This window comes from Emydura macquarii, unplaced genomic scaffold (assembly GCF_026122565.2).
Source record: "Emydura macquarii macquarii isolate MOO-44397 ecotype Brisbane River unplaced genomic scaffold, CSIRO-AGI_Emac_v2 contig_1027, whole genome shotgun sequence".
NCBI classification, from domain to species: domain Eukaryota; kingdom Metazoa; phylum Chordata; order Testudines; family Chelidae; genus Emydura; species Emydura macquarii.
Genome location: NW_027131164.1, coordinates 12,239,106 through 12,383,284, shown reverse-complemented (window position 1 = coordinate 12,383,284; position 144,179 = coordinate 12,239,106). Strand labels below are relative to the sequence as shown.

The window sequence follows — 144,179 nt, the reverse complement described above, 5'->3', positions numbered from 1 at the left end:
TTTGGGCATTGCAGTCATGGAAAGGAAACCAACTGATATGATCCAGGAAGCAATAATCCTGCAATTTTAATTTAGCATCCATTCCACATCAGAGTATCACAAGACCAATATAGTGACATCCTATTAAAGTACTTGTACAAAACCTAGAAAAGTCCCTGCCACCTCAATCCAACAAAAATGCTATCAGCCCCACCATTAAACTTTCCTCAGTTTTTGTGAAGAGAAGTATCAAATTGCTAATAAAGGAATTACCATGCAAGGAACATAATGTTAGTTCGGGTTGACCATACTAATTCTCTGAGCATGTCCAATGGGATTGAGATTTTTTCAAAAGCCTGAGCAGCCTCAGAGAGCTGAATGCTTAGGCTGTTAATAAAAGTGGAGGATCTCTCTCTCCCGACAAACTCCTGTATTCCACAGAAAATTAGTATCGGTTTAAACAAAGGTTTAAAATTTTCTTCATCACCACAGGGGCTGTATAAAAAGTACCTAAAGTAACAATAATGATTTACCTCCATGTGGTAGACCCAGCAGTGCTGCAAGTATATGGTGATTTAACATGTGAAGCAGGAAAAGATAGAAAATTTGGCATACATTATGAATATCATTGGCCTGAACTAATTCCCATTGTAAAATTAATGGGAAGACTTGGAAAGTCAAAAGTTTCCTTTACAGAAGTTAACTATTGGCCATAAATTGAGCAAAATTGCTAATACAGACAATATTATTATTAGTGTAGCACAGTGGTTCTCAAACTGGGGATCACGAGTACATGCACAAAACAGAAAGCAATTGCTATAAAATATATCATTCGAATCAAGCGTTTTAGAAAATTACACACACCTTTCCGTCGCAAAGTAGTATATTTACTTCAAAAAGCACTGTAAATGTATAATGCAGCAATCATTGTTCCTAAACAAAATATGTTAGTATTATCAACACTTTAAGGAAAGTGGTCTCTGGGGATTGTGGGATCGTGCGTGCAGGTTTGTCATCTTGAATCTAAAAAGGTGGGACTGAGACAACATTAGGTGGCTTGATTGTTCAGAAGCTGAAGAACTGCATTAAACTGCAAACCAATCAATCAGGACACTGATATTGGCAAAAATAGTTAATTTATAATTTAACAGTCAGACATGGAGGCAGGGGCGGCACTAGAGGGGGGCTTGCAAGGGCAATTGTCATCCCAAAATTTGCCTTAGCCACCCCTCCCAGTGGAAAGGTCAAATGTTACCCAGAAGTAAAGATGGCATGGTATGGCATTGCCACCCTTACTTCTGCAGTTCTGCGCTGTTGCTGGAGGTGGCGCTGTCTTCAGAGCTGGGTGCCCAGGCAGCCGCCACCGCTCTCCAGCCGCCCAGCTCTGAAAGCAGCAGCAGTGCAGAAGTAAGGGTGGCAATGGAGTGCTAAGTCTGCTGTGAAAAGTGATATTGACAAAGTTCCTTAGCACCTCCCTCCCGTATTAAATAGTAACTATTTAAAAAAATAACTCTTCTGCCTATAACAGTAATTCGATAAAAATGTGTTTTAGTTTTAATTTAAAAGGGGGGTGACAAAAGGTAAATTCATTTTCAACCATAGGGTTATAAATACAGCATTTAAAATAGGGTTAAACATAAAAGATGTATTTTTAATTTATAAAGGGGGGCCCCACTCAGAGGCTTGCTGTGTGAAAGGGGTCACCAATACAAACCGTTTGAGCACCACTGATGTAGTACCTAAGAGCCCCAGTCATGGACCAGGACTCTGTGGATGTGGTTACCTAGGGAGGTGGTGGAATCTCCATCTTTTTTAAGCTGCGGCTTGACAAAACCCTCGCTGAGATTATTTAGCTGAGGTTAGTCCTGCTCTGAGCAGAGGTTGGACTAGATGACCTCCTGAGGTCCCTTCCAACTCTATGATTCTATGACCCCGTTGTCCTAAGCACTGTAAAAACACAGAACAAAAAGACAGTCTCTGGCCCAAAGAGCTTACACCCAAGTAAACAACAGAATGAATGCAATAATTCAACATCTGTTTGATAGGCCACATCTGGGAAGTGATATTGCCTGGCTTTGGAAAGACAGACAAAAATGGGCTTTTGAACAGTTAAAAATACCGATCAAACCACCAGTTATAAAATACTCTGATTTAATGGTAAATTGGCCATTTGCATTGTCATTAGATGTTCTTTTCAAAGGACTGAGTGGATGACTAATGTAGAAAGAGCAGCCAGTTGCATTCACATTGAGTTCCCCAGACAAAAAAAAGAAAGAAAAACTACACTCTGGAGAGGAGCTGCTGGCAATTGTGTTTCACTGTCTTAAATTCCACCAAATAATGAACAGCACAGAAAAGATATATGTAGAGACTGTGCAAAAACAATTAGAAAGTGTGTTTAAAATGTTGGCTCCAGTTCTGGACTGTGGCTAAGCTCAGCTCTGTGCAGCCCATGAGGGAGGGAGTAAGAGTCAGTGTCTATCATCTTGGAACATCCCTAATTCTGGAGGTCAACTGAGACTGGAACAGTTCCTGGCATAATCTAGAGCATGATTGTAGCAAGGCGCTGTGGCCTTCCTCGGAGCCTGGGCCCGAGGAAGGGTCGCTCTGCCCCCACTGGACAGAACCAGGCCCTCCAGGCCCAGCCACCTGGAAGCAGAGGGGTGGAGCCAGGCCCAGGGCTGGCAGTATAAAAAACAGGCCCAGCAGCTCAGTTGGGGGAAGGCTGCCATAGGAGGCAGATGTGTGCAGCCTAGACCTGATCCAGGCCCCACGGCTGTTTGGCAGAGATGCCCCACCGACCGGAGTATCCAACCCTGGCCGGACCTGCCAGGCTCGAGTGACTGGAGGGGACTACCTGATCCTGTTGACTGGGTAGGGCCGCCGGACCCTGTTGAGGGGGAAGGACCGCTGGACCCTCGTAGCTGGGAAAAGTTACTCCCGCCCGCTGGATGGGAAGTCCCCTGAGGCCGGCCTGACCTGGAGGAGCTGCCTGGCGTGGAGGACCCACTGGCGTGGATTGGCCCTAGCAGACTGGAGGAATCCCTGGGCCCCTGCGACCTGGAGGAGCTACCACTCGCCGACGACCCCCAGGTGTTCCGGACCTGTTGCCAGGTCATGGTGAGGGACTCGCTGGATGCCTGCTCACCCCCTTCCCCAGTGACTCGCAGGGAAATACGTGGGCACAGGTATCGGGGGACCAGGGGGAGGAAGTGGCCCAGGGACAGCCATAGACAGTGGCTGAGGCAGGGGCAAGAACCCCTTCGGCATGTTGCAGTGGGAGCCCCACCGACTCGGTGGCAAACACCTTTGCCACTGCTAGGGCCCTGGGCTGGGACGCAGTAGAGATGGGTGGGCCTGCCTCCCCCTCCCCCCTTCCCTAGCCATCCAGGCGAACGTGCGCTTCCTTACTGCTACCGACAGCGGAGCCACTGCTTGCTGGCCCGCCCTGCCTAAGCGCCGGGGCCATAGACTGCTAAACAGCCCTCCTGTGGGAAGGCTGGGGCTATAGACTCCTAAACCAGCTTCTAATTCCCCTCAGTAGAGGCGCTGTGGCCTTCCTCGGAGCATGGGACCGAGGAAGGGTCACGACACCCCAGCCGGACCGTGCCAACTGCTTCTATAATGATCTAATTTTATGCCACCTGCATCAGCTCCATCAGCCCATCATATAGTGCAATGTGCTTGGACCATGTCTCCTCCCTCCACTGAACTGCCTCCCGCATCCTTCTACATCAGGACCAAGAGAGGGACCAGCCTAGGGCCTTCTGCAAGTTCCTATGTCACTGGGGAAGAGAATCCCCCTTACACAATCTGAAATTAACAGTTTTATATGGATGGCCTAAAGAAGGAGCCGAGTTAGATCCCACGCTGGCCATCCAAGGAAGAAATTTACCAATGTTTTGCTGAAAGGAGAAAGGCTGGCGATACCTTCAGGACTTCACTGCAATCAAACGGCAGGGTCTGAGTTACAGCTCAAGGCTAGGAATAGCTTTCCCTCCGGTTTTTCCAGTAGAAGAGATCCTGCAGCCTCCCGAACTGCTTCAGGGTGGTGGGGCAACGGAACTGTGGTGGGTAGGTACTTTCAAATGGGAAAAAGGGAAAGCAAACACTGATTGCAGATTTATACTTCAGTTGACTGCTGTGGTAATCGGTGTGTTGGTCACCGATGTTTTACTACAACTGCAATGTTATTTATATTGGGGAAAACAGTTCAAGTGTGATTTTACTCTGAAAAGTGACTCTCTAAATTGGGATTATAGGGCTTGTTGTTTAGTCTTTCAGTGACTCCAGATCAGATGAGCCCAGTTTGCAAAACTTATATAGGTTTTTCCTACATTTGTCCTACTCCAGCTGAGATCTGAGCTGGGTTCTTTTTCTTATACTCATCACTATTTCTGTAGATCATGACACCTGTGCAGCTCCAATATTTTGCACAGGGAAAACTGATTGAAATTTAGTAAACAATTCTTTTGATGATGCACAGAAGGATTTGAATCTAACTCTTTCTTAGCTCACAGCTGATTGTCCAGGGCTCATGTTAGTGAAAAACATCATTATATTTAATCATTTTGAATATATATATATATAGTCGTTAGCAGACAGGACTCTGAACATACACAGGGCTCTGATGAATAAGAAGTTGCCATTTTCACAGGCACACTAGTGTCACATTTTAAGCAAACTACATTACTTTAGGAAAATTGTCTTTAGATTAAGATGTGCCTTTTTCTATAGGATTCGCTAGTTTATTTATGTTTTATTGTAGGAGGTGAGGGGCTGAGAGAGACAGAGAGAGAGATGATTCCAAATTTGGAGTACGGAAATCTGAGTTTGGAAACTGAAAACTTGTAACTAGGCAAATATTTTCTCCATAAAGTGTTCCCAGATACATCGTTATGATTTTGCTGAAGTTCTTCTGATTTATCCCATTATTGTCTAATGACGTAATCACTATTCAAAGTGATTATATCAGTTCTTTTAAAAAACACCCATCCTTTTATTTTTAGCAACTGACCTGTGCTGAACCAGGCTGCTTCTGTCATATTATACATTATCGTCACCATTACAGGCTCCTGCAGGATTGCATGGCTAAGCAGCATTTTGAAAGAAATGCTGCAGTGTGACAAAAAATAACCAGGGGCTGGCACTAGTCACTGATGGCATGAGCTGAACTAGCTCTGGCCTGGCTTTAGCATTGTTACCATAAAAGAAGAGAAGCTAAGCCACTGAGAATATTCTGGCATTAATTCCTGGCAACCCACAGTGTCCTTATATACCATTGCATGTATTTTCTTTTTTCTCTCTCTCTGCATAGTCAGCTCCAATAGCTGAGATCACATCATGTCTTAGAGTGAGAAACTAGATCCCCTAATGTTACTGTTTCTTCAAACTCCATTTAAATCAATCAGGAATTAGGCCCTTTGTCTTTTCGCAGGTTTAGGGAAATATATGTGCCTGAAATATTTTCCATGGGGTAATCAACATTCAATCAGTACATACAAGTGTTTGTGAACCTTGGGTTCAAATTATCCATGAGGTGAGGAGCACTGATAGCTTCATAAGCAATGTGAACATTTCAATTAATTTGTGAAATTTTACACACACAGAAAATTAGTGACACCAGTCAGATACAAAAGTTGGTGACTTTCAAAAAAACCCTCACCTTACAAACAAACAATAATTGTATTTTGTTTTAGGTGTAAGAAAAAAATAAGTGGTGTGAGTGTGAGAGAGAGACATACAGAGATATTGAAACTGACCCTGAAAGATGCCAAATACCACTTTTGATATACTAACCATGCCTATTCCACACTATCAATTAGAGTTGCAGATATTCAGCACCACACACAAGGACCTCAGCATCTGATAGGATTAGGGCCATTGAGGATAGGATTATCTGTACAAGAGGTAAAGCAAAGTAACAGTTTCTGTTCAGAGCTGAGGGAGAGCTTTGGTCAAACTGTCAGTGACATGTACTAGCCTCTTTTTCCTTTTACATTGCAGTTTTTACATTGCAAAATGAGGAACAGAAGCAGAAGGACAATACCATCACAATGTAAGCAGCACAGAAGACTCCGCGGCTGAAAATTAAAGGACAACGTGTGTGATTTTGAAATGGACTGTACCATCTCTGTAAGCAGAGTGTAAGAGGATAAATCACTAATTCAAAAGCCTAAGAAACAAACCTAATCCCTAATCATCTTGATGTACTGCACGTTGACAGCTGTGATCAACGTCTGTGTCGATGTGAGAAAACATCACTGACAGCAACGATTTCTCAGATTGGACCATGTCACTCCAGAGACCTGAGTCTAAGCATCCAGCTTTCTGACAAAATGTATCCCCATAATCTAGGATGACATTAGTGCGCATGGTAGTGAAGAGCATTACAGCACTAGATACAGCCAGTTATAGTGCAAGCAGATGCAATGAAAATGTCTCCATGCAGCTTAGCCAATGCACTGTGCACATTAGCCAATGTGTGTGTACCCAAGGTCCTCATATGACCCCAATTGCTGTAGTATCTGAGCACCCCATCATCTTTAATGTATTTATCCTCATAACCCCTGTGAGGTAGGGAAATGCTATTATCCCCATTTTATAGATGGGGAACAGAGGTACAGAGAGGCCAAGGGTCACATTTTCAAAGCTATTTAGGAGTCTAAAGATGCAGATAGGCACTTTTGAAAAATTCACTAGGTGTCCAAGGATATGTCTACACTACAGCTGGGAGATGTGATCCCAACACGGGTAGACAGACTTGTTCTAGCTTCACTCAAGCTAGAGTGCTAAAAATAGCAGTGTGGATGTTGCAGCACAGGTGATGGCTCGGACTAGACATCTGAGCTCAGACCCAGGGGATCAGGTGGACTTGGATAGCCAGCCAGAGCCACTACCAGTATCATAATGTGCACTCTGCTATTTTTAGCATGCCCAGCTTGAGCGAAGCCAGTGCAAGTCTGTCTACCTACATCACCCAGCTGCAGTGTACACCTACCCTAAGTGCTTGACTGGAGGTCTATACCCATATCTGAGTGCCTAAATACCTTTGGAAGTCTGGCCCAAAATCACTTGCCCAAAGTCATACAGGAAACCTGTGCAGGCAGAGCAGGGACTTGAATCCAGATCTCCTTAGGCCTACATTAGTGCCCTAGTCACTGGAGCATCCTTCCTCTCTCAGGCTGCCTTCTAAGGTGCTGTCTATAAGAGAAAAGTTCCACCAGTTTAACTAAATGGATTTTTAAAATTGGTAAATTACCAACTGGAGTTAAACGAGTATATTCCCCTGTGTTAGGGGCGCTGACAGGTTCAGTGAGATCAATTTAAAATCCATTTGAATAAACTGCTGCAATTTTCCCCCTGCAGACAAGACATTCAAGTGTCTCTTGCTGTTATTATTCCAGGCCTAGGCCTTGTATCAGCCAAGACTGCTAATCATGCCAAGCTCTGAAGACATGTTTTGATGTAAACAGGCTTCCTAGTGGCTAAAAGAAGATCAATCAATGAATTAATTTTCACTTGTGGTTCAAACAGGACTTCAACTCAAATATCCTGAAATGATTAAAAGTTTCTCCCTTCTAGGGCCAGGCTCGCTGACCAGGGATGGAATGGGGGAGGAGGGGGTGGCAAAAGAGACATTTGCCCAGGGATCCAGTGATTTTAAGGGGTCTCGGCAATTTTAAAAGAGGCCTGGGGCACGGGCAGTGGGTGAAGCTTCCCCTTGGGGAGGTTAGCTCCCCATCCTGCCTTTTCTGCCCATGGCCCCCATCCACAGTCCACCCTTGTTCCACCCCACACCTCACTCACCACTGCATCCATCCCCACCAGCCCACCTCCCCACTGGGGCCCCTTCTTCTCTTACACACCCTCCTTTCCCTGCTTGGCCTCCCCGCAACCATGTCACCCTCCCCCCGCACCACTACTCATCGTTTGCATCACTCCTTTCCTCCACTGCTTGCCCCCATGCCACTGCTTGCTGCATCCCTCCTCCCTCCCTCCCCGCTCAGCCCCTCCAGCTGTTGCTCGCCGCCTGGGGGAAAGGGGAGTGTGGAAGAGACGAGGGGGATCAAGTGATGGCAGGGGGGACACTTGGCGGGGCTGCGGACAGAACTGTTCTGCTCTGGGGCCTGGAATTCCTGTCGACGGGCCTGTCACGGGCCATGATTCATGCAAAACAGACTTGACGTACAAAGTATACTAGCTAACTTGTCTCCTTCCCCAATTCTATCGCTCTTCCCCTTTTACTAATTTTTGTTGTTGTTGCAGCACTGCTCAATATAGCAGCCAGCCCCACGGAGACTCTCCTTTCCTCAGGCAGTGGGATGCGACATAGGTTTGCCATGCTGGGTCAGACCAACGATCCATCCATTTCAGTATCTTGTCTCTGACAGTGTCCAATGCCCGATGTTCCAGGGAAAGGTTACAAACTCTCTTTCCAAGTAAAAGAAGTAGATGCTGCTGCTGCTGCAGTACCTGCTCCTTATTCCCTTCTTACAGAGGAAATTTTTGGGAGCTTCTGTCATGATGAGTAGACCCCTTATTACGCAAATAGCCCCACTGGAATTCATGGACTAAGGTACTACTCAACATGAACAAGGGAGGCAGAATCAGGAGGACTTTCCCTCTTTGGCCCATTCTAAATTGCTCCCCTTTGCTCTCTTATCACCATCCTCCTCTCCCACTGCCTCCCATCCTCTTCACAGCACCATGTTCTCTCTCACTAACACAAAGATGCATGTTTTGAGCATGTGAGAAAAGAACAGAAGAAGAAAAAGGGGGATTGGTGAATGTGCTCCACAGCTGGGCTGGCTGGCAAACACGAATTCCAGTGCATGAAAAATGTCAAGGTTTCCATAGTTGCTTTTGTTCCACATTGGAATGAAAACTAGGCCTTTGGAAATGTTTTGTGAGAAAGAGAGTGTGTTGTCCCAGAATAACCAATACCCAAGTGGTCAGGGAATTCACCTGGATGTGGGACATCTGCAAATAAGGCAGAGCAAGGACTTGAACCTGGATTTTCCACAGCCCTGAGGAGTGTGCTGAACACTGAGCTATTGGCTATTCCGGGGTGAAACAGTCTAGCTGCCTCTCTCTTCCCCCAAAATCCTGGGCCCAAGAAATCTGACCAGAAAAAAAAGGATCAAAACCACACATTTCTGCAAAAAGTTTGTTTCCATGAAAAAATGTTTTATCAAAAAATCCACGACCAGCTCTACTCCAGAATCCTCTGAATAGCAGAGTTCTCACAGGGAGGTGCAAACCCTCTTGCTGGTCCCTCTTGCCTGAAGATGAATGACTGTGATGGTGCCAAGATCCTGCTAGTTGTGACACCATAGGTAACACCTTTGGCAACATCACAATCTGATCTCTCACTGGTGAGAATTGGGAGTCATTCCAAACCAAAGTCAATGAAGTTACACGCATGTACGTTAGATCAAAATCTGGCCCAGTGGGAGGTGGGGCATTGTGTTTGCACAACAACAACATGGTCCTACTTCATGGGCTCTATGGTAATACTAATCAACCAATCAATTAAAAAAACACACAAACCTGAGACCAACCTACACCTAAAAGCAGTCTCAGTCTTTCCCAGGCCATTTGCATTCCCTTGCAAAGTCTCCTTATTATGAGTGCCAATAAGGGTGTGGGTTAGTTTCTTATTGAGACACAACAAAGCATAATGTTACCTCTGATTCCTGACCTGCACAGGATTTCAGGTTCTTCTTATGAAGAGACACAATTCTGCAAGGTTCTGAGTGCACCCACCTCATTGAGCTAGATTCTGATATGATGGACACGTATGTAACTTCACTCACTTCAGTTCGGAATTACTCCTGATTGACACCAGTGTGGGATTAGAATTGGGTTTACTGACTTTAAGGGGAGTAGAAGGCACTTGGCACCAACCAGAATGCACTTAACACCATGCCAGATTGAGCCCCAAGTGCTGTTTACATGCAACAAAACTTCTGAAACTGCCCTGAAATGAATTGTTTGCATTTGGTTGGAACATAATATATACTTTGCCAATTTTTTGCTCTCTCTCCCTCTGTATCAACTTCCTCATACTGCTCCACTGACAGCCAATTATTTCAGCTATCCTTTAAGAAAACAGGACTTGTTCTATACTCAGGTAAATTTACTTGTGTGCTTAACAAACGATGCGACAGGAAAGCGCCAGAAGGGATATTCCAGTGAAGCACATCTGCAGGATGTGCAAATCAGGATAGAACCAAGGTATTTGGCAACCCTGTAGGAAATGATGATAGTGATTTTTTTTTTATCTCATGCAATTTACCCGTTCAACGTGGACACTGTTTCCTATTTCAAGACATTTCCACACTGCACATCTCCAGGGAATGTAAACACATGTCAGGATTTAGTTACAGCTCATTAAAGCAAGACACCATAAACAAGGGCTTTCTAACACACCACAGCTAGTTTCAGCTAACTGGGAATGGGATTGACCATCCCTGCACATAATATGGTGCACATGCTAGAAACGCAGCCCATTAAAGATAAAGTGTAGGAATCCAGTGATCTCAGCCACGTACTGAATTTGATCTGTATCAAAAGAACGGAGAGTAATAAAGATTTGTGTATTTAGTTGCTAATTGCCTAACCTATCACAGGGGCATGCACAAAGGGGGGCAAGCAGGGGCACAGGTCCCCCAATAATCAGTGGGGGTACAGAGCTCCTCCAACCCTTGAAGTTGCAGCAGGGAAAGCGAGCTGCTCTGGCCCATGGGGCCATGATGGGAGAGTGAACTGCTCTGGCCCTGGGGCCATGGTGGGGGCACAGAACGTGACCCTCCAAAAGCCGTCAAGTTTTTATTCCTGTGCATGCCCCCATGTCATATAAATAGAGAGTAAGGCTTGAAAAACCCTCTTGAAACTTTTGGAGGGGCAAGCAGGAGGCCCAGGTGGTGCCTTCCTGTTCCTAACAGTATCCAAGTGCATTTGCATTGATGGTTTAAGGAACACTTGTGATGCAGTTCCCATATGCAACAGCAGGCAGCGCTCCTCGGGCCTAAGGCGTTCCTTCCCCCCTGCCATTCACATGACTGGTTCAGTGGATCTCTGTGGAGCAGAGAGGTATCGTGGAGGACTGGGAGCTGACGGCACAGTTGAGACCTCAAAGACACAGTACCATTTCAAATAGTAGTATGTTAATACGCACTAGGGAACTTTTGCTGCACACCACCAATGTCCGCCAGACAGTTAGTGCACGACACACACTGGTGCACACTAGGATTTACACCCCAGCTAGCATGCACTAACTCACCATGTAAACAAGCTCTCAGATGGTCTCAAAATTCGGCTGCATTATTACTTAGATTTCGTGTAGAGAAGGAATGAGGTCACACCATAGAAGACAGATCTGAAATCCTCAGTTTTCCCTCATCTTAACTTCAGATAATGCTAATAATGGCTTGCCAGATTCTGCTTTTGTGTTTGATAAAAAACTAAGGAATAAATGAAAGAGCAAGATACAGACAAAGCAGCTCAGTTTTGGCCAATGCTACCTGTTATAAATGGTTGTGCTCTTTTTGAAACTCTGGTTGTAAATAATAGCTGAAGTTAACAAACAGAGGAGACAGGCTTCAGATACAAATCCCTGTGGGCTTCCATTAATTACAAACCCAAGAATAAAACATTGTGAACAGTTGTGATAAATAAAAGCAGCAGGAAACAACAGATTTTGCTGACCCACAACTGGTTCATTGGGATAGGCACTATCTATGCAGCAGCAGTGATCGGATGTCAGATTGGTTTAGTAACGGTCATGAAAATGGATGTTAAGTGCCTCATTAATGTGTATTGTGTGATTCATAATCTCAATCTATGTGTCCTTAAGAAGCATTTGATTTTTAGGTGAAACTGACAAATTTCCTCAATGTTTTTCAGATTGTATCACTATTTGGATGGCTAGGGAAATGGAACGAAGTCTTGCCACTGTGAAAGCACAAAATTCATCCCAAAGTTTATCACATGTGTGATGGAGGAAGGTGGATGGAATGGAAGGGTTGTGCAGCACTCCTAGAAAAGATTAAGGCCAACATTTTCAAGAGTGACTCATCATATTATGAGCCTCAACTTTTAGGTCTCCAACTTGAGATGCCTTAAAGGAACCTGCTTTTCAGAAAGGGCTGAAAACCCACCTGATGAAAGTCAGGCCCCTTTAAAATATTCAAAGTCGAGCACCCAATGAGTCACTTTTGAAAATCTTGGCCAAATCTATTCCAGGCAAAGGTAATGAAGATATGTCACTGCAGGAAAACGAAGGACTGCAGGTTTCTGGTAACTTCTTTCTACATGTATGCCAGATTTTTAAGCAATTAAGTTATTTCAGAGGCACGATCTACTACTGTGTCAGGTTCAAATACTGTATGAGTGAATAAGTACGGCCCATATCTTCTAAAGGAAGCTACAGGGACAACTGAAGACACGCACAAAGCCAGAGTAAGATGCTAAGCAGAAGTCACTACTATTTCCCAAACACGTGGGCAGGCCACAGAGTTGCAATACAGTCCTTCCACAGCAGCTGCTACAGCCGCCATCTGTAGACTAGAATACCAGCGAACAAGTTTTTATTGCTAAAAGGTGATGTCCCAAGTGTTTGCTCTGTCCTGGACACACTTTCATGGGCAACTGGCAAAGGATTAGAATAATTTAGGAACCAAAAAATTCAGTTATTAGGATCCAACTTCTCTACCTTCTGATTCTAATGATGACATTGGGCAGTACTTAATTAAAGAGGGGTGCATATATAAAGTTGGAAGTCAACACTTCAGGTTGGGTGACCTTTTGGAAAGGGCACTTTCTAACTCAAAATGTCAAGTGCTCGGCAGAATGCTGTCAAGAATAGCTATTTCGCTGACATCTAGTACTTTATGTGAGAGGGGATTCAATCAAAAATAAACTTTCGGCATCATTGGAGACAGGAGCATAAATGAATTGATAATGATACCAATGAATAGGTCATCTATCGAGGATTCTGATCCAGATAGAGCCACTGACTGATGGAATTTTGATAGGAAAAGCCTTTCATTATAATGAGCGCCTGAAATTCACATGCTGCGCACCCGGAAGCATAACCTCTTCACTACTCCTGAACAACATGTTCCAAACCCAAACACAAAGTTGTGATACTTGTCAGAGGTGATGTGTATTCAAAAGTACAAAACTACTTGTAAGAGGACACTGTCAACTTAAATGTCACATTTCTGTCTGACAATGTACTTATTATTACAAAGCAACCTCTAAATTTACTACAATAGCAATTGGAGAAAATACGTATGTGTTTACATTGCGCATTTGACAGCACTTTGTGTAGGGTCATTTTCACTGATTTGGTTGATGGTACATGCTTTTGCCAATGTGAAGGGAAAGTGTTTACCCAAGACAATGGCAGCAGGGTACAAACTGAAAGTGAACTGGCAATAGGCAGAAGACAGGGAAAGATGGGCATGAGCATGGTTGGTAGCATGGCTCATTCAAACAGAAACAGGGCAACAAAAGAACATAAGGACGTAAGAAAGGCCATTCTGGGTCAGACCAATGGTCCATCTAGCCCAGTGCCCTGTCTTCTGACAATGGCCAATGCAAGGTGCTTCACAGGGAATGAACAGAACAGGCAATCATCGAGTTATGCATCGCCTGTCATTCACTCTCAGTTTCAGGCAAACAGAAGCTTGGGACATTGAGAGCATAGGGTTGCATCCCTGACCATCGTGGCTAATAGCCATTGATGAACCTATCCTCCAGGAACTTATCTAGTTCTTTTTTGAACCCTGTTATAGTTTTGGCATTCACAACCTCCCCTAGCAATGATTTCCACAGGTTGACTGTGTGTCGTGTGAAGAAGTACTTCCTTTTCTTTGTTTTAAACCTGCTGCTTATTAATTTCATTGGGTGACCCCTGGTTCTTGTGTTATGTGAAGGAGTACATAACACTTCCTTATTTACTTTCTCCACACCAGCCAAGATTTCATAGACCTCTATTATATCCCCCTTAGTCATCTCTTTTCCAAACTGAACAGTCCGTCTTTTTAATCTCTCCTCATACAGAAGCTGTTCCATCCCCCCAATCATTTTTGTTGTCCTTCTCTGTACCTTTTCCAATTCCAATATATCAATTTTGAGATGCAGCAATCATGTAGTATCAAGGTGTGGTCTACCATGGATGTATATAGAGGCATTATGATATTTTCTGTCTTATTATCTATCCCTTTCCTAAAAGTTCCTAACATTCTGTTAGCTTTTTTGACTGCCCTTAATTTTTAAGAGGACCCGTTATTTAAAGGGTGGCTATTAGAAAATGAAATTTTTAAAGATTGTCAGTTAAAATCAGCGTGACATTGTCCCTTTCAAAGTTTCTCTTCTTTTTGCTCTTTCACTGTTTTGTTTGTAACAGAATTCTTGTCCATAATGTAGTTTATTCCATTCTTAATCTAAATCACATGCCATAAGAGCCAGATTTTCAGAAGTATTTAGGCAGCTAAGGATGCTGATAGGTGCCTAATGGGATTTTCAAAAGTGCCTAAGTGAGTTAGGTGCCTCACCTGTTCAGGGATTTTTTTAGTAAATCTACTAGGTGTGTATCTGCATTTTTAGTAACTTTGAAAATCTGGCCCTATGTAAATTGAAATAGTATGGGATTGATACAGGAATTGCTTGGTGAAATTCTGTGGCCTGTGTTAGACAGCAGGTCAGATTAGATCATAATGGTCCCTTCTGGCCCTAAAATCTATAAAAAGATAATGTCTAACTGTCAACGAGAATGTTTTGGTCCTTTAAAATGCAGAAGCGGTGACTTTGGGGGTGCATGGCTTTGAACTGGGGAGATATCAAACTTTTCCTCCCACTCTCATTGGGGGATTTAGTCCTCAGGGTAGTAAGGATTTGAAAAATGTTTCAAGCCTGAAAAACACCAAAAGGGTATCAGTAAATACACCCCATTGACTGCAGCAGAAGAGAGACATAGTACTGCCAACACCATGTATTCAAAATTATCAGTTCGGCTCTGGAAACCATGAGACTGGCTGAAAAACCATGAGATTTCAAAAAAATAAAGGGGGGGGATTCTTTTTATGTGCCTCCTGGTCTTTCAGCCCTAAGGGTTCACTTCTACAAGATCTTCACAGCAACTGTGAAGGGTAGAAGCTGACTTGTTAAAAATGAAGGCTGAGATTGTCACGTAATCCTATGAATGGGGCTTTAGAACATCTCAGGATATTTCGTGGGTTTTTTTTAACACTGCAAATGACCCAGTCATATAGACCATCACTTGCTGGGCTTAACAAGTCCACCTTTCTAGCTAGTTACTGTTTTAATTACTTACAGGGCCCCCGTTACTGAGCACTTCACAATCTTTTAATTAACTTATCCTCACAATACATGAGTTAGGACAGTATACTCCCCATTTTACAGATGAGAGACTAAGGCACAGAGAGGGTAAGTGACTTGGCCCCAGGTCACAAAGGAAAGGCTGTAATAGAGCAGAGGCTTAACTCAGGTTTCCCAAGTGCTAAGTTAGTGGCCTAACCACTCAACTATCCTTTCTCTCTTGCTGGCCAGTTCTTTTCCACTTTCAAACCATGGGAGGAAACAAACCAGCCAAAACTACTCAGGATGCTAGACCAGTGCCTAACACACTAATATGTGAGTTAATGGGAAGAACAAATAAAAACTGACAAAAAGCTAGACTGCTACAGATCCCCGCACAGAACTGTCTCACTAGCACAGTGCTTCTCAACCTTTTTTTTTTACGCAAGGACCCCTACATTTAAATAGACACAGCTGCAGTCCCCAAACCCCCCCCCCCTCATTATTTTGTTGCTCATAATTTGTGTCTTTCACGTTGGTTTAATATTTATCACAACTATTGCTGTACAGAAATCATTATTTGAACAGATCAATAAAAAATACAGCAAATTAAAATATTGACAGCTTACCTGATACTAATGCGATCCTTGGGTTTGTTTGCAGCACAAGCTTGTCTAGGTGAGGAGTAATTTCAGTTAGGCAAGCGGAAGGTCATTTTCAACATTCATTCATCAATGGAGTTTGTTTTTAATGCTGGTGAGGGCTGAGAATCCATTTTCACAAAAGTAAGTGGTAGCAAACGGAAGGATTGTCAGCGCGTCATTAGCCAGTTTGGAAAATTCACCAGACATGTGCAACCAGTTCCATCTGGTATCTTTCTCATGACGAGGTCCTTACTGTGAAGTATGCAATGCATTACTTTTGCAAATGGTGCAACATCTGTAACTCTTTTTCCCAACCCCATATGCCTCTCCATTACTGCATCAGCACTGTCACAACACTGCCCCCAGGCAAAGTTGTTGCTCATCATGAAATTATCCATACACTTAAAAATTTCATCTCGTGTCATTTTTGTTGGTAGTGATCTACAAAACAGTCACATCACAGATATATCGCATATAAACCAACAGCTGAACCTCACCTGACACATGCAAAGATTCATCCAGGTATAAGCTGTATTTCCCGTTGCTTGAATCCTGTGCAACAACTGGTCTTTCACGTCAGCTGCAACATCTGTAATTTTCCTCTTAATGGTGGTGTTTGATGCTGGTACTGTGACACTGAGCCAGGAAGGGTTAAATCATTAACAGGCTGAATAACCCAAACCCAACCTTTGAAGACATTTGGAAGAAAATACAAATAGTAATTAGGGCCATTCCTTGTTAATAGCTACTAAGCCGTATCGCATAGGCTAGAGATTTGAAATGTAAACTTATATTGTTGGGTCTCTGACCCTGTTTACATATATCTTGATAGATAAACTGCTTTTCCTGTCTGTCACTATACTCTGTAAATTTGGAAATCAAAAGAAGATATTAACATTCAGATGGAATTTGAATAGAATAATGTTATTGTTTTTATGTCTTCTTAAATTGTATAGTAGGCTACCTTTGAATGGGTAATTACCGAATGCTAATCAAAGCAGCTAATTACAGTTACTTCAAAGCTACAAGTAATTACCTATTTGTCCAAGAAATGCCTGCTGTGATGTCTGGTGTCAAGTGGCTATCATAGCCTATTAGAGGACCATAAATAAAGCTCTGGGCCTGATCCTGTTTATGTTAGGCCTGCTTAAGACTTGATAAGGAAGGTTTGAATTGTAAGGCTAAGATCTTCAGCTCCAGCTGAATCGCCCTGCTAATTCTCACGGCAGAATTGAAACACTCTACATATGGATTGTCTATTGGATTATACCCTATAAAACTAATCCTGAAAGAACTTTTGCAATTCAGTGTACCATCTCTACTAAGAAACTGACCTCTGGACTTCCATTCTGTATGTATAAATCTTTTAACCGTTACTCTCTTTCGCTCTTTTATTTAATATAAATATTAGTTTAGTTAATAAGAATTGGCAGAATGTGTGTATTTGGGTAAGATCTGAAATATTAATTGAGCTGGTGTGTAATGTGGGAAAAAATCCCCATCATATTTGACTTCGCTGTCTGCGTGGAAGCCAGAGGGCTGGATGGTTTTAAGGAAACTGCATTTTTGGCTTCTGAATAACCAGTAAGGTAATTAGAAGCAGTTTGTTGTGGGCTTGGTAAATCTCATTTTTAGAAATACCACCAGACTGGGAATTGCCTGTCCCATTCTTTGCAGTTTTGCCCTAATTAAACTGTCTCAGCCGAACTCCCATAGAGGCCAATGTCAGAGGCACATTCTTCAATTTATTAGCAGCTTTGTCCCCTAACATTTCATGGCACGTACAATTGCAGCTAGCATCACTAAAGTTTCAGCAGTTGTATGTGGCTTTCTGTTTTTAGCAATTCTAATTACAACCTTTTAGGGGGCTTGGTCATTAGCAGTTTTCTTCTCATGCTGAATTACAAAGTCCACATCAAACTGATGTCTAACACAATGGGGTAAACCAGATAGGTGACTGGCGCATGATAAATACATTTTTAAGAAAATACAGAACCTCAGTTTTTACTTCAGTAATTTAAACAGACTTGTATTCCTGTGCATTGTTCTCAAACACATTGTTGTCTTCACACACTGAAAGTGTTTTCAATGATACATTACACCGTTGCTGGGGGATATATGGACAGTGCCAAGTTGCTATCAACTTGGAATCTGTGCGATGCCATCACGTTATACTAGATTGTTCAAGAACAGACACCAATGACAAAATGGACACAGGTACAGTATAAACTGATGGACGCTTTCACCAGCCTGGAAAAAGTCAGCACCACACGGGAGTCCATTTCACACCCTTGCTTCAGGGCTTTTTTCGTTACTCACAACCACAAACTAATGAGTAATGCAAAACCAAAGCCATTCCCGACCAACACAGGATGCAGCCCTCAGGTTTCCTCTTGCCCCCCTCAATCCCCTCTACTGGGACCTCCTTCCCTTAAATCCCCTGCTGAGTCATGTGGCAAGCAAGTAGCTTGTTGTGTATTTTGTGTCTTGCCTAACCTAGGTTGCCATAGCAACAGATCTTAGCTTGTTGCCATAGCAATAGAGTTAGACTATTAGGGGATAGCTCAGCCAGTGCTGGCTGGTTTTAGTGTTAGTTCAATAAAGACGCTCCCTGTGTTGCATCTCTCTGTGATCCTGTGCTGATTTCTCTCTCTTAATACAAGCAATTAAAAGGAATTCAGCATAACATAGCCCTTAATCCTTTCCTTGCTGTTTTATCTTGACACAAAGAGGTGTATTGTTTCCAGTCGAAATGTGATTTTCAGATCAGTGGTGTCCCTGTAAAGAAGGATTTGTTCTGGTGGTTCCCAGAATGTCATCAGAACCCAGAGAGAACTAGCCTCATTCATGATTTCCTCGCACTGTATTTGATAACTCTGAAGTACAGCATAGAGGCAAGGCATTTTTCTCAACCCTGTTCCCGAACTTCCTTTTGCCCCACAGAGAAAACTCTGGAGGTTACTTTTTTTTTTTTTTTTAAAAAGTCAGTTGCTTTTGGCCAACAATGAACATGGCTTTGTGGATGACCACATTACCATGCGAGCTGGCAGAGAGACACAAAGCAATCAAAAGCTTAGCAATGAAAAAGTGTTAAACAGCAGAAGGGAAATGGACTGATTTTAAGGCCTCTAAACAGTCCTGTCATGGTGGTTTTATTTGAAGGCCATTTACCGAAAATGAGCATTTTCCTCTCTAATTTGCACTCCCTTGCAGGAGGATTGTCATCGCCTGGCTGCAAGTTGCTCTGTTTTCCTGAGTGATGTGGCAGAGCTTGTTTGGCCTGGTTACATCATTCACAATGTTGAGGTCAGTTGCCAGCCATAACAAAGGTGGAAATTAGAAGCCACAAGCTTGCCGATAAAATACAAGCTCCTTGTGGCTGGAGACAGAAATGCTATGGATTTCCTTCCTCAGCCCCTGCAAGCTACCTCCACAGCTCAAAAGGCACTCAGCAGAAGATTAACTGGCTGGTATGGGAAAAAATCTTCTACAGGACCTAAAATAATGAGTCATCATTGCGAGGTAATCAGAAAGTTCTGGTTCCCAACAGAGGTGCCAGTAACTTGCAGTGTTTGTTTAATATTCTAGCAAAGGGTCTGAGCCAAAACCCAACTGAAGTCAGAGGGAATCTTTCTATTGGGCTTTGGATCAGGCCCAAAAATAGCAATAGGACTTATCTGTACAGTGCAGCAATGAACATTATGGGGAACTAGAAATCAGGACTCCTAGATTCTATTCCCAGCTCTGCCATTGAATCTCTGTGACCATGAGCAGAACACACTTGGATCCAAATCTCCAGAAATGGCCTCTAATTTTGCATCGCCAACCTGGGATGCCGAGCTTCTGATTTTCAAAGGTGCTGAGTACCCACAGCTACTACTGACTTCACATAGAGTTGTGGGTGCTCAGACCTTTCAGGAAACCAAGACAACTCAAGTTGGGCACCCAAAATCAGAAACCATTTTTGCAGTGGTGGAGCCAGGTTTTGAACCAGGCAGTGGTGGGTGGGAGAGCAAGCTTGCCCTGCACTCACCCAGCAGTGGTGGCTCCTGTCCCCGCAGGGCTGGGTCCAATTCCCCACTGCAGGCACTGCAACCTGGTGCACAGGGTCACAGCACCAATCAAATTTGGCCTGGCTGCCTCTCCAGCACAGTGGAAAGATGGGTGGACTAAATTTCAGTGAATTGTGTTGCGACATGGCACAGAAGGTCACAGCACCACATGGCCCCATACACCATGTTGCAATGCCTAGAGCACGGAGCCAAAAGCCCAGCCCTGTGGGACAGGAGTCGCTGCTGATGGGTGAGCAAGGAGCGGGCTCACTTTCCAGCCCTGTGTGAAAATTTGTGTTGTACACATCCTTTTGTCAATAGCATAACGTGCTTGAAAAGGCACCACATGTACACCTGAAGTATGCCCGGGGTGGGAGGGGGAGTTGCACTCCCCACTGCCCATTAGCCTTACCACTGCATTTTTGAAAAGTTGGACCGAAGTGTCTAAAGTTGGGCAGCCAAAAATGGAAGAACTTGAAATGAGGCGACTTTTGAGAAGGTGCGTGTTAGCGTCTCTGTGCCTCTCTATAATTGCAGAAAATTGGGGTAGTGGCAATTAACACTTCATGTTTGTACCTGTCTTGATTTCCAGGGCTAAGCAATGCTTCAGGGCTTTACATAAAAAGTGAGGGTCTTTTTTCAAACTAACGTGCCCACTGAGAAAAACTAGTCAAGTGAAGTTTATCCAGGCAGTGCTTTTTAATGCTCTGCTATTTTCTAGGCTTCTAATCTATTGATGGCAGCTATGTAACAGTTTTTAAACTAAATAATAATTAAGGATAAGATTTTCAAAAGCACCTATGGGATTTGGGAGCACAAGTGTCCTACTGAGTTTCCCAGGTTGGAGATCCAAAATTGGAGGCTGTTTCTGGAGACTTGGACCTAAATGCTCTGCTCAAGATCACAGAGGTTCAATGGCAGAGCTGGGAATAGAACCCAGGAGTCCTGACTTCTAGTCCCCTGCTCTAAGAGCTTGTCTACACAATGTGGCAATGCGCTCTAAGGGGCTGTGATTTCCAAAGCCAAATAAAGTGTTGTGCACTAATTGGTCCATGTAGAGTAGATCCTACTGGTGTGCACTAGAAGTTCCCTAATTTGCTTTAAGATAGTGCTGTTTGAAACAGTACCACCTTAAAGTATGTGAGGGAACTTCTAGTGTACACCCACAGAGAGTACACAGCCCAACACATTTAGTGCATTTTAGAAATCATACCCCATGGTGTGCATTGCTGCAATGTGTACGTAAGTCCTATGGTTCTCTTTGGGCCTGGAAAGATTTCCCCTGACTTCAGTGGGGTTTGGATCAGAACCTTTGCTAGAATATTGAACAAACACTGAAAGTTACTGGCACCTCTGTCTAGAACCAGCACTTTCTTAAAAAAACAAACACTAAAATTATATCACACTTGCATCTTTTGGTTTAACTAAACCCCTTTCGCATTTTCCTATTTTTTCCATGGGAAAAAATCAGTCTTAACAATAAAACTAACCTGCCTCACGGGGGTGCTGTATAAGAGCTCTTCATATGCCCTCTACAAGAAGTTTTAAAGTTCAGTTTTATCCAGATAACGACAATGGAAAAAACCAACATTTGTGCTGATTCTGTTTCAGTGGCACCGAGAGACCAGTTGTACCAGCAATTTACAAACACAGAAGTAGCTATGCAGGAACCAGAATTTCTGTCTTATGGAGAATTTCACATTCCCAAAAGATAACTGTGTTCTGAATTGGAATAAAAAATAAGAAATTCAGATTTTTGAAAAATGGAACTATGTAAAAGGTCAAGCAGCCGGCTAGCTGCCTCCCCAACTTCCTAGCCTACTTGCTGGGGAGCCCAAGGAGCTGGGGAACCCACCTGCCAGACAACCAGTCCAGGGAATTGGGGAGCACACCAGGCAGACTTCCAAAGAGTCAGGGAAACAGGCATCTGCTGCTTGGTTTCCACTGAAAAGTTTGACAGCATCAACACATTCTCATAGAATGTTTCAATTCCATCAGATCAGCATTTTCTGAAGTAAACCTGTTCAGTTGGAACATTTTTTGATCAGCTCTACAGCTAACACAAACAGTCCCTGTCCCAGAGAGTTTACAATCTAGGATACGCCTTTGCTAACTGTAATATTTTGGGGCTATATAACATTCCTGAAGACCATGCACTATGTTTGCCCAATGAGAAAAGAAAACCCTAAAAGTGTAACATTCCTCACTGCCACAGTATTGATTGAGTTTGATCTATAACCAAGATAAATAAAAGTCTCTCTATTCTAGGCTGTAGGTGCCCTGGATAATACTTGCAAATATAACTAATAGAGTTTACATCGATTTCAGCTAAATGCCAAACTAGCCACAGAGAGGCAAAAAGAAACAAAACAATGGGAAATCCACCTCCTCTTCCCAGCACTCAGCATCCCAGAGTTCTCCCTCCTCCCTAAAAGCCAAAAGTTGATAGGTTAAACTCCACCCGGCAACAAATAGGCAGTGGTAACGGTGTGTGTCTGTGTTAAGCATGTTTAAAGGAGATAGATATATTATTTTTATTTGTATTTCAGTAGCGTCTAGAGACCTCAGCCATAACTGAGGTCCAACTGAGCTAGGCACCATTCAAACAAATAGTAAAGATGATCCGTCCCAAAGAATTCACAATCTGAATAGAAAAGTCAGAGGAAACAGAGAAAGGATGTGACTTGCCTGAGGTCACAGCAGGTGGAGAAGAGAATAGAATCCAGGTCTTGAGAAGCCCAGTACCTATCCACAATTCCATGCCCCATCCACTGGACCACACTGGCCCCGCTAAGCCACAAACAGTACCTGAAGAGTAAAAAGGGGGGCCGGGTTGTTTTTTGTCCAATACTTGGAAGCAGGTGTCCACTTGTTTTTTACTAGACACCTTCCCCCCTCCCTCTCTCACTCAACAAAGAAAATAATTTTCCACCAAGCATGCCTTAGTTGGATTGTGCTGTTCATCTTTATTCTACAGGCCACTTTCTAACTCAGGTCTTGCACATGGTGGCTGGAAGTGCCTGGTATGCACATAACAGATGCCCAGATATGTCTGAGCTCTGATTGCTAAGCTCTAGTCTTAGACAGCACAGGATAGAAAGCGGATCAGAATGTTCCCTCGATGAACAGAATGGCCTTCTACATTCTTGAGTCATTTCAGTTCGCTGCTAATAAACTGTACTTTAGGAAGACTCTTCTTGAAGCAACACACCTTTATAATTGTTCACTGGATTCCTTTAAAAATGTGAAGACTGGGGATTCCATAGTAAGGGTGCAGTGCTCAAGCATTATGTTATGCAGACTGCCAAGACATCAACAGAGGATTAGTTGTTAAGTATAATTGAAAAGTACTGGCCCAGCTGTGTGTGGATTTATGCAGCATAGACACAAACTGTGGACAGTCATCCTTTAGCATGCAGGACAAAGAGGAACTATTGGAATGTGAAGGTATATTACTGTCCATCCAAACTTGATTCCTGTAAGCCCAACCATACAAAATATTTCTTGGTTTACAAGTAGCCAAGAATAATATGGTGTTATGCAACATCTGGGGTTAATTGTCAATTTCCCAGTAGCATAACACTTGCCTTTCTGTACATGTCTGAGATTAAAGTATGCTGGTCATTAATTGTTTCAGTCAATGTATCCTTTGAAATTTAAATTTCACTATTTTGGACTTTGATGCCTCTGTTTATTCAGTTCAAATATTGTTTCAACTGATCTGACCACTAAAGAATCTGGTGTATGAAACAGCTCATTAGGATATCAAAAGGATAGTAGGAATTAGGCTATCGCTCTAGCAAAATTTCATTCTGCTTGCAAAAAACCTCACAAAAGATAGACATGGGACTGCAACTTGGGGGGCATCTACATGCCAGTACAGCTCTAGCCAACAGCTCTCCACCTTAAATAGCCTAAGATCCTCATTTATCAGGGAGCTTTGTACTAGTGACACAGTGGCTTGTAAGTGGGGCATGCTAATACAGAGCACTACACTGGAGGACCGCCTCACATGGAGCCTGTCACAACACACAGTAAGGCAGAACTCTGTTTTTCTGGGTTACAAAATATCTGTGAATGCCAAATGGTGACCGGAGTAAAAGGAGGACAGCAAGGGACAGTACACACCAAGGAAACAATCTGAGAGGCGACCTGGGTGTTAGAAAAGGTAGCAAGTGACAAACCCATAGAAATTCTCAAATCATAACTGTGTCCCCCTCTTGAAGGCAAACTTGCTGAACATGACTCAGAGCAAGAAATGGATGAAAAATCTTTTGCGTGTTGATCTAAGTCCACATCAGCAACACCAGGAACCACAGAAATCAACACCAATGGCTAAGCGCAAATGTAATTGCTCGAGCTCCAGGAATTGAAGTTTGTGGGTGGCCTGAATGTTGCAAAATCATTACATGGGTTTATTCATTTTTATATTTACTCTCCATCAAGCACCATTTTATAGCTGAAGCCAGTGCTGGGCCCCACTATTTAGGGTAATGTAGGTGCTAAATACGCTGGACAAATGTTGGGAAAAATTCCTATCTCCCATGCCAAGAGAGATCTACATGTGGGTTTGAGAAAATGGAGTCATCACCGTTGCCTGAGGTTAGCACACAGGCACAAACATAGCTGCTATCATGCCCTCTGGGCTGAATCTGCTCTTCACTGAGTTCAGGTTAATGGATCTATGTTACTCCCTGGCACCTCTTAGGAGATCCTAGCCAGCCAGTCACATGCGTGCTTGGCTGTAATATCTGAGGCCAACCTTGCAATGGACTTTTAAATCCAGAGACCACTATGTGAATGGCAAAGCATCATTAGCCACACATTCCAGATGGGTTCAATAAAGTAGTGAGACCTTCAATAGCTTGCTTGGGAGACACTGTGATGTGAAGATAACTGACCTGACCTCTATTTGGCATGGCATGGTATGGTTTGTGTGATGGTGGTGGGGGGGGGGGGGTGTTAAAGCACTTTCGATTAACATTCAGAGTGAAGATAAACAGTGCAGTGTGTGCATGGGATTACGAGACAGCAGCAGTACCAAAGAATTCTTAAAAAAAAAAAAAAATCACTAGGAAACATTTTAATCCACTGAGAGGCGCCTTGTGAAGAAATAATACAAAGAAATAATAATACTTTGTGGCTCCTTCCATCCAACAGTTTAACAATGCTCTGCAAATAGCGATGAACAGTGTCTCTCAACTGCCATGCTTGTGAAGTATTTCACCTGTTTTAAAGACAGCATTATTTGACCACGGTCACACAGCAAATCTGTGACAGCAAGTAAACAGCTCAAACCTTCCAGCTCTCAGTCATATGCCTTAACCACAAGATCAAAGGCATAGAGAACACAGAGAAGAAATAATCAAATGAAGTTACTTGTGACTACAACCCAGTAAACGGAAAGAATTGATTATAAGAACAGGCTATCTCATGATCACCTCCATGAAAATGAGGGAAATTCTGTGTAACGTCTGGCAGGCAAGCCAGCTGAGATTTGGTAAGACACCTGAAGGATGTGAAAGTCAACTGTTCAATTGCTTCACCAAAACAAACAAACAAAAATCTACTAACAGTAGAGTTTGAATTCAGTAACAAAAACTAATCAAAAGTCAAACTTCTGCAAGGTGGTGCTCAAATTATTATTTATCATTTGTACTACTGTAGCACCTAGAAGCCCCAGCCAGGATCACCCAGTGCTAGGTGCTGTATAAATACATAGCAATACCCTCAGAAGAGCTTTAAATCTAAATTGGCAAGGCTGACAAAGGGTGGGAGGGGAAATAAAAGCACCGGGTGGTGAAGTGGCTTGCTGAACATCATACAGGTCAGTGGCAGAGGCAGGAAGAAAATCCAGGCTCCCTGACTCCCAGTCCAGTGCCCTCCCTGCCTGAGCGCACCACCTTTCTTTGGGGTTGCTAAGGGTATGTCTACTTAGCCTGCAGAAGTCAGCTTCCCAGCCTGGGTCAACAGAGTGGGGCTGGCAGGGCTCACACTAACGCTCTAAAAAGAGCTGTATAGATAGTGGCTCGGTCTGGTGCTGACGCCTAGGGCTGTAATTGCAAAGCGCTGCCTAGATAGCTATTTTTAAATTGCTAGTGTGAGCCCCATTAGCCTGAGACTGTTGACCCCAGTTGGATGGCTCGCTTCCGTGGCTGTGTAGACATACTCAAAGGGCACTGGCACATTCTGAGGTGCATCTAGACCAGCCAGGGGCAGTGCCACCACCTGTTCTGCAACCTGCGGTGCCTCACACTGCTTTGCTGTTGTAGCTCCCAACCTGGGTCACTCACAAACAGCCTACCAGCATGCAGGCCACATCTTGAGCGTCTGTGTATAGCTGCAGCCCTGGTCCAGCAGCTCTGATCCCAGCAGCCTGTCAGCAATAGACGAGTCACATTCTGGCTTCCACCAGCCTGGGTGTACCACTTGCAGGGTGGCCCCAACACAAACTCAGTGCTAAATTTTCCCAAAATGCGTACTGTGCTCTGACCAGCCATCTCCTGAACAGATCAGGTATTAAAAGGTCCATTGCCCCTGTAAAGGGTCAACATTCATCAGTTTGCTACTTTAATTGGAGCTACCAAAGAGTTCAGTTTAAACACCGCACTGGATTAGTTTAGTTTAGATTAAAAAATAAAACAAGTTTAAGAACAACAACAAAAAGATAGGATTTTAAGTGAATTCAGGTATCAGGTATTAAGTCAGAAATCTCTACAAGAGAAATGCTTTCTAACTGCTAAAACTTAACACGCTGGACTTGGTTCACAGTAAAATCCTTAACACATGTTCCCAGCAACAAGGCTGACCAAATTCTCAGATCAAGATCCACTCCCCCCCCCGCGAAGTCAAAGGGCTAATTCCTTTGTTGTCTTAGAAGAAAGCGAGAGAGAGAGCTTGGTATCTTCTGCACCTGTCCTTTATAGTCCAGTTAAACTTTGACATGGATTCTTCTAAGGATTACCCCTCAAAGCAAAGTTTATTCAAACAGTAAAGAAGTCTGGTGACATGGAGTCTGGTGGTGGAGGAGGCTCACCTGTGTTTGCTGACATGCAAATTTGCTTTATCTCCTGCCATCTCTTCTCCCTGCTGTCCTGAGGACCTTGTTTACTACTTGTATGTAAACTGAGGTACACGCACATTTCTCCGTTCAGGAGACTTCTGTCTGACAGGGCTGTGTGGTTTTGAACATATGTGAAGAACATCATATGGGGGGGAGGGGTGGGGTTTCATAACTTCACATATAATGTTGCCTCATATATTTCACCAGGATATTATTGACCAGCGAGTTATTAGTTCTCAAATGATTATTACAACAACATGGAGGGGGTGTGAATACAGGGGTGCTTTCAGTCATAGGTACATCTACACTTTGAGCTGGGGGTGTGATTCCCAGCTCAAGAAGACATTCCCATACAAGCTCTGACTGAGCTAGCATGGAGAGTGTACGTTGGTGACACAAGCAACAGGAAGGCTAGCTGCCCAAGTACAATCCCATCCAAGATGCTAGGCATGCACTCGGGGCAGCTGGCCCCTGCCACTGCTACGGCGATACTCAATTTTTAATGCACTCTCTCAATAAGAGCTAGACGGGGTACGTCTCCTCGAGTGGGAATCACATTCCCAGCTCCAAGCGTAGACATGCCCTAAATTTGCATAAAGCACTAGGATCCCGCACTTGCGGGAGGCACACCACCTTGTGTCTTTAAACAGCGAATTTAGCACTGATGAAAGGTTCTGGATTGACTCCCAGGGAACATGAAGGGCTGTGTCCATGCAACAGGCAGTAGTAGTGCCAGCTTCCTCACACTGCCCCACCAATGTGCCTCAGATTTGAACCGGAGGATTTCATCTCGGGATGAAAAAGTAGTTCAAGTTGACACAAGCCCATTAAATCCATGGCCGCTTACCTGAGCTCTTTAGGACGAGTGCCAATTGCCCTAGTTGTGGTGGTGCTTCCACAAATGGAACTGGATTAAGATTAATTTGAGTCATATCAAATAGACTACTAAGGAGCCATCAAAGGGCACCACTGACCACTACTGACCCAATTCAGGGTCTAATCAGCAACCTACAGGGTAAAGGATCTATTATCCATCCCATAGTTCATCCAGTCCTCTGGAAAGGAACTTCAGCCACCTTCCTGGAAATAGCATACAACTGCAGTCATCATGGCTGCAGTTCCATTCTGCCACAAACGACACAATCGCTCTGAGTGAGTATGTGGAAACAGGAGCAGGAAGGGTGGAAATGAACCATGAGAAAAAGAGCTCATTCAATCTTGGTGGTGGGTAAGGGAGCGGCATCACTGAGGAACAGAACCAAAATACATTTCAAGAAAGACAAAAAGAAATATGAGAGCGCGGAAACACCCAGGCAAAGACCAGCAGTTTTGATTTTGACTTGCAAAGGATTTTTTTAAAAATTGGGTTTGCTCTCTTTTTGCTGACTTATGCTATAGAAAAAGGGTTGAAATATATTTTTTTGAAGTTCTATTTCCTGCTTTTTTAAAATCTTGGTAATATGAAGACTGTTAAGTTTTGTATTCCTAGTTTTGCTGGAGGATTTCTTGGGTATCTCAGATACACAGTGTGGTCTCACACCTTAGCTGAAGGGTTAGGGCATTTTATTTTTTTAACTAAGACATCCCTTCTCCAAAGTATCCATTAAGCATTGGAGTTAAATAGTTAAAAATCAAGGGTATGTCTACACTGTGATAAAAGACCCATGGCTCGGCTGTGGCTGGCCCAGGTTACATGACTCAGGCTTGCAGGGCTCAGGCTACAAGGCTATAAAATTGCAATGTAGACATTTGGGTTGGAGCCTGGGCCCTGAGATCTCTACAAGGGGAGGGAGGGTCTCAGAGCCAGGGCTGCAGCCCTAGCCCGAATGTCTACACTAGATAATTAGCACTGGTCTGCACACAGAGTTGCACTGGCAATGTTGTCAACTCTTGCAATTTGTTCACAAGTGTTGCAATATTTGGTGCATTTCTTAAATCAGCAACCCCTGTAGCCATGTGAGTAGGTGAGAATCTTGACTTACACTTTAAAAAGTAAGTTTCTAGCCCTTGTGTTTGCAGAGAAAAGCATGGAACCACGACCTGCGTGTACCTTCAAGGCTCATAAACCAGAAAGGATAAAAAGAACCCAAAATGTATTTATTTTTTATATCTCATGATTTTTGGCACCTGACTCTTGATTTTCACATACTTGAGGTTGTCAGTACTGAACCACTGCAAGCCAGCCCTAAAACTGACGTAAGATCTTATCTACCTACAGTTTTTGCACCGATGCCTGGGTTTAAAAACTGATAAAGAAACTGATTTAAGACAAACTGATTTAAGAATGTCCATACTAAGGGGTTGTACCAATTTAACTACCTGGGTCAGCAGTTTTTAAATCAAAGGGTAAATCACAATTCAAGTTGGGGGCGTGCTTCCCAGCTCAAAGACTCATACTGCCACTAACTCTGAAAGGGCTAACCACCCCAAAGGTGGGGCAGCTAGCCACTCCCGCCACTCACCTTTCCGTTGCTACATTCTATTTTTAGCATGCTAATTTGATGAGCCCTAGCACAAGTGCATCGCCTTGAACTGGTAATCACACCCTCAGCTTGACGTCGACATACCACTTAGCAGTTAAATCAGTACAAAAACTGTGTGTAGATCAGGCCTAAAAGCTTCCACGTACAAAATTGCATCAGTTTAACGCCTTTAGTTAAACTGGTGCCACTTGCATGTATAAAAAAAACCTTTAGGAACAGGCTTAGGCCAGTCAGACTGAAATAACAGTGTCTACATAGGTGTCTGGAGCAGTTTAACTATGTTGGTTTAAAAAAACAGTTTAAATTAAACTGGTGCAACTTGCATGGGTAGACAAGGCCTTAGCTTCTTGTTATGTCATGATTTCACTGGTTCCCCAGGAGTCACTGGGCTTTTCAGGGTAGGCAAGACTTAAGTTGTAATATAAAAACAAGTAGCATTCTTGTGTTTTCAAAACCCCTACCTCACAGACCTTCTTTCTACATCACAGTGATGCAAACACTGGACACAAGCCCCATTTTCCTTTTCTTTTGCACTCATCTTTACACAACCCCACCTAAACCACTGGGAAAACCCCCCCAGCAATAAATGTCATATTATTTAACCAGTGATCAACAGTCAGCCCTCTGAATAGTCACCAACAACTCTGTTAAATTATCTGTCTTCAGCAACTACCAGATCTACCTTTCCTCATCTACAGGACAGACTTCAAGGGAGCGGCACGGATTAAAGCAAGCTGACAATCTGGCTTTGCAACAATAAAATACTCTTCAAGAAGTTCTTATGATCCTTTGCTTGTTAATTCAGCAAACATACGTATCTCACGGGCATCCCCTTCCCACTCTGGTCTAGGCTGGGCCTCAGTGTTTTCTCTAGAAGTTGCTCCCTTCCCCTGACTGAATCAGCACTGCTGTTTGGCATCCGCTGTTCTATACGCATCACTCTTCTGAACCAACCTTGGTAGCATATTTCTAGGGACAACATGCTGGTGAAGGTGCCATGTTAAAATGGAAGTCCTGGACATGAATATCCCATGCCGCTATACATCTGCCCTATTCTCAATAGAGAGTTTTACAGCCCTCAATTGCCTGGCTAAGGTATTTCTTCACTTCCTGGCTCTAAGCTGTCATGTAGGGTAGCTGGCACCATTATAATGCCGCCCACATTCCACTCCAGAGAGGGCTCTATTTTAGTGGCATGTAGCACGAAGAGATCCCCTTTTGAATGAAGGGCCTTTAAGCCAACAGACTTACTCACATGAGTAGTCTCACTCACTCTGATGGGATTGCTTTGGTGAGTGAGAGCTAGTCACCTGAGTATGGGTTGCAGGACTGGACACAGTTTGTAATTCTGCGAGATGCTTTAAGGTTTGTGAAGGGTGAAATATTCATCAAGGAATAATACATAAAAGTCAGAATATTCTGTTATTATTAAATCTGGACAAACGCCCTTAAAGCCTCGGGCGCTCAGCCTTCAGCTCTAGATTACAAGCAGCTCAACATTAACCTGCCTGGACAGGACAGTGAGCAGGGGGCAGCTATCAAATATTTGGGCAGTGTCACAGACAGTGCAGGAGGATGCTGGAAACGTGAACATTTGTATATAGCAGCAACTGCGGTCATGTTTCCATCCCTGCAGTGGCCTCTGTGGGGACATCATGCTAAGCTTGCCATGAAGCTGAGGATCTATAGAACCACAGTTATACCAACTCTGGTGTACAGAAGGGACATGTGGGTGCTGAGGAAGGCTGAAGAACACTGGATTGACATTTCTGCTTCTCATCATTTCTGTCAGCTGATCCATACCAAGTGGCAGGGCCAGATCAGAAATGAGGGTATTCTAAGCCAAACTCAGCAACAGCATCCTTCAGCATTGGTTCAGTTTTGGCAGATTTCTTATTATTCCAACTTATTACCGGAATGGAAGACCAACGAGTCCCAAAGTGTGTGTACCAAGGAATACTGCTCCACAGCTGGCAATCACTTGGGCGGCAAAAGTTTTGGTGGCATGACAAGATTGCTAGGGAGGGGGACAAACTGAATATACAATCAGGACACCTTCAGCATCTTCTCAGAGGTCAATCCGGGTGGCTCTTGATTGCAAGAAGACCACATCACTTTGATCTTTTCTTTTTAATTACAGTTTCTTAGTCCCATCAGATTGCCCAGATTCTGATTTATTAATGTTTTATATACAACCTAAGTATCTTCTGCCAATTTATACCTAGTCTCCATAATTCCCAAGTCCTTGTTTGATTTCCTTACTTCTGCCACGGTGTTGATGGTTTTAATGTATCAAACACAATAGCTAAGATACTAGAGCCCCTGGCAAAATAATTAGAAACAATTGCTTTACATAACCTGTGCACAGTTTCAATAGTATTAACAAGCTAAAAAAATGAAACCGATTTTCAGTGGGATAACAATGCTGCCAGTTTTTCTGGTCATAAATTCCACCCCGTCATCCCTACTTCCCTCCATTTTGGTCCTGAACTGGAGTTCACATCTCAGAATCAATCTCTCTGTGAGAGTTTTGTACCAGCCATGGAAGTGATCAAAAGGTCAGACAAAAAGAACTTGTTGCACGCGTGGCATGTGATTCATGGCACCTGTAAGTTAAATAGGTTCTTATTAATATGGGTAAATGTAAAATGACAACGTGCCATTTGTACCATATATGACAGGAGTAATAAATTATATATGTAGGTAGAGCATCTAATAACATCTATGAAATTAAAAGCAAAGTCAATTAATATCAGATGTGCACATTGTGCATGTTGTTTAAGCAGAGAGATTTCTGTGCAGTTCATTTTAATGGAGTTTCAAAGATACAGTACTAAATCATGATTAAGGCTTGCTTGCAATCCTGTTACTCATCTTTACAAGTTATTCTTAGGTTTTGTGTACAACAAATAGCATATGTATGCTTGCAGCATTTTATCAGCTCTGGTACACACAGTTAAGCACATAAAGCCATCTAACTCTAACACCAGCCACAACACAAGTGAAATCAACCCAGTGTAACATCAGCCACAACACAAGTGAAATCAACAGTTGCAAATAACAGAAGAAGCTGATGTTAAGGAGCCTTAAAAATCATTCTGAAATTGGAGATAATGGCCTTGAAAAGTAAACGCTGAGAAGAAGAATGTTGGAAGCCATGCTGACCTGTTAAAGTTTCCTGTAGTTAGATTATCCAGGGTCAACAGATTAAACTGATTATGATGATCTCTTTATAGGAGATTTATCTGAGATTGCCTGTGAATACACAAATACATCTTCACAGCAACTGGCTAAAAGGAAAAACTATGTTCAGATAATACAGTGCTAGATTGATTATACAAGAATAAACATTTCAGATGAAATGGTAACAAATCTCTTGCAACTCAGAGGATATCTAAAACCATATGCTACTAAATCTAGACTGGGCAAGGTTTCATCCCACAAGACAGAGCCAGATCTTCAGCTGGTATAAATCAACCAAGCTCCTGACTTCAGTGGAGGTAGGCCAATTTACCCCGTCTCATAATCTGGCCCCTGGATTCATCCTCTTTATACAACAATCTATTCATTTCTTTTGGTCTTAAAGGAAAACAGGTAGAAAGTCAGGAAACCAGTAAAGTGACAGAGCTGAGCTAATGACCATATAATGGGTAAATTCCACTTGAAATATATTTCAGGTTCCCTGGTCTCTGACAAATTAGCATATATTAAATTTCACATTAGCCTTTCTGAGTCTATGGACATTCCATTCAGGAAAGTCAGCTAAACACTATAAGGACATATCTATGGTATATGCAAATATTATGGTAATGTCTCACATTGAACATTGATGTCTATGGTGTTACCAGGATGAAGCAGAGGGAAGAATCTAGTCCTATATTTTTACAGTAATGTTAACCCATTTTTCAGTACATTCCAGTTATTAAAACTCCAGCTCCGAAGATGTTTGAAGCCTAAAGGCTCAAACATGGTTCCCAACTACTTGAATCATACTAGGGCCCTGACAATCTTCTCTTGCAATAAAAGCCATAGAAGAGGGGTCTAGAAGAGGTTTGTCCCATTCCCTCCTACCCCCACCAGAAAATGCTGCAAGGCCCATCCCAAACCTGGCTGGTCCCAGGGGATCTCTGGGAAGCCAGAGTAAAGATTTACCTTAGACTCATAGTCTTTAAGGCTAGAAGGGACTATCATGATCTTTCTAGTCTGACCTCCTGTACATCGCAGGCCAAAGAACTTCACCCACCCTCCCACCCACTGCTGCAATAGACTCATAACCTCTGGCTGAGTGACTGAAGTCCTCAAATCATGATTTAAAGATTTCAAGTTACAAAGAATCCACCATTTACTCTAGCTTAAACCTGCAAGCGACCCATGCCCCAAAGGAAGGCAAAAAACCCAGGGTCTTAGCCAATCTGACCTGGGGGAAAATTCCCTCCTGGCCCCAAATATGGTGGTCTGTTGGACCCTGAGTATTTTGGTAAGACCCAATAACTGGACACCAGAAAAGAATTCTCTGTAGTAACTCAAAGCCCTTCCCATCTTCTGTCCCATCACCAGTCACTAGCCGTTGCAGACTGGCTATATACCATTGTGGGCAGTCTCATCATACCACCCCCTCCATACATTTATCAAGCTCAGTCACGAAGCCAGTTAGGTTTTTTTGCTCCCCTGCTCCCCTTGGAAGACTCTTCTAGAACTCCACTCCTCTGCTGGTTAGAAACCTTTGTCTAATTTCAAGCCTAAACTTGTTGATGACCAGTTTATATCCATTTGTTCTTCTGTCAGCAATGGCGCTTAACTTAAATAACTCCTCTCCCTCCCTGCTACTTATTTATCTGGTCTATTTATAGCGAGCAGTCATATCTACCCTCAGCCAAGCTCTTTGAGGCTCCTCTCATGAGGTAGGTGTGACAGAGTGCTGGGGGGTGAACCCCTGGTCAGGCCCCTGCCACGCTAGTTTAGCTAGCTCAGGGCAGCAGAGTGGGTAGCTGGGCTGGGGCTTGATTGCCTGAGGGGAGGCAGCTGTATGTAGGCACAGGCTGAGCCTTGTGCATGTGGTAAATAAACCTCTGATGACTGCAAGCTTGAGGATCTCTGCGTCCTTTGTAGTCCAGAGGGACAGCAAAGGGAGGGACGGTGAGGGGACACTGCGCTACATGTGGGGCTTGTCTGGGACCCGAGTTCCAGCCTGATTGAGAGGTGGGAGCCCGGAGATGGAGGAGACCTTGCAGTGGGTGGTGATGCAGCAGGAGGCGATGGGGAAGGCCCTCCAAAGCCTCCAAGAATTGCACAGGTAGAAAGACAGACCTTGCTGACCTGGCAGGTGGACCAGCAGAAAAGCCCTGCAAGACTTTATAAAGGAACAAGTGGGGTCCAGCAACAGTTCCTACAGAGACTGGTGAGTCTCACAGCAGGGGATGGTGCCCGAGCGCCGAGACTAGGGCTTTGTAAAATGGGCCTGGCTGACCATCCGGACGCGTTCCTTGGCATCTTTGAATGGGTGGCCATGGTGGCCGGATGGGACAAGGCGTCCTGGGCCCTGTGACTGGCGCCCTATTTGGTGGGTGAGGCCCAGGCAGCCTACATGGCCCTGAGTAAGGGTCAGGCCTGAGACTATGAGGCAGTGAAGGCGGCCATCCTGGACCGGGTCTGGCTGTCCGTGGAGAGATACTGCCAGAAACTTTGGGCAGTGAGGTGGACGGGGAATCAGTAGCCCCAGGCATTTGCCCAAAGACTGGGAGATTGGGCCACCTGATGGCTGTGGCTCTCCAACTGGACCATGGATGAGATTACGGACATAGTAGTCCTGAAGCAAGGAGAAGAAAGGCAGGGATAGTTGGGGAGCCCCCACGGGCAGTATGCTGGCAGTGCGGCCAACCCGGATAAGTAGTAGGAATGCCTGCAGATGGATTGTGGGATGGGCAAGATTTGTGGATGGGCTAAGTGATTGGGAGGAGGGTGGACACAGCTTCCACCTGCACCCTTGTCTGGCGGGGGCTGGTGAAGCCGCAATGGAGGATCCCTGGGGTGGGGCTGAATGCAGAATGCATCCATGGGGACATGAGGTGATACCCGTTGGCCAAGGTGCCCCTGGAGGCCCAGGGTGGGTTTCAATGGAAACGAGTAGCGGTAGTGCAGGCATCACCCTAACCAGTGGTGGTGGGCACAGACTGGGAGCTCTCCCAAACAAGACAGAGTGGTGGGAGTAGAGCACCCACTGTTGAAAACCCAGGGGTTTCCTTAGGGTGGGGTCAGGAACCTCTGGGGCAGGAGGCCTGAACACGAAAGAAACCCCGAGCCAACAAGAACGGAGTGAGGATGGAGTAAGGCGGCCCCAAGAGCTGGAGGCCAGAGGGGAGGAAAAGTATAGAGAAGGATACGGGGGTGTCCTAGGCCAGGTCACCAAGGTGAGGAGGGGAGAGCAATTGAATTCCCCCCAATACAACCCCAGGCGGGAGAGTTCCCAGCCCCACCTGTTGGGCTGGACACCCCCCAAAGTCCTGGGCAACCTCCAAGTGGTGAGGGTCGCCCAGGGGCCCCAGCCAGAGAGATTGTGTGACTGGGACAAGGGGCAGCCACAGGGCCGCGAAAGGTGCGATGACTTGTGGGTGGTGGCAGACCTATGGAGGGCACTGCCCCGACCCAGTATGGATTTTATGGGTGGAGGGAGAATGAACCCCAAACTCTGGAGCCCGAGGGCCACCCAAAAGAAGGGGAAGAATACCCCCCCCCCATCAAGACCCCTCCGGTAGAGGAAGGAGGAGGAGGGGGGAAGAAGAAACCTAATGGTTTTATGAGGGGGGGAGATGTGACAGGGTGCTGGGGGGGTGAACCCCTGGACACCCCTCAAAACCTCTGGTTTGAGAGGCCAGAGGGGAAAGGAGTTGGGGGGAGGGCAGAGGTGTTGCCTGTCTCCCTGGATCCTGAGTCGCCCCAGGTCCAGGGTAAGGCTCTGTATGGTGGTGGGAGATTCTTGTGCATGTAAATAAACCACTGGTGACTGCAAGCTTGAGGGTCTCCGAGTCCTTTGTCATCCAGAGGGACACTCAAGAGAGGGAGAGTGAGGGGATGCCATGCTACAGTAGGTTTTCTATTCCTCTGATCATTGTAATAGCACTTCTCTGCACCTGTTCCATTTGAATACATCTTTCTTAAACATGGGAGACTAGAATTACTCACAGTATTCCAGATGAGATCTCACCAGTGCCTTGAATAATAATAATAATAATCCCTATCTCTATTGGAAATACCTTTCCTGATTCATCCTAGGATCACATTAGCAGCTCACGGTCATCCTGTGATCAGTCAATACACGTAGGTCTTTCTCCTCCTATCTCTTCCAACTGATACGTTCCCAGCCTATAGCAAAAAATTTTGTTTTCAATCCCTAAGCGCATGACCTTGCACTTAACACTGTTAAATTTCAGCCCATTTCTATTACTCCAGTTTTCAAGGTCATCCAGATCATCTTGTATGATATTCCAGTCCTTCTGCATATTGGCAATACCTTTCAACTTTGTGTCATCTGCAAATTCTATTAGCACATTCCCACTTTTTGTGCCAAGGTCATTAATAAAAATGTTAAATAAGAGAGGCCCCACGACCAAGCTCTGTAAACTCCACTAGTAACCTCCCTCCAGCTTGACAATTCACCTTTCAGTATGACTTCTTGTAGTCTCCCCTTTAACCACATCTTTATCCACCTCATATTAATCCGCATCTTCTCCAATTCAACTAATAATTTCCCACTTGGAACGGTATCAAATGCCTTATTGAAATCCAGGTACCACATTTCCTTTGTCTAAAAAATCAGTTAGCTTCTCAAAGAAAGATCAGGTTGGTCTGGCACGATCTACCTTTTGTAAAAACCATGTAATATTTTATCCCAATTACCGTTTACTTCGATGTCTTTAACTACTTTCTCTTTCAAAATTTGTTCTAAGACCTTGCATACAATTGAGGTTAAACTAAAAAGCCGGTAGTTTCATTAATCATTCCCTCCTCCCCCCCTTCTTAAAAATAGGTAGTATATTAGCAATCCTTCAGTCATAGGGTGTGACTCCTGAGTTTGCAGATTCAATAAAAATCTTTGCTATCGGGCTCACAGTTTCATGTGCCAGTTCCTTTAATATTCTTAGATGGAGATTATCCGGGGCCCCTGATTTAGTCCCATTAAGCAGTTGGAGTTTGACTTCCACCTTGGACTTATTCCCATTAGCCACCCTGCCACTACCCCTAAATTCCTCATTTCCCTTATTAAAAATGGAGGCAAAGTATTTCTTAGATGCTGGGCCATGCCTAGATTATCTTTAATCTCTGCCCCATCCTCAGTGTTTGGCAGTCTCACTTATTCTTTCCTTCTTTTCTTTTTATTTATATAGCTATAGAACCTTTTACAATTGGTTTTAATTTCCCTTGTAAGGTCCATCTATACTTGGCTTTTGGCAGTTCTCACTTTTCTCCTACACTTTCTGACCTCCAAGAGGCAGCTTTTCTTGCTGATCCCTCCCATCTTCCATTCCTTCTAGGCTTTCTACTTTCTCTTAATCACCTCTTTGAGGTGCTTGCTCATCCAGCTTGGCCTGCAACCCGTCCCTATGAATATTTTCCCCTTGCTTGGGATGCAGGCTTCAGATACTTTTTACAACTTTGACAAAGTAATTCCAAGCCTCCTCCACATTCCGATCTTTGATTTCTTCAGTCCAGTCCCCTAATTCCCTTACATTTGTAAAGTTTGCTCTTTTAAAATCAAGGCCCCTACTTGCAGATCTATTTTTGTTTATCTTTCCATTTAGTTTAAACTGAATTAGCTCATGATCACTTGAACCAAAGTCGAATCCTACAACCAGTACTTCTATGAGGTCTTCACTCCTCACCAATATCAAATCTACAATGATGACTGTGGGACCATATCCTGCTAGAGTGGCTGGGAAATCAGATGCTGTAAGGGAATGAGACAGTCAGTCAGAGAGACCCCAGCTAAGGAGAGTGAATGGAGTCCTGTAACCCTCTTCCCCAGTACTGCCCTGAGACCAGCCACTCAGGGAGCTGTTACTAGCGTTGGCCTGGAGGCGTTTCTGGTGGCCCCTGAGTTCAGGGAAAAGGCAGTGAATCCTGTGGGGTAACTTCAGCCAATTTTCTGGAGGCTTTCCCAGTCCAGTCCTGAGGCAAAGACCTGCATGAGTTGTGCACAGCCCCAGACAAAGGTGGCTCCACCCTCAGAAGGCAGGGGAGTCCGATGCTAAGAGGAGGACAAGATTCAAGTCCTTTCTTTCTCCCTCTCCTGGACCTGAGAAACCTTTCCCAAGAAAAGTTTTGGTACATTCCCATGAAAAGTTTTGGTTTTGACAAATCAATTTTTCAGCCAAAAACCTTTTAATCAGAAAACTCCTACCCACCAGATCTATTCGAACAGTAGAGGCATGTTATGGCAAAGTTATGCTCCATTTTCCGGAAGTTGCAGGATATTGTCATCAGGGACAGTACCAGGAGGATTAGTATTACTCCAGCTAGGTTTTGTTTCATGAGCACAACCTTTCACCTCCCAGTGTTCCTCTGGTAGGTCTGCTGCATAGGTGCTGTACTAAAGTCTTTTTGCTACTTGCTTCAGAGGTTGGGATCATTTGGGGATATTTTCATAGGAAGGATGCTGTGAATAAGTTCCATTGTACTCCACTGTATTGCCACCAGTAGGGAAAGGCCTTATCCAATAGGGAACCATAAATCAAGATTTCACAGAGCATGGGCAGCATTAATGGCTTCAGAGTAGCTGATGGCAATCACTATAGGCACAGAATTTAGATCTGTGGAATTGCACTGAAGTGGTTTATTTGTAGTTCAAAGCCTGGATGTTATTAATATTTTATATGTGGTGAACACTGAGAGAGACTTGGCAAGAGCCACAGAATGCGTAGTTGGCTCATAACATGCAATGAAGCAGGCGTGGAGTGCATCTTCTGGTTTTTGAACTGGGATAGCCAGTCTGGGACTGGAGTATTACTGTGCCTGGAGGTAGGTTGTCCAGGGTAGAGAATCAGTGGTCAAACAACCTTGAGAGGAAGTGGATCTTCATGCGCATAGATTAAGGACTGATTAGCTGGATCTGACATTAAAAGGTTCAGTTATCCTAGGTTGGCAAGATAAGAGACAAGAACTGCTTGTCTGGTAAAATACAGGATAGCTGAAACCACAGCCTCTTTCTGCAGGCGCTTGTCAAGACTCTCTTTGGGTAGGACTTTAATTAGGGGAAGATGTGCACATTCACAGATGTTGTCTGCTCTTCCTACATTTTGCAGTTTTTAATGTTCTTATGTTTATGCCAATTACTTTAGAGCTTAATTTATCTTTATGAATGTAAATACACAGTTCTCAATGTCATTAGTCTCTTTTTCCTCAGGTTGTACATTGTTCAGGGCAGGGCCTTTGCTTTTGGAAAGTGTCTGCTGGTTATACATTTTGGATGCGATTGCAGTCTAAATAATAAATCCAAGACAAAAGAAAAAAAAACCCAGCACTGAAAGAACATTATTAAAAGTGCAAAATGAAGATCTGCTAAAAATAAGGTTGCCTACATGTCACTTAACAACACTCAGTCAATGAACTGCTTCTGTTTCAACCACAGAAAGCTTGTGTGTCAGACGTGTTTTGAAACTGCTTAATCTGTGCCTCTACGTATCCCAACAGGAAGGTGCAACATCACCACATGTCCAGCAGTATTGATTATTATATTGTAATTCCTTTCTCACAGGGCTTGGAGCCAGCCAGTTCCATTACTTGCATTCTTCAGACAGGCTGCCAGTCTCTTCCCTAACCCCAGCTATCATATTCTCTCCCCTGTAACATCCAGCAGTGTTTCTCTCATAGAATCATAGGGTTAGAAGGAACTGCAAGGGTCTAGTCTAACCCTCTTCTAAAATTCTTGATTTATTGTGTCTAAAACATTCATGACTGATGGCTAACCAGCCTCATTTTGAAAATCTCCAGTGAAGGGGCTTCTTCCACAATCTCCCTAGGCAGTCTGTTCCATTGTCCTACTGTTCTGACAGTTAGGAAGTTTATCCTGAAATTTAATTTAAATCTGCTATGCTGTAGCTTGAACCTATTGCCACCTGTCCAGCCCCCTGTGGCAAGAGAAAATACCTTTTCTCCATAGTTTTTATGGCAGCCTTTCAAAATATTTGAAGACCGCTATCATGTCCTTCCTTAATCTCCTCTTTTCCAAACTAAACATACCCAGTTCCTTCAGCCTTTGCTCATATGGCTTGCATTCCATCCCTTTGATCATCTTTGTCATTCACCTCTGGATCCTTTCCAGTTTCTTTATATCCTATACGTATATACACTGATGACCAAAATTGGATACAGGAGTCCAGCTGAGGCCTAGTCAGTGTCAAATAGAGCAGTACTATCACCTCCTGTGACTTGCATGCTATGCCACTGTTAATGCAACCTAAAATTGCATTTGTTTTGGGTTTGTTTGCAACAGCATTGCATGTTGAGGTTGTGATCCACCACAACTCCCAGAACCTTCTCAGCAGTGCTGATCCTATTTACTGACTGCAGGATAGGGGTGGGGAACTTGAGAAAAGCAGGCGTCTTCACTCTTGGGTTTCTCTTTCCCTTTCTGTGTGCTGGAGACCAGAGGAGGGAGAGCACTAATTTTTGGAAAGCGATTCTTCTCCCTCTCATCTGTGGCCAGAGGGCAAAGGCAATGAGAGAGAATATGCCCAACAGAGACTGACTCACCTTTAGCACTGTAGGCCTGATCAGACTATACCACACTGAATACTTTCCAGCTCCCCTGGCACATTGCTACTTTATCCATGAAACAGACTGTAGAATCTCTGCAAAATATGGTACTGTCCCAAAGAAACAACCTTCTGGGCAATGACACTTCTCCAGCAGGTGTCACAGGCTACCACACATCCATCCACCACTTCATCAAAACAGAACAAGTGTCACTAGAGCACTTTAAAGAGCCATTGTAAACTCAACCTTTAGTGAATTTCGAAGAGGGAACGGAAAATCGTTACAAGACTAAGCCTGCCCTGGAGCCCTTTCCTGTTTTTTCGGGACTGCAGTCCCATTAGCTTTTTCTCTCCTCTGTTTCTATGTGAAAGACCCACACAACCAACCAGGGAAATGGAACCTACTCTCCAAGGGAAACGGTGAAATTGACTATACATAGTACTGGTAAGTGTATGGAGCAAACCAGCTGAAAAATACAGACTTTTCCCATCCATCTATCTCTGATGTTGCAAGTAAAACTAGTAGGTAAAACAGGTAAGGAGCGATTAAGTGAACAAAGTTCACTTTTTATTAAAAAAAGGAAGCTTCTCCAAGAAGCTGCATTTCTCTAAGGAGGAAGAGGTACACAGTATAAATAGTCAGAAAGTCACGGGAGCTCCAACATATTTTGGGAAGTATTGACTCTATTTGAATTAACTCCTGCGGGCAGGGACTGTCTTTTTTCCCCTGTGTTCTGTACAAAGTATAGCACAAGGGCGTTAAACATCTAATAAATAATTCTCAAAGACGTCAGTTAAACAGTGTGAGAGCAACAGCATGGAAAAAATCTGCACCGCTGCATCAGCAATAACCCACCCCTGCGTAACTCGCTTAGAAGGCTACACTGGAAATTATTGCAGAGACGACAGAGAACGTTCATAATCCTTTGCACTCCGATACAATAGCACTTTTCTGCTAAAGATCTCAAAAAGCTTTTCAAATACAAACTGATCCTCACATCACCCTCCTGAAGTAGGGAAGGGCTTTATCGTAAGGGAAACTGAGGTACCAACAGGACAAATCAGCTAGGAACAACACCCAGAATTCCTAACTCCCAGTCCCCTCCTCCAGCCAATAAACACGCCTCAGTAGAACAATATCGCCTACCAACATCTTCACCCGGCAAGAAAGAAAGGTAATAAGAAAACTAGAAAGCGAGATTTGCCTCGCAACAGTCACCACATACATACATGCTGGGCCCAATCCTGACACCACCCTTTGACGTCAGTGGGAGTTTTGCCTGCGTCAGGATTGCAGGATCGAGCCCGTTTTTGGAGAAAATGTAGGTGGAAAGGAAAAGATCTGCAGTTGGGATGAAAGCCCGAAAAATAAAAACCCTGCCAAGTTATTCAGCAACAGTTCAAAGCCCTGCACGTAGGATGAAAGCCTTCTTTGTGCCCAATAAATCTAAGAAGTGATTCAGTAATAGTTCATACTTTGCAAGCAGGAACCTTGTAATTAAGGCAACCAACGTCCGTAAGAACCAATATAATTTAAAGTACTGGTCGCTCAGTACCTTTGGGTACTGCCTTTGGGCAGCCTTTTTATTATGCACCTAACAAATATGTATTTTTAATTGAAAGAAAAGCCTGCCTAACTAGCACAGTTAAAACAAGCTAGCCAATCCGTGATACAGATCAGCCACTGAAGTAGCCCTGTTGCATAGAGTTGTAACATGGTTATAATACAGTTCTCATTGGCTTTCTTCTGTTAGGAAGTTGTGGAAGCCATAGCCAATTCTTCTCTTTGGAGTGATAAAATTGAATATAGACCAGCCTCTTGCCTGGATAAAGTTATATCCCTTTCTGGATCAGAACAGTCATACTGGTCTAGCATATTTATACCACCATAACCTACGTCCACATTGGGATGTCGTAGCACTTTAACTATACCACTGTAGTTAAAGCTGTACAACTTGTGTATGTAGACAAGGCCTAAAAAGAAAGATATTAGAATTGACAAAGGAAATTTTTGGAGTGGTCTGAGAAGGTACAATGTAATATTGACTTCTGATCTATTAAAACATGACGACTGGTCAAATGGAGCAGGATAAAGCAAATGAAGAAATGTTATTTTCAGGCTTTTAGGAAGGCGTTATGCTAAAGATTTGTAAGAGTACTGGACAGTGTCCTTTCATTTCTATTATTATTAATAGTAGAGATGGGCCTGTGCTCCAGATTCAAAACACCTTTGGAGAATTTCGGGTCCTGACCTGTATTTTTATGGCTAGGTTTGGGCTCACTTCTAATTAACAGATAAGCATTTAGATCTGGAGAGACTGTGTAGCTTAGAATATCGACTGATGATTGTTGATTGCATAAGCATGTTGCACAACACTGGTTTCTCTACATCTTTCTTTTTCTTTACCTGGTTTTATAATTTGGTCGACTAGGCAAGAGGTCCTGAAATGCATTGTTTACGGAATTTAGTAAATATGGATTTGTCACTGTCAAAAGGCGGATGGACCTTGGATAATGCTTAGCAAGCCGGAGGAAAAATACCGTCACAAGTAGTGGTGAGAGGTGCCACAACTTCCCGTGATTAAGAATGAAAACTTCCTCTCTTCTAGCTTATCAGGGCTAGTTGTCACCAAGTCCTGCCTACACTAGCAAAAAACCTCAGTGCTGATAGCACTTGTCACCGACTCATCCCCTCTACATCCCACTCAGTTGCTAGGACAAAACAGTTACAGACAGCCTGAAATACATAAAAGAGTTTCCTATCAAACTTGTGGTTTCTGCTTTGGGCTGCTGTGCTATTAGCACAAACAGTTTTCAACCAGCTGAGGGCAGACCCGGGGGACGGATTGCTGACAGCCACTATCAACAGCAGCTCATTGTCCTAACGCAGACAGTGCAAGAAGGTGGGTACATAAACCCGTCAGGAAGTGGATATGAAGACCGTTCTGGCAGTTTGAGGAAGATCAGTGTTACTCAATGGCCCACTGGTTTATATGGGCACGGACTGATACAAACCTTATGATTACATAGAGCTGGATGGAAAATTCCAATGAGTCCAAATTTCAGTGAAAATTTAAACAAAAAGTTTGAGCATGTATGGGTTTGACTATTTCTGGGTTTTTCAACTCTAATTATATTGCATGATAGCTGGAAAAACCCAATATTTTATCTTGAAGATTGAGAACAGTTTGTACAAGTGACTAGATCAGGTCAGAAAATTATTTTCTCTAAACAGGGAAAAACTGTTTGATGAAATGTGAATTTTTTTTTGCAAAGATTTTCATTTTCATCAAAAATTCATTTTTTCCAACTAAAAAAAAGTTTTGATGGAAACATTTTGACCAGCTCTACAGATGACTTTTTTCCCCCCAGCTGTTTCACCATCACAGTTGAAGGTGACTCATTAGTTTAAACTAACTCTCTTTACTCGGAGTCCCACAAAGGAGTGAGCAAAATCGATAATCTCTGCAGAGTAGTCAGAGTTGTTTTCCCCCGAGTTCAGGATAAGGTATTTCCCCCTTCTTCCCCCACTCCCCCATCTAGATGACAATGTAGTTTAATCATTTTATCCGGACAGAAAGGGAACTTGCAGGACCCATGGTTGACAAGATACTGGTAATACACAATTGTGGGTGTGTTGATTATACTGTATTCATAATGTTTAAGAAATGGTTTCAAGAGGCCTCACACACTCATTGTTCAAACATGGGAGACAAGATAGATCTTTAAGGAAGATTGCACCTCGGATCACTCAGTGGTGACAGCGTTGCATGTCTAGCCTCTCACTAAGTCTGACTGCTTCCCCTTAAGCATCACCAAAATCTGTCCTTTTCTCATTGTCTCCACTGGTGAAATGCTTCTCCCTACAATACTCATTCCTTTTGTCTTGTAAATCTCCTATATAGCTAGCCTGACTCTCCACCCCTTGTGGGTATCCAAAACTGATAAGAACAGATTTAAACGTTTTATTAGAAAATGTTTAAGCAAAAAACAAAAGCAACTGTCAGGGTTTACAAGGCACAATAATACAATATCCAGGGATGGTATGCAGTGGGGGAATTGGGGGGTGATCGGGGATCAGGGGGTGGCAGCAGCATGATGAGCTGTGGCCCTGTAAGAGGGGCTGGAAGTGTGGGACTTGAGGGTTGCAGGGGGGTATGTGGGGAGAGGGGGACGCTATCCAGCGTGGGGGGAGGGTCCCTGGGAGGCATTTGCCAAGAAAGGCAAGCGAGTCCATGTGTGGGAGTGGAGATCTGGGGAGTACAATGGCGTGCAGGGAGATATATGGGGAGGGGGGGACTCTATCCATCGTATGGGGAGGATCCCTGGGAGGTATTTGCCAAGGGGAGCAAGCTAGTCCATGCATGGGGGTGGGAGTGTGGGTCTGGGGAGAACGATGGTGGGGTGGGCTGCAGTATCCCGGATGGGGGGTGGTGGTGTTAGGTTTAAGGTTTACAAGGAGATATATGGGCATGAGGGAGCATTTCAATGTATAGGAGAACCATTGGGGGCATGTTTTAATAGAAAGAGTACTACTGCTGAAGTCAGCTTTCTGCCGAAGTCAGCCACCACTCCTGCCAGGTCAACTATTCCTTGAATCTCTGAATTTGCTTTCTGTGATGTCTCCTGTTGCATCACATCTGAACTCGTCATCTACAAAGCTCTGATAATCTTGCCACCGGCTCCTCCATCTCAGTTCCCCTACCTTGGTATTTCCACCCAATTTTGATTTGAATGTTTTATCATGTTACACCTGGTCCCTTTCTATCTACTTATCCAACCAAGCAACTTATTTATTTCAAATACCTCCTTACAACCCACCCTTCCAGAAATCCTTCCTCTCTTATTATTAATTTTCATTTCTTCCCTTAAATTCAAGCTAGTTTAGTAGATTTCTCTCTCTCTCTCTTGTGCAAGGTTACCGGAACTTTTTTCCCTTTAGTAGTACCTGTAGGGCTGGGCCGGTGCCCCCTGGAGCTCTGCGCGCACGCCGCGATATATGAAGCGCTGCCGGCCCTACGTCCCCTCAGTCCCTTCTTTCCGCCAACTCTGGTGGCAGGGACGGGGGGGTGGGTTATGGAATGGACATGAGCAACATCTCGAATAACAACGGTTACAAGGTAAGTAACCATCTTTTCTTCTTCAAGTACTTGCTCATGTCCATTCCATTGTAGGTGACTCACAAGCAATAGCTCGGGGGTGGGCCAGAGTTATGGATGAGCTGCCTGCAGCACCGCTCTGCCGAAGCTGGCGTCATCCCATGCCTGCTGGACGATGGTGTAGTGGGATGTGACGGTGCGTATAGACGACCAGATGGCAGCTCTGCAGATGTCTTGCACAGGCACTCTTGCTAGGAAGGCTGTGGATGAAGCTTGAGCTCTGGGTGAGTGGGCTGTAATTATCCCCAGAAGTGGCACCTTCACCTGCTTTTAGCAGAACTTGATGCAGGAAGTTATCCACGATGAGATGCGCTGGGCGGAAACAGGTAAGCCTTTCATCCGATCAGCCACAGCGATGAAGAGTTGTGTAGATCTCCAGAACGGTCTTGTGCGCTCGATGTAGAATGCTAACGCCCTTCTAACATCTAGCGTGTCCCACCACCTCTCCTCCTCTGAGCCATGCGGTTTGGGAAAAAACAAGGGGAGAAAAATATCTTGGTTATAACGAATATTTCTTCTCGACCGCCCCTTCAGGGGCCACTGATGAAGGGGTCTGCCACAGGGCCTTCACTGTCTTTAATACCCCCTCTTGCACGGGGAGGGCAACCCGGGCTGGAGCGGCTGCTACCAGGACATTAAAGGGATTGTTTGATGCCTCCTTCAGTTCCTTCGCCTCCAACCCCAAGTTGGAAGCCACCCTCTTGAGAAGCTCTTGATGAGCCCTGAAATCATCCAGGGGCGCCGATGGTCCCTGGGTGACTGCCTCATCTGGGGAAGAGGAGGAGGACTGGAGGGGCTCAGTGGGTGGTGGCATCCCTTCCCGCTGATGAGGGGCCCCAACAGAGGTCCCTTTCTGGGGGTCTGAATCGTCATCGGAAGCCGAATGATGGCCCTTCTCCGGCGCCAGTGGTATGGACTGCATCCCAGACAACCTGAACGGCTGCAAACTTGGCCCCACCAGAAACCCCCAAGGTCCCCAATACGGCCATTGGGGTGGCCACTGACAATGAGGCCATCCTAGGGCTGCCTGAGCAGAGGGGTGCTCCAGCATCCTTTGCTGGTGGAGACGACTCTCCCGGTGGTCGCCCTCTCGAGAGAACGCTGACTCACTGTCAGATGGCCACAGTGGGGCTGCCGCGGAGGCTCCCGCTGTACGGTGCCAAGTGGAGGGGGAGTGATGACCCTATCTATGGGTGCTCTGGCACTTCGGAGAACGACCTCTCGGCATTGTCGATCGTGATAATGACAAGCTGCGGTGCCGGTGCTGTGACCGGTGCCGACGTGGGGAATCGTGCTCTGTCCGCAAACTGGAATGCCCGGAGTGGCGTCTGGGCACCAATTACTTACAGCGCCGTTTCCCCCTCAGTGCTGAGTCTGCCTCCAGTGACCGAGTTCTGCACTGCGCCAGTGTGGGCGAACTCCTTGGTGCTGGGGAGCAGGAGTGGTGCCAACTTCCTTCTGCGGAGCAGCCTCTTGCAGATGGGTGCTGCCTCCTGGAACGAGTTTCGTCAGGTGCCAGGGACCGTGACCAATGCTGAGAGGGTGACCTTCCTCTATGCCCCACTGAGGCAGGGTGCTCCGGCAACGATGACTTCTTGGGGAGCGGTGCCATGTCGACCCTTCCACTTGGGGCGAACTGGGCTCTTGGAGATCGTCGCCCAGGCTCCAGTGATCGCCTAAGCCAAGCAAGGGGTCCCAACGCAGACTTCCCCTGCAACACCAGCACCTTCTCTCTGGGCGGAGGCAGCATGGGGAAGGCCGCATGAAATGCCTCCAGTATCAACAGCACCGGCAGGTGCAGAGACACCCTCCCACTCACAGGAGGTGGCTCTCTGGTTGGACATAGGCTCCGGCGAGCGAGTCTCCACTGTCTGATCTTGGTGCTGCCCCATGCTCGACTCCACTTTCTTGGATGGTGCAGGGAAGCGGTCTTGCTCTGCACACTGCTTTCGCTTCTTCTTCCTCGACAGAGAGGAAGAAGTCTGGTGCCGAGGCAGGGCCAATTCCAACGGCGCACTCTGCACCAATGCCACGCTCGGTACCGAGGTAGAACGGGTTGGTTTGGAGGCCGGTCTGAGTGCTTCCTCCGTTAGTAAGGCTTTCAAGCAGATCTCTCTGTCTTTTCAGGTTTGAGGTCAGAAAGCCTTACAAATCTTGCATTTTTCCTTACAACGAGCTTCCCCCAGGCACTTTAGGCAACTATCATGGGGGTCGCTCAGTGGAAAGGCCTTCCCACAGGAGGCACAAGGTTTGAAGCCTGGTGACCGGGGCATGCCCCGCTCCCAACAAAGTCCCAGCCAGGACTATCCTAAGTGACTGACTGCCACTATTAACAACACTTAAGGACTAATCTACCTAACTAAAACAAACAACAAACGATTAAGGAGAACAAAAGGGATTGAGAACACTTGTGATGCAAGTCATAGCAGTTCCAGCAACCATCACAGGCAGAAAGAAGGAACTGAGGGGGCATAGGGCCGGCAGTGCCTCATATACTGCAGCATGTGTGCGGGGATCCAGGGAGTGCTGGAGCCAGCACTATGGGTACTGCTAAAGGGAGAAAAGTTCTGGTAACCATGCAGAGAGGCGCGCACACCTACAATAGAATGGACATGAGCAAGCACTTGAAGAAGAATACTATATTGCCTCTATATAAATCCATGGTATTCCCACATTTTGAATACTGCATGCAGAACTGGTCGTCCCATCTCAAAAAAGATATATTGAGATTGGAAAAGGTACAGAAAAGGGCAACAAAAATGATTAGGGGCATGGAACAGCTTTCATATGAGGCTGAGGCTTTACAGACTGGAAAAGAGATGACATAGGAGAGATATGAGAGAGGTCTATAAGATCATGAGTGGTATGGAAAAATAATAAGAATAAGGAAGTGTTATGTACTCCTCCTCATCACACAAGAACTAAAATGTGTTAACCTCAAGTTTATTCAACACATCTGTACCATAGGCATGTAGTATAACCTCCATGTAACCGCTAAATCTGTGGGAGCATTAGCATGAGCCCTCCACTAGAGAAGGTTTAAATGAGACGGTAAAGAATAAATACAGTCTCATTTAAACCTTCTATAGTGATAAGCCTTGGTCCAGCCATGGGAGCCTCGTGTACAGAGGGCTCATGCTAGATTTCTCTAGGTTTTTCTTGCTAGGATTCTCCCTTTCATTTATACTGAATTGTAATAAACTGTTGCATGTACATAGCTGATTGTCACTGAATGTTAATTTACCAGTTAGACTGATATTTCTCCTTCTTGGATATTGTCAGAGAGGAAAAAATATTTACATTAAAATATGGGTATTCTTAACCAATGTAGTTTTTATTTAGTACAATTCACTTATTCCCACCCCCATCACTGCTCTGTTATTAAACTAGCTCAAGGGACCTGTTGTACCTGAGGCTGTACACAAGTATTCCACAAGCGTTGGCCAGATCTAGCATAAACAAAGCGCACTGTGTGAGCAAAGAAGAAACCACACACAAAATGAAAGACGAACAAACAAGAGAGGAAAGTGAAAATAAAAGGGTTGCAAGCCTAAACACACACACACACACAGAGCCAAATCCTGTCCCATTAAGGTCCATGGGAGTTTTGCCACTGGGACTGAACTGGGACGAGGATATCCCCCCAAACAAAATTTTAAAAAGAGTTGGGGGGCAGCTACACCTAACATTAGATGAAAATACAGGAAAAGTCATTAAAAGGAAGACAGAAGAAGGAAGTAAACATTAAAAGAAAACAATAAGAACAAGTGTCAGTTGTATATGTAGGGAGAAGGGGGGGGAAGAGAAATCAGCTAAACCAGTGATTTTTGCACTGCAGTTTCATAGCCAAAATAGCTTAAGAACCACTTTGTATTAAAAGCTTTACGTTTATCCAACCAGTTGCAGTAATACTTAAACACTGGGATTTATTTTGCTCCAGTAAATGGTCTTCGAACATGTATTTACTGCAGAAGCCTTAGACGCTAACTCTAATATATTATAGTTTGGAGACTGTACTATATATTGTCTCCTCTGATACAATGGGACTGCTTAAAGCTCATCACAGTCAGTTATTTAACACAAAAATAAAGGGAAAACAACATGATCAAGGACTACAACCTAATACTAGAAGTTTGCAATGCTTCCATTCAGCATATAAAAGCCAAGCATACTGAGATCAGACACAAAACACATAACAAAGCTAAGAGAAGTGCTATTACATCTTTCAGAGGGACTCGTGTGTGTGTGTGCGTATGTATGTGAGTGTGAGTGATGGAGGCCCATATTTCAATTAATATAGCTTCCTTATGTTCTATAACCAATACATTAAAGAACCGTATATTGATGGATTACGCATCTGTAAAATCTTATAAGAAGATACAAAGACAAAAATATTTATACAGAATGAAATATTCTGCTTCTCTTTTCACTAGGATTTTTTCAAACATGGAGGACATATTTGCAAAGGACATTGTCTTAATGAAGGGCATTATTATTTAGAGAAAGTCCATGGTAGTTTCTAGATTTCAGATTGAACTTTGCCAGTCATAGGCGCTCAACACACTTCTTGATTTCTTAAAGTATCTTCATAAGTGTTTTGGAAAGGATATTAAACATTAATCATTTAGGGCCAGATTCTGATCTTTACCCAAGTCAGATAGTAATTTAAAACCACAGATAGCCCTCCTCTTCTCAGAACACAGTGGAGCAAGGTGCTACTAATTATGAATAAAGGTATCAGTATTTGGACCTGTGGCTTTTTCTTTGTCTAGCTAATATTTTATTCATGCATATCTCTGATTGTTAAGCAGCACTTTTAAATTTTTTTCTACAGTCAGTTTTGAAACTAGATCAGTATTGCTAACTCCAAATACATACTGAGCAATCAGTTTCTAAAAGGCCACACTATTCTGTCACTCCTCTCAGATCATTTAGAGCCATTAATTTCTCTGAGATGTTGAAAACTCTTAGGAATTTCCACGCTTGCTCAGACCAGAGGTCCATTTGGACAGTATCCGGTCTCCAACTGTGGCAAGCATCACATGCAGCAGAGGCAGGTATAATAAACCCACAGTTGACAGATGTGAGATGATCTGCCCACACATAGGTCTCATCCTAATCAGAGATTGGTTTAAATCATAAAGCCATGAGGTTTAATATACCTTTGAAAATTTGTTATTAATTATGACAGCTCTGAATATTCTTGATATCTGTATCAATAGAATCTGTTTAACTCTTGGCCTCAATGACTTCCTGGGGCAATGAGTTCCACAGCTTAAATTGAAGTTACTTACCTTTAACTGGAGGTTCTTTGAGTTGTGGTGCCTATCTGTATTTCATACCTAGGTACACATGTGCAGCATCTGCTTGAGATCGGAGTTTTCTAGCAAGTAGTGGCCATTGGTCTGCATCTGCACGGTTGCTCTCCTCATGCTCCAAAATGAAGGTATAAGAGGCAGTGCAGACTGACATCTTTCCAGTTCTACTCTTACTACAAATAATAATTATGTGAAGCACAGGGAAAGGCAGGTGGGGACCATACATCTCAAAGACCCTCCAGTTACAGGTAAGTAACCTCCTTTGAGTGCAAGTCCCCATGTCTACACTGCAATGCAATCCCAGGGTTAGAGGGATTTGCGGCAGCGGATTTGCATTTGAGAACCCAGGGCTTGAGCACACTGATCGGCAACCCTAGTTTAAAACTATTTTAACTCAGGTCTGAATCCAGGGCTTCAGCATCCACAGTGCAGTATGCAGACTCAAGTCCATCCAACTGTATCCCAAACACCTGAAATGTGGCAGCTCTCGCCTTTCGTTCTTGGTGTAGTGTTGGAAAATTTGACTTTCCACCCTGCATGTTAAGAAAGTTTGAACAGCCTGTCAAGACATCCTGCTACATAAGCTTTCTCTATCATTTCAGTAATTGCACATTTTGGAGGACATACCAGTTCTTGTGATTGGCAAAGAGAGGTGTTAGTGTTCCAAGCAGCTGGTGGCAAACCAGGTGTGTATGCCATCAGAGAATTCAGACATGATCTCTGAACAGCACATCTATGAATGGAGTGAGCTGGTGAGCTAACAAGGCGGCCCTGAAAAATACACCCTACCCAGAAAAATACTTCCCTGGAGTTCCTGCTACAGGAAAAGTTTGCAGCTATCAACACCCAGGATTGGGTCAGAATTCGTGAAAGAATCAACAGGATGCTGCGTTAGCAGCTGGTTGGCTCAATGCCTCCCCATAGTTTCCAGTACAGTGGGTTAGGATTGCATGCAAACACACAGAACTCCATTGCCTCCCTCCCCCGCTCACTCCTGGCAAATTTCTGGATTGAATCCAAACCCCCAGTCCTATGGGGGACTAATGAAATCATCACCCATGGCCTAAATTTAACGAAATGGACTACACTTGAACCTCTTCTCCCCCTCAGACCCCTCCCCAAGCACAGTTCAGTCTTTTCAGGCAGCTCATTACACCATTGGATTCACACCGAGTGGCATAAGTACAGGGAAGGCAATAAGGCTCTTATTTTAACAAACCAGAATGTACTAGCAAAAACGTGCACTTCCCTGTAAAATTTCATGTTGACGTTTGTTTTACTGTTTGCATTTCCTGGACTTTATGTGGTGGTGGCGATGCAGGAAGAGAACACCAAAATACTAGCATGCAATCTGCCACTAGCGGATACATGCTGCTACCCGGGGCTTAATATCTTTCGCATTGGTTTGTAGGGTGGAAATCCCTCCTATTCTTATATTAAACACACACATGCAAAATGGATCCAGAAAATTACCAGGCTCCAAGGCAGCTTCTCCCTCTTCCACTTCTGATGCCAGTTCCATGGCAGAGGCACCAAAATTCTCCTCCGCATATTGCCTCAGGATGTGTGGCAGCTGCTCCTGAGGCAAAGCATCCTCTGGGACTGGTATCATCAGAGTTACTTCGTTTGCCTCAGTCAGCACATGCTGCTGGCTCCCACAAATACCCATGCTAGCTTCTGGGGACAGCAGGTGGCCATCCCAGTGCATCCTGTGCAGGAACTCGATACTGCGTATGGTCAGGGATGGGAGAGATGGTGCAATCGCCCCACCTGGAAAGGAGGATACATCTGTCAGAACCAGAATACCTGTTCCAGTTCGGTTTCTTCTCCTTCATACTGGCAATAGAGCCAGTTGGTATTAGCTAGGAGCCGGCAGGTGGGATTCATGAACAGATCTGCGATATCTAGCATAGGGATCCCATGGTCCCCAGTAATACCAGTATGAGCGGTCAGCCAGTTGTGGGGGGAACCTCATGGCACCGTTGGTTGCCTGGATGGTCATATCTGGATGGAGGATGGATCCTAGACCTTCAAGAGTCTCTGTCCAGACTAGCCTCCCTATGTGGGTGTGATGTTTCATCTAGAACCTCCGACTTGGCTCATAAGTTTCAGTTCAACCAGCAGAGCTGGTGTTACTAGTAGATGAATGCTCTGGCTAGGGGATGGGGAGCATTCCCGTGGTTTCCTCGTCCTCCTGTGTTGAGAGGTCCCTGACACTGAGACCCATTAGTGGTCCTCTGCTGTGTCAGCAACTCATCAGGCCTGACATACTCACTACATCTAACATGCTGTTGCCATTATATGTACTCAAAAGGTGGCATGTAATATATCATTGCAAAACTAATAACTCACTGATCATTAATATTCTTGCATGATGTATTTACAGGGTGTGCACTAGAATTATGTTCTTAAAAAGTGTTTGACAAGCAATACATAAGCACAGTCCGCCTTAAACAAAGGAATGTGTATTTGTCTGATCAGCCTGATCATCCGGCAGAGACAACGAAGGTACATTTACATATAGGCCACGTACCTAATGAGTGGGGGAGATAGCCTTTTGCAGGGGCTGAAACTCAAATAAGCAATTGAATCAACTGATTGTATAAAATATCACTTTATTATAAGAGTATAAAGTAGTATCTTATAAAAGCCTATGACACACTGGTGATTAATATCATTGTGAAACATGTATAACACTAAGAGGAACTTTGGGTACTGACTAATACTGTTTTTTAAAGTCTGTAACCAAAACACAGGGAGAAACCGGTTTTCACCCAGACAGAAGGGTAGGGAGCTGTCTACTTGTCTCCAATGAAATTAAACAAGGTTTGACCAAAAAACAATGGAAGTCCCATTTACAGACAAATCAGCAGGGGATGGGAAGTCCATTGAAAGCAAAGAACAGCATGTGGTCATCCTGAATCTGGGGACTGTTCCGACAGGTAAAAGATCCCCCAGAGTCAATAATTAATCAATTGGAAATAAATGAGTTTAATTATAAACACAGGAGTAATATAGGTTTAACTAGTTATAAAAGGACATAAAAACAATTAAGCACAAAACATAAACTGTTATAAGAAAGTATTAAACAGAACTAGTTATAAAAGGACATAAAAACAATTAAGCACAAAACAAACTGATATAAGAAAGTATTAAACAGGCAACTAACTACAAAGACCTAAACTAATATTAACCAGACAGTGGTTCCTTGACCAGGCATCAAACCCTGGTCTTCCACATGGTAGACAGGGACACTTACCACTATGCTACACAGACAACTAGTGGCTTGTAGGAAACAGAAAGGTGTTACACAGACTTAACAGTCCCAGCAGGGAAAGTTGCAACATCACCCCTGAAGCTAAGTAGCAACACAGAGCAGGCTCACACGTTCAGGCTTGGAGTCCGGAGTGGGAAAAAACAGGGCAGCTGGTGTGTCTAGCAGATGGTGAGTTCTCTCTGGAGCCTGGGGCGTGCCCTGGCTTTAAACTAATCACTTCAGGTGGCCAAGGTTACTCCTGATTGGAGGGGAGACATTTGAATCAGGGCAAACCTTTGGCTGGGAGGTGAGCCGACCGTTAGGGTGGCTGTGCTTTCAGTCAGGTAGACAGCTGCTCCCAGTCACCTGGTCAGTTTCAGGAGGAGCGAGGAAATTGCCTAATAAGGTCAGTTTCAGCAGGAGTGAGCTCATGGCCTAATAAGGTCAGGTCGAGGTTTTACTGATGCACCAGGTGGGTAGGTGGGGGCGAGAGGTGGACATATCAGGTACTGCGTTGCAACAGGGACAAAAGGAGAGGGAAGAAACCACCTTGGCATCCATCAGTGGACAGACACAAGGGGCCAGAGCTCTTGCAAGCTGAAAAAGATGGATCCTTCAGCCACAGGGATTGAAGTCTCTGGGAACTGAATATATGTGAGAAATCTACTTAGGCAAAGATCTTTCATGTAAGACAAGGGACACCAGCCACTTGTACTTCTGAGGAAGATCCTAACTGAGAGAAAGTCAGTTATGGCTGGAAAGAAAAAAGATTGGTGAGAAATCTAGCTTGAACCAAGGCTGTAGCTTGTGAAGTTAGGTCTTAGCCATTAGAAAGTGTATTTTACATTTATTTACTTGTAACCATTTGTGTCTTTATCCCTGACGCTTGAACACACTTAAAACCTCTTTTTGCCTGAATAAACTTTTTACTTTAATCCGAACCAACCCAGTGCTGTGTTTGAACTGAAGTGACCGTTAACTCCAGCTAAAGTAATGAGTTGTGCTTTTGTAACCATTTGTGTCTTTATCCCTGACGCTTGAACACACTTAAAACCTCTTTTTGCCTGAATAAACTTTTTACTTTAATCCGAACCAACCCAGTGCTGTGTTTGAACTGAAGTGACCGTTAACTCCAGCTAAAGTAATGAGTTGTGCTTTTGTCCCTTTAAAGGAACAACCAATCTTACTACTACTCTGAGGGTTCCAGGACAGCAGACTGTTTTGGGGAAATTTGAGACTGGGGGTATGTTGAGGTCACAGTGCAAGTAGTAATGAAGGCTGGTGGAGATGCAGAGTGAGGCTGTTGTGTTGTAGGCAGACGATTGTGGTCAGAGTGCTGAACCAGGCTACACAGCACAGACACATAGTGCATGCTTGTCTGCTGGCTGTCAGTGTCTGGGCTGTGAGCCACAGCAGCAAGGCATTTAAGGCACCCAAGGTTCCAGGGCAGGGGGAGAAAAACCCCTACTGGTCTGAATCATACCCTAAAAAGTAACAGATGCAAAAGGAGACGAAACTATGGATATGGCAGGGTAAAGATATCCTCCAGAACAGCGTAGGTTTCAGTCTGTCTCAGAATGCAGGGCATTCCAGTGGTCAGGACCAACTGAACTGGTACATCACTAGTTATGGTGGATGGCAGATCCTTGCAGGGCCAGGCTAGTGCAGTATGCAGTACACAATGTAATCTGGACTTCCTGGATGCCGATGGTGGGTGCCGATCTTTTGGCTTATACATCAGAGCCAAAGTCAGTATTGATGGATTCTTACTCCTTTGCGCCATGCATTCTTGTTCAGGAGATTTGAGTAGAGTTAAGTCCTTTGGACTGAGGCATGAGGACTCACCTGGTTTGGATAGACTAGGGGAGGAATATTTTAATCTAGGAGCAGATCTGTCTGTGTTTGTAAGAATGCCCTTTATTTTTGTGGGAAGCTCTAGGTAACAATTCTTTGGGCCTAGCAGCTCTGGCTGCTCCCGAGCGCTGCTTGGAGGGTCACTGCCCACTGACTGAGGCTGTGGTACAGGTGGGGTGCTCCCTGGCACTGGTCCAATGAGGTCTCAGGGACTTCTCCGTAAGATGCATTTTTTAGTTGGAGCTCTTGTCCCTTGTGGATTTGGAGACAGAAGGAGTGACAAATGCTGCACTTTGCAGAGATGTGAGCCTCCCCAAGGCAGTAAAAGCAGCACTAGAGCTCATCACTCATGAAGGGGCTGGAGATGCAGGTCTTAAAGTGCCAGCAATCCCGGAACGCTGGGCATTTGTCCAGGGAGAAAGGAGAACCAAACTACACTATCTATCTATCATAAACACTACTAAGAATAATAATAAACTATTTACAACTTATTTACAGATTCTGATGCAGAATAAACAGAGGTAACTTTGGACACAGAGGATTCTGATTCAGCCTGTGCAGTGGTATGAAAGAACTGAAGGGGCAGCAGTCTGCACCGCCCCTTACACTCAGTTCAGAGCACAAGGAGAGCAACTCTGCTCCCCACCTGCCACAAGGCTAGCTAGTATGCACAGGCATTCCCTCCTCAGTTCCTTCTCTACCGCAGAGTCAACTACTAGAACTCTGCAGTAGAGGGGAGGAGGGCAGATAGTGGAGCATCCATAGAGACATCTAAAAAAACTCATCTTCTGCAGTAACGATCAAACTTTCTCTTCTTCTTCTTTGAGTAGTGTCCCTATGGGTGCTTCACTGTAGGTAACTCCTGAGAAGTACCCACCACTGGAGGCTGGGACTTTGGAGTCGAGTCTGATACAGATGATAGTACTGTTTAGATAGAAGGCCAAGGCTCTTCTCACGTCGAGTGTATGGAGGATGGCTTCCCTGTTATCCCCATGAGGTTTGGGATAAAAGACTGGAAGCTGAATAAGCTGATTCCTGTGAAATGCAGAAGTCACCTTGGGAATGAACTTTGGATGTGGTCTCAGGGTATGTCTACACTGCCAGTGCTGCATGGATAGATGCAGAGGGATCGACTGACCAGGCAGTAGAGACCCGCTCAATCAATCCCGGAAGTGCTCTCTGGTCGACGCAAAAAAATCCACTCACCCGAAAAGAGTAAGGGCGTCTCGACCAGCGGGCATTTCCTGTCAACGCAGTGCAGTGGAGATGTCACAGTAAGGGAACGTAACTAAGTCAACGGGAGATACGCAAACTACAGAATGTAGCTTGCATCGACGGCTGCTGGCAGTGTAGACCAGGATCAAGTGGGAGAAGACTGAGTATCCTTCTACCTGCTGGTGGAAGATTGCAATTACTGCCAGATGAATCTTCAGAGAGCCCCAATTTCTTTAAAGACAACAGGCAGTCTAGGACAACCAGTAAGGTGGCTGCAGTGGGGGTGACAGGCGTGGACTGGCACCAGATCTGGAACCTCTTCCATTACTGAAGGTAGGTACAAGAAGTAGCTCCCTTTTTACTGTGTAACAGCACCTCCTGTACCGCCTAAAAGGAAGATGGAACCAGGAAGCAGTCATGCTTTGAGTCACAAAATCTGCAAATTGGGATGGAGAGTCTCTCTCTCTCATTCTGCAACAGAAGGTAAAGAGTGATCAGGAGAGTCATTGGTGGACATAATGCCAGCTATGCCAGGTAAGGGTACCATGTTTGTCTGGAACAGTTGGAAGCAATTGGTATAATGTTTGCTTTCTCTCTTATTTTCAACAGGACCTTCAGTAATAGAAGGAATGGGAAAGATCTAAAGAAGGGCCCTTGAACCAAGGAAGGAGGAGAACATCTCTCATGGAGTGTCATCCGATCCCTGCTCTGGAGCAGTACTGTGTACATTTCTTGTTCTGGTCAGCAGGGAACAGCTCTATTACCAGTGTCCCCCATTGTTGGAATATGTCGTGTAGTATCACAGACTATCTCCCATTCATGTTCATGTGGCTGAGACTGTCGGCCATCATGTTATGTATTCCCAGTAGATAGGCCACTGTTTTAGCATGCTGTGGGAGATGCACCAATTTCATAGTTTTTGTGCCTCCATGCATAGTGAATGAGACTTGGCACTTCTCTGTCAGTTTATGTAATACATGCAGACCATGCTGTCTGTCATGACCCTTGTGCGAGTGTCTTTGATCAGCAGGAGGAAGTGAGCACATGCATTTCTGACTGCTCTGAGCTCTAGTAGGTTGATGTGAAGGCATGTCTCTGTCGGGGCCCATTGCCCTGCGTTGTGCGATCATGGAGATGCGCACCCCATCCTCTGAGGGAATGCATGGGTCATCAGGGGTAGAGATGGAGAAGACTGAGCAAACAAGATTCCTATACGGATGTTTGCCGGGTCCTTCCACTAGTCCAAGGATCGCTTAACCCTGGTAGGCATCGACAGAAGTTTCTTTATGTTGTTTCTGTTCAGCCTGTAAATGGAACTGAACCATGCTTGGAGGCCTCTCATGTGTAATGTGGCCTGAGCAATAATCAACGTGCCCACAGCCATGCGTGCCAGAAACCGAAGGCAATGTCTGGCCGAAATTTGTGGGCTGGATTGTATTGTCTCTATCAACAAGGAGAGACTGAGAAATCTGTGATGTGGTAAGAGCACTTTTGCCTGAGTGGAATTGAGGTTGGCTCTTATGAATTCTAGCCTCTGTACCAATGTTAAGGAGTGGTCTGTAGGCCCAGATACAGAAACAGGTCCTGTGTGGCTTGAGTTACTTGTTGGGCCTCTGGGAAGAACCATGCCCTGAGAAGGCAATTGTCCAGGTAAGGATAAATCATTATGCCTTGAGAGCACAAGTGGGCCACCATTACTGAAAGGACCTTGGAGAATATCTTGGGAGCAGATGACAGGCTGAAAGGAAGTACCCTGTACTGGGCGTGGTCCTGGCCCAGCACGAATCTGAGATAATGCCTGTGACTCAGCATGATGGAAATGTGGAAGTATGCATCTTGAAGGTCGAGGGCCGAGAACCAATCTCCTTCCTCTAATGCTGGAATGATTGTTGATAAGGTGTCCACTTTGAATTTCTGCACTTTCACATATCTGTTGAGCATTCTGAGGTCCAGTATGGGTCTCCACCCTCCCTTTTCCTTTGGTATTTGGAAGTAGCGAGAGTAGAAGCCTTTGTCTCTGAGATGTATGGGTACAGGTTCTATAGCCCCTAATGCTGAGGAGATGATTTACCTCAATGTAGTACTCTTGTGAGAAGGATCCCTGAAGAGGGATGGGAAGGGAGGAAAAATGGATGACATATCTATTCTGGATAATCTCTAGTATCCAATTGTTGGAGGTGATCCATTCCCAGGTGATGCAGAATGGGGTAAGGCGATCTCCGAAAGGATGGGTGAGGTCTTCCAGCATGAGGTTGCAAGGAAGGTGTTCTACCGATGCCTCGACCACCTCATCAAAACTGATGCTTCAAGATGGAGAGCTGAAATGCAGTCAATTGGGGTCCCAATTGCTTTCGCCTCGGGAACTTCGATTTCTTCCTCTGTGGCTCGTAAGCTCTTCGTGATGAGTATAGAGACATGTATTGTGATGATGGAGCTTAAACTGTGGCTGAGAGTTGTATTTTCTCTTGTAGGCCAGCGTGTATATCCCTATGGATTGAAGAGTGGCCCACAAATCCTTCAACATGTGAAGAGACGCTTCTGTCTTCTCAGTGAATAACTTCGTCCCTTCAAAAGGAAAGTCCTCCACTGTGGTCTGAACCTCTTTAGGGAAGCCAGTCAAATGCAGCCACAAAGACCATCTCATAACAATAGTCATGGAAATCGAATGTGTCACCGTGTTGGTTGCGTCTAATGCAGACTGAAGAGATATTTTAGCCACCAACAGGCCTTTGCTGATTATGGCCTTGAATTGGTCTTTAGGGGAGTCTGGAATCTGTTCAATAAAGGAACCAAATTTTGTATAATTCTGGTAGTCTTATTTTGCCAGCAAGGTGTAGTAATTTGCTACACAAAACTAGAGTGTGGCTGATGAATATGCATTCCTGCCAAACAGTTCCAGACATTTCCAGTCTCCATCATACGGAGTGGATTTAGATTGGTGCTGATGGCCCCTAGAATTAACCGCATCCACAATGATGGAATTGGGAGTCGGGTGGTAAAATAGACATTTCTGTGTCCTTTTCTGGCACGTAACACTTTTTGTCTACCTGCTTGCATGTTGGCGGGGCAGACGCAGGGATCTGCCATATGACTTTGGCAGGGTCCAGGAGTGCCTCATTAACCAGGAGGGCCACTCTGGCAGAGGAGGAAGAGTGTAAAATGTCCACCAATTTGTGGTGAGGCTCAGTCACTTTCTGTAACTGTATTTGCAGGACTTCTGCCACTCTCCGAGCTAGGTCCTGGAATGATTTAAAATCATCAGCCACGGATGGTGGTGGGGGCACCACCACCTTGTCTGGTGACGAGGAGGAGAAATGAGCTTGAGGAGTGTCTTCCTCCTCTGCCTCCGCCCCAACTTCCTCCCCCGGCTGTTCAGGGGGTCCCGAAGCCTTCGAAGCTGCAGCTGAAGGAGGGTGCCTCCTTGCCTATTGGTAGGCCATGCTAGGGGCCTGGGAGGCTTGCTGCCTCTGAGTCTGCCAAACAATGGAAGCGGAGGGTCGGGTGGGCAATACACCTATACACCAATACACTAGTGCCCATAGTGAAATTGGGTCATATATAGTGGGTAAGAAGAATGGTGGGAACCCAAGTCCTCTCGCTCACTTTCCAACTCCAACGGTGAGAAAGGCAGTGCACGGCAGAGAGATGTTAGCGAGTTCAATGCTGTGGGAGAAGTTGGTGCTGGGGCACCGGTACTGAGTAGGGGCAAGTCCAGTGCGTTGGATAGTGAGAAATCTGTCATACACCAGAAATCCAGTGGTGCAGATAGCGTTGGTACCAGTGGTTACTCTTGGACCAATAGAGTTGGAGATGCAGACTTGGCTATATGGTCCATCGGTGCCACATACACCAGGGTCAGTGCCGATGTTCATGCCGACATAGCCTTCCTCGGGATGCATCTTCTATGCCTTTCACGTCCAAACGGTACAGGTACTTCTTTGCCCATGCCCATCAGGTCTTTGGGCAGCCCAACTTGCTCTGTTGGCTTGGTACTGTGTATACCCTGGGTACCAGCATTAGGTGGCTTTGGTGCTGTCAATACTGATGGAGCTGGAGATCATTTCCACCTCGATCAGGGCTTGCTACTGACCGTTTCTTAACAGCCTTAAGTGAGTGGATCAACTTTGGGATCACTTGCCTTCAAAGTAGATGGTTGCAGTGAGAGTTCTTGCCAGGACTCTGGGAGTTGAAGGGCCAACTCCATGAGCAGGAGTTTGAGCCTTATTTCTCTGTCTTTCCTGGACCTGAGTTTTAGTTGCTGGCACCAACCACACTTTTCTGGATTGTGCTTTTCTCCCAGGCAGCGAATGCACTGTGAGTGTCCATCAGTCACTGGAATAGATTCCTTGCAACTCAAGCACTTTTTGAAGCCTGGAGAGCCAGGCTCATACCCACCATGGTTGGCAGGAGGCAAACCCTTCCTTCTTTCCTTTTGTCTTTTTGCATGGCCAACAAAAAACAAATGAGGTAACAAAGGAAAAGGCTTCAAGAAAAGCTAAAACTAACAAAACTAAAGGGACTTAACAATCCATGAATGGACAGATCTGAGCTCCATCTCTAGCCAGGGGCGGTTGAGAAGGAACTGATGAGGGAATGCCCACACTTGCTGGCTAGACTTGTGGTAGGCGGCAAGCAGTGCGGCAGGACAGACTGCTACCAAAGTTCTCCAATCAGTAGTGCGGGGACATAGACACACCTACAGTGGAGCATTCATAGGGACACTACTTGAAGAAGTAGTGTTATCTCCCGTACAGATGCATTTTTCTCTCATGGCAGAAAGTTCCATTGTACCAGAGCAGTGTAATTCTGGCCACAGTCTTCATCCCAAAGCATTAGGTGATTTTTTAAAGATATGCTGGGCTCAGGCCATGAGAGACTTCAAGATAAGGAGACTATGAACTTGAAGATAAGGAGCAAGACCTTGAAGCCAATGTGGAGAGTGAAGAACAGGTCTGATGTGCCCATGGTAGCCCATGTTGCTGAGGAGATGTGCTGCAGTGTTTTATACTAGTTGGAGTTTTCTAAGGGCTGATCGCCTCATGGCCAAATATATTACATCGCTGTAGTATAGACAAAAAGTAAGGTCATCATCTGCCAGGATGGGACAGTCTCCTAGTCAATTAGAAATGACAGAAACATTAATGGTGGATGCTGTGATGTGAGACCTTAGCATCAGAGTGGAATCCATTAGCACTCCTTAGCTACAGATTCAAGTGACCAATTGTGGGTGTATAGTTTCTTCCAACCAGTAGAAACTGCACCATGGCTACAAACTCTTCCAAGTGTTTCCTCTGCCCATCAGCATCATCTCTGTTTTGGACTAGTAGGTGACTCCTCACCTGGACAAGTGAGGGCATTATTATGTGGCTAATGTGGAGACAGAGGAGGGGACAGCTACATGACAGCAAAGGAACTCCAAAGATTCCAGCTAGAAGAGCAGCAAAAAGGTAGAAAATCAATGCCAGGAGACACAGACCTAGACAGAGCAGCAGCAGAGGAAAAACTAGTAACTCCCAAAATAGGCAGCAAGCCTGAAAGCTCTTAAAGAGACAGAAGCCAGTCATGTTCTGATATGGAAAGAACTAAGATGGCAAAACTTAAAAGGATATAGAGGGCTATCTAACCACTTTTGAAAGGTTACCTTAGTTATGAGCTTGGCCATAAAAGCAGTGGCCCTTCAGACCTGTCCTGTATTTCACTGGAAAAACTCAAAAGGCCTACAGTGGAATAGACAGTCAAGGACATCAGACTAAACGCAGCACTTCTGAAAAGGTATACAATCCTGAGACCTGCAGCCAGGATTTCAGACATTCTACAATTAAGATGCAATGACCTGAGAAATTTGTAGCTGTTTAAACATAAGAAAGAGAGCCACCGGCAAGGGGGTGGGGGTGGGAAGGGGATCACAAAAGGTATTGCAAAGAGCAGAAAGCATTTTATAAAAATTCCTGCTTGCATAGGCCTGTAGAAAAAGGGCTCTAGATGTACAATACTCAGAGCTTGCATAAAAGGGCTGCTACTAATTGAGCTCTGATGTTTATACACTGAGTTCTGGAATCAGATCAAAAGGCTTAGATGAGATTGGTGTTATGATGGTACTGAAGTTTATACATTTATATTAACATGCTGGCAAAAAATGGGCTTAAGGAGTTCAACTACTTCTCTCTCGCTCTCATGCATCTCCTCTATGAATTTGTCGCACAAAGCTAGCTATGATCAAATTTCTGTCAACACTAAAAACAGAAAAAGCCAACACACACAGACAGAACCCTCTTCCAAAGTGACCTGAGACAACAGAGTACGGGGGGCAGTAGGCAATAAAGGGAGATTTGGTACTAGTATGTGTAGAGTCCTTTCCTGATGGAAAGCAAGCACAAGCACAGAGTGAAAAATAGAAAGATATAACCAAGTAACTGCAGCCATTACACCCAGGAGAGTTTATTTTCATCTTGTGTCCTGAAAAGCAGTGTCTGAGAAGGATTTAGAGGGTTATAGTGGACAAAATTCAACACGAGCTGCCACTACGATGTTCTGGCAAGAAGGGCTAACAAGATCCTTGGGTGTACAAATGGGCATAGTGAGTAGGAATAAGGAGATGATTTTACCTCTTTATATACAGCATTAGTAAGATTAATAGTAGAATACTGTACACAGCTCTGGTGTCCACATTTTAAAAAGGATGTTGAAAAACTGGAGAGGATGCAGATGGGAGCCACAAAAAATGATTCAAAGGCTGGAAAAAATGCCCTGCAGGAAGAGACTGAAGGAATTCAATCAAAAAGAAGACAAAGATTATTTGATTAGTGTATAAAGTACCTTCACAGGAAGAAAATATCTCATATTAGAGGGTTCTTTAATCTTGGCAAAAAAAGGCATTGAAAGAACCAACAGCTGGAAGTTAAAGACAAAATTAAATTGAAACATACATTTTTGCATAAAAAGCATACATTTTTAATGGAAGGTATTGACCTTTGGAAAAAACTATCAACGGAAATAGTGATTTCTTGATGTCTTCAAATCAAGACAATGTTTTTCTTGATTATATGCTTTAGTTAAACACAAATTACTGGGCTCAATACAGGGGTAACTGGATGAAGTTATATAGAAGTCAGACTAGATGATCTAACTGTCCCGTGTTTCACGATCACTGCTCAGTGTTCTGAATTAAGGAGCTTCTGAAAACTGGCTTTATCCAGAAAGTTCACAATTTATTTGGACTAGCCAAAAGGTAAACAGTTGTTTGTTTTTTTTTAAATGATGAACAAATCCTCTTAAGATCCAAATCACTTAAGGTAGAATTCACTCCCTTGCTAAAGGTCTTGCATTTGCCCTCTCTGCACTGGAATTAATTTCACCCCCTTTGAAAAGTGTAGGATTTAATGTTACAACTAACTACACTTTAAAACATTTGCTAGACATCCAATTTACAGTACGTTCCTTGACATGATTCCAATCCTGTAACATTTGAAGTCAATGGTACTAATATGTGAGTAAGGACTGCTTGCATCAATGAAGGGTTTGCATGATCCGGCCCCATGCTCATACAGCATTAAACAGACTGGTCACGTCCTAATTTAAGCCTCAATTCATCAATATACTAATCATGTGCCTAACTTTACACATGCAAGTAATCTCACTGACGTCAATGTGCTGACATTTAGGCATTTCCTTCACTACTTTGCTGAATCATGGCCTTACTTATCGCTATATACCAATGCTCAGGGCTCTCTGTGTTGCCCTGGTAGCAGATGATGACACTGGCAATACCCAAAGCTGTGGTGATTCCTAATTTGTATGTTTGTAATGTCAGCTATTTTAGGACAAAATGACAGAACCCTTGATCTCAGGTTTAAGCAGCCTAAAGTTTTTCAATCCACATTTAAACAGTGAACATTTCATGATGCTAAAAAACCCACTGTGTCCCAAATTAAAGAGACGGATAAGGTCCTGTTTGCACAGACAGGACTTTCATATAAATCATATCCAGGGTTACACAATAACCAGTCAGTGCTGCTTCACCTACAAGTCAAAACCAAGACTTTAAGTTTGTAACACTATCCTCTGGTGTCTTCTCCAAACACTGCAAGCCTTTTGTGAACGTCTCATTAGTTCACACAGAGTTTAACAGGTTCTAGTTTTCTTGTGTCCATCTTTTAGATGCAAAAAGGAGTACGCCTGTGCTGTAAAGTCCCACTTTCTAGGTGACAAGTGAAAGTAAAGCAGCTTCCTTAAGAAGTAATTAAAACGGTCCTCTTCTACCACGTTTACTCTTGAGGTGGCCAGCTGAGCGCCTGAGTTTTTTCCTCTCCTGATGATGTTGCTTCTCAGCTTCCTGCTGTTTCTTCTGCTGTCCTGACTGGAATATTTACAAAACAGACTTGAATTAGAATTCCAAATTTCCCACAAAAATGGAACAACATTAACAAAGTCAGAACAGTTCCTGAGGTTCATGTAGTAAAAATTGCACAGTTCTAGATACAAAAAGGAACAAAATAATCTACATGCATTATTTATAGTTTACAAAAACTTCCACATTAAACTATCAAGCACTCAGTTACCACAGAAATTAAGTTTTTTATTTTATCTATTCTACTCAGGTTCTTATACATGTATCCATCATTGTTATTTGAGCACCTGCTCATAAAATTATGTTTCCATCAGAAAATGCTAATGGTAAAACTGTTTAGATTATGGCGATGTTTTAGCAGTTTGTTCATTATGGTATTTTTTAGGTTCTAGCATTGTAGCTTTAAAATGTGGTGTATTTTAGAGGCACACCATTGAATGTAATGGCTAAAAAAATCTTCAATCTTTTTGTTTTGTAAGTCTTCTGCCTCTCACTCAGACAGCTTGAACTTTAATTTATTTATATTGCAAACATACATAAGATTTTTACTTTGTGCTTTTCTGACATCACCTCTACTTCAGAATGGAGACACACTGTTTACAGTTCATTGCAGTCTTCCACGTGTTCTATTCCAACTACTCACAATGTTCAAGCCCAGAAGAGTTTGGTCCTATATTGGCTAAAGATGGCTATCACATTTAGACATTACACAAAGGTATTTAAAAAGATAGTTGAGAGAAACTCCAAGAAAGCTCCAAGGTTTTTGTTTTGTATTTTAAAACTTGTATCATGTTACACACTAGCTCTGCTACTGATTACATTACTAGGAATATTTTCTACATAAAAACGGATTAAATTTCTGTACCAACATGCATGTTTCTGTGCTTTGTTGATAATGTTACTCCCCCTCCTCAGCTACCATTGAATACAAGATACTAGCTCAACAAAACCTTAAAAGCACACTGTACATATCAGGACAAACTTGAACAAGGCAGTTATGTAGTTACTCAGTGCAAAATGAATGGCCTCTCTCTCTCATATCTCTAACTTCAGGAAAAGCAAAATATTTATTACTTTAGAAGACAAGAAACTGCAGCAGAATTTCACTAGTCAACACTTTTGTGGGACCAACCCAAGAATTGACTGGCAAAATGTGGACTAGGGAGAGATGAAGAGAGGCCAGCATGCATTCTCCATGGGCCAGTGAGGGAGCACTGAATAATCCTATGCCCCAAAGACTCACTAAGCCAGAACAGGAACAACTTATATGGTTATGACAATTTCTTTTGCACCCACGCTGGAAGGAGGCAGAGACACCAGCCCAACCTCACCTGTTTTTTATGTTAGCAATAAACTGCAATCCTGGAAATTCACTATACTTACTATACTGCCAAAAGTTATGGATTTTTGAACTTTTAAATTTACCAGCAGTTCTTACCCTATAAGCAGATGTCAACAAACTTGCTATGTGATAGCATAAAAGGGGGTTTCCTACCACTGTCCAGAATTCATTCTGAAGTACTCTTTAGAAAATAAAGTTGCACTGATTTTAGCATTAAGTTTGTTAACATGGAACTGACTTGAATCATGTTTTCTCTTTCAATGACCAAAAGACTTTCCTCCACTCAGTCCCTTTCACTTCTTTATCCAGCATATTAAAAATGTTACTTTACTGATTAAATCAAATGTTATTTGCTATAAAGGACACTAGAAGGCCAGCCCTGAAGAAAACTTTGTGCAAGTTGATTCAATAAAAGATTCTTAACCACTCTGTTTCTCTAATATCTCTCAAATATCCTGGGACCAACACGGCTGCAACAACACTGCAAACAACTGGAATTGAAAGGCACTGAACCATATTGTAGTCCCCACAGTAAAACCCGTGGAAAAAGGCAGACCATCCAGGAAACTCCAAGAAATAAACTTTGCGAAGTTAACAATGATCAATTCCTGTGGGAGGGAGTGGGAAGAGTTGGGAAGGGCTACAGATACTGCAGTCACTCAGGTACCAAAACCTGTTCAGCTTCCAAACCCCACTGACCCACAAGGACTAAAAATACTAACTCCATGGAGGATAGATAAGACGACAGAAAATATCATAATATCACTCTATAAACCCATGGTATGCCCACACTTTGAATACTGCATGCAGTTCTGGTCACCCCACTTCAAAAGAGATATTAGAACTGGAAAAGACACAGACTAGGGCAACAAAAACGATCAGGGGGATGGAACAGCTTACATATGAGGAGAGATAAAAAGGACTGGGACTATTCAGCTTGGAAAAGAGATGACTAAGTGGGGATATGCTAGAAGACTATAAAATCATAACTGGTACGGAAAAAGTGAATAAGGAAGTGTTATTTACTCCCTCACATAACACAAGAACCAGGGGTCAACCAATAAAATTAATAGGCAGCAGGTTTAAAACATAACAAAAGGAAGTACTATTTCATACAATGAACAGTCAACCTGTGGAACTCATTGCTTGGGATGTTGTGAAAGCCAAAAGTATAACTGGGTTAAAAAAATAAAAAGATAAGTTCATGGAGGATAACCAAGAGGGTCAGGGATGCAGCCCCATGCTCTGGGTGTTCAAAGCCTCTAACTGCCAGAAGCTGGGAGCAAATGACACGGCATGGATCACTCAATAATTGTCCAGTTCTGTTCACTCCCTCTGAAGCATCTCGTGTTGGTCACTGTCAGAAGACAGGACACAGGCCCAGCTGGACCACTGGTCTGACCCAGTATAGCCATTCTTACGTAAGGCTATGCATTACTCTCCTGCCCTCTTCCAAAAAGGCCTCATATCTGCACCTAACCCTTGGAGATGGGGCAATGAAAAGCAGGAGTTAATGACAACCCTAGCAGTGTTAAATTCCCTCTAGGCTTGCCAACAGCACTCTTCATCTTTTGAAAAGAGCATATCATATGACATGGCGCCTTTTCTGACCTACTTTTTTCTGCTCCCATGGACTACAAAGTGTGCACTGAGTGGGACTGGCTCAGGTAAGGAGGGGGGAATTTTCCATCCCATTTTGCTTGTCTTCCTCTCCCTTCTCCCCTCATTAACTGCACTATTTGTCATATTTACTTCGAACTAGGCCTTTTTACCATTATAAATTGTGAACATTTGTATATTCAATAAAGCAAAAATAGCTGCAGCCACACTGAGATGAACTCTTAAACAAGTCACTTACAACAGAATTATAACAAAGTAATGTACTGATTCTGCTGGGATCAAATCCAAAATGGCATTTCGAACTATTCCCAAATCTTCCCCTCCCCCAAAATCTTTTTGGAAGCTGATCTTTCATTTGTTCCCTATCAACTGTAAGAAGCATTCTGTCTCAACATTTTCTGCTTTAAAGCTACTATAAAAAGAGTGTGCTCTGGAAGCCCCACAAAGCTCATGTCATTAGCTGTAAGGAGCTATGGTATCAGTTACAGCTGCTGGTAAGGCTCCTGCAATAGTGATCCTTTGCAGAGCTTCATTGGAATCTGTGACTTATTCCACAGTCCACACATTTTACATTCCAAAGTGAATACAGAGAGCAAACCACAATGTAAATGAGAAAGACTTGTGAAAAACTGTACAATAAGAACTTCCAGTGACTTTGGTTTACTTAACCTTTTTTGTCCCAATTACCCAAAGTGGCACATTCTAATAACTACTTCAGACATTTTCAGCACTGTGTTGTAGTTTTACTTCTATGTTGAGAGTTAATTGATAGGTGCCAAACAGAAATAGACTATGATGAACAACTTGTCTAGAGGAAGACCAATTTTAGCTGAAACAGACTTCACCAACTGAAGAATCCACTAATATGGAGATTTATCTTTCACCAATTCCAACCATGTTTTATGTATGTAACACTTTTCCACCCAGAGACCCAAAGTGGTTTACAAAATGTATGAACACATACACAGAATCCATTTCCCTCCTACCTCCATTCCCCAAAATGCAATCACCTGGAGACTGAAACAGCTTTTTAGACACACCACAACCGTTTCTGACAGAAATTAAGAAAACACCACCCAGTTGAAATTGCTTGGGAAAGTTAGGTGGGCAGAATGCAATTACTCACTCAAATTGGATTTGGCAAGTACATTGGAACAACATCTCTTATTCTTGTTAATAGTGCCATGGAACTTCATCGACCAAAGTGGTCAGGAGTTCTTTTTTATCCAGATGAGGCACTCCCATCACTTAACGACTCAGAGGTAAGACTGTCACCTACAGAATACCATCATCACTTCTTTCAACATCCCTGGACAGTTTTTGCCTATGAATTAAGTACTGATCAAATGCAATACTGAGGGATCTGACACGGTGCTAGCATTAGAAGATATAGCTAAAGATGATCTACTGAGAGGTAATTAGTGTTTCCCACCAGAATATGAATCTGATGGGACTGCCTACACACATGAGAATGTTGTTTTCTTAGCAAAAAAAGTAGAGGTGCAGTCAATTTATGAAGAAATCAAGACAGACATCCATTTCAGATGCCTTCAAGGCTCCCTGTTTTTTCAGGTAACCAATACATTTGTCATCTTGTGCATTATCTTATTTACAGAAGATTTTTTTAACTTACCTTTTTTAATTTGAACGTCACCTGTTTGCTGCCTACTGTGGTATCAGATACGCTGAGTGTGCCAAGCTTTTCTTCAAGCTTCAAACGATCTCCAAGAGTTTTTCTGCAAAGAACAATTATAGAAAATTGTTTCTATTCTGGTCTCCTCATATTGCTATTGTAAAGCCTGACAATGCAAACAGAAGAAAGCACAAATTCTACAAAACAATCAAATCCTATAACTTGCAACAAAAATTGCAACTGGGTTGTACTTTTGTCATTCTGCACCCAATTACTAAGCAACATATGCACTCAACACAAATGAAAAGCAGGTTTCAATTATTCCATTCACGTATTGCTCATTGCTCAGCCATTTTTCAACTTTTGACAGTTTTTAAAAAAATTTAAGCCCTAGTTAAGACACAAACCAGACCCAATTAGTCCATGCCATCCTCACTAAACCAACATGTGCTACGACAGCAGTTTTCTATGGAATATCTGGAGGTGCCAGGTACATTCAAGTTGTGGGAGCTACACTACTGTATTAATCTTAAATAAAATGTAAAAAAGGCATTTTAAAGCAAAATGTATCCTGTTTGCTCAGCAATCTTAGTTTCTAAGAGCAGAAACACTTTCTACCATGAAAGACTAAAATTTATTTGGATTCCCCCCCATTATAATTGGCATTTCTGATTCCCTTATTTGTAGTAGCTGCCTGAGCTGATTCAAATTTTTGACACTGGCAGCATGGGAGCTCCATGTAAGTGATTCTAAAAAGTAGTTTAATCCTACTTCAAAATCAGGAGAAAATATTCAACCTACTACAGGTTTAGTTTTAAAAATAGTGTTCAACCTCATGATTCTAAACTAATTAATGGAAAACCTTTGCAAATGACTGAATTAGCGAGACAGACCCTGATTCCATAAGGAGCTCTATGTGGACAGACCCCTTCTCCCATTGGAGTCCACTGACACTTAAAGAGTCTAAGCTCTTCGGGGCAGGGACAGTGTCTGTTATGTGTTTGCATAGGCCCTAGCACAATGAGGCCTTGACCTATGCTTGGGGCCCTATGAAGTACAGTACTGTAACAATACCTGCAAGCTGGACAAGGCTTAAGTGACCCATCAATAAGGAGGACTGAACTTTATTGCGTAACATGCATCACCTATTGTGACAATTTTAGTTTACTTTCACATAGAATTAGTTATAAATGCTCTAACATAACTGTAATGAAGTTTTAGCAATCCAAGACCTAGTTATTCGATCTTTGTTGAGATGGGGAGAGACTCTCTTTTTTGTGCAAATTATTAGCAAGGTACTGATATATATATATATATATATATTTCACAGATTACGTTTATGAAGGGAAAAAACAGGCAATCAAACATACTTCTGTGAAGAGCAGTTACAGAAGTCAATGGAAGTTCTGACAAGGCTGAAAGATTGGGCACCCAATATGGAGCCAGGGGAGTTTGCAGGATCTTGGTTAAAAGCAATTTATGTATAATGAAAGGCTTTTTCATATGAACTATGCAAAATTACTGTCAAGAATTGCTTTTTTTCCCCCCATGACTAGGTATTTTGACTCTGGTTTTCCTCCAATATATTTTTCAGCAAGAACTTGTAAAAACTTGCTACATCTGTGCTATATGAGAAGACAAACTAAGCCTCAGAGCTAACTATGGCAGGAGATCAGTCACTGACAGTGTAGTGAGATTTCTACTTTAAACTGAAGTTCGCTTTTCTCCCCTTTGAAAGTGAATGAGAGAAATGTGGCTACTTCCCAGCAATTCTTTAGCATGACTGGTTGTATGGTGCCTTCAGTCAGAGGAAAATTAACGTGGGGAGATAGTAGGAAAATACTATGGGTCATAGCTTTATTCTATAAATATGGGAGTGCATATATGTATCTGAGCGTTATGAAATTCATCGTCTCTTAAACATCTATGTTGTGACATACAATAACTCCATCAATAACAAACGGGAAGAAAACAAACTTTTTATCTCCTTCAAAAACATGGCCGAATGGGTATGCTAAGAGTGCTGTTAAATTACTATTTTTTATTTGTATTACCATAGCACCTAGGAGTCCGAGCCAAGGACCAGGATCCCATTGTGCTAGGTTTTGTACAAAAGACAGAAAAAGACGACTCTTTCTGCCTCAAAAGAGATTACAATCTAAGTAACAAAAATTGGAATGGGGATTAGACAGATCCTCTGAAAAAGCAATTAGTGGTAGGATGTGAACCAAGACAAGAGATGAGAGATGGAGACAGAGACAGGGGAGCACAAGGAAACAATAAGATAATACCGGTCAGCATGATAAGCTGCTGGTATGCTGAGATCAGCCTAACTGTTGTCGAGTATTTGTAGGTATCACAGCAGAGGAGTTTTAAGGAGATGCTGCATGGGAGAAAACACAAAGGTGTTTATTTGAAACTTTAACAAGTGGATGATGGAGGCTGCCATTGACATGTCAACATCTTGATAGCGAATGAAAGATGGGTGGGGATAGGTTGGGAAGGGCTTGAAAGTGAAGACAAGCAGCTTATGTTTGATGCAAAGAGAAGGGGGAACACGATCAAAGCACTGTGGTAGGAAAATGACCTTTGCAGCCACATTCTCAATGGATCTGAGCAGGGCAAGATTGCATTTGTCAAGCCCAGAGAAAAGGATGTTGCAGTAATCAAGACATGATATGATGAGAGACTGGACGAGAGTTTTAGCTGTGTGGGATGGATAGGAATCTTCAGAAATATTACACAGAAAAAAATCTGCGAGGTTTGGACACACTTATGTCCTCGCATCCAGACTGAGTCGAAGATGACATCCAGGTTGTGGAGCCTGAGCAACAGGTAGGATGTTGGTGTTAATTAAGAGCACTGTTTTAGCCATGTTGAACTTGATCTGATGGCTAGACATCTATGAGAAGATGCTAGAGAGATAGGCCAAGATTTTAATTTGAACAGAAGGAAACAATTCTGGACTAGATAGGTAGATCTGTGAAGCTGTCAGCACAGAAATGGTAGCTGAATTTGTGTGTGCGAATAAGATACTCAGAGATAAGAAAGAGGGAGAAAAAAAAGAGGATCATAGACAGAGTCCTGTGAAATTTCCACAAAAAGTTGGAGTGGGGAATGAGGAGAATCCTCTGAAGGAGCGATGAGCAGTGGGATGTGAACCAAGAGAGGACAAGTCATGGAACCAAGGAAGAATTTCAAGACGAACATGGTCAACAGCGTCAAAGATGGCTGACAAGTCAAAGGAGGATGAGGATGGAGAATTGGTTCTGAGCTATGGCTATGTGTAGAAGTCAATAGAGACTACTCTTAAGAACTTTGCTGCATTAAGGATACGCTTCAGAATGCTCCTGTCCTGAGAATCCTTGAATTTATGAAGAAATTTACAGTATACACCAATTCTTCAGAAGTTGGGCTTGGAGCAGCGCTGAGTCAGGAACTTGACAAAGGAACACCCAGTTTTATATAAGTCATAAACTGTTTCCCCAGGAACATTATACAACTACAGAAAAAAGAATGTCTAGCCATTAAGTGGATAGTGGAGGCATTAAGGTACTTAATTATGTTGGTCACAGACCATCATTCTTTAAATTGGCTAAATCAAATCAAAGACAAGCATGCCAGAATCACCAGATAGTACCTGCCACTACAATCGTTCCAATTTTCAGTACATTGCTCAAGGAGTCAGCATAAAAATGCTGAGCATTTATCATGGTATAGGGCCAGTAGACAACTTTTCTTTAGGGCTAGTCTTCTTTACAAAATCCTACCATGTTCAAACATAGTTCTAAAGAACAAAGCTAGCTGACACTATGATGACTATGCATTTATGATAAGCACAGATCAGGACAAATCATGCTCTGCATCAGATCAGCTATATAGGATTATAAATTGACGGTAGCTGATAATTAAAGGTTTTGGAAGAGTTTGGGGAGTACCCCATGTGCAGTCTTAATGCTGTCTGGCTGAGTGTAAATGGGATCATTCTTCACAGAACTTGTAATTTAAACTTTTTCCCCCCATGGAGAAACAATTTTGCATGGCAAGACAGCAGCATCTCACTGAAAAAGGAAAAGGATGCAATGCTCTCTGTAGTTTAATGATCCTATTTCTTCTTCATTTCATCTGCTATCATGTCACTATGTCTTACTTGTGTTTCGCCTAAGCCCCTTATGGTAGAATCATGTTTTGTTTTAAGTTTGTAAAACATTATGCCCACTGGCAGTACTGAACAGTTAGAAAGGTAGGTACTTTTTCCATAAGGCAGCGTTTTTTAAATCTATTCAATTTGTCATCACTGGTACTCCTTTACCCCACAGACAGATCTACAGAATTTAACTTCAATTTTCTCATGTATGACAGAAAAACCACCCCTCCCGCTCCCCCACACCTCTTTACACTCAGTAATTTCCAGAGTGACAGGATTTCTTTTCTGATGCGTTGTGCTGTACTAATTTCTTCTGAATTTTTCAGTCTTTTTTCTAGAGCTGAATTTAGCTTGTTTATTGAAACTTTCAGTCTACTTGCTTACAGTTAAGGCTCCCATCTGTTTGTGATTTCTCCGCCATCATTTCATTTAAGATGGAGGAAGCATTTGAGAGTTTCCTTCAGTGGGATACAGCAACTTAGTCAAAGGTCAGCAGGTGCATTTGCAAAAAAAGTAGCTTGGCAATAGGTGAAACATATGCTTCCATTTCTGTACATGATGTAATGGAAATCAGAGCAAACTGCCACCTGATCACAATTTGTTCTCTTTTTCAGATCATTGGCAGAAGTGCCAACACAAATATGTACACAATCCATTCTCCTCTGCCAGATCTGCCAGTGACCTTGGACTAGATAGAATCTGTACACCTTTGAAAATCTCAAAAGGGCACAAAAGCAGCCCCATCCTCTGGAGTGAAAAGAAGGAAAACAGACAGGAGCAAGTAAACTGAAAACCCAATATGCAAGCTGAAGAAGATTCTAGATAAGAAACTGAAGCATGCAGCACTTGTATGCTGAATAAAGGCATGAACAAAAACCTTCCATGTGTAAAATTTGCTAATAAAAAGTGAGCAGGGAAAATGAAAGCTGCACTTGCAGAAGTGCTGAAGGTTAAAGTACTAATCTCAATTAGGATTTACAATAGTGCCCAAGATGTGCATGTCACTTTATAGATAGAACATGTAGATTGTGGGTCTCTTCCCAAGGGTCTTTAACCTGGCCTCCACAGGCATACATTTTTTAGCATTATCCTCTTCACATGTGTATTGGTGATTTAACAAGCAAAGAACCCCCACATGCATATGGACTGTAGTGCTTTTGTAATGCTGTGTTTGTTTTAGATAGCACTCCATAAGAAAATTGTTTCTTGTATCATTTTCAATTTTCTATCTTAGGGATTTATAGTAGAACCCAAAGGCTGATATTTCTTACAGAACCAATTTTACATCAATAAAAACAGTTCTAAACATATTGGGTTCAGTGCTTCCTTTCAATACTCATCAACCGTGTTACCTAACTATTTCTAAAATACCCATCAACATGTACTGACACAATGGTACCTCACCAAATCAGCTATTTCTGAAATGCAGCAAAATGATCATCAGACATCAGCACGGATGCATTGTTCACTATTTGTGTGGGAAATGTTTTGGCACAACTCATCTCCCTCTTGTTTGACCATTCATTCTAGTCAGAGCTATGCTGAGCACTTGGCATGCTGTGACATACCTATCTTGGCAGCTGCTGTCTTTCAAGGCTTTTTATTAGTTTCAGCACAGCAGTCCAATTAATAAAATTGTAATAAAAGCTTGATTTTCTGAAGTGCTGCATGTATCTAAGTGAAGTCAATGAGAATGTTAGGCATTAAGCATCTGGAAATCAGGACACTTTCTGGCATCTCTAAAAGTTAAAAGGGCTCTAGATACAAACCCTACTGCTTTACCTAACAGCTGACTTAAAGGATACAAACAAAATTGTATTTAAAACCTCTCCTGTCATGGGGCAGGGAAGGAGTAAAAAAGCTAGTGAGCAGGGTAGTGGGTTATAGATTATTGCAATAATAAATCCAGTGTCTCTATTCAGTCCATTATTTTTGGTGTCCAGAAAAAGTTATGAATTTAAGCTCCCAGGCTCATTGTTGATAGGTGTTATAAAGGTTTCTTTTGTGGATGAGGACTGAGAGGTCAAATATAGACTGATCACTTTGTCAAAAGTGTTCACCCACAGGTGATATGGTGTTTTTGTCTTATCTGTGAAAGTTCATTCAAGAGCAGAGTGACTGTCTCATTTCACCTACAACAATCTATAACCCACTAAACCTCCCCGCCCCACCTCTATGGCCCTATCTACACTCGCAGTTATGTCAGCAAAACTTTTGTTGCTCTGGGACGTGAAAAAAACCCCACACCTCCCCAAGTGATATATGTTTTGCCAGCATAAGTGCGAGTGCAGACAGCGCTATGTCGGCGGAGAGCATCTCCTACCAACATAATGGCCGCCGCTCATTTAGGTGGTTTTATTATATCAGTGGGAGAACTCTTTCCCTCTGACATAACACAGCTACATTCGAACTTATGCTGGCAAAACTTATATTGCTTGGGTGGAAGGGTTCACACCCCTGAGCGACAAAGTTTTGCCAACATAACTGTGAGTGTAGACAAGGCCTATGACTGGAAAGGTGTCACCTGGCCACTTCAACTTGAATGGTCCCTTGAAATATGTGTTAACTACTTATGCTAAACACTCCGTTCCACCTTGTATTCAGCTGTGACACTCAGAGTACCTTTCCCAGATCTGAGGAAGAGCTCTGTGGAAGCTCAAAAGCTTGTCTCTCACCAACAGAAGTTGGTCCACTAAAAGACACTACCTCTCCACCCAGTCTCTCTAATATCCTGGAACCAAAACGGCTACAACACTGTAAACAAACAAAATATGAAACTCAGATAAAATTTTTAACCATGGCTTTTAGCATGGAGACTAGAATTCTGACAACAGAGATAGCAGGCTAGTTTTTATAGCATCCAGATATTTTTGGCCTATCCAAGTCAAAAGATGTTCTTTTACTGTCACCTCCCAGAAAAGAAAGTTTACTTTGTAATAACTGAGAAATCATGAGGTATTCTAGGTTTTCAAATGAGGAAAGATCACACAGGGTGAGACTGTAAGCCCCTTTACTCACACTGGTGAACTGATACTCACATGGGACAGTCATGATGACATCAATGGGATTAGTCATATGAGTAACTGCTCACCAGTGTGAGGTAAAGGCCTTCAATCTGGTTCAAAGTATCAAACCCTTACAATTTTCCCTTAAAATAAGGCACGGACTAAACATCACATTCACATAACGGGAACAATAGATTAAATGAGTGTCAATGCAAGTTATGCCCCCTAGTTATCATGTCTGGCTGTAGAAATAACTGCTTCCAGGATCACTGTGCCTGCTAAATAAAATAACCTGGACCTGTATTATAGAAAGATAGTTGATAACAACCCAACCCAACCCAACTTTATTAAACTGAAGTGTTAGTCTTACTTCATTAACTTTTGCTTCTTGGCAGAGTCCTTGAAGCTTCTGAATTCCTCCCCTGCTTTAATCTCAAAGAATTGGGGTTTCAGTGTTGTTTGCTGATCCTCCTTGAACCTTTCCTGTCGTTTTACTTTTTCCTCTTGGCGTAGAAGTTTGCGCTGTTTCCTGACCTCTTCAACCCAACCTTTTTCATCATCTGAAGTTTCAGAACTTTCTGCATCACTTGGTTTTCCTTCTGGTTCTTCCTCCTCTTCCTGCAGATAAAAATAGTTACTCTAAGGAACCATTAACTGATTTTTAAAAAAACTATTTGCTCAATTAAGAGTACGTGACAATCTCTACAATATCCCATCTGAAGAGAATTCTAACAAATACATTAACCAAATACAGTATGCAGAGTAGAATGAAATTTATTATGTTCACAGACACATTATATAATAGATATAATAATAAATGATATTTATAGAATAATATTAATTCAATATTAGTTTTAAGATATGTATATAAATAATCACACTCATTTATGAGCAGATTGATACTTTTCCATTGTTTTCTTTTCCTTTCTAAGGTCATATAAATGAAAAGCCTGAATGCTTGTAATAAAAAACAAAGAATGATAGGTAATCCTAACCTAGAAGGAGAAAGTTTTACCTGCTCTTGTGCTTTTTGCTGTTCTAAAATCTTTAGTTTCTTCTTTCTTTTCTCACTTATTTTAGAAACAAGTGGATTAAGCAGCCTAAATTCTTCACTCTTCTCGTCCACCTGGAAATCTGGGTTCTCAAACATGACTTTGAACCGGTCATCAGTGAGAATGTTAGGCAGATTCTAGAAATTAGAAGAAAAACAAGAGTTGGTTACAAAATTTTGAAATAAATGCTGGTAAAATTATTTTAAAAGTAAAGCTCATTCAATTACTACTCAGTTTTAATTAAGCAAGAAAAGGCAACTGGATATAAAAGTATTGATTGTACTGATTGCTTGGTTCTTCCAGATCATTTACATCAAGATCTATTCCATTTGTTTTTTGTTATTTTCATAAAAATCACAAAAAACTATTCTGACGCATCTGTAAACAAAACATAGTCTGCTACTCAAAATATAGGAACCTCAGGTACTCCACTTCCCAACATTTTATATTTCAAGGTTAGTATCTATCAGAGCTGGTCAAAACCAGTTTGCTCTGATAATGTCATATGGGAATTTCAAACATTTGTTTTTTAATTTACTTCGTTTTTCTTCATTTTTATTATTTTTACATTATGACATGACGTCATTATGCACTACTACTGCTGATATGACATAATAATCGAAATATTCTATTTTTAATTTTAAAATCATTAAGGACAGCTACTTAATACTGAAACAGGATATCTTCTTTCTAGATCTAAGTGTCTCCTGTTTGTGTCCTAATGAAACAGTTTGACAAAAAATGTTTCAATGAAACCAACTCTAGTACTGACAATATGTTGCTGAATATGTGTCAACTCGGACATGTCTGAGTATCTCTTAGCTAATCAGCCGTGATTACAGGCTGAGAAAACTGGTTGACCAGGATGGTTCCATCACATGTGAAACAACATTCCAAAGAGATGCTTTTCCATTCATGTTTTATAAGATTATTTCAGTATCAATTCTTAAGACTTTCCTTTTTTAATCCTGCAGACTCTCTTTTTCCCCCACCACCAACCCCAAATATAACAGGGAAAGAGACAATTTTGTTTCTCTCATTAAAGGGCCTCATCCTGCAACACTGTAGCCAATGGGAGTTTTACCATTGACTTTACTGGGCACAGGATCAAGCATAAGCAATTTATAATTTCAACTAATATTAATATGCTTCATATTAAAGATTTCCTCAAGAGGTTTCTCTTTTAATTAAAAACCCCTTTTGTCTGATGCAGCTGCAAAATTACTACCAGGAAGGCTCTCCCTGGTCCAAAAATTTGTTTTCACAGCTGCTTAGAAAGGAAAAAAACATAAAAGGGGATAGGATTTAAGTTAGAAATGGTTAGTATCTACAAAAGTCTAGCTAATGGTCTAATCTAAAAATAACCAGTAAAACAAACAAAAAACTGATCACCTGTCCTTGGTAAAATTCTTATTACTGTTTCAGAGAAACATTCAGAACCTGCATTTTTATAAGGTATATTCTTTCTACTTTAATGCACAGTGTATAATATACATCTCCAAGCAAATACGCTAAGGAAGTGAAGGCTGAGACTTGTGATAGAGGCTGAGAAAGTTTGCATGTAGACTCCTCCAGCACCTACCTCTTCATCCTTTTATACCTTCCTACCATCCCACCTGCAAACTGAAAACGCTCACCAGACCTGACATCACAAGACACTTATGTCTGCTTTTCTGACTATATGAATTCCAGTACTCCAGTGCTCTGCTGACTATATGAATTCCAATGCTTTTCTGTTGTAGGATGATGTAACTCAGTCACCCTTCTCATCTATGTAAAATAAAGGAAGTCTCTGCTGCATACCAGGTGGGTGTCAGGACACCCTGACATTTTATACAGCCCATGTTGGAAAGAGCCTTCAAAAGGTGAAATACAGCTCTGCCATTGATTTGCAACATGCTATATTTCTCTCCTGCCAGATACTAAACACGTGTTTAGACCTGCCCGTACGTAACATTTAAAACAGATATGGGACATTTTCAGTATTAGTTGTACAAGAGTTACTGGTGTATCAGAGTGAACAATTTGACTACTTTATGAAGTGGAATTAAGGACAAAGTAAAAAATTACACCGTTAGCTCTTTGATTAAGCTTACATATGGACAATGCCTAGCACACTGTAGGCACTACCATGATACAAATAAGTAAATATATAAAAAGGTTTATTTTTGGGTACTTTACTGATCAAACCTTTAGAGCAGTGTTTCTCAAATAGTGTTCCGCGGGCTGAGTTGAAGGGTTCCGCGAAAAAGCGGAACCACACCGCCGAAATCAACACAAATCGCGTGCCGCCAAACAGCTGATTGCACCGCCGAAAACTGCTTACAGACCGCGTCACCGAAAAGGGGAAGATTTCCTGGACTTGTTGGCGGAGGGTATTGCATGGCCGCGCAAGGGTGCCGCGGCGAAATATAATTGAGAAACACTGCTTTAGAGAGTTTTTGGACACTCCCTCCCACAGCATGTCTACAAGAAGTGCTTCCTCATTACAAGTTTGTTATACAATTGGCCAGATGTTATCACACTGTATTCCTGATCCCCCAACACTGATGATTTCCAGTGAAGCCAGCTAATTAAAAGATGCTGTGTACGATTACACGCAAAATCCTTACCCAAAAAGCGAAGGAACACTAACCTATGAATCTGCCTAACCATTTATAGTAATCAACACACTCAACAATTTATTATCCTAGTGCATCTGTAGACCTCCTAAATAAAGTCGTACCTTTTGTTTCTTTTTTCTAGTAGGCTGCTGTTCCTCTTCCTCTTCAATCAGCTTGAGTGCCAACTCTTTATTAACCTTTGGCAGTTTCTAATGAAGGAAAGGAAATTTAGAACTCATCAGTATATCATTCTTTCATGCCCATAAACTTTGGCTACTCTACACATTTTACAATCATGAATTTAGTTCCAAGGACAAAAATAATCTCTATCACATGTACTTTTTTCCACTGTGATCAAAAAGTTCAACCCAAATTAATGAAAAACTGGGTTTACCCATCCAATACAGTTATAGACATTATTATAAAAAACATTTCATCAAACTAATGGCTTCCCATGAGAAAGACCTAAGCTTAGAAACAGCCATGGGACTACTCCCTGTCAGATGAATCAGAAAGGTCAAGGTCCCCAAAGAGGTACTGTGTATTCTGGCAAATGGTATAACCATGCTTTCACATTCTAGTGGTTGATTGTGAAGCCATATCATAGTCTCAGAAAAGGTCATTCAGCTTCATAAACACAGGGCAAAAGCAGTGTTAACATGGCACCTAGAAAGGTGCAGAAGCTGTACTGTCTTTCTGATCACTGGTCCAAAGGAATTGGTAGGGTTGTACTCAGATGCTGAAACATCTTTGGCCACAACAGGTATAAGACATCAGTCCTGATAGTCAGGAAATTTTTTTTTTCTTTTTTTACACTTGTATGCTGAGCAGGCTTGATCTTAAAATCCATGATAAACAAACATGGAAGCCCATGATGCCATTTTCAGAGTCACTTTTCAGAGCATAATTGCATTTTAAGGTCCCAAGTCATTTGATAAACTCCCAGTTTTACATGTAAAAGTAAAAACTGCACGCTTTATGCCTTGGGTTGTCTGTGGAAGTTCTGAAGCATGAACTGACTAATGTGTCCTTTTTCTTCTACTGTTTCATCTCAATTTCTTTTCCTTAAACTGGGATGCACATACATGTGAATGCCACAGTTCCAGATAAAGAGAGGTACATCAAAGTGGTATCAAATTGAGGCTGATTTGATTTCAGGGCTCTGGAAACATCAACAAACTCATGTATAAGGAGAAACACCATAAACTCCCAATTCAATTACAGCTTTGTGGTGTAGTTATTTTACATTATTCCATATGAACAATTTTCTCTAAAAGTTTAATCATAAATAGGATTCTACCTTTAGTTGAACTCTTTGTGCACGTGTTTCTTCTATCTTCTGTCTAATTTTCTCTTTTCTATATTCCTCATAAGCAAATGGATTGACCATCATTTTCACCTTTTAAATACAAACAGAAGACATTAAAGAAGGGAAACAAGTAATGCAGGGGGAAATATATAAATTGTATAAATTAGTAAATATACTGTGTATACATAAAGGCAAAAAAGTACCAAAACAAGGACCACCCTCAATGAATTAACCTTTTTACCTTATGATACAGTCGTATGTCCATGAAAAAGCCATGCATATATGCTCTGAGTAGTGGTGATCCAATCAGATGAGTAAGGCCTGTGCAGGGAAGAAGGGGAACATTATAATGTTATCAGAGAACTTCAAAGGAGTGTCGGATATAGGAAATGCTCCCAACTAAGCTGATTGACTAAAGGAAAACAAACAGTATTTAACTGAGGTTAGTCCTGCTTTGAGCAGGGAGTTGGACTAGATGACCTCCTGAGGTCCCTTCCAACTCTATGATTCTATGAAAGTATAAAGTTCACTAATATTCACATCCATTCTATCAAGACCAAGTAGTGCTACAAACAATTATGTTAAGCTAGCAAGGAATTTGAGCAGCCCCATAACAAAAACAGTCTTTTCTTTCTGCTGTAGTAAATGTTACTGTGCACTTTTTAAAGATGCCCACTAGCCTACAATCTATGGATAGTTTACCAAGGAGAATTATTTGTGAGGCGAGAGCTTTCTGAAGGTATGTACATGTTTGACATACACATCTGAATTACAGTTTTTGGTGTGGCATACTGATGTTTTAATTAAATGTTTTGCCTTGGATCACTACCTTTGAAGAATAGATATGTTGAAAGATATAAATACAGCACCACAGCAGTTCATAAAACACCCTAGGCCCTAACCTAAATAAAGAATGAAAATCTCCAAATGAGAGAAGAAGGTGAGAGCTTTTATCCTCAGACAACTCTGTACAGTTGAGAAAAAGGAGAACTTTTCTTTAAAGCAAATATTACCTACAGATCCAATAGTTCCATAAATTAATAAACTTTGGCTAAAAGACAATTCCAGAAATGAGAGATTTAAGAGAGAAACACAATGTATCTCCCAAACCAGTTTTTTTTTTTTTTTTTTTTAAAAAAACAAGATACAGGTACCATCTTGGGAGAAAAAATGACTGAGTTCAAAAAACAATGCTGTCATCATAAAACATGGACTACATTTTATAAACCTGATTGTTCCCAGTAGATAACCTTCCATAGAAAGGACTGGAACTTATATAGATTTATAGCCCCAAAAGATGCTACATCAGTTGACACATAATGATACAAAACAGTAATACTTGTAAGTTCCAGGTGCAAGATGCCCTAATAAACCTCGTTTGTCAATCCTAGGTGAATCTGATTTAGTTTCTGCAGGTTAATGAAAATCCAAAACTGCAGCTAAGTTGCTCAGAAGGGGCATTCTGAATCCTTTCCAAGTGCACTGAAGAAGAATGGTCTTTTGGTTAAGACACTAGACTAGGTCTTAGAGATCTTGATTCTATTCCCAGGCCTACCACAAACTTCTTATATTATGCTACTGTCATGTCTACACGACAAGCATTATAGCAGCAGAGTTATGGCACCATGGCTGTGACACGGTAATCCTATAAATCAGTGGTTCTCACCCAGGGGGTACATCAACTCATCTAGATATTTGCCAAGTTTTACAACAGGCTACATAAAAAGCACTAGCGAAGTCAGTACAAACTAAAATTTCAGATGGACAAGACTTTATACTGCTCTATAAACTGTATGCTGAAATGTAAATACAATATTTATATTCCAATTGATTTATTTTATAATTATGTGCTAAAAATGAGCAATTTTTCAGTGGTATGCTGTGACACTTTTGTATTATGTCTGATTTTGTGAGCAATTAGTTTTTAAGTGAGGTGAAACCTGGGGTACACAAGACAAATCAGACTCCTGAAAGGGGTACAGTAGTCTGGAAAGGCTGAGAACCACTGCTGTAAATAACCATGTTTTCTGTACCTGTAGAAACTCTATCTCCCCAAGCAATAGCAGGTATGTCAATGGAAGTATTCTTCTGTCAACCTAGCTGTGTTTACACTGGGGATTAGGTAGGCAAAAACATAGCTACAGCACTCAAGACTGTGGATTTTTCACAACCCTGAGCACTGTAGCTACATCGACCTAAGTTTCAAATGTAGACTAGACCTTAGTTCATGCTTCAGTTCCCCATCTATTAAAAAAAAAGGGGAGGGAGGAAGGGGGGGTAACAACTCCTTAGAGGTTATATACATATGTTATGTAACATCCCAAAGATGTTATGAGGGTAAAGCCTTACGGGTGGTGCATACCATTAAAAAAAGTCTATAAATAAAATATGTTTTCATTGACATCAGTATGAGTTTCAATGTATAAAAGTCCAAAATATTCTCCTTACTGAGGATACCTTTGGCAAGTGGATTCCTTTATCTAGGTACTTACTATGGTCTCATCACCACGGTATCTGAGCACCTCACAAGTATTTAAAAATAGAAACTACTTCTCTTCCTTTCCTATGGTTCTCATTGTGTGGCTAAAAGAACCTCAAAACACTTCCTCAACACACTAAATCACTGAATATCAACCTTCTCCTCAGGAGACAAGCTGTGAACAAAGGTTCTCATTGAGTTGACAAGGATTACCACAAAGTAGGGAAATCAGGACTGGCATGTTATCAACAGTGTTAAGGATTGGGAAGAACTACTTGAATAACTTTCTCACAGCCCTTTTATTACTTGTTCATAAAGCATATCCAAACTACAGACCTGCATACATACAAGCAATGTGAATGCTTTAAAACTGAAAAAGGAAAAGAGGACAAGAAACAGGAGGGGGGGGGGGATGTTAAAAGCCTCTTAAATTTTACCTAAATTTTCAAGGTCTCTTCTGGTAACAAATTTGTAATCATCATAAACTGTGCTCTCTGGATTCTCCTCCAGTTCTTCTGTCAAGTTGTCCAAGAATGAGCACCATCTTGGGGCAGGACCTAAAACCTGTGAGAATGTTAAGAAGAGTTATGAATTTATACATACACCCAAAGATAAATTCAAAGTGAGTTCCTCACACCTGCTGCTCTGCTGCAGCGTGAAAGTAAATATTGAAGCCAAATATGCTTAAACATCTTGATAGCTCAGTCAAGCCTACTGCTTGTAGTACAAACAGAAATACCACTATAAATTGTTTTAAAGCACTACCCTTACAATCTAGGGCATTTAATCTAAGTCAACAATTTACTGACTTCTAGTTTAACTGCTTCAAAATGTGATAAATTGGGCTGATTATATATTAAAAGCCAAATATGTCAGATACAGTTTTGAACTTACCTAATGACGGTAGAAATCAAACTAATCTTTTACACTCAGATGGATCTTAAACTCATTAGCTCACTGGACAATTATGGTAAATCCCATTTTATCATATTCATTTAATTAAAATACCTGTATGCATTTTATGTACTTTTATTCAAGGAAAAACACACGATTATGAGCTGATGATGTAAATATTTAACAATGTATATACTGTTAAGACTTACAAAAACGTACATGAAGGATACAAGCATATAATTTTTATGTTGTGTGAGATTTGAACTCAAATTATGCTAGACTATCAATGTACTTTAATTCATGCTTCCTGATCCCAAAAAGAGTATAATTTTTTAACACCCCTGACTTTTTCCACTGCTGATATGAATCCTTCTCCATCTAGACACATACAGTCACACCCAGTGTGCTGAGCCTATTATTAGTAGGTGTGCTAGCTCTATGGAAAAAGGTCAACAAGAAGGTTCTCTCTCCAAGGGGAAAAGTGGAGAATCAATGGGAAGCTTGGGATGTAAGGGAGGTCACTAACTCCAGCAGAGTGGAACTTTTAATAATTCATTTTCTTTTTTGTTCCATCATAACTAATACTTGAAGTGGAAAAAAGACAAAATCACAATACATACGACAGTGGATGCTATTCAAAAGAATTTTTAAGGCAACACTTGCTAATGAAATACATATAATTCGTTCTTAATGGAAAGTCTGTGTTACACCAATTAAGCTCTCTGAAAGGTTATCGTGACAAGACATTCTACTCCAATTAGAAAAGCGCCACCTACCTCCCCTTTTAAAAAAATGTATTTTCTTCAAATAACTATAGTTGTCTTAAAATATCAATAGCGTATTCCAGACCATAACATTCAAATGTATGCAATACAATTTAAAAACCTCTAATCCAATTTTTCCTTCATTAAGAAAAATGTCTGGCAGACATGTTTAATTTGGTCTATTAACTCACTTTATAAAAATCCTTTGCTCATGTTGTTTAATTTGCTCTATTAACTGGCTTTATAAATATCCTTTGCTGTTTAGAAATTTGCAGCACTATCTTTTAAAGTCACAAGAAATAAGAATAAAGTCAGACTGTGTCAAAGTTGGCAACCACAACAAAAATGGCAACTGGAGATTACCTTAGCATCGTTAATCATACTGTTAATTTTACCCAGATTTCCTTGGAAGATCACAAACTATCTCTGACAACAGAAACAGCTGCCTACTTAATCAATGAGGTTGGATTAACCAAATCTTCATGGCAGTCTGAACAGTAGTAACCATTTGACTAATGTGTAACAGTCAGCAGAATCTCTTACAGTCATCATTCCAGTCAGACACCTTTTCCTCCTTTCATATCTTAAAAGTCTCCAATTATATTTCCTGTTTTTCCTTGCTTCAAAGCTAAATGAGAAGCTTTTAATAAAACTAGATTTCAGTCAACTGAGTAGAGGTGTTTCAGCTTTTCAAAATTATTCAAATGGTCACTGGTAAATGTTGCTTCATTACCAAAACTAAAAAAAAAGGACTTTTCCAAGTCATGTGTTTTGTGGTTATCTATATTTTTGTTTTGGACACAATTCTATACACTTTTTCTTCCCCTCTATTACTGCTGAGCTATTTTTTTCTTTTTAAAAGTGTATTCGTACAAATGAAAAGAAATATTTTCTGTCATTGTAACCTTAGTATAATAAAGTCCGTTTCCTGAAGAGTCTTTGAAATAAGTGGAGTTTTTATTCATGTATATTTTAATCCCACAGAAAACTAGCTCTTCACAGCATCTTGCTTTCACATTGCTTTAACAAATGCAAGATTCCCACCTGTCACTTGGATAACTTTTTTCAAAATAGATACCACTTTTGTTTCTTTCCATAAGCCCACTGAAACTGAATTCCTGCTCATCCTCCCTTTGCTTTATAGCATATGTTCCATTTTAATAAATGTACAGGAGTTTTATTTTCTTCTATAACTGTTAATCCCTTTCCCCCTCCTACTTCCTCCCTCAGTTAAAACACATTACATTCCCTTCCCCTCTCTTCCTGCAATCATTCAAATAGCTTTGGCCTTTCCATCTCCACAGGGCCCTAGGCACCATCCAAGTTTCTATGCATCTCCCTATTCAGAGACAAACCCTCCCATGGCACAAACACACAGACTCCGTTGATGGGTCAGCAAGAATTCTGGAAACTGAGATGGTCTGACTGTCTGGTTCCCCTATTATCAGTGCCCACAGCTATGGGAACAGAGACTCCTTCCCCACCTTGGGATCAGGCTCTACTCTAGGAGAGGTGATAGTTAAGTCTGAAGGCTGCCTAGACTAAGTGGTTAATAGGCCTGTGAGCTGACACTGACATACAGAATTCTACTAAATCCAAATAGAGAAAAATGCATTGAAATTTGCAATTAGGTCAAGAATAGGATAAGTTATGCAATTACAGATACACAAGGAAATAAAAACAGTGTGATGAAACTAGACCCAAAGTAAAAAGTTCCAAGTTGTATAATATTAACTAACGATATTTCTAATCAGTTTATCTGCCAATTTTAATAAAGTTACATATAACAAATGATAAATCACTATAAGCCAGTATGCATTTAAATTAATTTTTAATTCAAGTTCTGTATTTCTACAAATATAGACATTTCAAAATCACTAGCAACATTCATCAATAAGTGGAAGATTTTCAAAAGCACAAAGAGAAGTTGGGCACCAAACTTCCAGTGAAAGTCAATGAGAGCTAGACACCTGACTCCCATTTTGCCTTTAAAAGTCTCCCCGCTAGAGAATAATATGGACAACGATATCAAGCCATTATGTCTCCAATTCATCAGACAAAGCTGCAAAAATCAAAGGACAAAGCAATGTCTAGTTTTATCAGTCCACACTATAGTATTTGGGCAAAGAATTCTATCAGCTTTTTCAACTGTTAACATGACAAAATGTAATGGGTCCTCTATTATTAAAATGGTCTGAGATGTTCAACCGAGTTTTAAGGATTCTTAAACCTTATTCAAACATTAACTATAAAAGGAAGAAAATTTCTGGTGTGATTAACTTCCCCAAAAAGATTATGTTACTGTAACTTTGATTTTTTTTATTTACAATCTTTGTATTTTAAAGGACAATTAAATTAACATTAAGAGGACGATATTATAATACAAGAGCCTCCGATACAACACAGATTAATAGTTGCATTGTTACAGATGAATTTAATAAAAACGATTTAAAGAAAATGTATGAAATCCCTCTGGACCTCTCTTGAAGATACCATGTTATTGTCATCCCATTAACTTTCCACTGAATTTAATGAAATGTTAGGATATACAGGGTATTATTCCAAAAGCACAGCAGGTGTTTGCTAACTTGTATTTGATAGCAATTGAGCAGTTAAATGCTGTTTAACCAGACAGTTTCATGGGCAGCTCCACAGCTTCATTTGAGCCATAGAAACAACAGGCCCAATCCCAAAATGTGCTGAACATTCTAAACTCCTACTGAGTTCACAAAAAAGTTGGGGGTGCTCAGCACCTCACACAATCAAGCCCTATGAAATAAACACAACAAAGCTGACTTTAAGGAGGGGAGAATACTACGTTAAGTATCAGTCTGATGCAGTTTATGAGCCCAATCCTGTACAACTGAAATGAACGGGAGTTTTGCTACTGACTTCAAAAGAAGCAGAAGCAGGCCTCAAGTTCTATTTTATAAAATGCCATATTATAAGACCATAAGAGTTTATAGTGGAATTACCAAGTTGTAAATGGGATGCTAGAAATTACAGTAAGTCTTCATGCTGCAAAAAATATTTTGCGTTATTAATCTACTGCAATAAAAATATTAAAAATATATATTTGCAAACAGCAGAAATTTCATTTCCAAATGCAGTTATATAGCTTAAACTGCACTAAACTGCCCTGAAGGCAGAATACAAAACTAATTGGTAATACTTCAAATTAACACTTCACGTATTACAACACACAATGATATATATGGGTTATCAAGTTATCAATTAGTCAATATTAGGAAATCCTTGATTAATGTGTAATCTTGTAAAATATTCATTTACTACTTTGTTATGGCTCCTATGGCAGATATAGTGGGGGATTTATGGGTATGATTCACAAAGAGGCCGTTGGTTTCTAACTGCCACTATAGGTCCCTAACTGGCTCCCCCTGCATTGCATAGGGAGCCTGTGTCTCTAACTTTTAAATTTTACTTGGCAGCAGGGCGCCTACAAGGTAGGTGCTGCCCATCCCCCTTGTGACTTCCATCCCAGCTGCTTAGTTAACACCAGATAACTGTGCATATAACTTGTATCTCTCCATTCTTCTGTAACATTATATTAAAATAAACCTCTCTTTTTAGGGGTTTCCAAACTGGTTATTTACTTGGAATGCAAGATCTTAGCCAAGCGACAAAACTGTACTAATGCATTTAAAAAAGAAATTGCACCACGTTTGGACAACACTAGTTCAAACAACAAAGACAGCCTTTTACTACAACTTGACTATACAGTCAAATTTGTCTTAAACAGGCAACACACAAAATTACTTGATGATGGTAGTCTTCTAATTAAGATGGAGCAGAATTGTTCTTGATAGGTCAGATTCTCATATACAGTAAGGTTATATTTACACTGCAATGTAAGACCAGGGTTCGAACTCAGGCTCAAGCCTAACCTCCTTTATCATATTAATCCAGGGTCCATTCCCGTACCCTTGGGGTGGAGGGTCCAAGCCTGAGTCATACTGGGACCCAGGGTTCAAGCTCTATTGCTTTGCAGTGCAGGCGCAGCCCCACTGGGACTAGTGCTCTGAGAGTCCACCAAAAGAGTTCCACAGGCTGACTTTCTTTGTCCTCTGGACAGTCAAGTTTTCCCACACTGCACCATGAACAAAGGGTTACAGCAGTCACACTTTAGGAGGGCACTAGGAAGTCTGGGATATGCGTGTGGGGATTAAGGCCCACATAATGCAGCACGGATACTGGAGTCCCAGGTTTCAACAACTAAACTGAGTGTACAACTGAATGTAGATACTCAAGCCCTAGGTTAAACTCAAAGTCTGCTAACTCAAATTCTACTAACCCTAGGCATACACTGTAGTACACACATATCCTAAAGCCACTTTACATTGTTCTGGCAATATAGAGTGGTCTTAAAATGGATGCAAAATATAAAGTACTCAGTTCAAGGCCCCTTTATGCTGCCAGAGTGTGATTAAAAGAGCCCTAGTGTAAATAATAATCTGGCCCAATACATTGGGGAAATGTTTTAAAAACAGAAGATTTTCTAATAAAAGGTGGATTCTTGTACAGTTTTTAATGTGTATTTAGCCTGACAGACTAGAATAGTTATGAAATGTATGTATTCTTTAGACTCTGATCCTGGCTGTTCACATGGCCATGCAGAGCCTCAGTGACTTCAACAGAGTCTATCCATGTGCATGATCTTGCTTGATTAGGACTTTCATGCAAAATTTCTCTTTATCTATACTTTTAATTAACATTAAAAATTATTTGTTAAATTTTCAATAGAATGCACATGTTAAAAAGGTTAAGTATGTCTAACTGGGCACATAATTACACTCGCACATGCTTTGGTTTTCAATAGTGCTGCTTAATTGCAGAGAGACTACACCATGCCTAAATGAGGGAGAAGCAACTGGGTGACCCTCGAGGTGTGGGTGGCGATTTAAATGTGCAATTGCATTTTCATCATAATTAGTTCTAATTGCACAACCAAGTTTAGTCAATGCACTTGCATGAGTAATTAATTATGACTCACATAAAGAATACTATTTTTAATGCTTTGTTCTCTATTTCCTAAAATTAGAGGTACCGATCTGAATGTACAACAATTTTCCATCATCTATATTGAAAATGCAAGTGAAGGAAGATGGCATTTTTATCTTTTGCTAGCAAAGAACAAAATATTGGCACTAGCATTTAAACAGAGAGGTAACACCCTATCATCACCTGATCCCTTCTTGCTAGTTAACGCCGACAGAGTTAACTGAGAAGTAGGAAGGCGGGTCATGGAATGGACATGAGCAACACATCTTGAACAGCAACAGTTACGAAAGGCTAGTAACCTTTTTCTTCTTCTTGCTCATGTCCATTCCAGGCTAGGTGGCTCACAAGCAGTACCCCAAAAGGTAGGCTCAGAGTTCATGGACATGCTGACTACAACACTATTCTTCCGAAATGGGCATCATGGTGGGCCTGTTGGGCAATGACATAGTGAGATGCGAAGGTATACACCGACGACCAGGTCGTGGCTCTGCAGATATCCGGATTAGGACCTGTGTGAGGAACACTGCTGACAATGCCTTAGCTCTTGTAGAGTAAGCAGTTAAGATGGCCAGAGGTGGGACATTCACCCGCTCATAGCAAGCCCGGATACAAGCGGTTATCCAGGACGAGATCCTATAGGCTGACACAGGTAGCCCTCTCATCCTTTCCGCTATTGCTACGAAGAATTGCATTGATTTGCAGAAGGGTTTAGTCCTCTCAAAATAAAAGGCAACGCATGCCTAACATCCAACAAGTGAAAACGTCGTTCCTCAGCGTTCTTGTGAGGTTTCGGGAAGAAGATTGGCAGGAAAATGACCTGGTTGTTATGAAATTGTGACACCACCTTTGGCAGGAAGGCCAGGTGCAGGTGCAGTTGGACCTTGTCCTTGAAGAACTATATGTAGGGTGGTTCTGATGTAAGGGCTTTGATCTCAGAGACCCTTGTGGCTCAGATGATCACCAGCAGGAAGGCAATCTTCCAAGAGAAGAGCTGCAGGAAGCACAATGCTAACAGCCCGGGTGGGGGGAGGAGGGGGAAAATCTGTGAGCTTTGACAGAACCTAGATATACGTCCCATGATGGGGATTGGCTTGAAGACCTGAGGATAGAGCCTTTCCAGGCCCTTGAGAAACCAAACCATCATCATCTCATGGAGAACACTGACCTGCAGTTCACTGGAGGGTAGAAGGCTGAAATGGCTGCCACAAGTTTTGACTAGCCTCATCACTGTGTCATTGATGGGCAGGGCCACCTTGGATGGAGCTGCTGCAGCCACGATATCAATAAGGCTGTGCGAAGCCTCTGTGAGCAGCTCAATTTCCAGGCCCAGGTTCACTGTGACCCGCTTTAGAAGGTCCTGATGGGCCCTGAAATCGTCCTGCGGAAGCAGGCTACTAGGACTAGTGACAGCCTTGTCTGGGGAGGAGGAGGCAGCTTGCACTGGAGGACAGGCACTTTTCCCTTCCTCTGCCTCAACTACATCCATGGGAGTAGTTTCCTAGACATCAGTGTTGGGGTCGGTGCCAGAGTCAGGGTCCTGTGCTGAGCAGTAGTCCACCTTGAGTAGGAGTGATGGGAGGTAGGACCTAGCACCGGGGAAAACACCCAGGAGTTTCAGTAAGGCCAATGCCCTCTGAATGCCAGGGGACCCTCACCGAGGTCCAGTGGCGCTTAAGGTGGGTAATGGTGGTGGGCTTTAGGTGGTACACTGGACTCCAAAAAGGAGTCTTCTCTCGGCAACAACAGTGGGGTGGTACCCACTTAGGCCTCTACGTGGTGCTTGGGATCCGGGGACCGAGGATGCACTGGTGATCAGGATGCTGGGATAAGGGAAGACTTGCCCCTAGAAGGTGCCGGAGGAGTGGAGGGGAGGGGGCAGTGCCAGAAAGGCACATGACGCTTCTTGTTCCCTCCAGCTTCCAGGCCTCGGAGCTGGCAGGTTTCCCACTGGAATTGGCAGGACTAAAAGAAAAAGAAGGTCCTTAGATGCCTGGAAAGCCTATGGGGTCAAGAGCACTGTCAGATTGCTGGCACCACAGTGGCTTCCTGGTATTAGCGGAGAGTCCAGGACCTGACAACACCCGATGTGGTGCTGACATGGTCTGGGAGCAGAAGAGTGGTCAGGAACAAGTCTCACTGTGCTGTCTTCACCCTACTTGTCTCTCTTCTGCACCAGTGAGCAGGGGGAGAGCTTTGCACCATCGCCAAAGTACTTGGTGCTGAACTGGAGCAGCTCAGCTCTGAGACTCGTCTGAGGGTGGCCTCCACGAGGATAGCCTTCAGCCAGATGTCTCAGTCCTTTTTAGTGCAAGGTCTGACATTCCGACAGATTTGGCACTTGTCCTTCACGTGAATTTCCCCCAAGCTCTTTATATAGCTGGAGTGGAGGTCAAACATGGGCATAGTTGTGCCACAGACGACACAAGGTTTGATGACGGGTATGCCCAGCCCCTGGGGCAAGAAGTCTCTCGACAATAGGAACTAACTACACGCATTAACACTACTTGATAAACTATATACACTAAACTATTAAGACTATGAAAAAAGATAAAAGTCCAAAAACCACTAGGTAGAAGAAGCCTTGCAGAGCAAGAAGGGTCATTTCAGCAACTGTCATGGGCAATAAGAAGGAACCAGAGGCCCCAAGGGGTCCCTGTGTGAGGTATCTCCAACACAGACACATAAAAAACAGTCCCTGTCCAAAAGAGTCTACAATCTACGAATTTTGTGGCTTTGTTAACGTATGCCTGACTGCATCTCAATATATAGCCCAGATCCAACACTTGTTACATTCATGCTCAGAATTTTCTAAAATCATTTGGAGTAATAAAGAAAAACAATCATATATCAACTGTTATTTGCCACCTTTGATTTCCACAGGCTCTTTCCTGAGTTCTCTCAAAACTGCTCCTTCCAACTTAATCCCTAAAACATGCTCAGACTCTGCAATCTGTTACTCAGGCAAGTACTCCAGTTTAGTTTAATGCAGCAACCTGCCTGAATAAGGATTTGCAGGCTTGGCTCCACATCTCTCTCCCATCAATTTCTATTTTTTAACATCTCACATTCTCATTAGACTCACGTATCTGGGAGATTTAACACTTTAAACATAATCACATCTCTTCTTTAGCAAGCTGGGAGCATACTGGAATGCAGTTTTAAACAAGAAGTCAGTTGTGGGAACCCCATATTTCACTTTTTGCAGCATACCACTGGCAGCAATATCACATATGGTTTTCAGCCCACGTGAGCCTGGGTCTGAAGGTCTGATAACTTTCCCTCTATTACAATGAGGGGACAATTCCAAATTGGATTGATTGATATCCCTCATCTCGACCCAAGTATGTCCAAGTGCACCTTAGGAGCCCTTCTCGGTAAATTACTTGTAAACCATACTGAGGAAAGGGAACCAACCTACTCCTCAAGGAAATGGGCCTGCTGGGTCTGCATACTTTATCGTCTTAGGAATGGGTGGAAAGGATCAGACATTAGCACCCAATTACAATTATTCTACATTTGAGAAAGCCAGACTTCACCTTCCCCTGGAAACCTTCATCTTCCCCTGGAAAACCACACTTATCTTTGGATCCACGTCCCACCTCCAGTCAAATGAGTAATTTTAAAATACTGCTATATGCTTTTAGCCATTTTGTTGGGCCTTTCATACCCCCTCTCTCCAATTATCTCTTTATCCTTTCTACCTTCTGAATGAAACAACATTCAGACCATGTAGTTTTCTATCTCAGAATGGAACTGCATTACAAGACTTATTTTTCCAAGTGATCCTTAAGCCTTCTACCTCTTCATTAGTGTACAACATACTCTCACATACATTGCTGCTGATTTTTAACATCAAACAGTAAAACCTGACTTCCATATTTTTATATGCCCCGTCCAGCACGTGAAACAGACTTCTGAGGATTTACAAGAGAATAACAGGTCACTTGTATGTAAAGTAGGTCCAATTTAATTTTCTCCCCTACCAAAAGCTCATTCTCTGTAGTTTAAGTTGTGTGCCACTGGCTCAAAAGTCATAACAAATAACCGTGCTTTTTTTTTTTTTTTTTGGGCTTAGTCAGCATGTCAAAGCCACAATCTTACTAAGACGTTTTTCTATGTTGATACACAAGGACTGCTGCAAGAACTTGCACAGATTTAGTGTAGTATGCAATATTTAATATCTTTCCATTTTGGTATTATCTGATAATAACCATTACTTTTGTTAATCCTGGACAGTTTGACTTTACAGTTTTATGCATCATATCCTGTGCTCTGCCAGGGTTTTGCAGTCAGTTATTTGACAGGACCAGCTTCACATATCCTGGGTGATTTCTGGGATTTTGATTAAGATAATGGATGTGTTGCTCATCATCTGTGGGAGCAGCCCTGAGGAACAGGGATCACTAATAGTTTAAGTAATAGTTTTTCAGAGCAGACAGGATAGCCACTCCTTAAAAAAGGTAAATAAAATTGATAGAAGCCTCTTCTCTAAGCAATTTCCCTTTGTTCCTTCCTTTTAATGCATCATTTATTCTGCTCTTATTAGTTTGTCTAATAGCTGTCTTTTCAGATACTCCAGGATCCTCATAATAACAGTAATCCCCCACGCCCAGCCTCATGCTTCTTTTTGGAGTTGGAAGTATAGAGAATTTCATTCATATAAATATTTAGTCATTAATTTGCAGCACAGAATCTATTTTATGTCATGAAAAATACTATTTTCTAATGTTTGATCCTCTGGACCAACCACTTTTCCCCAATTTTTACTGATATAATTTTCAGAAGACCATTAAAAAAAACCCTGTCTTCTAGTTTCTCTACCACCTTCAACTCTGCCCTATCCTTGTTGTCACCTAGTTTGTCCTGATTAGTGACATTTTTTGTTTACTGTCTTACCTTTTTAGTTTTAGGTTGATTCCTGGCCTCTAGTATTTTATCATCCAACATATTACTACCGTTTTCATTGTTTTCTACACTATGTTTGGATTTGCAGATCTTTCTTTTCCCTAAAGAGGTTTCTAAATGTTCCTCTATTTGTGAGGAACATCTTGGGCCAAATTCACCACTGGTGTAAGCACATGCAAGTCCACTGAACACTCTTTTATCTTTCTATGGTACCAGTCAGTTTTCAACTTCTATTTCCTTGCATCTCAGTATAACCAGCAGTGGTTTTAAATGACAATCAAGAGGATTTCAAGTGTTCATCATAATCCTTTTCAGATTCCAATATGAAGCTAGAGGAAAGAAAAATCTATATAGATATATACCTGACATATCTGAGAGTAAAACAATCTCTTTCCCATTCATAATGGGCTTGCCACACATCCAAGGAGGAGTGGCTCCATACTTATTTGCTTTAACTCTCGAAGTGGCCTTGATGAGATAAGAGGATGGGAATGGGTGGGGGGAAATTGTAAAATCCCAGTGGCTCTACATTAGATCGACTGACCAGTTGAAGCTAAGAAGGGGTGTGAGAGTAGACAGAGATAGCCTGAGAGTTACGACTCTCAGCAGTCCTTTTACCTCATGCCAGTTTATTACTTCTGCAGAATTCCCAGTTTGCCTAGGTGAGGCATCTGAGCTTGGTCTCGACTGCCAATCCTCCTATTAGACCAGTGGTTCTCAACCAGGGGTACACGTACTCCTGGGGGTATACAGAGGTCTTCCAGGGGGTACACCAACTCATCTAGATATTTGCCTAGTTCTACAACAGGCTACATAAAAAGCACTAGCAAAGTCAGTACAAACTAAAATTTCATACAGACAATGGCTTCTTTATACTGGTCTATATACTATACACTGAAATGTAAGAACAATATTTATTTTATAAATTTATTTTATAATTGTATTTATTTTATAATTATATGGTAAAAATGAGAAAGTAGGCATCTTTTCAGTAATAGTGTGCTGTGGCACTTTTGTAGTTTTATGTCTGATTTTGTAAACCAGCAGCTTTTAAGTGAGGTGAAACTTGGGGGTACGCAAGACAAATCAGATCCTTGAAAGGGGTCCAATAGTCTGGAAAGGCGGAGAGCCACTAGGCTAGACCACTATGCTCTGCAGCCACACCTATGACTCCAGGCCCTGTTGCACACATGCACATTGCAGGTACACAGACGCAGCTGTATGAAAGGGCATGTCAGAGCATCCGAGTCAGCTGGCTGGAGTACAGGCTTCCAGTGGACTTAAAAAACAAAACCAAATAAAACCAAACCCTGACCACAAGCTTCAAGCAGAGACTCCCATAAACAGAAGCGGAAAGAGAGTCAAAGCCTCATTAAAGATTTCATTAATCCAATCTAATTGATTTGGAAAGAATTCACATTATGACAATGGATACCAATATAAAACTTTACGATAGTTAATCTCAGTTGGGGAAATATTTTTTGTTACCATATTGGAAATTTGCAGAAATTCCATTTCCAATTAGATTTGGCACCTATGAAGCTATTTATATTTACTTACTTCTGGATTTCTTCTTGCTGACAGCCATTTATCTAAAATTGATAATGACACACAAACAGCAGGAAAGCCTACCAAGTCAGATTGCTAAGCTAATGTAGAAGACACATTGGCTTTGCATCAACAGAAGCACTTTAGTCTAACAAAGCACACACATTTCATAAGTGTCATTCTGAAGCGCAAGATTAGTAGGTTTTTAAAAGGCTGAGTTTACAATTTGCAGAGACCACTGCCCATCATGCCGACCAATACTGTCTCATTGTTTCCTTGTATTCTCCTGGGTCCCTATCATCTTAGATTGTAAGCTTTCCAGGGCAAGGATCAGCTTCCCATTCTACCTTTGTACAGTGTGTAACACAATGGGGTCTTGGTCCCTGACTAGGGCTCCTAGGCACTACAGTCATAAAAATAAATAATATTTTTCATAAAATGTAGAACCTCTAGTGTATTTGTATCCTGTGTATGTTCTGATTGCTCTGCTGAACAGAATATTCATGTTAAGGACTGATGATTGGTGTTAGTTAGCCAAATTACCCATGAAAAGAGGAGAACTACAAAAATAATTTTCTTCTGTTTGATATTATTGAGACATAGAAACATACTACAATATTCTGTGGGAGCATAAACCTCACAATACCCTCTCCTTCTTACTCCAGGGGCAGTTGGTGCAGGACACAGTGGACCCATTCTCACAAGCTTTATACTGGCAGAGGGTTCCCATATGGTAGGAAGTTTCCACTGGCTACCTCCTTTGCAGACTGGAGAATCTGACCAGTAAATTTGGATATAGGATACAAGCGCTTTTATCCTGTTTTCCAAGTGTACTAAAGAAACTTGGGTGCACAGGCTACCATGCTCATACAGTATGTTAGAGGCACAAGCATAGCACCTCCCGGCCCAAATCAGTGTGTCACTTATCTTGAGCACCAGCTGCATGGTAATGTCTATACCAACACATAGTTTGCATTTTTAATGCTGGAAAACACACAGATGGCTTTAGAAGAAACTTGTGTGTTACTGTTTTCTAGTCAGCATTGCGTTTCCATAGCCCCTGACTATTTCATCCCATTGTTCTTCATAATGAAGTGTAGCAACCCAGCTCATATGTAATTTTCTGAGAGAAATTTATGCTCTAGGAGTATTTTAAAATTCCAGAGGCTAAAACAGGCAGAGATTGAAGCAGAACACATTTAATGAAGACCCACCATTTATTTATTTATTTAAAAGCTTCTTTCAGGACTTCATTCTTTAGAGCTATTCTAATTTTAGAATTTGTCATCTCAAAATACTAAAGAATTTCATGGCAAGAGTATTTTTAGAGCAACACTAAGACTAAGGGTATCTATAGACACTGCTTAGGGCCAATTTCAAGCAGTAAAATCTAAAAATACAGGAAAGGAACACAAGAGACTGATTTCAATAAGCTTGTATTAGTTTATATTGTATTCTTAGAGGCCAACTGATAAAAGTTGCTAAGAAAAGTTATTTCTAGAAGCCAGAAATGGAAAGATTCATCAGGTCATCTTGTCCTTAGCCCTGACAATATAGGATTTTTTTCATGTGCTGCATCATCCACTGAGTTGTTTAGTTCAGCTTCAAGTAATTAGAGCAATGTGGGTTTTGACACTTCCCTTAGGAGACCACTCTAAAGTATACTAGACTTTCTACTGCAATTAAATTTATCAAAGAAAGTTTAGGCTACATATTGTGGTGGAGTCTGAAGTGTTCTCTGTGTTCAAGGGAATCCTGCAGGGGGAAGGTTGGGGGAGGAGGGTGAGAAAGAGGACAAAGGATCAGGAATGCCACATCTAGTGGTATGTTTTCTAGCTTAGTGGCTCTCAACCTTTCCAGACTACCGTACCCCTTTCAAGGGTCTGATTTGTCTTGCGTAGCCCAAGTTTCACCTCATTTAAAAACTATTTGCTTACAATATAAGACCTAAAACTACAAAAGTGTCACAGCACATTACTCACCCCCCCCCCCAAAAAAAAAGCTTATTTTCTCATTTTTACCATATAATTATAAAATACATCAACTGGAATATAAATATTGTATTTGCATTTCAGTGTATAGTATATGGAGCAGTATAAACAAGTCATAGTCAGTATGAAATTTTAGTTTGTACTGACTTTACTAGTGTTTTGAATGTAGCCTGCTGTAAAACTAGGTAAATATCTATATGAGTTGATGTACCCCTGAAAGGCTTTTACGTGCCCCCAGGGGCACATGTACCCCTGGTTGAGAACCACAGTTCTTGCTTATATCAGTTGGGAATCTGGTATTGAGCAAGTGTGTGCTGGCATGGCAGTCTAATTTCTTCCCTCAAAACGTCCTTCTATCTTGTAAGCCTTGAAGGAAGGAAGACTGGCATATCAGTCCCGACAACTCCTGCCTGATAATAGACAGGGAAGGAAGGCTAACTGTCAGGGTCTCCAATTCATCTGTTCAGATAATGTAGATGGTCCAGCATAAATTGATAAAGTGTAAAAGTCTATTCCAGCAACAGTACACAGGTGAGTTTCAGTTAGGGACCATTTAGTGATTTGCAGTAAGTTCTTTTTGTAGCATTTCTGAATACAAAAGCAGTTTTCAATATGAAAACAAAATATGTAGTTCCTACTGTTGACTTTCACACATCTGTTGATTTTATTCAGCTCACAGCTTTAAGCGTTATAAACGAGAACAAATCTTTATATTCTCATAACCCTATGACTGTTGCTTTATAATTATAAGGAGTCATAACAAAGGAAGGATTTACCTCAATAGTGAACCGCCCTATAAAACCGTATAATCTGTATAAATTACTCACAGGAAAGAGTAATCTACCTGATACCTATATGAGTTGAAACAATGTAGAGGTTGGGTAGCAGCACAGACATTTTAAAATTACCCTCCAGAGAAAAATCACAAATGCTTGTTTGGTTAGAAGGAGTCTACCATGAGAAATCTCCAGAAAAATCTACTCTTTTATATACTGCTAGACAGTACTGCTAATCTAAAACACTCCCTCCATGGCTATTACACCCTTCAAATACTTGCAGATGGTCTCCTTCATGCGTTCATTGGCCAGGGCTAAGTAAGCACTGGCTCTGTCTTTGCATAAACATGACAAAGAAAAAAAAAACACAAAGAGCCCAAGGTCAGATATAGTGAACTACCAAGTGCAACTTTTAAAGAGAGGTTCAAATCTTCTGCCTCCTTAGAGAAGAAAACCAAAACCCAAGAACCATTGTTTATTTTTAAAATGAGAATCCAAGCACAGAGGTCCCTATACCAGTGTTTCTCAAATAGTGTTCTGCGGAACCCTGGGGTTGCGCGGGCTGAGTTGAAGGGTTCCGCGAAAAAGCAGAACCACGCCGCCGAAATTAACAGAAATCACGCGCCGCGGAACAGCTGTGATCGTGCCGCGGAAAACAGCTTAGAGAGCTTGCCGCCGAAACCAGCCTACACCGTGCCGCCGAAAAGGGGAAGATTTCCTGGACTTGTCGGTGGAGGGTGTGGCGTGGCCACGCAAGGGTGCCGTGGCAAAATACAATTGAGAAACACTGCCCTATACCATTAATTGCTTTATGAACAAACTCTGATTACATCTATGTAAGAGACATTCAACTAAGTCAGACCTACAGAATCAATTGGCAGAGTACAGCCATTATCTGTAAGTCAATGACTGTCCATCTTCCCAAACTTTACAATGAAGACTGTCAAAGGAATTCTCTTCTCTGCAATAGCCCAATTACAGTGCTCCACCTACAAGCTGTCACACATTGGGGTGAAGTGGGGTGGGTGTCCAAGACAAGACTGGGAGTGGGGCCACAGCAGGTAGCACTGCCAGGATTCTGGGTAGTGCCTCTAGGCAGCCATGGACAGGCTGCCCTTCCCCTCATCTTTGTGCTTCACCCCTCTAGATGCATAACACAAACATCTCACAATATCAGTACCTGCGTGGATGGTGAAGAAGGAAACATGCTGTGTAAATGGCAGAGAATTTACTTCTCCTGTCTCAAGCCCAATAATTACGGCAAGGGTTGATCCCCCTCCCTGCTACCAAGAAAAGGGTGGCGTCTGCATGCATGTTATTTAACATTCAAAGATAGGAGTGCTCTGCAATGAAAATTTGTGCACAACCAGGAATATCAAATCTGCTGGCGAACTGATATCAGAGAACACTGCAATTAAGGACTCATACGTAGAGCTCAAAAGAAAATGAGAGCTACATAGCAGAGGGTTAATGAACAAACTGGGTAGTTCCTTGCTGGCTTCTTTAACCTCCTTATTAGAGCAAAGAATACATGGATATACAATCTAGCTCATAAAAGGAGGTCTTACCTGGACTAATTTAACTTATTAGGGGAAAAGATGGCAAGTAGATAACCACGCTACTGGTCCCTTCAAACTCACAGGATGACTGAAGATATTTGTTTTTTCCTTACCACTGCTACTGTAAAATTTGCTAACTGTCTAGAATTTAGGCCGAAGGACTTTTGATATTATAATCTTATGAATCATATTCATAATTATTATGAACATAAAAATTGGAGCACAAAATAGTGGCCACAGTGTAATGCATTTTGTAAGGAGTGCTGTCCTGCTTAACTAAGCTACTTGAGCTGTTTAGTGTAATCTGAATTTACACTGGCTACTTCCCTCAAAAGGAGACATGGACTATATTCATGAGTCAGTGTAGTAGTGTCAATTTAAAATGGACAATTAATTATTGGATTATCATGTATTACATATAACAGCAATATGCAGGCTTCATATGCTTTCATAATGCATCCATATGATTTTAGCTGAACATCAACATCAAAAAAGATTCCACAGGATGACCAGGAAATTGCTTCCTGAATGTCACACACTGATGCTTTCTGTATCTATGCCCACAAGCGTGCGATTCTTCTGAGCCAATTAACGCTGATGGGAAATAGAGGATTTCCTTTGTTGGGACTATGTCCAACATGCTGAAAGCCTTCAGGTTAAAGATAGGAAGCTCACACTTCCGTCTGCATAGACAAACAATTTTTTCATGTTAAACCTGTTAATATACTGTAAGACAGACCACATATTGTTCCCTAAAATTCATTTTATAGTATATTTGCTCAAACTCATGTATAAGGGATCAGAATGATATGGATAGAACTTAATTTTCAAGTTTACACAACAACCAAATACTTTAAAGAGGATGATGTACCCAGTCTTAAAACAAGTTCATCTTCCATTTTAACAAGAAGTGGTTTTCTTAATACTAAAAAATTTTGTGCTTTTAATGTCACCACCCTTTAGCCCAAGGCACCCCAAACATCGTTGTCAGCACTAAACTTCTGTGATGAAGCGGGAATTTTCCATAACATTTTTATGAATGGTATGCACGGCAGTGACTTGCGTGATTACCCAGTGCATACAGAACAGTTAAAATGCACCTGGAGCACAGCAGGAGACACAAGGTGTTTAGGTCTGGGGTGGTTTCAATGAGTCCTTAAGAACTGGCTGAAACCAACCCATATTAACAGAGGATCCCAAAAGACAATGGAAACCTCAATGGCCAGGACATTCATACGTAGCAATCAACAGCCAAGAGGCAGGAGATTCTCCCCATTGCCACCCCGCCTCTAGGGAAGTAGAGAGAAGGCCCTGAGCCAGAGAACAAAATGGAAAGGTGTCAGGTGGCTGTGGTAAGAGCTGGCCTTTGGAGAGAGACAGCAGCTCTGACCTGGGACTGACAAAGGGACAGAGAGAAAGCAAATCACAATGGTTCCTAATGCAGCTTTAGGCTAAAGCTTTCAAGGGAGCCCTGGCTTTAGCCAGTACAGACTGCGTCTTAAAACCTTTGTTTCTCTATACTAACCGACAGATTTTTAGATTCTTTAGCCAGGTGACTAAGAAATTGTTACCTTGTTTTTGAAAAGGTTGCCTGGAGCTACTGCAAATACTCACTGAGAGCACTGCACCCTGAAGGGGTAGAGAACAAGCTTCCCACAGGAGTCTGGCTTGGCTGGATTCACTGCAGGGAGCCACAGAGAAAGACAGGGATTGCTGATGCCCAAAGGCCAAGTTTTGAGATTGTAGAGCCGGCAGGACTACTCCTGTAAACTATGTGGACCCCTGGGGTTCAGCACATTAAAAGGGTCATTCCCAAGGAACTGGTATAGACCCAGCCCCTGTGATTCCATGACAACCTCCAAACATCCCTGTTAGCTGTAATTACAGATGAACAAAATTAATGTTATGGCCAAAGTTTTTAAAAGCATCCACTAACTTTGGAAGTTCAACTTGACACCAATTTTTATTTATTTATTTTTAAAGAAGTGATGGGAATTGATTTGCTTTTACTTTAACTGAAGCTGCAGGTACTCAGCACCTCTGAAAATCCGGCCCCGGACATGTCAAGTTGGGCACCCAAAATCAGTGATCAGTTTTGAAAATGTTGGCCTAAGTGACTGTGGCAAGAGTAGAGATTCAATGGCAGGGCTGGGAATCAAATTCTGACTTTAAGTCCCCTGATGACCACAGTTAACAGGAAGAAAAGAGGAATGAATTCCATTCACATGTTTAAGTGGTTTTACAGAAAAATATTCCATTTAGAGGACAGCATTTTCATTCTAAATCTCATCTCCTTTACTGCACTAGCTTTATTTTATGTCACCATTGATTTTAATTTGCGGATAGGAGACTGTTCTACATTTCACAGTGTTTCATCATAGTGGATGAGCTTATGATACAATTAATTTGCTTCATGGTTGCCTTTCACCTCACCTAAAATTAGGACAGTAGGGATTACACTAAAGGATACACATCACTGGTCTTCTAAAGTTCAGCCAACAGTGAGCTTCAAAAAGGCGTAGTGACAGTATTGATTCCACAGTGATCTAATGCTATCTATTACTAAACAAGAGACTGTCCTAAAAGAAATCAAAGTCTACCATGGCTGATGCCAATTTATTAAGTATTTCTGAATTGCCAATGTGCTTAGTTCTACAAAGCTAAATCTTCCCCCCCCCAAGGAGCTTGCAATTTACAAAAGACACAAGACAGACAGCACACTGGGAAACACAGAGAAAGGAATGAGAATTTGATCTCTCCATCCTTGACATAATATTGGACATTTGACTAACACATGTCAATATTTGTGAGCATAGCAGAAGTGAGTTTTTAGAAAAAACTTGCAACTCCCAGAGAATTAGGATCCAGACTGATAGTTTATTCTATGTTCACTGAAGGAAAACTAACACATTTGCTAAATGAACATGAAGCAATTTAACTGATAAAAATGTGTATTTCAAGATCACTACTTTTTTGCATAACACTACGTAACAGATAGGATGCTGTACTTGCCACCTACAGGAAGAAGCAACTACAATCAACATTGTCTCTGGCACTCTCTGCTGGTCTATTTCTATTAAAGTATCAACTAGCAAATGGATGCAAGCCCTGCATCCTTCAGTATGTGGTTCTTGACTTTTTCCACACATGGTCCAGGCATTTAAGAGGTTCCTCCTGCAACCCAAACACTCTGCATCCACAAAGGATTGTGGGATTTGGGCCACAGCAAGAAACCAGGGATGAGATTTTGAATGTTGGGAGTGAAAGTGCATGAAGGGGAAGTGTAAATGGGTGTGTTGGATGCTTCTGCCCCTTCTTCACCACACTCCGCTCCAAAGAAATGCTGCCACAAGAGATGGGATATGACAGCAATGTCCAAAATAATGAAAAGCAGCGTGACAAAAATCTGTGAAGCCCTAGATGCAACTCAAGGCTGTCCCTGCAGATGCAAATGGTGAACAAAGGATAGTCTCTCACTAGGTTGTCTGAACTGGTATGCTGAAAATCGCAAGTAAGGCTAGCTAGATGGTGGCTATACAAGACCCTGAGCTTAGCTGTAATCTCTTAGAGCAGCTGTTCCCCAAATGGCTGATACAGTACAATACCACTCAGGAAAAATGTCTTGTTCTGTCTATGGGATTCCTGAACACAGTTCTTTACCTATCCAGTTATATGTGACCTTGGAAGTATAATTACCTAACTCAGGAACCTACAACAGGCTACAACAAAAAAAGAATGTGTTCATTCTTACTCCAATCCCTCCACCCATCCAGAATTATTGTAGATTGATAAGAGAACGAAGCACAGGAGATGGACTATTGCAAGTCAAAAGCTTTTTTCATCTGTATTTTCTGGGGGACATATCTCATCACACATGAATTTGTTGATTCAGTTCTCAATTAATTAAACGGAAGACACATGCACACGTAAGGCTAGAATTTGATGATATAGTTCTATGTTGATAGTGTATCAGAGCACTGCTACTGGCAAGCCAACACCACTTTTCTAAAGGAGATTTTGAGTGAGTACAGATGCTAGGTAGTGAAATATCTTGATTAATACCGATAAGTGAGAAGACCTTCAAAAAAAGGCAAGAACTGATCATTTAAACAGCACCTTGTATAGGGGAAAAGCAAACAAGATTGGGTGGATAAGGCAACCCAATTTGCCAATCCTTCTGGGTGAAGAAATCACAATGAAGAGAAGAAGTAAGTTCAGAGGATGGACTCATATGGAATCATACCCACATAACAAAACTAAGGCTGCAAGAGAGTATTCTATTACAAACCAGAACCATTTAAAGATACTTCTTGGAAGAAATGAGCTATAAGGGGCAAAAACCCCACAAGATGACCATGAAGCATTTTCAAGTTTCACCTAGGACAACAACCCTGAACCAGGGAAGTGTTAAGGAATCAAGTTATTTTCCAAAGCCACCTGAAAGTGTAAGATGTTCCAAGAAGTTTTAGAGACTAACATCCCTTCTTCCTTACACCAGAAGCTACACGGCTTCCAGTTGGAGCAGCCAGTCAGAGTGGCTGTATGCCACGACATTAGGAAGGTCAACATCTTCTAAAGCAGAGACACTTTTAATTAAGAAAAATTCCACCCTCCTAACAACCAGACCAATACACTAGAGTTTCCGGATTTGGTATAAGTATGTAACCCCACATCAGTAGTCTTTGAGTCTGGGAAAGGAGAGTCAGTCTGTCTCGAGATACTTAAGCAAGGATTGAGTACGTCAGTATACTCAGTTGTGAACCATCAGTATTAAGCAGCTTTGGCCCTTTGCTTTCCTTAGCACTTTGTTCAGCAGAGATACCTTGCAGGAACCTGTTTCATACTATCAAAGAGGCTCAATACTTTGCACCTACACAGACTACTCTAGCTTTGACCTCAACACATAAATTAACTTGGTCCATGGATCAGACCACCAGGAGCAATATAATGGCTAACGGTGTTTGCTGAAGTTAACAGTCTGGGTTTACCCAACTGTTTTACCACAGAGTTCAAGACTTCAGATCACAGCTAATCTCTGAAAACATGTTTTGTCTTCCAACTCTACCATAGTCAGGTTATTTTCTTCCCACTGGGTCAATGCTCTGAGAATTTTTAGATTTTTTCTCTCTCCAGGTTAGCAAACAAAGAGCCTCCCAACTACCTTCCAAAAGTCCGCACACCTCCTACTATTTATGAATGTAAAAACAAAGGAATGATGGTGGTCCATTTCCTCCAAGTATCTTAATTGGTAATTGGGAATCATTTAAGAATACCTTACCAAATGCCCAAAAAGCCACAATCCTCCAATTGAGGAAGAAGGCTGTACTGGTTAAACACCAACCTTGTTTAGAGAAGTGAAAGCAGCTGTAAAAAACAATTAACAAATGGAAGAAATTAATATGATATGAATTATATAATATAAATCAGAAGCTTGTAGAAGATTGATAAGGGGAGCCAATGAACACAAGATGAAATCTATGGATTTCTTCAGCAGAGTTAAGGACAATAAGGAGTTTTTAAAATGTATTAGTGTTCTTTTTGTTCTTAACAATGGTATTTCAGATCTCAGTCCACTAGACTTCACTGCCCCAATGGATATTTTCCTCCTCCTTATCTCTCTGGCAGCAATTTCTGGGTACACTACTGGCTCAATGCACACTTTTAACAACAGTAACCTTCAAGAATCCCAAGGCGCACATACCTTAGATTTCAAGCTTCCTGAGGCACACATCAAACTATGAATCAGGAAGCCAGCTGAAGGGATGCAGGTTCCAAATGTTTTCATAAACTGTAAGTAACTATTAAGCTACTGCCAAACTGCCCATTATAGTTCAGAGGCACTTGCCCTCAAGGCCAACAGAATAAAACAAGAATGGAATTTCTAGGCCAGGCCGTTTGACGTATAAGCCAAATGAAAGCTGTCTTACCAAGGGTGAAATTCCACTTGGCCTTTAAGCAGGTGCAGGGAGGGAGAAGGTCTGCACAAGGGCTTGACAGAACTGCAGTCTCTGGGCCCAGTGGTATATAGGCACTGCTCTCTTACTACTCGTCTAGGGGAAGATGCTGCTTCCCTAAAGGGTTGGAGATGGGGTATAGAGCAGGTATAGCCATGACTATCCCTGCTATATATATATATATGGGTGTAGCAGCATCTATGTTCTTGTGTATCAGGGAGCTCCAGAAGGCATCCTGCCTCTGTGCTCTCTTTGGGACATGACTCAATGTTACCTGTTTTGTGGAGAAAAGGGGTATGTGCTTATACGGCACAAGACAGCCCTAATTTTTATTTTTAGGAAGTGTGGTGCAATAAACTGTTCTATCTCAGATACCTTGCCCAATTAGTAATGAACTTTGCACTAAAAGTGGAGGCATACTGAATTATTTATAGATACTTCCATGATGATCTCTGCAACGCCTAAGTCTTGAAATTAGCAGCACACTCAGGATAGGGTTTATAATGGAAATCTAGTTTAGATCTTCACAATGGAGATGCCCGAGTCCATAACATTGTTTGTCTATTGTGTCTTTTCCTTGAAAATTAAAAATGTTTGCTTTAATAGTTGCAGGGATAGCACCAAAGCATTACACAGATAAGCTTCTCAGACAGAGCTCCTTCAATATGCTCTCCCTGACCAGCACCAAAACAGTTGCCTGTAGCAGTTCCAGTACGCAGGCTTCAAAGGCTTAAATTATTACTAGTATAATAGGGTATTAAGGGACAGGAACAGCTGAACAGATTCTATTTGACTGTGGCACATTAAACTATACTCCACAGGCTCTGAAGCAACATTGCCTTGTACATTAGTAAGCCCTTTCCTCTGGCATTTATTCTGTTGTGAAACTAAAGGATAATAAAACAGCTCTTGTCTGCATCTCAAAAAGAGAGAACATCTGAAGCACTATTCATGCCTAATTAGCAGCAAACAAACAAACAAAAACAAATTAAGCCCTTAGTTGTTGACAAAATTGAATCCCGGCTCAAACCAACCCAGAATAGTCAGAAAACTTGCCTGGGGAAAATTGGACTAGTTAGAACAGCAAGTTGCTGGGTCTTGGAAGTTAAGATCTGCTCAGAGGAGCCTTGGGGCTAAAGCAATTTTTGTCTCTTTGCAAGGGAGCCACCATACAGTATGCCAAAAAGTGTGAAGAAAAATGGAAAAATATTTTTGTTTTTAATCATCTACTGTCATGCAAACCACAGGAAACATGGAGATTTGAATCCTCCTGTCTCTGATCCGGACTGCTCAAAATGTAAATTTAGCATGAAGACACTAATAAATGCCATGAAATATCATAAGACTAACCTGACCTCTCTTTTATATTTCATTTGTTAAAAATGAAACCTTTAAAAACACTCTCATATTTCTAACTTCAGGAAACAGTTCACAGCAAATTCAGCGTGACACGTTAAATCCAAATATGCAGCCTGGAGACCCTGAATTACCTGGCACTACCCTCCCAGGCCTTCTTCCCCTCTAGTCCAGTTGATTACTTCAATATTAAATTCAATATATTTTCATGGTGCCCAAAACTTTCCATTTTAAATGGCATTTAAATTATCCTCATTAAGCTTCAAACTCAACAGCCCCACTGAGGTGAAGGAGAGAGAGAAGTTCATTTAAATTTGTTATATGGTCTGAAAACAATTTCCACACAAAAAATTCAATTTCCTCTAACATTACAGTTCTGCAAAACCAACACTTTATCTATTACAGGTATTTATATAGCACTTGGGTGTCTAAGCGCTGGTCTATCTCCAGGACCATATATATGTTTGCATTTGTGATGGGAAAAGCTCAAAAGAGGGCATGATCTAATCAAAAGTGGATGAATTCATACACACACAATTAAGACATTTGAAAAACATGGAAAAGGAGGAAAGTTTGAGCATATGTTAATGCTGACTTTAACTGAAATAATTTGTGTGCTACATCATTAGGGAATGTCTGAGTACACATGATTTACATCTCTCAGATATAATCTAAAATACATTGCAAAATGTTGCATTCAGAAACACTGTGTAAATTCAACAGTCCTAGGAGGATTTTAAAAACTTCAGACTTTTGACATGGACAAAATGGATTCTTTTTAGTTGCTTTACAATTTATGCAAGTATACTCACTGGAAAGGAAATTAACCAAAAGAGTCTGATTACAGCATTTTGTAACATACGATGCCTATCGGTGAAAAAGAAGTCATACATGCAACATTTTCATTATGAAACAACATTAGATTTGCCACTGCAAAACCCAGCAGAACCACAACAGAACATAGGTAAGTTATTACATCTGTAAAGCAAGTGTGACATTCATAACATGTAGAAAAAAGATAGAAAACATCCTGAGTATGTTGCAGTAACAGTTTTAGAGACAGGCAGAACAGTCACCCAATTATTCAATCGAACTGGAAACACTGATAGGGCACCAGTTGTGTTAAAAATGTTTCAATCTTCCTAAAGACACAACTTTACAATAACTAATATGCTACCATAGAAAGCTTTCCAAATACATGCCAGGCTCAGAAGGAACAAATTACTGAACAAACAATGATCATCAAAGTGCCAATCTGTAGAGCAAGTCAGATTTGTGGAAGGGCAGCATTGCCAAAATGTTGAAAAGACTTGGTGGCCCTGCCTGTGCGCTCAGAAACCAACATTTTTGGTTTAAATGCATGGTATAGACCCAACATGAATATGATTGGTGAAAAGCCTATCTATTTTCAGAAGTGGCCTCCCTCTCTACATGTAAAATTGCTCACAAGTATACTTACACCTGAACTCTGCAGGGACAAAGACATGTGCATACACTTTAAAGAGTCCAAACCTGCATGCGTTAGACTAAAATGCAGGTGTAGGTGTAATGTGAGCAACTGGAGGTTGGGTACAAGCCTGGTTAAAATGTACCTCAAGACTGATATATTTAAATTTCTGAAATGAAAAGCTCCAATTCAAATAGGACATTCGGCAACCAGGTGCTAAGAACTGAAGTTGAAACCTTGCCACCAACATTAAGATTGCTGGTAGAGCAGTGTCAAGGGTATATGGTCTATGATGCTACGGTAATTATTTCAGAAGACAGTTTATATCTTGACAGTAAGCACCACATTTTATATTTAATGATTTATTTTAACAAGTTGATAGAAAACATGCAGATTTTCTCTCTCGGGCTCTGACTGGATTCCCCACTGCCACTAGCCAATTTAGGAATTGTTAAGAATGCAGCAAGTTTCAGGGTTGATTTTCAATAAAATAATCATGTAATATAAATACACCACACTTTGTTTCCAATACCTAGTTTAGCATGAAATTAAGCAATTTATTTTATTTACAAATTATAATAGATGCCTAGGAGTCTTATTTATAGATTTCCAGAATTAGTTCAGTCTGCAAACAAAATTTACTATAGAACAATCTGACAAGAAATTGTGAAGTACATTAAAGTGCTGACCGATTTAAAAACAAAATTTCATCAATAGTTCTAGCAGGGCAAAACTTATTTGCATTACTTACTGGAATGTAGAAGATGTTCATTTTAGGGTCTTCATTGGCTGTCAGCAGCATTCCTAAAGACATGCACAATTACAAGGTGAAAACCTTTGCCATAAGAGACTGGTTTATCTATTTTATTTAGAAATATTTGAAATATGTCTTATTCAATACAAAGCAGATTTTTACATTAATTTCATTGCCTTTACAGGCAACAGAGGCTTTAAAATGCAGGAGCTTTAGGAAAAATGAATTTAACTGCAAATTTTGTTACAATAAAAAAAAAAAAAAAAAACTAAAAAGAAACAGTTATTAGAATGGCAATTTGGATAAACACGGAAGATCTTTGAGAAAAAAAAAGTGTGTTAACTACAACGTATATAAACAACTGATTAGGACTCATTTGGGGCCCAGTTGGCAGGCTCTATTCAAGTGGTGTATCTCTGCCTCACTGTCTTATTTAAAAAAAATCTCATCATTGCTAATTCTGGTTCATCTCCACTGATATGAGCACTGTTATGAGTCCTATTGTATGTGGGCTGCCAGGTGCTGCCACTGGTTTAAGCACCATCTCCTTTAACTCTGCTCAGAGGGGGCTAATTAATACTGTGCTCAACATGGTGGCCAACACCAGTAGAGATGAATCAATTCAATTCTGGGGTGACATTTTTGGAAAATTTCCCTCGTGTAGATAGGGTCCTCATCTGTAGCAATTTTTAGTTTCCTATAACTTGAGGATCTATAAACCCTCTCAGTGAAGCAACTGACATTTCTAGTAAAGGTGATGACCCAAAATACATCCTTCTGGAATCAGAGGTATGGCCTGAGTACACAAGTGGGAGCCAGGATCTTGTGACTTGGACAGCAATTGCATTTATGTTGTTGAATAAGCCAGTTTACCTCTGTACCTCAATTTGTGCAACTGTAAAATGGGAAATACCTACCCTTACAGAGGTATTGTGTAGACTGAAATGCTTTGAAGACTAGAAGTGATGTACAAGTGTCAAGTATTATTAAATACACAGCAGGCCCAGAAATGGCAACAGGATTTGTGCAAGTTCGATGTGACAAATAATATGCTGTACTTCTACATCCCACACTGGTTGGTAAGGGCATTCAGCATATATTTCTGCATTTATATCATTTGACTTTTCTATGTAGGTGACCTTTAAATAGTACAAATAAGAAAAAGCATGAAGGGGGGAGTGTGGAAATCAATCAGTTTAGATAATGTTCTGATCTAAAAAATGTTCTATAAGATTCCACGGAGACTCTGAATAATGGGGTCAATCATCATATAGCCAGAGGGGAGAAATGTAATCATACCCAAATAGAGGCACACAATTAACATGGGTGGGATAATCCCTTCCAGCCAATCCCTTTATTAAAAATACACAACGCAGTTGGACTCTAGAAGGCTGCAAAAAGGGCTGAATATTTCTGGCACACCAAGAGAGTCACAGTAACAAGGTTAAAAACTAAGCCCAAAAAACTTTACAGGCAAGCTAAACAAAACCAGAAAGCTGCATGGTATACTTCATGGAGTAACAGTGCCTTGGAGCATTAGCATTTCACTGCCACGAGAAAAGGAAAAAACAGTTCATAACATTCAGTGAACAGGGAAAACCCCAGAAACAGAAGAGTACAAGCAGAATTTACCAATTATGCTTAATGCTTCAAAGAAGACAGTAAAGGGAATGCATCTTTGGGAAGCTTCCACCAAAAATTAGAGGAGGAAACAGTCTCAGGGACAGTACCTGGGCGTATACTACAGGGGAAATTTGGAAAAATAGAAAAGGAGAGCCTTGATCAAAGAAGTCTCGTATGCATGTTTCCACTGTCTCAGCTTGTTAGGCTTGACCATCTTTCATGGGAACAGAGACACACCTATCAAACCACAGACCAGACTAATCTGATTATATGCAAGCGATTTCACAGACTGGCATAAAAAAGAACTTCAATAGAACAGGATGTAATGTGACCATATTAGGAAAGTGGTATCTAATCAGCTGGTGTCTATTTTGGCGAGGAGGGGGATGATCAAACAACTAAGTTGGAAGGAAGTATTAATTTGGAGCGTGGGGCAGAAGTTTTGAAAAAAACATAAGTTCTCTAGAAACTTACAATGAACAGAAGCAGATAAGGCAAAGAAACTTGTACTCAGTGAAAACATGATGATGTCTCAATCCATATTAGCCACTCAAAAACTTAATTAATGCAAAGTTAACAGTGGCCAGTGGTGCCTCATGCCCTCCAAAAACATGGAGAATGACTGAACTTAAATCGCTGAAAACTAAGAAATACAGATAAGGTACATTCCAACACAACCTTAATTCTGTTCCCTGTGGAACTGGCAATAGCCTCTGGGAATTATCCACATGCACTCCAGCTGCCTTCACTGAGTTATACTGAATGGTAGAAGGATTAACTGAGCAGCTTGGCAAACCTGTGATTGTGATACAAGGAGATGTACAGGAGGGGACTGAGCCTCTCTCCAAGGCACCCTCTGCATGTGATATGAAAGGAAAGAGGTGCATGCGTACACTGAGTGATGCAGTATGCCTCATTTTAGTACTAGTTCTGTAGTTGTGAGAGTAGCAGTTTACAGGGGTCCTTCCTGCCATGGGGACTGTCAATAGTGAGGTGGGATGGGAAAATGGTCTGTGTGTTTAATGATAGGTAAATTAAAGTACGTGCTTGATGGAATCCTGTGCATAAAAATGACGGGGTGGTACAATTTAGCAAGTTTTGTGTCTCGGGAGAAAGCTGTGTTTAAGTGCAGGGCAGGGCCATAGGTAGCGCCCGGCTAGTACTCCTCACTTGAACACAAGTTTTGTCTTAGCAAGCATAATGTGTTAGCCTCTGCGCTACAGTAATCATGTGCCCTGTACCCTGAGTATTCTACAAAGTCTACAAAGGGCAGATTGCTAGAAGGTATGTTATGAACATGTTGGAGCATCCACTCCAAGGATAGAGATAAGACTGCAATGGATTGCACCGTAACTGTTTCTCAGTTTTCAAAAGTCTGCATTATCGTAATTCTAGCAAATCACTCTCACATATTTGGGCAGAGCACGTGTAATTGATCATCATTCAGAAAACAGAGCTCCGTCTCTGGGCACAGAATAGCTGGCCATATCTCCCAAAAGTAAAAACAAAAACAAAAAAACCCACAATAAAGAAAGACAGTAGCAGTATGCCTACAGATCATTCTCAGATTTCTGTTACGAGTAGGGTTTGAACTCTCACTGCTTGGGTGTAGCTCAGTTCAATGACCACAGCACATTCTCTTGAGCCACCCAGATACTGTGACAATAGGATATCTGGAAAACCTCAAGCCCTACTTTTACTAACATCTGTATTTTAGTCTTGTTGGCTTGTGAGTTTTGATACGTGCCATTCTAGAGATCTAAACTCTTCCTTAATAACTTTGTCAGTATTGCTTCCGCAAAGAAGCAGTCGGTACCATGCACTAGGTGACATAAATGCAGAGCGACTGAGATCAGTTGGGGGACAATTAGAGACTTAGTTAGTGTCCCAGGTGTGCGTGCAAAAAATATAAGAAACTGATTTTGTAAAATACTGCTTTTTCCAGGGGCTGTATCTCAGGAACCCCTTACTCTTATGAGCCCAAACAAGGACCACTAACACCATCCCACAACTCTGTGAAGCACAGCAAATTTCAAGACAATCCAAGGCAGCATACAGATTATAAAGTGCTCCTGAATCTTAACTACAGCAGAGCTAGTGCTCAGCTGTAATAGGCAAGACAAAACTGAATTGTAAGACAGTAGCAACTTACCCATTATGTAACATTCCAATGACAGTAGATTTTACTGCAAAGATGCAGCCCTCTTACCCTCCCCCAAAGCAAATAATGAATCAAAGAATATATCTGCTGTGCTAAAGCAACCAGTTACTTCTCAACTTATCAATTTCATTAATTGTTCTTGGAATGCCCTTCACTCTACAGCAGAGCATAAAACAGAATTAATGAAAACTGTGCTAGGTACAATTAGTTTTACATACAAACACCTTAAATATTTATCTGGTAAAATGCAAGTCTGCATATATATTTCCTCAATTCAGAATTTAATACATTTGTTTAAAAGTATGTGCTACATCCTAAGCACACACATGAAAAGATTAATGATCTTGTGATACTGACTTGGAATTTACACACCTTTTCATCCCAATGGTTCCAAAAAGGTTCTACTAACTGACTGTGAAACAATCACTGCTTAACATGATACAGCAACAATACACAACCATTTAGGACAGGAAATGAAATCATTTCCAATTAAAATTACAAGAAAAAAAAATCAAAGAACAGGTCCGATCAAAATTTTAAAAAACTGAAAAATTAAAAAAAAATTTATAGATTTTAGTTATTCTTGACATTTTTCAAGAATTTCTGTTTTTCAACAAAAAAATCAAAATTAATAAAAACCTTTCATTTCAGATTCAAACATTTAGGTCTGTGGGAAGGGACAGTTGACAAAATGGGAAAATAATTTTTTTTCAAACAATCAAAATTGTAAGTTTTGAAATGAGAGATTATGAGAAAAACCAAACATTTTAAATTTTGTTGCAAGTCATTTTTTGTCAAAACACTGATGAAAAAATGTGCTAGAAAGCAAACTTTCTTTGCTCAAATTAGGCCCTGGCTGGGATACAGGGCCAAAACCCCTGCCCTTATGAAAAATGGCTTGGGATTTTTAATGGCCAAAAGTGGCTGGTCCTCCAAATGACAGCACAGTGGCCTACAATGCATTGCACTAATGCGTTACAGACGTGGAGGAAAGAAAGATACCAATATCACTGCATGATGCTCCCTAAAAAGTCTCCGAACCAAAGTCGGCAAAGCCTGACTCTCTTTTACTTTTAAGGAGATCGGAGCCTGAGGCAGTAGATGAATATAATAGGCAGTTAGTGTTTTTTATATACCTGAATTAGGATAAAGGCAGACATCATTGATATCATGTTCTGGCTCCATGGAAGTAAATATTTTCCCCTGAAATAGTAGGAAGAAAACAAGAGAGATTTCAAATGATGCAATTAACCAAGTTCAATAAAACACACAGATTAAAAAGTAGCCCTTATGGAAGTTACAAATATAGTGGAAGAGTACAGCAAGCAAGGCATGATACAAACAAGACTTTGCAATATGACGACAAAGGCAGCTCAAGGAATTCTGCACTGTAGCCCCTCACTGACCAGATCTTCAATAAGGATGTGTGGCATACTGGTTGCTCAACTGAAAACACAGCATTGCATGCTGGGATCTGTAATCTCCCTTTTGGAACTGCTGTACTAAAGATGGGGATGTCATCAATCTGCTCCATTTTATGTAAATTGGATGGGGCCCTCAGGCTCATGGCCAGTTGCCAACATAGCCCTCATTTCGGCAAAGTTTGAATGTGCCAATTCTATAGTCTCATTTTAATAAGTAACCCATTTATACTAGAGAGCTGAAATGATGGGTTGGGGTGAAGGGTTTGGTTCTCCCACCCAAACAAGGAATGGCATAGCACTTTATACCACCTGTAATTTATTAACTCAGTATTAAAGAGGTTTGAATAAAAGGACCCAGTTGTAAGTGACTTAAAAAGACCAGAACAGAGATTAATGGTGATTTAATAATGATGTTACAGTTTAAGGATTTCATGTCAGTTCATGAATTTGACTTGATGTATCAAGAAAAAACCAGACAGGCTCTCTGCTTACAGTCAAACCACTACAGTGAAATAAGACAAGCAGAAACTAACAGAACAGGAGAAACAAAGATCAACAGGAAACAATGCTGCACAACATTAAGAAAAGGGATAAGCTCTGTTGTTGACTACAACCTTACCATTTTCAGTTCATGTTGCTATACATATCCCACTGATGGGCAAGATAGATACTAAGAAAGAATTTTGTGACCCTAGATTTTTTTTAAATTAAAAAACAGTTTTGCCTTTAAATTAGGGCAGCCAAATGCAGGTAACTCAAGCAATTAATTTATTTTGAGTTAACTCTATTTAAAAAATAAATCACAGTTTTAATTGCACTGTTAAACAATAATAGAATACTAATTTAAATTTATACAAATATTTTATAAATATTTTTGGATTTTTTTCTACATTTTCAAATATATTGATTTAAATTACAACTCAGAATACAAATTGTACAGTGCTCACTTTTTTTTTTTTTTTTTACAAATATTTGCACTGTAAAAAACAAACAAAAGAAATAGTATTTTTCAATTCACATCATGTAAGTACTGTAGTGCGATCTCTTTATCATGAAAGTGAAACTTACAAATGTAGATTTTTTTTGTTACATATCTTTACTCAAAAACAAAACAATGTAAATCTTTAGAGCCTACAAGTCCACTCAGTCCTACTTCTTGTTCAGCCAATCACTAAGATAAACAAGTTTGTTTACATTTACAGGAGATAATGTTGCCCACTTCTTATTTACAATGTCACCTGAAAGTGAGAACAGGCATTCGCATGGCACTGCTGTACCCAATGTTGCAAGGTATTTACGTGCCAGCCAGATGCACTAAACATTCATATGCCCCTTCATGCTTTGGCCACCATTCCAGAGGACAGGCTTCCATGCTGATGATGCTCATTAAAAATATGCATTAATTAAATTTGTGACTGAACTCCTTGGGGGGTAACTATATGTCTCCTGCTCTGTGGTTTTACCCACATTCTCCCATATATTTTGTGTTACGGCAGTCTCGGATGATGACCCAGCACATGTTGTTCGATTTAAGAACACTTTCACTACAGATTTGACAAAACACAAAGAAGGTACCAATGTGAGATTTCTAAAGATAGCTACAACACTCGACCTAAGGTTTAAGAATCTGAAGTGCCTTTCAAAATCTGAGAGGGACAAGGTGGAACATGCTGTCAGAAGTCTTAAAAGAGCAACACTCTGATGCAGAAACTACAGAACCCAAACCACCTAAAAAAAAAAAAAATCAACCTTCTGTTGGTGGCTTCGGACTCAGTCGATGAAAATTAACGTGTGTGAGTCCGCACTCCTTTGGATCGTTATCGAGCAGAACCTGTCATTAGCATGGAAGCATGTCCTCTGGAATGGTGGTTGAAACATGAAGGGGCATATGAATGTTTAGAGCATCTGGCAAGCAAATATCTTGTAATGCTGGCAACAACAGTGCCATGCATATACCTGTTCTCACTTTCAGCTGACATTGTAAACAAGAAGCAGGCAACATTATCTCCTGTAAATGTAAACAAACTTGTTTGTCTTAGTGATTGGCTGAACAGGAAGTAAGGCTGAGTGGACTTGTAAACTCTAACGTTTTTCATTGTTTTATTTTGGAGTGCAGTCTTTTTTTTTTTTTTTATAAACGTAATTCTACTTTCATGATAAAGAGATTGCACTACAGTACTTGCATGAGGTGAATTGAAATACTGTTTCTTTTGTCTTTTTTATAGTGCAAATATTAGTAATCAAAAATAAATATAGTGAGTACTGTACACTTTGTATTGTGTTGTAATTTAAATCAATATTTTTGAAAATGTAGAAAACATCCAAAAATATTTAAATAAATGGTATTCTATTATTGTTTAACAGCATGATTAATTTTTTAATTGCACAATTGATCACGATGAATTTTTTTTAATCGCTTGACAGCCCTACTTTAAATATTTTAAAGTGGATCCCTTTACTGATAGCATACAAGGATTGGGAGTCTGCTTGTTCTAATGAATTGACTGAGTGTGGTGTCAAACCTGCTTCTTAATTAACTACACTGATTAATCCTGTATCATAAATAGCCTATGAATACCACTTAGCATTTATATAATGCCTTTCAACTGAGGATCTCAAATCCTCAACCATGAAGTGAGATACATGAGTGACATATGCCGATAATTTCTCCCATAATTGAAAGATAGCCTGTTCTTGAGTGGAATGTGATTCATTTAACAATGAATAGCAACACTACACATCAATTCAGACAAAGTCAAGAAAACCATATGGAGAATCTACAGGGGGAATTTAGCTAGAAAGAGTGTGATTACCAATTAGAATGGTGCCTGAACAGTGGAACTACCATGTGTGGCAGACACTGAATGAGGGAAGCAGCTGCTGTCTGTGCCTCTGTTTTTATTATAGAAACATCAGCAAAAAATACATTGAAACCTAGCGTTTGAAATTCTAATATATAAAAATATTTCAAACATTAGGTTACTTTTGGACATCCACATCTTTGATTGTAAGGGATTTGTTTGAGAAAGTAAGAATTCAGTCCCTTTCCCACAAGCACCTCTCTCTGATTGCACAGAGTGCAGGGACACTCTTTCACTGAAAACTTTCCCAGAATAATTTTCTGATAACTGGTCATTTGAGTCAGAGAAAAGCAGCTTCGGCTCTGAAGTAGTATCTGGCACTCACTTGGTTCATACCCTTCCTTGGCACCCGTTAGGTTATTCTTATTATGCTTTCCCTTTCTGTTATTATTGAAGAAGTGGCACATCTACCCTTACTCATATATAAAGTGCCAAATGAGCTTTAATGACCAGAAGGGTCAGAACCTCTTTTGCACTGAATCCAGAATTATTGCGCAAATTTAGAGGGACTCAGAAGCAAGAATATTATAAGAGGGGAAAATCCAGTCAGCGCACAGTTAGCTACTTTTAAAAGCAAACATGTAAGACAGCCATAGTAAGAGAGAAGCCTCTCAGAATTGGGCCTTAGCACCAAAAGCGTGAGCATACATGTCCTCAGTGTTCTAAAATGAGGGACAAAAGCAAAGCAAACTTGGATACCATTTCTCTTTTCTTTTTCCTTCCCTGCAGCAGTAGCACCTACCTCCCAGGTCCTGCCTCTATCTCCCAACTGAAGGCTGCTACCCCACCCACCTCTGGTCTCTCCCCGAAGAGTAATAGAAGAGCATTTTCCCACCTCATCTCACCAGACAAAAGCCTCAAGGTCCCCACTCAAAGGCACGTCTCAGCATGGGGCTACTCTGCTATCAAAGCCAGAGACACTCCACCTCACCATCCGCCTCTGTGCAGCTGGTACTCAGCCAGAGATAGTAAGGAACCAACAGCTGGGGGAGGTGGGGCCAGTTGGCACACACACTAGGAAAGAGTCCAAACCCAGTGCTGTCTTCAGCACTAAAAAATCCTCCCTCTTCCTACCTGAGGGGCCACCTACTAACCTTTATAGTGCCTAACTGTGGTTGAGAGAAATGTATGTGATTAAGAAAAATGGAGAGAGGTTAGTGCTGGTGTTTTAAACACTAGTCAAGAATTTATCAAGTCTAACTAACTAACTAACTATACAGTTACTGCAAAAGGACTTGTTAAACTGCCCATGTATGATCAGAGAAAACTAAAAGAAAGCTGGTGAACCTTAAAGGCATCTGGGTGTTTGTGAAGGCAAGTAGATTCCCTATGGTTGAGAAATAATAGTGCAACCCTAGTTGACTGTCTGAAATAGGCTGTAAAGCATTTGAAAGCTACTGAACAGGCTGTGACTTCTCTTGATCAGGTCCATCAAGTCAGAGGCGGAGAAGAGTGCAGGAGCAGAACAGCTAGAGAGTCTGAGGAGTATAATGCAAGCACTGGTAAGAGGAAAACAGCAACTAATGAAAGACCCTCAAATGAAACCAAGCTACAACAATGTTCTTACAGATCTGCCAATTAGCACATAGTAAATTTCATATAAAACATTAGTAAGAGTGCAGAGATGAAACAAAGACGTTGTCAAGCACCCAACAAACACGACATTCTGCATGTGGATATTCAGGCTGAAAGCTCAACTTTATCTATACCTTTTAAGCTTATAATTTTAAAAATATCTACTATAAATTAGTCATTTAATACAATATATAATACATGACAAAGTGCAATCTGAGTGTAGACTTAATTTCTGCTTCTTTGTCCTGGCGGAGTTATTTAAATATAAGCATCTGACCTACTAAAATAGATTCTTTGAATTATAGATTGTTGATCACAGGGGTTAGAAATGAGCTAAGTGCATTCCGGGAAAAACAGACATTGAGCCAAAGGGACGCAAGAAGAAAAACATTTTGTGCTTTAAAAAAAAAAAAAAAAAAAATCTCACCAATTTTACAAATATTTTAGATCTTTATCTTTAAAAAAGGCTTATAAGCTGTGATATAACTGTTGAATCTGTACATCTGCATACCCAACAGCTTACTGAAGATTTATAAGGATCTACTTATAAAGTCAAACAGAAGATAATACCACCAAGCAAGTTAGGATACACAAAATACTCACTATATTGAAATGCAGACCTAAGAGTAAAGCATAAGTTCAAATCACATACACAAACAAAACTATGAAAAAAAATGTAATTAACAGCATAACAAAATAAAGACTTACTGTGTCCTTGTTCCACATTTTTATGATTCGTGAATCTGCAGATATTATTAAATCTAACGGATCCTGGAACTGGATTGATGTAATAGGCAGGCCATACTGGTGATCTTTGACTATTAATGGGTTACTGGATCTGAGATCATAAAACAAAACCTGGAAAAATAAAATCAATTAAATTCCCTGTACTATCTAGTCAAGACGGTTCAACCTAAGCTTGGTCTATACTTAATGTTGAATCAGTTTAACTAAATTTGTTTAACACCTTTAGGTTAAACTGGTGCAAATTCTGTGTTTAGACAGGTCTGTGAAAATATAACTTAGAAGCATATGAAGTTCTGAACAGGTTATTGTTTATGAAACAAGCCCAGTTTACTCTGAATTGGTCTCTTATGCCAATACCAGACAGATGCTTCAGTACTATGATAATTATATATGCATTTAAACATTTACTATACTTCCTACTAAATACCAAAAATGAAGTATTATCTGTGCTTTTTAGGTGGGTTTTTTTTTAAATGTTTAAACTATTCGTCGTCTGTCTTGTGTATTCTAGTACTATTTTTCCTTTATGACACAAGATGGTGATACGGCAAGATAATTTCAAGTAAAACACGTAACTCAAGTTCTTAGAAGCCCTTTGGGATTTAGCAGTTTTTAATCAACTGACTATCTAAAGATGTCATTTTCACTCTTTCAATGAAAACATTAGTGTTCACATTCCCTTTATGAGAAGTAATGTGGTCCAGTAGATAGAGAGCTCTGGCCATGGATTCAGAAGACTTAGATTCTAGTCCTGGCTTTCCCGCTGACCTGTAATTGGGCCTTGGGCAGTTCCTCTGTTTCCTAAATGTAAAGTGGGGACACTAATACTTATTCACCTTTGTAAAGCACCAATTCTATACATGAGCAGAGCTACGTTAGTAGTAAATATTCATCTGTTCAGCAACTTTAGGCTTTGCACCTCAAGTAGTCAGGTGAATGGTTCCCTCAAACGTCCAGAGCAGGTACTCAAAAAACAAGCAGCTCTTTTACACATGTGCACCAACAATACTCAGCCAGGGGCTCTACAGTCAAATATAGGTGTCTGGAGTCCAATGAAAAGAGTACTGAGAACAGGAGAAATCCTAACACTGCGCTACACATGGGCAGCCCAAGTAATACTAAATCAATGAACTGGAGTTGGAGCAATCCCTAACTGCACCTGGGAGCAGCTGGAGGAGAGTGAATAAAGATGAAAACCAACACCTTTAACTTCAAGAGCCAGGAGATGGGGTAGGAAGAGGGTGGATATACACTGAATTGAAAAGCAGGAGAACCAAAAAAAACCCTGCTTCTTCCTCACAGTATTGAGTCAACAGAAAGTTACACTGAGATGTGATGTTGTAAAATCCCTCACACATGCACATCAGATGTCACTACATTATTATTTTGTAGTTATTTAATTCCTTTTTCTGAAGTTACTCTGCACCTTAAGCTTAAGTATTACTACCCTATATGTAAACAAAAAGTTTGTGTGTGTATATTTAACTCCTCCACTACTACACACTGGCTTCAAACCAATTATACTGAATGTATTCAGAGATCCAGGTCTTTAGTACAAGGACTGTATCTTTCGAGATCTATGGCAAACAAAGTTAATTCAACAGCATGCCTACCTGTCCAGTGGATGTGCCAACAGCCATATTCAAAGCTCCATTAAACTTCAGTGCTGAAATAGATGGCAAACCATCTATCCTGAAAGGCATAATGTTCATAATTATATTTTCCTTTCAGTAATGGTTGTGAATATTTGCTAAAATGCCTATAATTAATGGCTAAAAATATTGCATGTTATGTTTACATATTCAGAAGTTAGATAAAAAATTAATGGGGATACCAATGACATGCACCATTTTTCAGAAATAGCAGTGCTCATTTTCACAAGCCCTGTGTTGATGTGCATTTTTTAAAACGTTGGCCTTTGCTTTTCACACCAATGAAGTAAGAGACCAAACTTTCCAGATAAAGGCCCAATTTTACAGCATTTTGACACCAGTGTCAATGGGATTACTGATGTGCAGTAGGAGTGCAGAGCAGGATCAGGACCTAACACTATGCACTAACAGCCAGTCTTTACTTACTCTGTATCTACTGTCACACTGCTTAAAGCACAATCCAACACACCAACTCGATTTCTTGTTCTAGGGTCCCAGCATTCCACCTTCCCCTAAACAGTATAAACAAGTAATGGAAAAAAATATATTTCAAGATTAAACAGTCAATTATGTATCCCTCTCAGAAGCCAGAAATCAAACTATAGAGGATACTGGATCTACTGTTGATCCATTTTAATTGCAAAGGTAAATACAATCATTCCATGAGTTCAAGTGATGAAATGCTAATTGCCACATTTTAGTTTTCTTCTATTTTTAAAAAATATGATCAGTTCTGAAAACCTCTAAAATGTTAAATCCTAAAATAGTAACAGGATATGTGTAGGCTAGTTAAGTTATACAGATGTCTATATTTTATAGTAAAATGTGATGATTATTTTCTTTGTTTACTTGCAGAATCTTAAGTGTATCCACAACCAATACAGTGCAAGAAATTGTGTGCATTGTCCAACACTTTAATCAATTTGCATGTAATGTAATAAATTAGATCTTTAGCTATATATTATGATTTATTCCTATGATCTGCATACAATCACCAAGAAATGAGAAAGAAGTACTGCCAAAGTTCTTAGAAGGGTTAATTTAAACATTTACCTCAGCTGTCCCAGTAGCAAATAAGCAGTGTATGGGATTTATGTCACAGACATTATTCTCCCTAAAACAGAAAGAAGGGTAAAGTTTTATGACCCACAAAATGACTTAGACAAACAACTAAAACAATTGTAATCATCATGCACGCAACACCATTATTCTGCCAACAATGCCATCCTCAACTGCCTGCTTATCCATTCCTTCCATAAATCTCTTAGCGTTTTCTTCCTCATCACCTCTTGTACTTGGAACCCTCCCCAAAATGATGCACAAGTTTAGCACTTCCTACAACTCCCTTCTCAAGACCCATTCATGCCATGAAGACTGCAAGAAATCAGCCAACATATGATTGCTAGACCAAAGAGCATTGGGGACAGTTTAATGTAGTCACGTTAATAAAAAAAGAAGTTTCATAAAATCTATTTTAAAGAGCAGATTAGGCCATTAAAAATATCCATAGATATAAACTGAACATGTCTAATTGTCATAGTGAAGATTTTTTGAAGTATGAAGTCAGAGTTGACTATACTCCTTTCAAATTCTACCTTAATTTGCACTGAGGTGCATTTGGATTGTGTACAGTATGCCCTATAGATAATGAGCATGCTGGTCATTTGGCTCCATCTGCTGGAAAAATTGTAGATGGACATGATAAATTGTAGATACTTACGAAGCATCTGTTTGTAGAGAATTCAGGTACCTTCCTTGCTCCAGATTTAATCTGTATACTTCAGAACTACAAAGAAGCTAAAGTTAATTATTTTCTCTCTAAATGCTGAAAAATATTTTAAATGAGTGAAAATCAGCAGACAATTCTTGTTTAGATCTCATTTTTATAGCAAGTATAAATTTTCAGGGTTTGATTTGAATAGAGCAGGGAAAAACGCCTATCACCATAATAATCTTCCTTCCCATTTGTTCACCAACACAGTGCTGATACTATACCAAAAACTACACCTTCCCAGGTAATAAATGTGTTCATTTTCTAATATGTTATCATAACTCTTGGCTTTTTCTGTGGTTTGCATTTCCTTAAAAGAAAACCAAAAAAACCCTATTACTCATCTTGGTTTGAAACTCTGAGGGCCTACATGTGGCTTTCAGTCCCCTACCTTCCTAGGGACTCTATAAGTCATAATTTTACATAATTTTACTAAATTGACTTAAATTATAACAAAACCATCAATAAGGACAAACATTAAAAATATAATTTGACTTTTGGATTTTTCTGATTTTTAAATAATATATTACACGTTTCAATACGACAATATGTTGTGCTATATATTTTTTACAGCTATTTTCAAGAACATAACGTAACTATGCTGAGAACTATCCAATAGTAACAGACTAAGAAAATAAAGGGACCTAAAGAATCACAAAAATGTAGGGCTGGAAAGGATCTTGAGGGGTCATCTAGTCTAGCCTTTTGTGCTGAGACAGGAACAAATATATCTACACCATCCTTGAGAGGTGTCCAACCTGTTCTTAAAAGCCTCCAGTGATGGGGATTTCACAGCCTCCCTTGGAAGCCTGTTCCAGAACTTAACTACCCTTATAGATAGACAGCATTTCCTAATATCTAACCTAAATCTCCCTTGCTGAAGATTAAGCCCATTATTTATTGCCCTAGCTTCAGCAGACATGGAGAACAATTAATCACCATCGTCTTTATAACAACCCTTAACATGCTTAAAGTCTTATCAGGTCCTCCCTCAGTCTTCTTTTCTCAAGACTAAATGTGCCCAGTTTTTTAACCTTTCCTCATAGGTGAGGTTTTTTTAAGCCCGTTAATGTTTTTGTTGCTCTCCTCTGGACTCCCTCCAATTTGTCCACATCTTTTTAAAGTGTGGTGCTCAGAAGTAGACACAGTACTACAGCTGAGGTCTCACTAGGGCTGAGGAGAGCCAGACAATTACCTCCCATGTCTTACACATAATAATCCTGTTAATACACCCCAGAATGAGATCAGCCATTTTTACAACTGCATCACATTGTTGGCTTTTATTCAATTTGTGATCCAATATACCACCGAGATCTTTTTCTGCAGTACTATTGCCTAGCCAGTTATTCCCAATTTAGTATTTGGGAATGTGATTTCTCCTTGAGCAGTTTAGTACTTTGCACTTGTCTTTATTGAATTTTATTTTGCAAAGTCTTCTGTTTAATGAACCAACTTAGATTTTCTATAACCAACATTTTCTACTCTTCACTAAAGAACAGCATTTTTCACTATGCATTTAAAAAGAATCGTCAGTTTTTACAGTATATTTTTAGCTTTGTTTTATACTTGGAAAATCCAGTCCTAAGAAAAACAAAAACAGAGCCCACTGGGATCAATACCTTGCTCCTACAAAATACAGGTCACACGATGGGTAGTGATAGGAGAAATCTCTACCAAACTTTGGTATTCTTGTCCTGTAATAACGGCCATGTTGTGAATGAAACTCAACATATCTGTCACATTGCAAGAAGACGATCTGAAAACACAAAGCAGAAAGGATTTGGGGTTTGATTGTTTTTTTTCTGGTGGTTTCTCCTGAGCCATCCCACCCTTGTCTCTCTTTTCTTTAAAGAAGACTCCAGTGATTTTTCAAACTCACAGGTTTTTATCAAAACCAACTGATTTGGCTATTATTTTTTAATTAACATTGTATTTAATGAACAATGGTAAAATTTACTAACATGGATCCTGCCTCACTATTTGCAATAGGTACGACAGAGAGCTTGATTAATTAATCTGAAGAGAATCTTTCCAAATGATTTCTGTAGAAATTTCAACATGTATTTTAAAAATCATGTAATGGTGGTTATGTTCTCTGATCATTTGTCTGAAATTTGTATGCACATATGAACACCAACCCCACCATCACCACTCCCTGAGGGAAGGAAAGGAAAGAGATCTCACGGAGCAGCACCTTTCGTAATCTTGAGGATTTACAAAAAATGTCCCTAGGGTTGATCTAGCAGCACTACTAGTAATGACGGAAGTCCCAGTGTAGACCAATTGCAACTGATTTTACCTTTTTTGACTAACACATGTCAGAGATAACAGTCCTGCACCCAGTCTATGCTAGTGCTTCCACCATTCTAACCCAAGAGGAGCTGTACCGGTATTAGGCTAATCCTGAGTGCAGGCAAAATGTATAAGCCTTTTAACTTCTGACAAAGGGAGATGTTTTCAAGTGAAGACCGAGACGCTAAATGTAATGAATTGTGGTATTCCGGAGAGTGGAGAGAAGGGTTCCTGGCCAGCTAACAGGAACACAGGAATTGCCAAACTAGATCACACTTGAGGTCTATCTAGTCCAGTATCCTGTCTCAGAGAGTGGCCAGCAACAGATGCTTCAGAGGAAGGTGTAAGAACCCTGCAGCAGGCAGATGTGAGATAATCTGCCCCAAACATTAGGCCTCCTGATCCAAGAACTAAAGACTTAAACGATGAAGCGGAGATTGAATATCCATTCCACACAATGTTACCATTAATTATAGCATCTCTGGATATTCATGTTATCCACATAGAAGTCCAATCCCATTTTGAATTTTACTAAGTTCTTGGCCTGAACAACTTCCTGTGGCAATGTGTTCCAGAATTCAATTACAGGTTGTGTGAAAAATTACTTCCTTGTTTCAGTTTTAAATTTGCTATCTTTTAATTTAATTGCATATCTGTTATTCTTGAGTTATGAGCCAGGGAGAACAGAAATTCCTGATCTACATCCTCAAAATCATTATTTTATATACTTTTATCATGTCCCCTCTTATTCATCTCCTTTCTAACGTAAACAATCCAAATCTTTTCAATCTCTCTTCAACATAGTTCTCCCACATCCTGGATCATGCTACAATAACTTTTTCTTTTTAATGGGGTGATTAATATTGCAGTTTTCCAAGTGAGGCCTCCCCATTGATTTATATAATGGCATTATAACATTTTCCACATTATTCTCCATCCAATTCCTCAAGCAGCCTAACACCTTGCTTGGCTTTTGACCACAGCTGCACATTAAGCAGAGCTCTTCATAATGATGCCTAGGTCAGTTCTCTTCCCTAGTCTCACCAGAATATCTTCTGTTCTAACTCTAAAGTCAAGTAAAATTAAAAGAAGTTTCTGAAGCATGGAGCAGTACCAAAAATAAATTCAAGTGATTAATGCAAAATCGGATCATATTCAATTTAAACTTCAATAGCATGTTCTAAGTTCATAGACAGAAGGAAAGGGGAAAGACATCAAAGGATCACACTCAGGGGGAGCAGAGATAGTTTATTTTCAAGTACAAATCTGAATAGTCATCCTCCTTTACTCCCCGCCACGCCCAAGAGTTTAAGACTTTTCAAACTGTACTTTAAAAAAAAAAAAAAATCAAATTTCCTGCCTCCATAAAGTAAGCTCAGAGTAATCAAAGACAATACAAATGTTGAATTTTCCCTCAATCTCTAATAATTGTTGTTTTAGATATTTTTGGAAAATCTCTACAAAACTGGAATGAGAGACACTCAGGTTTTCCTTTATTAACAATGGATCCAACTCAGTGGAATTTTTTTATATTATTTTTCCCTTAGCATTGTCTCAGTTTCTGCCACCACTGAATCATTCCTAGAAAATAAAACTACTGGATGACAAAAGCAGCTTCCCTAATGTACCTGGCTATTGGTGCGGGTAAGAGACAAATGGAAAGAATCTTTTTTTAAAAGGTCAGGGAACAAAAACACCATTCCCTTCTAAACCTACACGAGTCACATAAGCTTAAATTAGTAAATACTTCCAGAGTAATGCCTCATAAATTAAAAATGTCTTGAATCTACTGTTGATCTGAATTAGGTAGGATTATTTAGACTGGTTTCAGTTTTTCTCCCTATTAATTATACAGTATGTTTTGGATAATAAAGTTAAAAAAAGACACAAGAAAAGGAAAATATGGAATTAGACAAGTTCTCTAGACAGTTTTTCTGTGTCTGAATACAATGCCAATTTCAGCTAAACATAAGAAAGCAGGACTATTTTTAGTAACCACACAGGAAACAGATATGTAAACAAAAATGTTTTCTGATAACTTCATAAATTCTTTTTCAATCTTTAAGATTTTCTCTTAGGCTTTGTCTAGAAAGCTACATTGGTCATGGGTATGAAAAAAACCACACCCTTGACCAACATAAACCCCAGTGTAAACACAGCTATGTCACTGGAAGAGTGCTTCCATCAATGTGGCTAACATCACTCGGGAAGTGGTGTTCCTACACCACCAGAAAACCCCTTTCTGTCAGCATAGGCTGTGTCTACACTATTGGGCTATGCCAGTATAATCTCCATAGTGTAGACATAGCTTTAGAGAGAAAGCAGGTGGAAGACTGCTGTATCTTACACAATCAGTTCCCTCCTTTTCCCCTTCAATACAGACAGAGTTATTCATAGTTTTCTAGCAGGTGGCAGAATTTTAGACATTCTGTATCTTGAAAAGCAACATAATTATGTATTGAATAAAATGGCAATGTCTGTCCAGGGAAACAGAGGTCATGATTCAGCAAGGTACTCATGCATATGTCTAAATTTAAACACCCGAGTAATCATATTGAAGTCAATGAAATTACTCACATGCTTAACGTTAGGCACATGTTAATAACTTGGTCAATCAGCACCTTAAATAAATTCACATTTAAAAGGAACTGTCAATTTGAAAAATCACATTTCTGCCTGGAAAATTTGTACCTACCGTGTAGTTATGAGTGATTGTGACTAAGGTTATGTCTATACTTATAGTGGCATATAGAGCACAGCCTCCTAGGCCAGATATAAACACCCTTGTAGATGGTGAAGAACTGCTTAGGTGAGCAGAATAAAGATACGTCAGAACCTTCGAGTATATACCCTATGCAGCTCTTTACACACCCAAGCAGTGCCACCCATATCTACCCTGCTATTTTTAGCAGTGTACTGCCTTGCCCCATTCCTGCTGCCAGAGCCTTTCCCCACCACAGTGAAAGGCTCCAGGGAAAAGGGAGAGGCAGTGAGCCTCTTCTCACTGCCTCTCTTTGCCAGAACTTTTCACTGCTGTGTGTAGCTGCACACCACAGTGTGGATGCAGCCTGCTTGTTTCTGAGGCATATAGCTACACATAATACGCTGCTTCAAATATAGATGAGCCTAAAACAACTATAACGGAAATAAATTAGTAAAGATATTTCTCTCTTTTTCACATTTCATTTTCTTTGACCAATCAGTTTCATTCTTTGTTCTGTCTCCTGGCTATTCAGGAGAAGACATTCAAACAAAGGCAGAGAAAAATAAAAAATTTTAAAGATACTTTTCAAAGGAGTCAGGATATGCTATTTAAATTAACTGGACTATTTTTTTTTAAACTCATCAACTTCAAAAGTCTGTGTCGGCAGTGTCCCTTTAATACATAGAAGTCTAAAATAATTCACTGTTTTCTCAAGTAGACATTAAAAAATAAAATATTAAGCATACCTTTGAGTAATCATCTGATAAAATATCAAATGTAACCACTGGGGAGGAAGAGGAATAAAGAAAGTTTAAGAATCAATTATGTAAACATGATTTGCAAACACTGACCTAGATCCTGAATGCTAAATTTTAATCACGAGTAGTCCTTATTGACTTCAATGCATTATGTATGCAATCTTTAATTACATAATCAAATACAATCTTTGTATTCTCTTCTAAAGCTTTAGAGATAAAACATTACAAGATGCTACATGTGTATCATTCTTGTAAACACTACATTTTCCTTAAAATAATACTCAAGTATATCTTTTTTGACTCAGTCTAGTTAGATATTAGTTAATTCAGAGAGAAGGCAATTTTTGGGGGGATGAATTCAGGCAGCTTTTATATGCCAGCAAGTGTTTGCTATTAAAATGATATATTTAATTTGAAATAAATTATGGAGAATGTTTACCATGTTCTTTGTAAACTAACGACTTTGCCAGAAAAATAGACTCTGATACTAGAAGAATCTAGTTTAAAACAAATGGAGATTAATCATGTAATTAAAGATTATCATAATGAATACGCACAAAGTTGCAAGTACAACCCTGCCTTGGTTATATCTTGAGCACTTAACCACACAACCCTAAGAATATCTTAATTTAGTGTTTTGGATAAAATTATTTATCCATTTCCAGTAGCATTCTTAAAATGTTAAGTACTTTTCAGAGAGGAAAGAAGACAATAAGCTCAAATTCCATTAAGAATTAAGTAAGAAGTAATTAATATATAATTAACAACCTTACCTAGTTTACAAACTTAAATTTGATACCAAATGAAAAAAAAGTAAACCTTTTAACAGTTTATTAGAACACTAACTAGACTGATTCACTTGGAAAAAAGAAAATGAATACTGATGTAACAGTATCTACTAAAGACAAGAGTATGCAAATCAATACATTTTACTCTCTACTTACTGCTTCTCTTGATAACTGATTAGATAAATATTATTTGATTTGATCTTTTTGTAACTTAAAAAAAAAAATTGGAAAAAGTCAGCCAGACATAAAAGCATATTCATCTAGGATTTATAGCTCACTTTCCAGCAATCTTATTGGTTTACAGAAAGCCCACTTGGGTTGACCGAAGAGACACATGGACATTTGGATCTAACAGTTACCAAGAAAAGTGCAATGTAAAACCTTATGATCTTACAAACTTAAGTTACAATGTAAAACAGAAAACCTGTGGTTTTACTTTAGATGTGTGATTTAAGTTTCCACAGATTTCAAAATGCTTTACAAAGGTAGGTTAAGTAACATTATCCCCCTTTTACTGAGGGGGAAATGGAGATACAAAAAAGTGACTTGCATAAAAATCACAAGACAATGACAAAAACCAGGTCTCCTTCCTCCTACTTCAGTGTCCTACCCACAGGTCCACACTGCCTCCCATATACAGTTTAAAGCCATATAATTTACTGACCTTCAGAATCTAAGCATCTTTCAAATTTCAGGGATAACTGATAGGTATCAAAACACCGGATCCTTGGCTTATATGTTCCTGCAAAACAGTTTTATCCCTGACATAAGCAAATCAGAGAATATGTTTTAAAAACAATCAGTTAAACACAGTCAAGGCTTAAATATACACAGTGGTTACTTTTGCCGTTATTTCAACTGTTAGAACCTTCAGCCCTAGAAATCAATGGTAGTTGAGTGCTTGCAACTCTTAAAAATCAGATTACGTAGGGACATGACTTTAGGAACCCATTTTTGAAAACCTTGACCCTGATTGCTGGAGATTTAGTCTGAAAACCACCCATACACATATAAACCCAAGATAACAGTCTGCGTAACTGGATATAATAAAAGTACCTTCTAATCAGTCTGAAACACTAAGCCTCTGTACTGTATTAAGCTGCCCTGCTTAAATCACTAATTCGCATTTGTTATCTCTGTGAAATTTAGTTGTAGTACTATGCCTCCCTCCTTCTAAAGAATACCAGATTCATTTAAAGTAAGATATGATTATTGTACAAGAAACAACAACAGGAGCATTTTAAGCAAACGGCTCAAGTACCCATAGACAGAAACTGGAAGATAAGATTTTCTTCACACTTTAGTTATGATTCTCACTTTAATGATAAAGATAACATTTTCTATTCATTCACCAAGTGAGACATGCAGCTATCAGGTCTTAAAATAGTACATTTCATCTCAAGTAATATATGTTAACAACAACCTGGGCCAATCCATGAAATTTTAGTGTGTCACTGACTGTTACTTTTGATTTGAAAAAAAAACAATCAAAACCAGGTCTCATTTATGCAAATTTGGTTAATTAAATAGTCTGGTGCCCACTAGGATTTTCAACCAATTAAACTTTAAAAACCTATTTTAAAAGCTAGAATCATATACACATAATAAATGTGTAAAGGGCAGTCTCCATCTGAAAAAATCCCTTAATTAAATTCCACAAATATCCATGGATTACTAAGAAGTCCTTCACACAGTACCATGACATGTGGGCTTCCAGGTTCACCACATGGTAACAGTAAACTGCAAAAGCACCTAAAAGCACTGACACTTAAAATGATCTAGAAAAAGTCTTCTCTCCTTCAGTAAGATACCTTCAGGTCAAGGTTTTCTAATATTTTAACCTTTGGCATACACAAACATTTAGTTAACTCACCAGTTGCCATAATATATTGTCCATCCCTTGACACTTTAATCCTTGTGCTAACTGTGGGCATATTAAAGTCTTGAATAAGTTCAATTCTTCTGCGAACATCTAAAAAGAAAATATTCCTATTAAAGAAAACTTGTAACATCTTTTGTTGATAGGCAAAGTTTTCTAGGGCAGTATCAATAGTAACTAAACAAAGGACAAAAATCCTCATTTTAAGCCTCATTAACTGTGGTTAACATTTAATATAAGCAATACTGCTTTCAAAAATATGCTGAGTGTTAAACTTACAGATCAGTAAATTCTGTGAACTTTCAGAAGTAGACTATATCAATGCAGAATAAATTATATCACTTTAATTATAGTACATTAGTACAATTATAGCACAGATAGTATGTGAAATAGCTCTTTACCTTACATAGCTGAGACATTATATACTGCAGTAGTTCTCAACCTTTTTGTCTTCAGGACCCATTTGTAAATGTTTATGACCTGTTGTGACCTAGTAAATAGTCTGGGGAAGGAGGCCCTGAGGTGGTTTTGGTTGGATCCTGCCCCTTGGGGAGAGTGGGTCTGCCTGGCAGTCTGCCTGTGGGGCTAGCTAGGCTTGGCACTCTGTTCCAGGTGTTACGACCTCTGGGGTTGCAGCACCACTCACATTTGGTCCCCCCCAACTGGACCAAATTTATGTGAGTGGAGTAGCAACCTGGCTCATGGGGTTGCAGTGCCACTCACTCAAATTTGGCCTACCTGAACTCCCGTCACCATGATGGCTGGGCTTACCCTGAGCGGCGCTGAGAACCCAGAAGTTGCAGTTCCTGGATCAGAGAGACGAGCACAGCCAGACCAATGGAACAGGAACTCCAGTAGCTGCCATGCGACCCTCTGAAACATTCTGGCGACCCTATTTTGAGTCCCGACCCACAAACTGAGAAATATAGTGTATTCCATCACCCTCTGTTTTGGACTCATGTAATAAAAACCCAAATACATAATCATAGAAGATTAAGGTTGGAAGGGACCTCAGGAGGTCATCTAGTCCAACCGCCTGGTCAAAGCAGGGCCAACACCAACTAAATCATCCCAACCTGGGCTTTATCAAGCCAGGCCTTAAAAACCTCTAAGGATGGATATATCTATTTTAGCTTTCCATATGGCAGTTATCACTACGGTATTTATGCCAAACAAAACAGATAAAAATCCAGAGTAAAAAGATATTTTGTTTCTCTCCATTGCTCTAGGCAGAGGAGCATGACTATGTATGGGTAGGAATTTTTGTTTGTGGGTTTTTTTGTTTGCTGGGAATTTCTTTTACCAGCATACAGTCTGGGGCAAAGAGAAGGCTTAAATTAAAATGTAGATTTTAACTTTGAGTTGAACAACTGATCTCAATGACAGGACCTCTTGCCAGAAAAGAATGCTCTGTTATCAGTACTTGGTGCTGAGAAATGTGAATAAAACCAGCTGCATTGTCCCTGAGGATCATAACTGTAACATTTCTGATGTAGATAGATTATAATAATGTATATATAAAAGGGGTCCATCATATCTGCTGTCCCACTTCATACAGTGGCCAACATCTGATGCTTCATAGGAATTCAAGAACACCCCATAATTCATCCAGTCAACTGTACAATACTGCATGAGGAAATTTCCTTCTTCACCCCCTAATCTAAATCAATTTACAGTGTGCCTCTTCAACCCAGAACTGGCTGCCAATTACCTACGTACATAAGCAAAATATAATTACAGTTCTTAAATCAGTTTGTTTAACATGTTTTGGTCTATTTATGGATTAGGGTGCTAAATAAATGCAACCCATTATTACTGAACAATATGTGTTAAGGACAACTCACCCACATCTTTCTTTTGTAGTGCTCTCTTCTTCCTATCAGAAAGCCACTGTAAGAAAAGAAAAATAATTGCTATCAGTATTAATTTAAAGTGCTAGGAAAAGAGAGAGTCAGCCAATTTGCCAGTGAAACAAAGACAGATCTAACAGTCAAATTAATTCTTTTTCTGTTTGTTGTGCTATGTATCCTATCAACAGTAGCCAGTACCAGAAGCTTTAGAAGAAGTGCAAAATAGCTATACAGCAGACAGGTAAAGAAAATGGGACAATCTATTCCCCCTCCCCCCAGATCAAATTTCCCCAACCTTTAATAGTTAGAAGGTGCCTTAATCTCTGAAGTCCGAGCTTTTATATCCCTCCTTAAACATTTGCTTTTAGATTTTTTTTTTTCTAATATAACTCTGGATATTTGTTTTATATGTATACAGGTCTAATCTCCTTCTGAATGCTACTGAAACCTTGATCCAAGATTCCTCAGAGAAACTAGAGAAGAGTGCTTCAGGGCAGTGGTTTTCAACCTATGGTGCGTGGACCCCTGGGAGTCCACAAATTATGTATAAGGCTGTCCTTACCATAAAACAGTGGTTTTCAACCTGGGGTCCACAAACTATGTCTGAGGTTTCCACAACGGTGCACATCTCCATTCAAAATTGTCAGGGGTCCACAAATTGAAAAAAAGTTAACGTCCACTGATCTATGGGTCCCTCCCGCCCCGAACTTGGCAGCAGTTTTTGTCTAGAAAGTTTCACAGTTTCGCCTGTAACTTGAGCCTTTCTTCAACTGGACAGATACAGACTTTACAGAGAGTTACAGGCCAACACGGCTAAAAACACGCCCCGACACCGGCTGCTGCCGCGCTTGAAAGGAGGGTGGGCTCGGGTTTAGGAAACGCACCGTTCGTTCCTCGGTCAGTTTCACACATAAAAGTTTACAGCGGTTCCCGGCCCGCCCCGGCCCAGCCGATGTGCGCCTGGCGGGGAGGGGGAAGGGACGGCGGCAGACAGACAGACAGCGCTCTCCTGGCCGGAGAACGGACGCCTTTCCGGGCCCGGCAGCACGAGGGGTGCCCCGTGCCTCCAAAGTGGGAGTAGAGACTGCGCCCCACCCCCTACGCGCGGAGAAGCGGGATCGGGGATGCGGGTGGTCCCGCAGAGACCGGGCTGGGGCCGGGATCCCGGCGGGTGCCCGCTGAGGGCGGGAGGGGCTCGGGAGGTGAAGGGGGGGGTGAACGGCGCTCCGCCCTCTCTCACCTCGGGGAGGCTCCGGCCCGCGCTCAGGCTGTAGATCTTCACCTCGTTGAGGCTGGAGACCTGCATGGCTCCTCCAGCTCGTGCTCGTGCTCGGGGTCGCGCGCGTCTCTGGCTTTCCCTGCCGGCCGGGTGAAAGGCCAAGCAGCACTCAGCGGGGATTCAGCGCACGCGATCCCCGGATCCCATCCGACCCACAGACCAGTGCGTCGCCGTGGTGACTAACTTCCGGTTCCGGCTATCCTTTGACCCGGTAGTGACGAGTGTATGACGCTTGGGGGGGTGGAAGTGGGAAATTGCCGTTACGACGTCGGGGACTCGAAGTTTAACTCTCCCCAGATCCCCCCCAGTCACTGTCTGCGCCTTAGCGCGCGCCTCAGGACCCCGCCACCCCTCAGGCGCCAGCCGCGGCTGTTCTCTGGTTCCGGCCTCCCGCGGCCACTGGCTGCTCGGGGGCCGGGCTGCAGCCTGGCAGTCGCCGCGGTGGGTGACTGGAGCCGCTCCGCCGAGCTGGGGCTGGGCGCGCTAGGAGTCCGGGCCGGGCCGGGCCGGGGTAGAAGCGGGGCGGGGCGGTAACAGAGAGCGAAGTCCCAGGGAGCAAAGCTGGGGATAAGTCCCTGGGCTGAGAGCAGCGAGGCGAAACGCCAGTGGGCTAAAGCGCTCGACTGCCCCGTGGTGGTTTGTATCACTCCAGGGCCTAGGAACCCCAGTCACGGCCCAGCACCTCCTTGTGTACAAACATCCACAGACCAAGAGCACGGTCTCTGCCCTGCAGAGCTGGCAACCGAAGCACAGCACATCAGGGGCAGTGGTGTCAGACCACCAACAGCCTGACTTGTCGGGTTTTTTTGTGTTTCTTTACCACAGAACAGGAAAGTTTTAATGACGATAATGAATTAGCTTTGTGTTTACAGGCAGCTCCTCCCAGGCGTGAGGGGCGGCGTGGGCGAAAGCACAAAGGTGCTTGTTTGGAAAATTTAACAAATGGTCTATGGAGGCTGACATCATGAGCCGATTGAAGGCAGATTAGTGAACGAGGCATGACAGGGTGCGGATTAGCCGTTTAATACAATAGAGAAGACCAAGCCACTGTAAAGAGGCACAAAGGAGAGTGAAATGGTCAAAGCAGTGGGCTAGGAAAATGTTCTTTGCAGCAGTGGTCTGCATGGATTTGAGTAGGGCAAGGTTACATTTGTCAAGGCCAGAGAGAAGCATGGTGCAGGAACCATCACAGAAAGTTGGAGGAGGATGAGGAGGATCTTCTAAGGTATCCACTGAAGGAACAGTTAGAGATAGGAGCAGAACTAGGTGAGGACAGAGTCACAGAAGGCAAAGGAGGATAAGATTTCAAGAAGAAGAGTATGGGCGACTGTGTCAAAGGCAGCGGACAGATCGAAGAGGATGAGAAAGGAGAACAGATCTGAGCTTTAGCTAGGAAGAGGTCATTAAAGACTTCATTGCAGAGGTGTTGCTACTAGCTTTAGCAATGGTTAGGATGCCCGGGGGAGGGGACCTGGAAGCTTTTAAGTGCTAGTGACTATCGGAGACAAATAGGAGTGCTACAGGGACTCTGTGTCTCCAAGGGAGTTTCCCTCAGTCAAGCAGCATTAGGAAAAGAAGTTTAGCTGCCTCTGCTGTTGCAGAATGAAATAAATGAACACAATCTAAATATAAATAAAAAGTACCTGGTCTAACCAGTAATACGGCTAACAATTTTTTTTAAAGATGTAACACAAAATAGCAAATGTTTGTAACACAAAAACAAATATTGCGATCAGACATGGGAATGGTATATGAGACGAGAACAGTTAATAGGAAGATGGAAGTTTGTCTCACTGTTTCCTTGTGCCTCCTTTTCTGTCTGTATCCACCTCTCTTGCTGAATACTTTGATTGTAAGCTGTTTCAGGCAAAGACTGTCTTTTTGTTATCTGTACAACACCTAACGGAATAGTCCATGACTGGAGTTCTTAAACACTATCACAATGCTACTACTACTAACAATGAATGATATTAGTTGGCTATAACAGCTTCTTTAGCTAAATTTCAAAGTACTTCCCTATAAAACTGAAGAGTTGATTCTTGTTTCACAAAAATAACCCTGTGGTGTCACAAGGTTTCTTACAAGTGGGGTGTCTCAGCGCTACTACCACTTGCTGTTAGACAAGATGGGTAGGTAATGTTTTTTATTTGGGACCAACTTCTGTTAGTGAGAGAGACAAGCTTATGAGCCGCACAGAACTCTTCTTCAGGTCAGCTCTGTGGCTCAAAAGCTTGTCTCATCAACAGGAGTTGGTCCAATAAAAGATACTACCTCACCCAGCTTGTCTCTACACTTCATACTTGCTGTTAGACTCAGATTCAGAGCTCCCATAGTGTAAGAATTAACATAATGAGAACATTCTCTTTGCACAACAGGAATTATAATAAAAATATTGTGAAAGTTGCACAACAGTGGAGGCAGACTCCACTGCACCTTATAAACTGAATGTTGAACCTATGTTAATTAAGATTTATAATGGATTTGCAACTATGGATTCATTTTTCTATTCCTGTGTTTTCAACAATTGACTTCTGCTCAAGTTTCAGTTCCATGGAAGTTAGATTAAACAAATAACATTAAGAAATAAAGGCATAAAACTTCACACACCTGAATAGCAGTGCCATATTTGGAACAAATAGTAGAACATAGAATAAATACTCCATATTTGGAACAAACAGTGGAACTATGTATGAGTGCTGGTTTCCTTCCCTAGACCTGAAGAAGAGCTCTGTGAAGCTCAAAAGCTTGTACCTTCCACCAACAGAAGTTGGTTCAATAAAAGTTATTACCTCACCTACCTTGTTTCTATGAGTACAAAAGGCAGCTATATGAATGAATTCCTGCCTAAGGGTAAATGCAGAGGGACGTTTGGTTTAGAAGGCTGATCTACTTAACATACCAATGGAAATTTTTGACACCTAAACAAAGGGTCATCTAGAATATAAACAACAAGCCAACTACAGGAAGAGACCCATAGAGGAAAGAGATCAAAGTGCCTGACATGCAAATTGCTAGAAACCAGAGGTCAAGTCAGGGGCATGGGGTGATGTTACTTTCCCAATATCAAGTTTTCACAACTGCAGCTCCACACACTCCTGACGCTATAACAAAATACTGATGACAGTAGAGCCTGCAGAATTTCATAGTGCAACTTTTTCGTTTCTTGTGTGCTTTGATCACTGATGAACTTGTTAATGCCACAATTATGCTTCAGAGTTAACACCAAGTGAGATAAATAGAGCAGTTCACACTTCTCTCAGAACTATTGTTTCAGGTTGTCTGTTAACCTACAAAAATGTAACCAAATGTAATCTTGCAACCATAATGTTTAATTCTTTTAAGAAATTATGTTAGATGCAGGAGCATAGGTTGGAAACCACAGGTTGTTGATCTGGTTCCAGTTCACTCCTGCAGGAAATAGAGTGAGTCAGCACTGAAAAGATGTAAGACTTAAGCCATGTCTACACTACAAAATTAAGTTGATCTAATTTACTTAGGCATACAAGTGGTGCAGTAATTACATCTCTTGGGCATTACACTTTGCTCCTTATGTTTGCTCCTCACCAGGAGTGCTTGTATCAGTTGTACTGTCAGTGCAGGGCATTGTGGAATGACTCCTCAAAGCCAGCAACTGTCGACATGAGCAATGGAGCGTCTACACTGACACTGCATCGACCTAACTACATCGACCTTGACTCTACACTGCTCATTTAGGTGGAGTTATTAAGATGGCATAGTGGGGCAGTTACATCAGCAGGAGCGAAATCTGAGTGTAGACACTTCCACAGTTAGCTTGATGTAAGCTGCCTTGCATCGATCTAACTCTAATGTAGACCAGACCTTGGGGCTTGTCCGCAAGGGGTATAAGTATATTGGTATAATTCTCCATGTGACCAATCTTATTCCAAAATAACCATCCATGTGGGGAGTTACACCAGTATATTTATGCTGGTAAAATTCCCCATGTAGACAGTCCCTGCCATATTCATCTCTATAGTGATGATTCCTAATGAGGAGTCTAATCTTCAGGTGATTTCTCTTTCAGTGAACAGCTTATTTGTGCATGCGTTTACCACAACTCCATATAATTAGGGTATCAATGCACAAGTGAACCATTGTCATGTAAAAGATCTGTTTTGTATTATTAAGGGTAGTATATGCCCCAGCACATGGATCATATTTAAAAAGTGCAATTCAGTCCTCTCCACAGAAAGAGTATGATATCCACACTGTCCAATCACTACTAGCATTCAGGTGCATTAATTCAAGTTTGCAATCATATTTGATAGCACTGGAAAATTGCTGCTGCTGCTATTAAAATGTGCTGTTATTCTTCAGTTTTTGAAAGCTCCTATACTAGATTGATCTTGAGAATAGAAGTCTCTATGATCTATGTAAGTGCAGACACATCCAAATAGAAATCTATAAAAAATAAAATTTGCTCTTGCTAAATTCCTGACTGAAAATAAGCTCTCCAAAGTGTTCAGGAGTTGATGTGAAGATTTGTCTTATCTAGGGTTATTTGCCATCTAGGGAAATCTCCTTTAGGGCTTGATCATTCCCATATTTGTGTCATTCAGCAGAAGAAACATTTGGTGTACAATATGCCATCTTTAAAAAAGGCTTAAATAAGACAAAATAGGAGAGCTATTATGGTGCCTTCAGGCAAAATGCAGTGTACCCAGCGTGACTCTCAAACAGTTTGTCAAGGCTGTAACATGATTATAACATGGTTTTCTCCTATCTACACAGACAAGTCCAACAACAAAACAACGTATTCATGAATAACGTAACAACATAAGCCACTTTAAATTGATTCTGTAACACCAATTAATGTCCAAGACCTGACCTAATAAGAATGGTTGGTCCCCTTTGAAGTCTTTTATTCCATTATTTCCACCTGAAGGAAATGGTCCCCAAAAAGGTGAGGAGGGAAACGTAGTTATGAACACTGTTTGAGTGGGAGCAGGGAGACTTGCATTCTCTTCCTATTTCTTCCACAGACTTGCATGAGTTTGGGCAAGTTTACTATTTTCTATGTACCTCAGTTCCCTTTCTATAACATAGAGATAATTCCTTTCATCCACCTTTATCATATCTATTTAGACTGTGAGCTCTCTGGGACAGGAATTGTCTCTAGAGTATGTAATGCACTTAACACACTTTGGTGCCAATCACAGTTGGCGTCCTAAATGCTATTGTAATATTATCACTAAAGTCTGTCTACACACAAAAGTTGTACTGCTTTAATTATGCTGGTATAGTTAAAGTGGTACAACACACTTAGGCTATATGTCTACACTTATAGACCAGGACTAAGACAGCATATTAGACCGTAAGAATGGCCATACTGGCTCAGACCAATGGTCCATCTAGTCCAGTATCCTGTCTTCCAACAGTGGCCAGTGACAGGTCCTTCAGCAGGAATGAACTGAACAGGGCAATTCATCAAGTGATCCATCCCGTTGTCCAGTCCCAGCTTCTGGCAATCAGAGGTTTAAGGACACCCAGAGCGTGAGTTTTGCATTCCTGATCATCTTCGCTAATACCCATTAATGTACGTATTCTCCATGAATTTATCTAATCCTTTTTTGAACCTAGTTATACTTTTGGCCTTCACAACATCCCCTGGCAATGAGTTTTACAGGTTGACTGCATTGTGTGAAGAAGTACTTCCTTATATTTGTTTTAAACCTGTTGCCTATTAATTACATTGGGTGACCCCTAGTTCTTGTGTTATGTGAAGGGGTAAATAACACTTCCCTATTCATTTTGTACACACCATTCATGATTTTATAGACCTTGATCATATCTCCTTTTAGTTGCCTCTTTTCTAAGATGAACAGTCCCAGTCTTTTAAATCTCTACTCAGATGGAAGCTGTTCCATACCCCTAATCATTTTTGTTGCCCTTCTTTTTACTTTTTTTTTTTTAATTCTAATGTATCTTTTTTGAGATGGGGTGACCAGAACTGCACACAGTATTCAAGGTGTGGGTGTATCATGGATTTATATAGTGGCATTATGATGTTTTCTGTCTTATTATCTATCCTTTTCATAATCGTTCTAACATATTAGCTTTTTTGACTGCTGCTGCACATTGAGCAGATGTTTTCAGAGAACTATTCACAATGACTCCAAGAGCTCTTTCTTGATAGTGACAGCTAATTTAGACCTCGTCATTTTGTATAGTTGGGAGTCTGTTTTCCAAT

General features: G+C 41.4%; 1 protein-coding gene across 1 annotated transcript; it reads right to left on the bottom strand.

The window, feature by feature from the left end:
- Positions 1-65,287: 65,287 nt before the first annotated feature.
- NOL10 (nucleolar protein 10) lies at positions 65,288-138,110 on the bottom strand. The gene is made up of 21 exons (XM_067544769.1): positions 137,930-138,110; positions 136,684-136,729; positions 134,834-134,932; positions 133,625-133,702; positions 132,161-132,198; positions 128,038-128,174; positions 126,368-126,433; positions 125,701-125,761; positions 125,074-125,159; positions 124,609-124,687; positions 122,957-123,106; positions 117,525-117,591; positions 112,602-112,654; positions 86,075-86,201; positions 83,400-83,479; positions 83,150-83,248; positions 81,972-82,058; positions 79,210-79,383; positions 78,565-78,812; positions 71,043-71,145; positions 65,288-66,456 (listed from the first exon to the last, which is right to left on the bottom strand). The coding sequence occupies exons 1-21, from the start codon at positions 137,993-137,995 to the stop codon at positions 66,340-66,342; spliced, it is 2,061 nt and encodes a 686-aa protein (XP_067400870.1). The 5' UTR covers positions 137,996-138,110; the 3' UTR covers positions 65,288-66,339.
- Positions 138,111-144,179: the final 6,069 nt, after the last annotated feature.

Excerpts from the sequence above, each read along its gene's own strand:
- NOL10 (XM_067544769.1), bottom strand. The coding sequence starts at position 137,995 with ATGCAGGTCTCCAGCCTCAACGAGGTGAAGATCTACAGCCTGAGCGCG. Across the intron at positions 124,688-125,073 it reads AGTGTGACAGTAGATACAGA|GATAGATGGTTTGCCATCTA; the intron begins GTAAGTAAAGAC and ends TATGCCTTTCAG. Across the intron at positions 71,146-78,564 it reads AAGAAGCAAAAGTTAATGAA|AAAAACTCTTGGAGATCGTT; the intron begins GTAAGACTAACA and ends TGTTCTTTGCAG.